At 45.1% G+C, this 118926-nt stretch overlaps 5 protein-coding genes, 1 long non-coding RNA gene and 2 other non-coding genes across 16 annotated transcripts; 2 read left to right on the top strand and 6 right to left on the bottom strand.

The window, feature by feature from the left end:
• Positions 1-12874: 12874 nt before the first annotated feature.
• LOC146185333 (uncharacterized) lies at positions 12875-19317 on the bottom strand. Of its 2 annotated transcripts, none has more exons than XR_014707987.1 (3): positions 19189-19317; positions 17696-17821; positions 12875-13117 (listed from the first exon to the last, which is right to left on the bottom strand). It is a non-coding gene; the product is annotated as an uncharacterized LOC146185333 (long non-coding RNA). The 2 variants fall into 2 exon arrangements; XR_014707988.1 differs by lacking the exon at positions 12875-13117 and adding an exon at positions 16972-17212.
• A 13205-nt stretch (positions 19318-32522) lies between these two features.
• LOC146185332 (WD repeat, SAM and U-box domain-containing protein 1-like) lies at positions 32523-44588 on the bottom strand. The gene is made up of 6 exons (XM_084606281.1): positions 43835-44588; positions 43210-43739; positions 43114-43147; positions 40464-40613; positions 37840-38221; positions 32523-34422 (listed from the first exon to the last, which is right to left on the bottom strand). The coding sequence occupies exons 1-6, from the start codon at positions 44102-44104 to the stop codon at positions 34277-34279; spliced, it is 1512 nt and encodes a 503-aa protein (XP_084462407.1). The 5' UTR covers positions 44105-44588; the 3' UTR covers positions 32523-34276.
• A 3455-nt stretch (positions 44589-48043) lies between these two features.
• Nup205 (nuclear pore complex protein Nup205) lies at positions 48044-76238 on the bottom strand. Its single transcript, XM_084606271.1, has 6 exons — positions 73534-76238; positions 71341-71912; positions 66489-66669; positions 60661-60927; positions 53341-53565; positions 48044-49405 (listed from the first exon to the last, which is right to left on the bottom strand). Exons 1-6 carry the CDS (start codon positions 76090-76092, stop codon positions 48608-48610), a joined length of 4602 nt encoding a protein of 1533 aa, XP_084462397.1. The 5' UTR covers positions 76093-76238; the 3' UTR covers positions 48044-48607.
• A 31-nt stretch (positions 76239-76269) lies between these two features.
• LOC146185330 (cytochrome c oxidase subunit 7C, mitochondrial-like) lies at positions 76270-76854 on the top strand. 2 transcript variants are annotated; one of them, XM_084606280.1, is made up of 3 exons: positions 76270-76481; positions 76564-76697; positions 76783-76854. In XM_084606280.1, the coding sequence occupies exons 1-2, from the start codon at positions 76368-76370 to the stop codon at positions 76678-76680; spliced, it is 231 nt and encodes a 76-aa protein (XP_084462406.1). In that variant the 5' UTR covers positions 76270-76367; the 3' UTR covers positions 76681-76697; positions 76783-76854. The 2 variants fall into 2 exon arrangements, with proteins under 2 accessions (XP_084462406.1, XP_084462405.1); XM_084606279.1 differs by having other exon boundaries at positions 76276-76481; positions 76564-76693.
• Positions 76855-83081: 6227 nt separating this feature from the next.
• Positions 83082-99821, bottom strand: Pldn (biogenesis of lysosomal organelles complex 1 subunit pallidin). 6 transcript variants are annotated; one of them, XM_084606275.1, is made up of 4 exons: positions 99631-99821; positions 89749-89858; positions 85926-86007; positions 83082-84068 (listed from the first exon to the last, which is right to left on the bottom strand). In XM_084606275.1, the coding sequence occupies exons 2-4, from the start codon at positions 89850-89852 to the stop codon at positions 83853-83855; spliced, it is 402 nt and encodes a 133-aa protein (XP_084462401.1). In that variant the 5' UTR covers positions 89853-89858; positions 99631-99821; the 3' UTR covers positions 83082-83852. The 6 variants fall into 6 exon arrangements, with proteins under 6 accessions (XP_084462401.1, XP_084462403.1, XP_084462402.1 ...); XM_084606277.1 differs by lacking the exon at positions 99631-99821 and adding an exon at positions 90968-91156; XM_084606276.1 differs by lacking the exon at positions 99631-99821 and adding an exon at positions 90735-90958.
• Positions 99407-99562, bottom strand: LOC146185329 (U12 minor spliceosomal RNA). Its single transcript, XR_014708355.1, has one exon. It is a non-coding gene; the product is annotated as a U12 minor spliceosomal RNA (small nuclear RNA).
• A 207-nt stretch (positions 99822-100028) lies between the features above and the next one.
• On the bottom strand, positions 100029-100129 carry LOC146185327 (U6 spliceosomal RNA). Its single transcript, XR_014708357.1, has one exon. It is a non-coding gene; the product is annotated as a U6 spliceosomal RNA (small nuclear RNA).
• A 941-nt stretch (positions 100130-101070) lies between these two features.
• On the top strand, positions 101071-117328 carry LOC146185326 (uncharacterized). 2 transcript variants are annotated; one of them, XM_084606265.1, is made up of 5 exons: positions 101071-101760; positions 102577-102617; positions 102685-102835; positions 105427-106780; positions 114539-117328. In XM_084606265.1, exons 1-5 carry the CDS (start codon positions 101729-101731, stop codon positions 116075-116077), a joined length of 3117 nt encoding a protein of 1038 aa, XP_084462391.1. In that variant the 5' UTR covers positions 101071-101728; the 3' UTR covers positions 116078-117328. The 2 variants fall into 2 exon arrangements, with proteins under 2 accessions (XP_084462391.1, XP_084462390.1); XM_084606264.1 differs by having other exon boundaries at positions 101072-101760; positions 102577-102835.
• The last annotated feature ends 1598 nt before the right edge of the window (positions 117329-118926 follow it).

Genomic DNA, 118926 nt, shown 5'->3' with positions numbered 1-118926 from the left:
CATATGCCTGGAGTGCGTGAGGTTACCATACCTATATAGCACTGACAATAAAAGACGTCCTTCATTTCTTTTTGCAATACAGCAGCAGCGTCGCGCGTGAACTTTGGTCATCGCAAATCAAGTTATAAGAGCTTGCTGTGCGTTCTCCTGAAAGGGAGGGCTACGCCAGTGTACCCCACTCACTCTTGTACCCGCGGTAGTTGTACTGCCAGATCTTGAGTCTAGCGTAGAGATTCAAACTTCTCCTTCCTTTTATTTTTTTTTTCCTTTTATTCTTCTTTTTCCTTTTTCTTTACCTTTTCTTCTTCTTCTTCCTCTTCTTTTTCTTTTCTTCTTCAGACCTGGACAACTCTATTCATAACGGTACATATATCCACAATTACACAACATTACCTGACACAATGCCACACAGCTTTCCAGTCCCTGCCTATTTCCCTCCATCGTCACCCCTACCGATCTAGCTCGCCTCCTGGGCATCCCCCTTCGAAATTCCTTGGACAATTTTGCTGTCTAGACTCGGGTGCTGTGTTCTGCTCGCAGAGTGCCATGGAGGAGTCTCGCGCTGGAACCAAAGCTTCGGCTGCGTTTCCTTGAGGTCCGCAAACAACCACGGAGGACCTGAACCGCAGCAAACAGCGTATGGCCATGCTTAATCGAGTTTCCGCTCAATAAACTAGGTTATCTATATGAATGTAACCTGTCGTCCATGTAAACTGTCGTCCAGACATCGTCGATGTTGTGCGCGTAAAGCCTTATTACGCAAGCTGAAGACCCTAGTTCTTTTAATTTATCGTATTTTCTATACCTTTCTCTGTTTATTTTGTAAGCATAGAGGCGATGCCTTTTTAAGGGTGGAGTAATGCCGCGAACTACCTATATCTTTACTTGTTCTTTTTTTTTTTTTTTTTTTTTTTTTTTTTTTTTTCACCCCGCCGGGGTGGCGCAGTGGTTACGGCGCTGAACAACTGTTCCCAAGGACGCGGGATCGAATCTCTCCCTCGGCGACAGCTTTTCGATGGAGGCGAAAAGCAAGGTGCCCGTGTGCTGTGCGATGTCAGTGCACGTTAAAGAACCCCAGGTGGTCGGAATATCCGGAGTCCTCCACTACGGCGTCTCTCATAGCCTAAGTTGCTTTGGGACGTTAAACCCCACAAACCAACTAACCAACTTGTTCTTTTTCGACAGCCGCTGGCATGCAGCCTTGTCATTGTGATTCTAGCGCGCGGATCGAATCTGTATTCTGTATTTGTTCATGCTCGTTGTCGCGAGACGACGCTTTATCATTTTCTTTGTCGCACAAGATAAGTCCTCGAAGATTTCAGCCGCTCGCGTGTGTTTCTACAATAAACCAGGTCATGCTAGTCACCGTTTGCGGCTTTATCTAGATATTTTCTCGCCGGCTTTAAGAAGCGGTTCCCTGCCCCTTAAGGTGACATCGGGCTCCCTGGACTCCTGCGAGCGGTACCGGAACTCCGGTGTCACCTCTTCCGGACAATAAATGTTTTCACCACCACCATCGAAGATCGTCTCCTCATCTGTTGCCAACGGTATTGTCACCACCACGTGGCAATATGAAGACAATACAGGGAAAAGGGCTATATTTGAAACCATTAGTAAGTGCGAAAATAGGTTTAATATTAAGATTGTGTTGGCTCCTACCAGCGGGCAGACAACAAGACGCGGTTATCTTTAGAAAGAGAGCAAGCCGAATGAATGCACTACGGAGTGGAGAAGCTTCGAGTGCTCGGTGTTTCGACATTTTTTTTAAGCTCGCGCCATTAACACTGAAAATATGGGCGATCGAAAATTACGCTCCTTAAATCTCCCCTCAACTCAACGCACGTCGGTGCGGAAGAAAAAAAAAAGAAACAAGCCGCGACGGCGCCCACCACGCGGAACGGGTTTAGGAGTGGTAGGCGCATGGATGATAGTCTTTCCGTAATAACCCAATGCATAGAAATAGCCCGGGCGGAAAACAGACCGCTGTATTTTGTCCTTCTGGATATAAGCGGTGCATACGACAGCGTAAACAAGGAACTTCTGTAGAACATACTCAAATCTGAAGGCTTCGGTTTAAGAAGCAATTGAATTACTAAAGGAAATATACAGAGATAATAAAGCTGAGGTTGCATGGTTAACAAGTACGTCAACTGTCGAGGTATGCAAAGGAGTAGGGCAAGGATGTCCGCTATCACCGCCATTGTTCATGATTTATATGAAGAATATAGAAAAGAATCTGCAAGAAAGTAACCTTGGTTTTAATATCTCGTATAAGCTAGGTGGAACGAACGTACAATAAACGCATCCAGGATTAATGCAAGCGGATGACATCGTTCTATTAGCCAATAGCCAGGAAGATTTACAAACATTGGTTAATATTATGTGAATACGAAGGAGATGCAGTCGGCTTAACCTTCAGCGCACTTAAGCCGAGTCTGATTATATTCAACGATTTCAGTGATCAAAAGCTGACAATAAAAGGGAGTGATACACCCAGACTGGAAGAATATAAGTACTTCGGGGTATAGATAAACGAAGAACAGGTATACGTGGAAAAACATGAACATGCCATCAGGGCGAAAGGGAGAAGGGATGCCGCGGTAATGAAGCACAGGGCACTATGGGGGTACAACAGATATGAAGTACTTATAGGTGTTTGGAAGAGAATAATGGTACCAGAGCTTACCTTCGGGAACGTGGTTTTGTACTTGAGGTCAGAAGTCGAGTCGGGGTTAAAAATCAACCAAAGATCTGTGGGAAGGTTAGCACTTGGAGCCCACGGCAAAATTACAAACGAAGCAGAACAGGGAGGCCTGAGCTGGGCGTCTTTCGAGGCAGGAGAGGCTCAGAGCAAAGCAAAATATTTTACGAAGAATCCTTCAGGAAAATGAACCACAAAGGTCGGCAGCTAAAGTACTTAAATACTTATACCGAAAAGGCATTGGCTCACAGTGGTGGAAAAGGACCAGGAAACTAACCAGGAAGCATGCAGGAAGGCAGGACGGAGTAATAAAGAACATTAAACGGCAGGTAAAGAACACAGAGAGTAAAAAGGGGAACAATTCAATGAAAAAGAAGCCGACCCTGGAAATATATAGAATATAGAAAACTCTGATTAAGAAGAAAACCTGCTATGACAACCCAAAAGGCAGTGGCCTTCTTTTGAAGCTAGATCAGTATGTCTTGAACCCGAAGCTACAGAAGCAAGTTTAATCAAGAAGATGAAACATGTGCTATGTGCGGCAAATAGCCAGAAACATTTGAACATCTTATACTGGAGTGTGGCAGTATCCATCCAGATGTCGATGCGGACATAGTCACTCTAGCCGAGGCCCTGGAGTTTAGAGGTAACAAAGGAAGCGTGAACGAATCAGCGGTAGAGGTAAGCAAGAGACGTTTGGGATATTGGTGGATAAACAGCAGGGAGGGGACGCATGGAAGCTAAATCGAAATTAAAACACGGGTATATAAAGATAGGCCGGGACTAAAAGGAAAGTCGTCAAAATTGATGGATTATCTAAGTTAAAAAACATAAAAAAGAAAGGTTAAGCATGGTGATGACTATCACCACCCCGTTTCAAAGGGGACACTCCTAATATCCATCCATTCGCCATTAAGCCCGCATCATTTAAAAGTGTAAAATGAGTGGGCGCTCCGAGCAATCCCCGATGACATCCCATGAGAGCTTTGCGTCACATAGGAGGCTTTCGTGGGTAATCATGTCGCCCTAATCGGTAGCACATCTTTAAAATTATTTGTAAATTATTGCCTCCACGCAAAGCTTTTAAATTTGGCTCAGATACTCACAACGAGCTTGTATATGGTTTTCTTCCACTAGAATATTGGAGAAGGTGCCTTTTCTGGGACCATTTAGGTTAGTGATGACAGAGAAGATGATAAAAAAAAGACAGCGCGGCGGAAAATAAATCTAGTAGCTTCCCGCAACACAGAATCAATTTTAATAATATAAGCATTTCAGACATATGAAGCGCACACATGAATATGACGGAATAACGTTTTAAGCAATTCGGTTCCTTTAGGAGCTCCTCGTACTGCTCGCATCAAGTAACCTAACTTTTTTACTACTTTAGCCGTGATGTAATCGATGCGTTTAGGTTGTGGCATACTGTGAGTAAGAATGATGTCATGGTATTTATATTCATGCACCCTCTTCAGTGATGAGTAGGCACCAGGTAACAAGCAGTTAGAAAAAGACACACCGGCTTTGCAAAAAAATATGGTCATCATCCGACAGGCCATTGCCCCCCCCCCCCCCCCCCCTTCCCCCCATACCGAACCTTAGAAATAACAGTTAAAAGTATCGGCTAGAGTCGAGAACACTGAAATTATTTTCGAAATATGTAATTACTAACAACTCACCGCTGTTAATAGATGGCACACTCTCCATATAGCGAGCATACTGAATTAGTGAGCACGTATATATAGTATCGAAGGAGATGAATGTATGGGTGTAGCAGGCTTGCGCTACTCTGCCTTGCCGTCTCAATGAACTTGTTACCTGCGGCTTTCGGAGTGCTGGCCGATGATATGTGTCGTAAAATTTGATAGCAAGGTAATATATACTGCATCGTCAAAAATTTCGCACGTGTTTTTGGTTTCGTGGAATCGTAAAAGCGCATTGTTGGCGTGTGTGCGTGATGGGTGCATGAAAGCTGGAAAAACTAGCAGTTCTTAAACGCGTGTAAAGCAAGCTTGACAGCGATAGCTTTTTTACGCGGTTTTGATAATGCCAAGCGTCCAAATGACGTCATCGCGCGCCTATTACCTGATTCCTGATTATTGAGAATCAGTCACCTTTCAAGGCCAAAGTCAGAGGCCAAGATAAAAGGTCATAAAGCGGTCCTTTAGTCATGTGGTCATGCACTAGCTTACTATAGCATAACACAATGAGCGAGACGTTTCGCTACACAGGCTAAGTCCTAGTTTGACCTTGATTTATATCTTTAAGGTCCCCGGACAGAATCAAGTGGTCCCCTGTTTTGTACGTGGAGGACTAGAGCTTTCGCTCTAAAGTATGGCGGACAGGTTTATTATATTTTAGCCAAGGAGACCACTGCGTAACGTATACGGGTAAACTAGATGTTTAATTTACGCCCGATAGAACGTATTGAACGAGCTGAAATATCACTCCGCGATGTATAAGTTTAGACGCGGCAGCCAATGTGCTATTTTAACTCATATAAAAACATAAACATCGATTCAAATTATTACCAACATTCTCTATGAGAAGGTTGAATTGAATGTCAACTGAAAATCTTGTTATTTTTGTAAGGGGCAGGCTTGCGCTACATCATAGCTTGCGTTTTCTGGCTCCTCTTCCCATGAGCGGCCTTAATTAGCACACGTTGACTTTCCAGCACTCCTCACGACATTCATGCTTTAGCCAGCCAGGGCGCTGCAGCGAACACATAATGCCCGAACAATGCACTACTGTATTAACATTGCGAGACGCGTCAAGGAGCCCGGTCGGGCTGTTTCGTCTTCGTCAAGAATGTGTCCTAGCCGTTGTTGCAATTTCTATTCCTTAAAGATTCCTGCGCGAGGCCGAACTCAATGCAATAGCTTGCCCGTCCCCTGACTGCCAGTTCCAGGACTATACCTGCCTCCTTATAAGTGAGGAGGTTGAAACCGCGGTTTTCCCAGCGCCAACGTTTTGCCCCAGTTCATCGACGGCCCATGCGAGGTCGCTGCCGACGAAGTGACATCGCTACGCTTATCCATAAAAGAATCTCGCATAACAATTATTGATACCATTCTACGTAGTGCGGCCACTTACACCCAAGAAGGCGCACAACAATCGTTGATACCACTGTACGCAGTGCGGCGACTTACATCCAAGAAGGGGACTAAAGGTTCACGCGTAATGTAAAGAACGCCGTCTTGCCGAGCCCGCAAAACGCCCTCTTCGGTTAGATTAATTATTCAGATCCCTTAGATGCAAGCGAGCTGGCGTTACTCGGCGGTGCCGCCATTGCATACGCGACTGCGCTTACCCACGTGCCGCAGGTCGCCGGCGTATGCAGGGCATGGTTCGCCGGCCGTGAACAGCTGCTCAAACGGCAGCGTACGTCAGCGGGGCCGAGCTATTCGCGGAACGCTCACTTTCAAGCTTCGAGGAACCATTCGTCTTCTCGGGCAGCTCCCTTCTTTGCCGAAGCGCTTGCCCGGCAGCTCAGGGGTGCTTGCTGCCGATTAAATGAGTAGCGGCGCCGTGAAGTACCTATGCACGAGACCTTTCCAGAAGGTCTTCGCGTATACTTCGCCCACCATGCACACTTTGAAAATATGAGCTTGGAGCGAGCCGCTTCGCGTGAAAAAGGAGCTCTTGATCGGCGTTGGACTTGAGGCGAGTGCGTTAGCAAACGGCCGGCGTCATAAAGAGCTGGTCTGTTTTCTTTCGAGAAGATATATATTATCGACGTAGTCAAGGGTTCTTTCTACGGGGTCCGCTCTATCACCGCGAGATGATTCCAAGCTTTGCTGAGAAGTTCGTAAACTAACGTTTTGTATGTGAAGCCGGCTCGCGCTAAAAGGAACGCCTAGAATGTTTGGTGAGTCCGATAATCAACTCAAATATATTGGCAAGTATCATATTCACAACGTAAGTATCTACTTTTAAAACTATAATAAATACGACTGGTCATATATAACCATAAATACGGCTGCTAAAATGGCCACAGGAATATTTCTGGGAGCAGTCGAAAACGCACGAATGCATAGCGCGAGAGTTTATTCATAAAGAAAAGCTATGACTGTCTTATTTTCAACTGCCCAAGCAGGAAATTAAGTAGACCCGACACTTTTGTTATAATATATATCATAAAGTGCGCTACAATTAGGGGTTTCAATTTTCGTTTGAAATTGATAAAAGTATAGCCTGAATTTCTTGTTTTCAAACTTTAATCGAAAAAGCTTGTCATTCTTGGCAAGCAAACGCAGCTGGTTTCGAGTACAATTTACCCTCTGTCAAGGTTCAAAACTGGTTAAGTACCGAAGCCGTGGTTAGGGTGAGAAAGCGGTGCTCGATAAGCATCGAGGTTGTACCACTTGGGGTATTGTTCCACTAGCACACATCTAAGAATGGGAAGAAACGCCTCCTCGCCATCTGCTAACCAAGGGCTTGGTTCACTACCGCCACCAGCTTAGAGCAAACGGTTCATACCCCTGTCACATGGGCAGTTTCCATGTCCATTGAGCCGATGGAGATCGAACTCAATGGGTAAAGACGGACAAGTAAAGCGGGCTTAGAGCAGTTTCGGCATCAAGCCAGGCGCGGACGTCATTAAAGTGTTCTTCCCACCGCGACAATTGAGTGGCAGTACTATCAACGCCATACAGCCCATGAGGTGCCCCACCTTCGAGCGATAACCCAAAAATAACATGTCAAGCTAGTTTTCAGAAGTAAACCTCCAATTACGTTTTTGTCTGCCAACACTCTTATACAGCCTATACTACTCCTCAATGCACCAGCATTAGAAACCCCATAGTGCAGAAAAGTTGGCATCTGGAAGCCACCTGCCAGCCATGGCAGATGACACCGAGGTAGGTGCAAATGAGTAAGAGAAAGCGAAGGGCAAAGCAAAGCTGCTAAGTTCATGGCAAAGTACAGAGAAAATATGAAGATGTCAAAAAAAAGCAGCTAAAAGAAAATAGAAGGCCCGACCCTGAAGCAAAGCCATCGCAAAACACCTTGCCATTTTTAATGACGATAGCAATTCCATCTACCAGTAGTCGCAATTGCTGGCAAATAAGCTGTTCACGTTTACAAGAGCGCCGAGATGGACTTTAAATGGCTTTTAACAGCACATGATTACCGCATTAACGCACTGAAAAGTCGGTGATTCGTTCGTAGAGGAAATTATCCCCCCTCCCCCGGCCAGAAAAAGCACACGAAACTTGTGTTCTGTATTAAATATTGTTAAAAAAAAAGTCCGCCGAGTTTCCAAAAAGCCCTACCCCTGGATTTATTTCACTGCCTGGAAACATGCATGCAGCGCAATGTACTGACTACGTATGCTGTGGAATAAGTATCCGTAATACTAAACACTTATATATTGCACTAAAACATACATTTGGACACAACGGCCTCAAAAAAATCGTGCTATATTTTCAAGCTCAACTTCTTAAGATCTTTACTTTGTTAATAAAAACATACTTTTTGCGCAAATAATTTACCAAGATGTGATCATTTAGTGTACAACCCAAAGCTGGCCTATTTACGTTGGTTGACTGAAAATAAAGCCACAAGACAATCGGAAAAGGAAAAAAAAGGGGGGGAGGGGAGGGGGCACCAAGAATTTTGTTGACATGTCAAGGTACAAGTTAGTATACGGCCTGTTCTACTGACACTGAACCCGATCAAAAATGGCTGAGGCTTAGCTTGGTTAAGCCTGGTCAGATGCGAAGCATATTGATTGCTAAACTCGGCTTTCCATGGTTACACTTGGCTAAACTTTTCTTTCCTTGGTTACACGTGCTTTTACACGGTTTAAACTTGGAATGCACAATGTTTTCCCATCGCATAAAACTAGGTATTAACATGACTCGTTCATCTCTAATCTAACTGTGTTACCTGCGCTATACCACGTGGTCCGCACAGCGTGCAACCGCAGCCGACGGCGCGAGCCGGTCCCCGTCTCTCCTCTGTCGTGACGTAAGCGTATCACGTGGTGTGACGTCACCATACCACGTGGTCCGCACGGCGTGCAACCGCAGCCGACGGCGCGAGCTGGACCCCCGTCTCTCCTCTGTCGTGACGTCAGCGTATCACGTGGTGTGAAGTAGCATTCCACATTTTTTGCACGGCGTGTAACCGTCACGAAGGGCTGTGGTTTACCTCTAGCAATATGCTTCGCTTAAAAATAAGCTAGTCAGCACACATGTAGTCCGATTATGCACCGCCTTTGCCAGCGTAACCAGGCTGCCGTGACCGCAGGGAAAATGGGCTGGCGGGGCAACTGCAGTCACCAGCTCCGGACGGTAGGGAGAAAGGTATATTGGACACTAGCAATTAGGCTCCGCCTTCAAGATTATGACGCGACAGTGTTAACGGCTTCCCCCTGCGGATCCTCGTTCGCGTACATGCGCACTGCTACTCGCTTAATCACTACTGTCTAAATGTATGGCTTTATTATCTCACACGTATTCATACAGTAGGTTGTAAGCTGCCACATAATGTATCCCAGCCTACCGAGATTTATATAAAAGCCCGCTTTATACCAAGCAGTACGAAACTGCTTGCGTGGCCTACGCGTCACGTGACTAACTCGAGATCATAGGGTCCCGGTGTGCTCGATTCTCATCGCACCCTCTCATCTCAAGTAGCTGGCGAGCCTGTAAGATCCTGTTAACTTGACCGTGCCATGCAGTCTCATGCCATTACTCAACTTGCCAAGCAGTGTTCGGTCATGTCGCCTGCAGACTACCACTCGCCGCGCTAGCGATTTTAAGACCAAAGCCTTTAATGGCTTACGCTGTCGTGGACAAAATGTGCCCCGCTTTTGCCGCGTTCTGATTGGCCGAGGCGGGATGTCGTCATAGAGGTCTCGACCAATCCAATGCACCAACACAGTATGCGCGAATGCGTCTTATATGGCCATATGTCAATCAATGATGAATTATTAAGAATTAATGACTAGAGAAGTAATTCTTTGACTAATTAATACTGAATTGATTACTTAGGTAATCAATTATCTACTTATTTACTAATTAAACAATCACAATGATTAATTATTTACTAATTAGTGCCAGTTGCGTAGCAGAATGCGGCTCTCAGGCTTTCGCCTTTCACTACTTTAGTCGCTAAAGTCCCTCGTAATTTTTTTCGTGATTTAACGCAAAAACTATAGAACCTTGTTTCCATATATTGCCAGGTTCACTGGCACTGGCGCATATTCACATTGTGAACATGCGCCAGTGCTTTCTTCCTCTGAACGATACCTTGATAGTACCAGTAACTGTAACGGCAGCATATAACTTTTGGAAAAGTCGGCGTGAGGCCGTGAGAAATCTGTTGTGATTAATTGCTGCTTGCAACATTGATAATAACAACTGAGAAGTTGCGGTCTTGTAAAGCTTAATTGTCACGAGTTTTTTCCTAACCGAAAGCACCATGTAATGCGAGGAGTGTATTATTTCATTATATTCAGCCGAAATAATAGTCGGCAAGCAATTCAGAAGTGGCCTGCAGTATTTTTAATTATGTGACACCGTCGAGTGAGCAGGACTTAGCCCTATCCGCGCCTTATTTTTAATGTCGCAAGGGTGCTTGGGCCGCACAGTCGACATGCAAATTATGTACGTAAAAATATAACGATCACTCCTTTACTTGCGAGAAAGACAGTTGAGTCTTTTATCTATTTCGTAAAACAGTTATCTGGAAAAGAGTAACCTTCAGTAACTTATATAATTAACAATAAAAAAAATTACATGGGATCCGATATTGCAAATCTGCTTTCCTTATGCTGATCACGTCCGCAGGGGTAACTGGGTCGTCCTTACGCGTGCGATCACGTGCTGCTCTTCTAGACAATGAAAAGGATACGCGGCTAGGCGCGCTGTTTGTACAAGTCAAGATCAAATAGCCAGAAGACTACCACTGTTATTATGACAGCTGTAGAATTCGTCAATACCGCTTTGTTTGCACAGCGCGCTTTATCAATAAAGAAAGGCAGGCACAGGAAAAACGAAAAATTCATATTTTGGGAATGACAGCATGCACAGTTCAGATTGGTGTGCGATTTAAAGCGCATATCGCAGTACCCTAACTCACTCAAAGCGAACTTACTTTCCGGTATTTCATAAACTGAACCTTCGTTATAAGCAGGGAACTAGCTGTATTTATATCTTATAAGCGCAACTATATTAAGAGTGCGAGAGCTAAAAATTTCCCCAATCTGTATCACCTTTAATCTTTTACTGACCGCTTCTGCTGCGTAGCTTTCTAAAATGTGCGAAGGGGATCATGCTCTAGCCAAAGGTGCATATACTCGCGCTGAGGATAAATGAGATACGCGCAAAAAAAAAAAAAAAAAAAAAAAGAGTGCTGTTCACCATAAAATAAAAGAAGGCTGCTGAAAGCATTTAATCTTCTTCTCCACGAACCCTGGCAGGGACTTACCGAAATGGGTGTCATTTTTTCCCTAGCCTGACATCTGCAACAGCCTAGCAGCCATTATTGTGCAGTTTCGCGTTACCGTCATGACTGTGAGGATGGATGAACCGGATATTTGCTGCAAATTCCCTCGTTAGCTCCGCGCTGCTTCCACGGTTGCTCTTCTCCTCACAGGGCTCGGGTTCTATAAATCTATCTAGCCTGTCCACGTGCGAGAGCAGTACGCGCGAAGTTAATCAGAACGTCATCACGTTGCTCCAAGCATCGCTTAATCGTAGGGAGAAAATTTTACTGTATTCCACTGGCTGCTTGCATTCTTCAAACGTCAGCCAATTTTTGGATAACTGAAAACCAAGTACCGCCGAAAACGATGAGGTCTTTGTGTGAAATGTCTGAATGTTGGCTGTAAGACGAGGATCGATTGTCCGATTGTCGCTCTGGCCAGTTGGCAAGGTGTCATATTACATAACTAGAGACCCTAGTGTTGCGGGGACGAAAAAGTTGCTAAATAAACAACCTTTATTGTGCGGCTTATGTGTTAGCGGTTAAGTTAGTAGATGACTTGCCGCGCGAAGGCCATTGATTATTGCAGCTGGTCCTAGCGATCCGTGGAGGACACCCTTTATGGAGCTGGAAGTCCGCCGCAGTAATCTGGTGTGATTGTCTAACTTACCTGCTACCAATACAGTGGGAGAGGGCGACGCAGTGTTCTGGATAGTAGGGACATGAAGATGTGGCCCGTTGACAACGCAGATCGTAGGAGGCAACTGAGTGAGGTGCTCAGGGTGAGATGATGGAATGGTTTGCTTACTAGACAACATTCAGGGGTGGAAGCAGTCGAACATTTTGGAGCAGCTTTGGGAGCACTAATAAAGCCATTTTGGAGAAGCTTTGGAGCAATGAAACCAGAATTTTGGAGCATTTTAACTATGTTTTGGAGCAGGTTTCTAAGGTCAAATGCCTCTGATGATTGCAGCTTTCTCTTTCTGAAATACAAAACCTCCAATCTGATTCCTTTTTATGCAAGTTCAATGCCTTTCCGACTTCACACTCATCTCTGACAGGACAAATGACCAACAAACTTGGAACAGACTAGCAACAAAAGGAACGCTTCATCCCAGACGGCCATAGACGTCCGACGGTCGACCGACGGACGTCCGTTTTCGGACCTTCGGACATCCGACGGAAGTCCGGTTATGTTCGATATACGTACAGCGGACGTCCGTCGGACTATCGTTCGTGGATCCGGATCGCGTCCCACGGACGTCCGACGGGCAGCCGGAGGCGGACATTCGGACGTTTCCCGGAACATGCTTGCAGGGCCCGCTATTGGTGTAAAAACTTGCCAATAACATTCGTGTAAAGCTCAGCAAGCATGTGCCATGGAAATTTCAGTCACATACTAGTGCTCAATGCCTTTGTCGTGAGAGTAAAGCAGACAATAGAATATGCAACAGGTTCAAGTTTCCTGTTGTCTGCTTTACTTTCACACACAAAGCACTGAACAGTAGTGTGCAATTAAAACTTCCATCAAAGAGGCACATATGCTAGCTGAGCTTTACACAAATGCGCCATTCCTGAAAACATGCTAAGTGCATAGGCATACCAGCATGCGAGGTTGTAAAAAAAGCATTTTTTTTTGCTTTATTGCAAAAACTGAATACATAAATAGTCTACACTAAAAAAATATCGATGTTAAGGAATGGCATGGTAAAATGCAGGCCAACTGGAGTATTAAGAATCTGCTTGAATAATTTTTTTTTAATTATCCTTGCCCGTGACAGCTCTTCCCTTGGGGAGGTGGTGGAGGAAAAGGTATTTATTGAAACCTAATATTTCGGAATTAGCGAGGAGATGATCGAGTTCTCTGTGGGCGGCCTCCGCAGGCCGGGATTCCATGAGCAGTTACTATCCTGTGCATTTGCTCGATCAGCTGTTGCTGGTCTTTCAGGCCTAAGATGGAAAGAGCAGGCTGGGCTCCTCCTGCAATAGAAGGGAAAATGAAATTCAAGTTATCTGTGCTGAACTTTGATTACACGTCTCCAAGGGCAACTGCCAGTTTCTCTCAATTGCTTTTTCCAGGTGGCACTGTACGCATGCATCTCCATTCAGAACTGTCACATACTATATAGAAAGGTCATATAACTGCAGCAAAACCCATGCAGAATAACAAAAGATACAAACGTAGTTTGACCAGAACCTGGCATTCAGTATTTTAATGTTTTTATGTCGTCTTTTTGAACATGCCACTCTGACCAAACATGGCATGTTATGCTTGCTGCTATGCGCCCTCAGCAATGCCCAAGACATGGAGTGCACATGCAGAGAAACTAAGCATAAAGGATGCTGTATATGAACATAAAGCACAGCCAGAGCATTGCAGTATTACACAGGTATGCATTGGCAGCAGAAACCTGCATTTTGAGCGGTTTAACAGGCAGATTTCTAAAGTCATTGTTCCTGCTCTGAAAAGAAGTGATCAATAATAACATCATTTAAAATTGTTACCTTTTTGTTCTGTAAACTGCACATTTCGCTGGTTTCCATGTGCCCTCTACCGAAGACATTCCCTGGGCGTGTCGGGGGTATATCGACATCAACATCTAGGCTACAAGCGTCTAGAAAGCGTCTCCTTAGAGCAGCTGCGACGAAGTAACTTATCTGATAACATGCAAGCTGCTGCAGCAGAATAAAGATAGACATTTGACATGTGGCTAAAGCCCAATGTGGAAGCATAGCCCGCCGCAGTGATTGCGCAGTGTTCATGCTTCTACAAGAGTTAAAAGTAAAGTTATTTGTTTACCCACAGCGCTATATGTGACATTACAATAGCAAGGCTTATAGTCACACAAAACACAAAAAGCTGACAACCACAAGCTCCTGATGTATTACCGGCAGCATGCAGCATGGATGTTAGTTACTGAAATATGGTTGCATAATTCTGGCAACCAGCTGTGCATGTATGTCATGGATTTCTCAACTACGCACAACAAATTACAAAAAAAAATGGTATTTATAAATGCAGCCAGCTGTTCACAAGAAACACTGTAGCTTATTTATGGGGAAGGTAGTGGGCGCCAAAGAAACTGCCCCTGTAAAGGCGCCTAATTTGCCCCTATGTAATATCGGGGACAAGTGTGTGGACTACACAAACTGCAATCAAAGCACATAACTTTCACATCAACCAGGAAACTCGGACCATACTTGTCGATGTGAAAGTTGAACGTTAGTTCTTTCATGTGTGCAAGAGAAATAAGGTCACAATTCGTTTACATCGCGATTCTAGTACAAAATCTACACATACTGTCCAGAGACTTTCACCCCCGCAGTATAAGCCACCACTTGGGTAAGAGATTAGTAAAAGAAGTGTATAAAAGACATTAGTGCTGTTGGACAGCCATAGCTATAAAAATGGTATTGACATTGGAGTACTGCCTTAAGGCGGGGCCTAGGGCATTACAAAAGCAAGAGTTAGTGTCCGCTGGTCCTCATTTGAACGAACAAAAAGAGGGGGGGGGGGAAGAAATCTACCTCAACTACATGTTTTGAGTGACACCAAGCCGCAGTTAGTATTAAAGATATCACACAGTTTTGTGGAAGATTTGGGAGCGCTTTGCTGCTTTCTTACAGGACTAGACAAAAGAGCTCACCATCTTCAGAAAGGCACGTTATATAGAAATGAAAATAGTGAATTTACTGCATCTGGCCACAACAACTTGCACACGGAGAGGAAGATGAACTGAAAATTTTATACATGAATGTACGTATTTACAACAGGTGAAACAATGACCATGATCTATGCCGAAGAGGAAAGAGATCAAAATTTAGCTCAGAACGAGTTCTCCAGGCCGCGGGGCCGTTTCATTAACTTCGGGACTCCGCCCACATTTCTCATCCCCAATGACAACGAACTCACACATGACTGGCTAACAAACATTTTGGCATGTCTTTCCACTTTCATAAGTTCTTCACCCTCTCCCTAATACAAGCAATGCAAAAGGGACAACAAATTCGTTTCACAACAAACAGAATTCAGAGAATGGACCTCGAAATGATTGGCTCACTAGGTCCCATGCCAAACTCTCTCCCCTAGGAAAAAAAAAGAAAAAAAAATTAGAACCCATCAAAACGGTGTCCCACGTGCGCAACCATTGCCCAAAGCTTGCATCCTTGGCGGCTCCTTTTACAGGGCAATTATTGCAATTATTGGCGTCCGAGTCAGCACCATTGCGGACCACATCAGAAAAGCTAACCCACATCCTCCCGCTCCGCATCATACCGTCACTGTTACACACTTGCCCTTTTTCAACGCCGCCATCTCCCACCATTGTTGACATCCAGGGTTGGAATCCTCAACGAGACCCCACTCAGCGCGCCTGCACTGAATAATTGTCACTTTTATGGGCTCCCCAACAAAGAAGAGGGCCTTACACCCTTCAACCTGACAGTGTTTTTTCTTTGAACGATAAGCAGTTCTTCCAAAAGAGGAGCTCGTTTCAAAGCTGTGCTGCCCCCGGGTGATGGGCCCAGTCAGCGTACTAAGGACCCCTTGGTACTCTTAGTACTAAGGACCCCTTAGTTGTATACTGTTCGTAAAGCTCCTTAAATAATAATGAGCCCCCTACATGACACAGCAACGAGAACAAACTGCCTGTCCCCGCGTCTTCGAGTGCGACAGCAAAGTCCTCGGAAGAGGGGACTTCTTTCCCTCTCTGCCTACGTTTCCGTTAAGCACTGTAGCTGCTGTAGCTGCCTCTCTGTGCGCGTCTCTCCGCCTCCTGTCCGAGGGCAAGTGGGAGACGGCCGCAGCTGGGCATTGAACAGGTGACCCAAAAAGAGCAGACTAATAATGGTGCCTTGCATACCCACCGATCCCTTACAGAAATCATTAAAGAAATGAAAGCAACACACCAGATAACGCTACAATGTTTCTAAGTGCAAAGTCGACAACTCCAAGTCATATAAATATATGTACATCTCCGCACATTAACTAGACAGAAACAGTGCAGAGTAAACTAATAATTCAGTGTCTAGCAACACTATTAAAAGGGGGATAAAGGCCACGGGGGGCTGCGATTATTAGTACCGTTTTGCCTTTAAACTACAATAACATACTTGTTGCAAGCTTAAAATCAGATTCACACCTGTCCCACCCACAGCAATGGAACACACATCTGACTCAAGTCTGCAGAGAAAGAGCAAGCTAGACTATTGCAGACGCACCCTTGGTTATTTTTCTGGCATTTCTGAGGGTGAAGAATCTGACTTGTCAGTAGCATGTATATGAATAAGAATCCTATGACAGTAAATGCATCAGATTTTCTGGAGTGGCTTTTCTTTGCTGACCACATATGAGGTGAGCTATAATTTATCCAACTTGGCCTAGGTTTATTCTATGAATAACAAAGCTATAGCAGGTACACAGTCGTCCACTCAGGCTGAACATGCGAGTGCGTGGCATGCACTTTTTGAGATGCCACTGCATCCATCACAGCTGCACACCGTAGCGAAGAGGCAGACAGCATGAAGTACCAGCCTCTAGTCCCTCTACCACCACTGGGGTCCCAAACTAGGGACCCCTTGTTTTTGTCAGGACAGGCCCCCTCAGGGTCAGCTAGTGAGTAACCTCCTGTATTTGTATCTGATGGCAATGTTTTCCACCACCACCCACAATACGCAGCTGCGCATCATAGCAGATGTGAAGCAACAGTTCCTGGTCCTTCTATGCATAAGCCACTTTGCCTTGATGCATGCCTGCGCACCATAGTAAAGAGGCAGACGACATGACGCAGCAGCTCATGGTACCTTTACACATGAGCCACCCCAATACGCACCATAGCAAATATACAGACTACGCCACACAGCAGCTCCTGGTCCCTCTATGCATAAGCCATTTTGCCTCAATACGCACCTGCGTACCTGAGCGAAGAGGCAGACGTGAAGCTGCAGCTCCTGGGCCCTCCATGCACAAGCCACTTAGCATCAATGCACGGCTGTGCACTGTAGTAAAGAGGCGAAGAACGTTAAGCAGCAGCTCCTGGTCCCTCTACACATCAGCCATTTTGCCTCGATGTGCATCTGCACACCGTAACAAACAGCCAGATGTGACAAAGAAGCTCCTGGTTTCTCTACACATAAACCACTTTGCCTCAATGCACGTCTGCACACCGGAGCAAAGAGGCAGATGACGTGAAGCTGGAGCGGCTAGTCCCTCTACGCACAAGCCACTTGGCCTTGATGCATGGCTGTGACGGATGCATTGCTATTTTGCAAACTGCATGCCACACATTCCCATTCAAGCTAAGAGTGGACGACTGTGTAAACGTAAAATACTGGTTATTTACTTCAACGGACAATGACAAAAAGTAACATGGTGGACAAAGTAAAAAGAATTTGCTGCATAAAGTTTGTTGAAACCAGTTCTACATCCTACATGTAAACAAGCTAAAACCTTAATGTCGAAGGGATGTCCTGTGTGTTTAAAATCATCACGCTCAAACAACTTCAACACTGACAATCATGATTCAATATTAATAATATAGATAATGATACAATACTCACTTTTAGCCATACCAAAGAAATGAGAATGCAAAGGGATGTTGCTGTTTTTCCCCCGTGGATGACAGTTTTCCATGTTCAAAGTGCTGCTTCCTGTTGGCTTACGAAATCGGCTACAGCAAATGGCATCTGAAAAATTTTTGGAAGCCTCATGCTAGTCTTCAACGAGAAAAGCATTGCCATACAGAAGCAGAACACAAATACTTTTACAACATACTAAAAGCACAAACTGCGGTGCTGTTTTTAGGATGACTAGGTAGAGGTTTTGCTGTAGCAAGCCAAATGTTAGCCTTCAATAAGGAAAGCATTCCCATACAGAAATAGAACACAAAAACTTTTACAACACATTAAAAGCATCAATTGCACAAATGCTTGTAAGATGACCAGGTACAGGTTTCTGCTATAGCCCACATCATGTGACCAGCGGTTATCAGAAGCCTTGTATGTGAGCATGATGCCCTAGATTCAATTTATGGCTATCACTGTATTAACAAGCATGGGTTTAAAGCTACTTTAATATGATAATCTAAGAACATGGTAAGAGCTTTCAGTGCGAGACATAAGCTCAGTATCATGCACTATAAGGTGCTGCATGGCTCTAGTGTAGCTTTGGCATTATCTCGCTGTCAATAATGCAATGAAGTTCTGAGGAGCCTTTGAATATCTGTAAGGTCAAAGCAACAACAATTTTGTTTTCATCTCACTTTTGCTCAACTCGTTTGTTGTTTTTTTTTTTGAGCCCGCGGCTTGCATGGCCTCCCAGTATGCCTGTTTTGCATAAAAGAAGGCGTTGCAGGCACCAGAGCTCACAGCCCAACTGTATCGCGGCGGCGGTATGTCAAATTCCTGCCAGAACCGCGCAGAACAACGGGTCAAGAAAAAGACAAGTGCTGACTTTTTTTTTTCTCTCATCTCCTTGTCCGGTTGTTCTGCGCGGTTCGGTCCCACATGCATAACCAACATACGCAAGGTGCTGTCCTGGTTTGTCAAAGCTGAAGGAGAGTACTAAACCTTTAGTTATTTAGTAGCTACAGCCGTTCCTTCTAGAAACTGTAGTTGCCGTAAAGCTCGAGAGAGAAAGATCAGCGGCTGTCCATTAAAAAAAAAAAAAAAAGAAAGAAAAAGAGAGAAAAAAAAAACTCGCGACGTTTTCACAAGTGTAGGCATGTCGCACGATGGGCTCGAGGAGTGCAAAAGTTTTCTCGTATAGTTTTTACAACTCAGCACGTTGCGCATGGTTAACAAATTAACTCCTTTAAAGCTTGGGCGGGCACTCCTTTATCAGAGACAGAGAAGTAGCGCGGCTTACTGGCGCAGCGTCCAGTAATGCCGAGAAAGATGGCCCTCAGACTTGAGGCTGCACTTTAGTTAGTCGGCGCGGAGCCATCCTTTCAGTCTCGCCTAAAACACTCGACCGTTCGGCTGCCCAAAAGCTCACCACTATCGGTGCATCGAAAAGTTCCACTAAAGAAACAAAAGTTCGGTGAAATACTTACTTTGGAATCGGCGGGTGAACAAAGTGTGCCAGCCGCACCAAGCCACAGCAAAAACAATGCTAGCAGTGCATTACAGCCGTAGGTATTTGTAACTGCGCAGAAAATGCAGAACACGGAAACGTGAAGCCGGAAACGTCAACTTGTCAGGTGGATTGGATTGGCTCATTTCAGATTTTTTTTAGGATAGGTTCGGTTTCGTTCTTTTTGAGCTTGCTGCTTCTGCGTCTGTTCAGCCACTGATTAAAATTTCACCGAAGCATCATGATAGAAAAATGTTTAATGGTCATTTAACTTTTAATCAAAAATTTTTGATGGAAGAATTCAACGATGAAACATGCGGAAAATAAAAAAAAACTGTTTAATGGAAACGCTTTCTATCGCATCGATTCGCTCTGGCATCATATAATGCAGACTTGACGGCATTACTGATTTATACGCAGTTCAGACGAGCACGACGACTACAAACTATATCATAGCTGTGTAAAAGCAAATCCAGTGGCGGACGTACGGCGGCTGTCCGCTGGGCGAACGGATTCGACCATCCGCTTTCGTACGTACGCCGGAATTCCGGCGGACGTCCGAAATCGGCCGCCGAGTTGCGGCCGAGTTTGGCTGTCCGTCGGACGTCAGTGGCCGTCTGGGATGGTGCACTTCATAACTGAACACCAAGAGTGACCTAAAGCATTTGCCTATTTTGACTTGATAGATCCAAATGTCGAGTCTACCACTTTGATGTGCTATAGCAGCGCCATTAATTTGAAGCTCAGCAGAATGGTCCCGACATTTCTGCTCTATCTTGTGCATATCCGTTTTGATCCTATACCTGTGCTTATGATAAACCTGAGCACTGGTCAGTAGCTAGTACCTTTAGGAAAGATAGATGGCACTGAAGGGTGGCCTTTTCATCCTTCAGCTTTTTTCACTTCATTGTCTCCTGCCAATAGGTCATCATTCTTTCATTGAGTAATGAGGGGGCTCATTTTTAAAACCTTTGCATAGGCCCTGTATGACTTTCCAAGACTCTTGAGAAGCTTCCTAGTGACTGACATCTTGGCGTACCAACCCATAAAGATTCAAGTATAATTTTTTCTGCCGTAGGCCTGAAAGCTTGTCATTGACAAAGAGGCTCGATGGGGAAGTTTTGCTTTCACACCAGAATCATTAGGACAACTCATGCAGTTATTGTAGTCGGACAAGTTTCCTAACGGCTCACAGTACTTTGCGCTATCTTCTTCGCTTGCTGTTCTTGCGTCGCTCTCCACCAGCGATTCAAAAGGCTGTGAGGAGGTGCTACATCACATGCATAGTGCATTTTTCTGCAATTATCTTAAATTGCCAGTGGCTCATACGGAATTTACTTGCGAACATATATATGCTCCATGCTTCCTTCTCTTGCAAAAATTTCATTTCTATTAAGCCCAGTGCAAGATTTGTTATATCTTTGCCCCTGGTGCTGCGACACTGTTCCCCAGTTCCGCCAAAATTTATGGTAGAACGTCGAGGCAGCCAGTTTGGAGCAGTTCTGGAGCAATATTGCATTTTGGAGCAGGATGGAACAGGAAAAGCAGATTGGAGCAGAATGGAGCAAATGGAGCAGCACTTCCACCCCTGAACATTGAAACACGGTAGGCGCGGATAGGAAAACCATAACCACACCTAACAGTATCCGTCACTCGTCACTTTCAACGTTATAGTTCTGCGCACCAGCTTCCCGCTATTCCTTTACCCCCTAACCAATGCCTGTTGGTCAGATTAGGGACACCCTAAAGCTTGCTACTCTCCGAATAATATGTACTCTCTGTTGATATCCTGCAGATATCATGTTTCAGCATAGAAATGACGCACTACTGCGTGATATAGAGCAAGGGCAGTGCCAGACGACAAACATGCGCAGCCCGATCTACAACAAAGATGTAGAAAAAAGCCGCGCATGGTGGCGATTACCACCACCGATTCCAAGAGGGCGCCCTTATAGTCCGGTCCGATCCGGTGCTTCTTCCTTAATCCCTCGCAACCTCCCTCCCATCCATCCGTCCGTCCGTCCTTCTATCTGTCCAGGCGGCGCCTAATGCTTTTATGCTAAATTCTCTACCGAGGTGTCTCTTCGGACCTAAGGATGGGTGCGACACGGTCTATGACCCCAGGGATAGAAGGCATATTTCTTCTCCGCAGTTTTGAACGGAAGTTTCAAGAGCTAACTAGCTCTTCAATACTTTGAAGAGGTGTGCCATCCTGCTCCAAACTGATTCACAGTCATTCTTGTCGCTATCAGCAGATGTCATTTGTGAGTCCAAGGCACTAATTATACAGTCAATCGACTAATTAAGGCAGGCTAAGTTTATATTTTGCCTCTGCGTCGTTATGAGAAGTGTCGCTTTCGCCCTCGCCTGCTTGGTGGAAACGCCGGAAAAGGATGTCAGTTCGGTTCCGACTGGGATCGGTGACAGGGAGTTCCGGCGTTTGTACCCACCAGGTGAAGGCGAAAACGACGCTCACAACGACCCAAACTCGGAATAAGGGCCCTGGTTTTCTGTAGCTCACAAAAGACTTGCGCCCAAAGGATCGTAAATGATTTATCGTAAGCTGCTAATTACAGCAACCTTGGCCAGCAATTCAGAACGATACAACTGCGAAGATGCATTTCGAACTTCTTGACGCCTCTCAAGAACGCTGTTCCCCGGCGCGACCAGTTCGTGGCCAATTTGCTTAGCAATTAATCCTCTTTTCGATCCTGTCTGCTTCATTCAATCTTAAACCGTAGCCGAATTTTTAAAATTTTTATAAAGGCTCTACTATGGGTGTAATATAAATTATATTCGTATACAATTTCCTCTGAGCGAATTGTGTCATGCAGCAGAAAAAATCAGCGGAAGCGTATCATACGGCTGCAAGTTTATTAAACTGCGGTCTAAGCGCATGAATCCGAAGAATCCGAACAGCTTGTTTAACCCTATTCTACCCGGCGTAGCATATAAAGGCAAAACAGCTCACGAGTGGCGTCCGCAGAAAGTGTTCACAGAAAGTGTGCGCGAAATTCCGCGAGGTTCCGTGGGATGTCGGTGGTGTCCTGACATATAGTGACTGATAGTTATAGAGATAATAATAGTCAGTGATGATACAGAAAGAGGGTCTCTCTAGAGAGAAAGAGACTCTCTCCCTCGATCTCTCCTCCTCTTCTACTTTCTCCTTCCTTCCACTCTATTCCTCCTCCTCCCTCTCTACTCTAGAGAAGAGGGAAGGAGACTCTCTCTAGAAGAGAGAAAAAAAAGGTTATCTCACTCTCTACTACCTCCCCCTCTCTAGAGAGGAGAGTAGAGACTGAGAGAGTCTCTCTCTGCATTCCTTCTCTATTTAGATAGTAGGAGAGCCTCTCTCATTATCTCTCTTTCGAGAAATCAAGGGCGTTCCAAGTATCGCAGCAGTGCGGCCAAAATGATTTCGCTATGCTACACGTGAGGAGACTTCAGAGCTCCGCCGAAATTCTTTTATGCATCACAGCCTGAAATAAACAATTTTCATTTCTGCTCACATAATTATGAAAATTATAGCATGTATGCCTTAAGTAACGGTCGTCTGAAACACATTCATCAATCCAATACTAAAGTGTAAGATGCCAGAGATGCAAAATGACTGCCAACTGATAACCACACAAAAGGTAGCTTAATGGTCGAACACCCGAAATTTGTGAGGTCGTAATGTTGCATTCCCGGATTATGTAGCAGTTTTGAATCCTGCGCTAGGTTTCCTGCATGCGTCTGCGTACTTGTGCACTGTCTCATGGTCTTTATGTTGTCAAATTTTATTAAAATGAGATAGAATCAATTATGGGTAATTAGCAATTTCTTAGTCTCCCAGAATTTACATCTACGTGATGAAAGAATCATTGGTGATAAAATCCTGTAGGTTCACAACTTTTATCCAATGTTAGTTCACCTTAGATGCATATGTCACGATTAGCTATGATGCACTGAATCAAGAGAAAATTGAGCATGCTGTAAAGAACTGGGGAACCCTTAAAGTGGTGAATAAGAAATTGGGCAGAGGCAAAACTAAGATACATGCGCTAAGGGACAAAATGGGCAATGTCATCACAAATATGGACAAGACAGTCATAGTAGACGAGGAGTTCTATATTGATCTGTACAGTAGCCAAAGTAGTTGGGACCATAATAAGAGTGGCAATAGGAAAATTTAGTCAGACGTTCCGCCAGTGGTCAACGAAGAGGTTAAGAAAGCTTTAGAAACCATGAAAAGAGGGAAAACAGCTGGAGAATATCAGGTAACTGCATATTTGTTGACGGACAGGTTATCGGCCACCCTGTATACGCATTGCCTGGTACCGACGGTACCGGAACCATGGAAGAAAGCAAACATCTTAATTCATAAGAAAGGGGGCACTAAGGACTTGAAAAATTACAGACCAATCAGCTGACTATCTGTTACGTATAAGGCATTTACTAAGGTAATTGCTAATAGAATCAGGACAACGTTAGACTTCAATCAAACAAGAGATCAAGCAGGTTTTCGGAAAGGGTACTCCAATATCGAACATATCCATAGCATCAACCCTGTGATAGAAAAATGCTCGGAATATAACCAGCTTTTATACATAGCATTCATTGATTACCAAAATGCATTCGACTCAATAGAAACCTCGGCAGTTATGCAGGCATTGCGAAATCAGGGTGTAGACGAGCCGTATGTGAAAGTACTGGAAGATATATATAGTGGCAGCACAGCAACGATAGTCCTGCAGAAATAAAGTAATAAAATTCCAATTAAGAAAGTTGTTAGGCAGGAAAACACAATATCCCCAGTGCTATTCGCAGCTTGCTTAGAGAAAGTATTCAGAGACTTGGAATGGGAGCAGTTAAAAATAAGGGTAGATGGAGAATACCTCAATATAATGTGTGATTCACTGATGACATTGCCTTGCTAATTCAGGGGATGAACTGCAAAGAATGATTGATGACCTAGACAGGAAAAACAGAAAGGTAGGCTTGAAAACCAATATGCAGAAGACTAACATATAACTAAGGTAATGTTCAAGAGCCTCTGGAAGGAACAGCAGTTCGCAATAGGTAGCGAAGCACTGGAAGTAGCAGGCGAATATGTCTACTTAGGACAGGTAGTAACCGCAGATCCGGACCACGAAAGGGAAAGAACTAGGAGAATAAAATTGGGGTGGAGCGCATTTGGCAAGCACTCCCAGATTATGACTAGCAGTTTACCGGTATCGCTCAAGAGGAAATTGTATATCAGTTGCATCATACCTGTGCTCACCTATGGGGCTAAAACGTGGAGTCTAACGAAAAGGGTTCTACCCAAGATGGGGGCGACGCAGAGAACTATGAAACGGAAAATTGTGGGTGTAAGAGATAGGAAGCGTGTACAGTAGAGAAATAACTTGAGTAAGGACTTTCTAGTCTAAATCAAGAAATGAGCATGGGCAGGGTATGTAGTGCGAAGAGAAATCGATGGTTGCTAAGAGTAACCAACTGAATTCCAAAGGAATGAAAGCGCAGCAGGGGGCGACAAAACATTAGAGGGGTGGATGAGGTTACGAATTTCGCAGAGGCCGAACGGATGTATCTAGCCCAGGACCGGACTGATTGTAGGAAAATGGGAGAGGCCATCGCCCTGCAGTAGGTATAGTCTGGCTGATGATGATGATGTTTATTTTGCACTCATTTTACAGGTCCTTATTGTAGATCGATAAGCAATCGTATTACCTATACTTAATTAGACGTTTTATCTAATTCGACACAAATCCTGCGTTCTTTACATTTTGTGAGCTCTCGCAATGTCTCTACAACTTTCCGCCGGATTTGACGTCATCATCCAAGTTTTTTCGTTTTTTTGACCAAAATTCTTCAGTGACCTTAAGTATTAATTGCTCTTAATTGCGCATTCTTAATCTTAACTAGACACAAATCAGGCGTTTCTAGCCCAATTTTGACGTTTTTTGTATTATTTCGACGTCCGAGCTGATTTCACATCTCGTGACAATACTGTTACGGGGCGGCAAGCCCATGAAGAGAGACAGAATATGACTGATGGCGATGGTAGGCGACATTTTAATGAAAGATGGCGGACCTAGCGCGAGCGCGCCTGCCCACGCCGTGCCCGCTTCTTCTCCATTGCCCGTAACACTACTCGGAGCCACCGAGCAATCGTCCCAATCGGTGGACGAAGAACTCAAAGTCGATCAGATTTATGACATGACGATGATGTGTGGATCGGCGAAGACAGAAGAGAAAGAAGGTAACGGTTCGCCGCCATGATGACCGATGAAGCCTGACCCAGGAAGATTTTGCTGCTATGGTCGTCAGGATTTGAAGGCTAGGTCCCAGGCGTGCATCAAGCGGCACAGGCGGGGGTGATGTCTACACGTGTAGTGTTGCATTGAGTCGGTGGGTTCGTTTGGTCGGAGTCTTGGGTTGGTCGACTCCTTTGGTCATGCACTGTATCTTGTGATGTGTTCTCAAGTGTTCGTGGCGTCTCGGGTCGGTGGGGTTTTAACGTCGGCCTGCTTGTCTTTGTGGTCAGAGCGTGGGACTGGAGAATGGGGGACTGGAAATTCGATGGAGAACGGTGATGTCACGTCGGGTCCGGCAGGCTTGGGAACCGCCAGGCGATGCGTCGTCCCAGGAATCCGCTGCCGACAGCACAAGAAGACACAGGGCGCCGAAACTACGGGCCAGGATAATGAGTTATGATGACGTATTCCGCGCCTCCAACCAAAATGTTACGAGGCGGCAAGCCGATGAAAAGAGACAGAACGTGACCAATGGCGATGGTAGATGATGTTTTAATGAACAATTGCGGACCTAGCGTGAGCGCGCCTGTCCACGCCAGTGCCCGCTTCTTCATCCCCAGTAACAATATCAACGTCCAGCGCTATTTCAACGTAAATTTGGCATTTGTGGCTTTAGGAAATTGCCAGGCGCAGGGCCTCTTGTTCATCCGCATTTGGGCTGCGGATGTAGGACTCCCAGGTAATTTTGATCAAGGGGATCAGTTTCCTTAGCTCCCGGAGAATCGGGGCATTGCCAGATTAGATGATTTTGACTCAAAGGTACGTTGCAGAGATTGCAAGCCTCTGGGTCACCTGTCAACTCATTATGCAGAGTAACATGAGGAAAGAAACGATTGGCGTAAATTTTGCGTCAGGCTCTGCATTCTGAGGCTATTAGGGACCTATCTGGTGGTGGATAGATCCTTCTGTTTAGTCTGGGAGTCTCAGAGAGGTCCTTGTAGGTGATGAGGGGGTCTTTGTCTCTGGGTAGCGGAGTTTCTATGGCCGCTCGGGTGTATACATGTTCCATGGTGCCGCCGTCCGGCATACGACGGACTCCACGCCATGAAAGACTGACCAGTGAGCGTGCTCGCTTCTCTCACGTAACCCTATGTCACGGCTTGCGTCTCGGTGGAGCGGCCTTGCGCTCCTCGCATGCAGGCAGCAGTGCGCGAGCACAGAGAAAAAAAATTCATGGGTTGCGCTCCTGTCTGATGCCCCGCAAAGCGCATGCTGACAAGAGACAAAGGATTCCATTTTTTTTTTTAATTTTTCAATGCACCAGGTGTCGCAGCTAAGCACGACCTCCTGCAAAACTTTACGATGTTTCAGTTGATGTGTTACTTGTATGTTTGAATGGGTGTATCAAAAAAAATCTTGAACATTCTGGCGACCCATTCCTTTATTGATGACAGAGTTAATTATATATGTTCCTATAGGTTTATTCGATTTCGCTGACTGCCATGAATAATATTATAGAAGTATGCATTTATGTTGAGCTCGGATACTGGCTTGATATATACTCGTACCCATTTGTTGTTCCCTAACACGCACGGTGTTTATACTAAGGCTGAGATAAGAAGGCGTTCCAACTCCGAACTGCTGCGAGAGGTCGCAACACTAAATGCGGAATATAAGAGATGGGGAATTTTTTCGTTTATCTGAGGTATTGAAGTAATGCTATTCTCTAGTAGTAGATTTGGAATTTCACTCCCATTCATTTCGGAGCTACGCAAAGAGTACCTCGTTGCAAACAGTTAAGCTGGTAGTTTTTCTCGCAAACGTAAGCTAGAGATGATACTTAATAAGGCGGAAACTTAGGCGAGTTGGAAAGCATTTGAAATCATATTTGCTAGCGCTTCTTTAACACAGAAGGGCCATTAGACGAAGGAGGAACACATAAGAACAGGACGGATGCTAGCTTTCTTTAGGAACTAACACAGTATAAAAGACCGGGGCCCATTGTACTAGAAATGATACATAATAAGGCGGAAAGTTGGGCGAGTTGGAAAGCATTTGAAATCATATTTGCTGGCGCTTCTTTAACACAGAAGGGACATTAAAGGAAAAAGGAACACTTGAGAACAGGACCTCCTAAAAACTAGCGTCTGTCCTGTTCTTATGTGTTCCTCCTTCGTCTAACGTCCCTTGTGTGTTAAAGAAGCGCTAGCAAATATGATTTCGTAATCTAGAGCTCACATTTTTGTGTGTCTTCAGTTAAGCTGCTTACCAAGAGTAAAATAACTAGAGTTGCATATATATACAACGCTTTAATACTCGCTTCTTATATTCGTATACCCATTTGCTTCCACGCTGTACGCGTGGTGCTTTGCAGTAAACTGTGGAGTTGCGTACAGCTACTGGAGCTAAGATGGCAAAGCATTCCAGCCCCAAAGCACAAGAGACTGACAACAAACGCCAATTTTATTTCATTTTGCAATATGCAGGGCATCACAGCTAACCTCGACGTGGCCTTATACGTCACAGCGATCACTGGGCTGTTGAAACCGAAACCCCCATAATAGGTAAGTAAAAAAATTTGATCATAAATTACTCAGCAATTGTACGCGAACATCACATGGTGACCCGTCTACATAATGTCTTGCACATTATTACAAAGGATAAAACTCAAGCCCAAGAATTTTAAGAGGCCATTGCAGAAACTTCATTGGGAAAATGCGAGAGCATTAGCGCTGCTGTGAGGTGGCTCTTTTAATCGACAACTTTCTGCATCTACTTACCCACTTCATAAAGTTTGACCAGTGCTCTTCAATCTCTGATGCTACCACTCGACGATGTATAATGGAGCAATGCTGATTTGTTGGCACATTTCCAATAAAAGCTGGAACCAAGAATTGAATTCCCTGACAGCACTCAAGCTTTAAAATAACCTTTCGCAGAGGGGGGAGTAAACACTCGGCACACTGACCCTTTGTTTTATACCTTTATGAAATATTAGTAAATGGCGAAGTAGGTTTCTAGATGCTACATGCACCCAAAAAATTTGAAGAAGACTCCTGTGGAATATTGCTCTACAAGATCACGCAGATCTGCGAGGTCACAAATACAGCCTCCAACACTGCTCAGCAAGAAGCTACAAGAGCAACAACAAAGTACCAAATGCACACAACTTTAATGCAGAACTTGTATGTTCACATTAAATCAATACAGTAGAACCCCTCTACAGGAAAGTCACTGGGACCGACAAAAAGCTTTACTATATCAGGGTCTTTACTATAACAAATGTTGGGGATGACATGGTTCTAAAAATACTGCCTGGTAATTAAATGGCTGATTACTGAACATGTCTTGTTGCTTAATGAAAAAAATCAGTAAAATACCTTCCATCTCTTTGTGCTATTTTTTCAGTAATAAATAGCTTTTTGTTTACATCTTGTGGAAGTGCCCTACCTCTTGAACATGAGAGCAATGTGGCTACAAATACAACTGAGTTTGATTTCATGTGAAAACCAAAGCCTTTCATGAACACAGCGTTAATTTTTGCTGTTTCTGTGAGTAAGAAGGCAATAGATGAGAAATGCGCGTGGCAGTCAAGCACTGCAAAACTGCACACAGAGCCTCCAGTTCTTGCCACCGCTGCCTCGTGCTGAGAGTGCTGCAAATGTTTGGCCATTTCTTTCCTTTTTTTCTCGCACTTTTATTCTCCTTTCCTTTCTGAAAGGACCACGCCACCCTCTTGCTATGTTTGTAGACAGCTTTACTTTTTGTTTCCTACACTGCTTGCTTTCCCTCATGGCTCCAAGGCCTACGTAAAGTTGGCTACTCCTGAATGCTGCTAAGCCTGGTGGTAAAGCCATTTAAAACAACACTCTGTGTTATTTTCTTCTTTAATTGCCTCGCTATTCTAAGCAGCGCACGTGCGGCGACGTCATTCCATAGGAAGTTGCCGCCGCGTCCAGACACACTTTACTATAGCCAATTTTTACGAAAAATGTATTTACTATAAAAGGAGAAAAATGTAGTCATCTACGGAAGATGAACTGCGACTTCGCTTTCACTTATCCAAGTTTATTATAGCGGGGCTCTACTCTACAATGGGCTCAACTTGTATATTGGCCTCTGTGAACGGTGTACCAGAGATGTCAGTGAGGCATTAATGAAGAAAGCTTGCTCATCAAATTTTGATAATCTTTTTGCAATTTATAGCAGGCACAGTTTTACAGGTTTGAATGTCTATTAGTCGAGGGTCATTCAGATAATGGAAACAAGTTACCCAATCCTAATAGCACAAAAATTATCAGCTGAAACCAGCAGATCCTATTTCAGAACAAGCAAGACACCAATTGGGACCAGCAACTCCTGCTGCTGGTACCAGCTGACCAGACAAGACTATTAGTAACATCCAGCTGCAAATATCTAATACCAGGTGTCTTAATGTAAGTATTAAGTATATAAAACAGTTCACCAGCTTATCCAGCATGATTACCCTGTGTTTTCAAGTCAACTCAAGTCAACAACAACAGTATTGTAATGCCATCGAGGCCGCTCATACATCAAAAGGCCCACATAAAGCTATTCTGGTTCATTTATGCTGAAACAGCCAGTTCTATATATGGATGCTGGTAAACTGTCTATGCACCAGCTTCCAATAGAATCAAACAATTGTCAAAAAAAAATTTCTACTGGGTAAAAATTTATTGCAAATGTTTACAAACAGTGCCAGGCAGCCAACTGTGTACAGTCTGAGAGAGTACAGTGGTTTTCAGAAGTTTTATGTTACTTTAAGTGAGACAAGAGCCCCCCCCCCCCCCCTCCCCCCCCCTCCTCCCTTCCTGACATCCAGTAGGGCCATACATCTATGCATCTAGGGCACCAGGACTACAACAGCAAGCACACCGGGCCCAATCAATGAGTGTACTATTCACACAAAGCAAGAGATTTGCAAAAGGTGCTCATAACCACAGGCCCACTGTCAATACTACCCATTATATTAGTGTTGACATTAACTCAACAACAAGCCTTAACAGGTTCTGTGGCCCTGCCTCGAAAACTGTAAAAGAGAACTTTTCGGTCGTAGCATCTCTGTTTTATTCAAGGAAGATAGTTACGGACAGTTGGCCTGTTGCAGAACATGTTCGAAGCTTATTGCAATAAACAGCATTAAATCCATTACATTTTGCCATATCGCATATGCCATAAAAAAAACAGCAGTCAGACCCATCGCAGTAAGTACCAATTTAACTGCATAAACAGTAAATAAAAACTGTGTTGACTGTGTTCTCAATACAGAACTTTTGAGGGTAGTATCACTCTGTTGCGCTCACATGAGCTAGTGTATTCAGACAATGTGCTCAATGGACCCCTGGTTCTGGCACCCACAGAGACGTGCTGTATGGACTTAGAACTTGCTTCAAGGATGGAAAATAAAAAGTGCACCTGACAGAAGCTTCGGGCTCCTTTCCCGCTTTTCTGCCTTTCCACCAGGAAGAAACTAGTGCCCATCGAATCGTGAAAGCACTGCCGACAGTACTGAACCCCTTTAGGAAACAGCGCTCACCGTGCATCTACACTGCACTAAACTTTACAGAACTCTCACTCTAGTGCACCGAAATTTGTTTCGCAGAGCAGCCCTTTGGGCTCGACTATACAGTAGGGGAGAAGGACATGAATACTGCTAAGGCTTGAAATATCGCTAACAAGGAATCGTCCTGCCTTTAGAAAATAGAGTAACAAAGCCTCAATGATGTCATTGGGAAGGAAGCGCATGGGGAGATGTTGCCCTGTGATTGCAAGCGGTCACCGGGAACACTTTTTAAAAATTATCTCTAAATTATAGGTTCCACACAAAACACTAAGATTTAACTCGAACACTCACAAAGACCCCCTCTATGGATTTCATGTATTAGTATACTACTGCAAGAACTATTTCAGGGGCACTTTAAGTACATGCAAATGTTCAATGACCAAGCTAATTAACATGCAGGCGGCATTAATGCATTATATTCAACGCTGCCACCAATTAAACACAAACAAGTCACCTGAGAAATAACTCAACATGCTGGCAGCAACATCTAAATATAGGCCACATTCCCAGTCGATTCCCTTCAGTCCGTGGCACCTCATTTTTGTCTACAGGTTCTGCTCTTACTGTGTAGGGGCTAAACACAAGAACCGATGACTAAGGTTTTCATTTGGTTAAAAATTACCCTGAGTGACCACATAAAAGACACCTTGTCAAAGATGTATATGAGGTCAGGGCAAAGGGAATAGCAGCAACACTGAGGGCTTTGCTAGACCTTATAGATAGACTAACTCAGAGCACTGTACTAAACAACATAACTCTAGCACTGACACAAAAATCCTGCCGGAGCAGCACCCATAAAACTATGATCTACTACACTCTGCTTATTCCACAGAACTGCACATAATACCTACAGAATACCTATATACATAATACCTATCACGCCAATAAAGAGGAAAATGGAATGGGCTCAGACTCTAGTGTATGTATTGGCTTTGGTATTTCTGCAGTGTTGCAAGCAGCCGGCTATCTCTCTCTCCGGCAATTTCTCATGAACTGCCTTGCAAGCAGCATCATGCACACTACCTAACCAGAGTAAAACAAAGCGATGTAATACACGCCCCAGCTGCCCATTTATGTCATCATACCTTAACCGGATGCAACATATGGAGCTCACTAAGAACAGTCACTCCGTTGTCTGCAACAGTTCAAAACGAAATGAAAACATTCAGTCTTGTAACTGACGACGAGGTGATGTGGTCCAATGCCCACGTGGTAAGTGAGGAATTTATGGTCTATTGCACTTCTAACTAGCTGCGTAACAGTAGTATTATATTGTGAAAAGCCTGCTACTCCTGGACTGCTCTTCTCAGTAAGGTAAGAGCAAGTTGACATCAAAAAAAGAAAAGGAGAAAAAGCTGGAATCACAGGAAACTGCAGCCTCGTGCACATGATGGCTATAACAGCCTAGGAACCAACCACTGGAGAAAGGCTACAAATGAAGGTTTAGCACGGGCAAGCAGGCCAGTGCACTGAAATTCAGTCAACAACACGTTTCTTTAGGCCGACCGACAGGCAGCACATGCGTAGCGCAAACTTTATTATGCGGCGAATGCCAGTTCAACAGCATCGGCACTGACCGAATGTGCTCCACATACATACAAGAGCAGCCACCTGCTTTTCTGTTTATGAACAAGACCAGAACCGGCGCCTGTGCCGCAGCACAGCTCGCTCTAAAATGTATTCCCATCTTGAAAGCAGCATAGAATGATTTATGGCACTGTTGCATTTCATCTCTCCCAAAGACTGCTAAGTGCATATGCTATAATGCTGCTGGGATAAAAAAAACCCTGGTGGTCCTGAGACTCGTGGGGACTGGGAGCAGGTGCATTCACTCAAAGACGACTGGTGAAGAAACTGGTGCACTGCTGTCACACAGCAAACGCCAGTCACAAACATCACTTCAAAGCTCGTTCTCACTCTATAATTTTACATGCAACATCTTATTTCTTTCTGGCACTAAGTATGTGACCTCGGTGAAGAAAGACATGCCTCAAAACACTGAGGATATAACTAGCTGTGTTACGTATGACCCTTTCCGCAATTGTCAAGTTGCTTTTGCCACACTGCTTCCTGCCTTAATAATGGCTAGGTGGTGGTGACGTGCATGTTAAAGTTGAGTTAGCCTTCCACCGCTAATATTGCCACTTCTCTGCTGGTACCTCATGGCAGAAAGGGAATGTACTGTTGGCCACATTTCTAAATGCATCGAGCAAGCATCGACTGCCCTGCACAATGGCACCAAGGCAGCAGACCCTGGTTGTGTTCACAGGTAGTGTCTCGAAAGCGTTTGTTTTGAACTAAATTACTGTGCTGAAATCGTGGGTCCTCTACAATTAGTATTTTGTAAGTAACAATTGCAACTGGTTTCTTGGGTACATTAGGCTGTTTACCACACATGTGTACCCTCTTCAGATATCAACCACATGATATGCAATGAACAAAAACAAGTGGTCACAGTTTCCTGGGGCTCCAACGCATACCATCCAATTACAAGAGGGGCTGCTTTGCAATAATTAGAACAGCTCCATCAGATGATGCTCATTTGAACAGCCGGAATTGTGGGCCCTTTTGTCTTCGAGCATAGAAGCGCCGGGCGATCAATGCTAATGCCATACTTTTAAAAAAGTGCTCAACTCCAAGTGCTGTCCCATAAGGCCAAAATCTTGTAAAGACTTCAAACGACAAGTTTTACCACCACACATCTTGGTTCGTGTAACTTCGGAGAGCATAATGTGGACAACATTATGCAATGGCACATTCCACCTCCCGACGTTGCACACCAAAAGCACCTTGCTCAGCACACGAGGATAGAGCACTAGAAATGCTCAAGAATGAAGCAGTGCATGCAGCTCATAGCCTATACCAATCGCATTTATGCATTACCTCGAGTTTCATCTTAAGCGCAGACAGTATTGTCACCAGAGCACTGCTGACGCATTGCACTTCATAAAACAAGCACCATTACGTATTCCATTTTAAAGAGCTACTTTTTTTAGTTTTAGCCATTATAAGGGTGCACCCCGCAGTGGTGAAGCCGGTTTAACAGTAACGCAAAGGGCCCATAACACATTTAAGTTATTTTGAGATTATGGGCATGTGCAAAGCCAAGCAGCCCAAAGGCTGCTTACGAGAAGCACTTCCCTGCAACACACCGGCACTTACTCAACTGTGGCACACATCACACCCGGTGCGTGGTTACCCGAACGCGTGCAGGCGATGCCTGTGGACGCCACTCAGGCATGCCTCTAGCGCAGGTACTTCTGGATCAGCAGCAGCAGGGTGCGATTGGGCAAAACCATAGTGTGCTCCAAGGGCTCATTGGTCATAGGACTGGTCTCCTTTCCACTCTCCAACCAGCGGTTGATGGCTGTCCGCTCGTAGCTGTAACCATCTGTGCAGCCAGAGCACAAAAGGATTACGCTCTTCCCACAGCAACGCAGCACAGCTGTGTGGTTGCAAACGACTGATAATGCCAAATGCCACTGCACCGCAAATGCAAAAGTCAAAGCAGCCACAAATGTGAAACAAGTGAAATGTGAAACAATGCATGACATGACGCCACAGCCTCCACCTACAACCCCTATTTTCCCCTGTCGCTTTTTGTCTGGTCTGGTTCAGTGCACACTGTAGTACATCACTTTTACTAGTTAGCATCAATCAGCTAACTTTTTTTCCAATTTTTAGACATTTTCCCCTAAATTGGGGAACAGATGAGTCAAGGACCTTTCCATGACAGTATTCTCAAGAGGGCCCCAAAATTCACAGTATGAAAAAAAAAAAAAGAAAAAAAAACAGCAACAAAGCTACGAATCTATACGCAACACATGCTTTATGCATCTTTTTTTTCCTCAGTTTGCAGTTTTTCCCACTAAGCAAGTTTTGAAGTGTGTCAGCACAAACACAGTTTGCCTTCTCTGTGCGAGTGCAATTGAACCACATCATAAAAAATGTGTACAGTCAGATGCACTTATAACAATATTGAAGTGCCAGCTATGCATTACTGTTATAACCAATAATTATTATGATAGAGGCATGCCAGAAAGATGAAAAAGCTCTGAGAATTTAATGGCATGCAGGTAGCTCACAATGTTGATTTCCTTGCAGGAAAAAAAAATCTGTATCAGTGAACTGTGACTGTTTCATGGCATACTTAAGTTCACAACTCCCTGCGAGATGCCTATACTACCCATGTGCCCAAGTAAGAGATCTTCAGCAAAAAATGAAGTCTTGGGGGGGACTCCATCATTTGTCAGTTGTCTTTCGCATAGCTTCTTGATCCTCGTCCCTATCAGCACAGCCCAAAGCTGAGAAGACTACCGTGTTGGTGAAATCATTTTTCGCAAATGCTTCATCAACATGCAAGAATTCTTTAAGTCTCAACACGCCGCCATCATCATTACATAGTTGAGAGCTTTGCGAACCTTCACGTCATTGGCATTCTGAATGAAACCCGCTTTCCAGGAGCAATCCTTGACGCGAAATCTGATGAGCTTGCATACAGAACTAAGGGAACAGTGACTGCGGAAAGGAAAGCTTTCCCATTATGAGTGTGGTTCGCATGGTGAAGCATTGCCGTGTTCCAAAGTTGTCTCTCACTGACCAGATTTATTTGTTATAACTAATAATAGCACTATTATAACCAGTTTATTATACCACAGAAAACATGAAAAAGCTGACAATGCCACGTCCGTTCATTGCTATACCCGATATATTGTTCTAAGTGGGTTTGACTGCACTGGGGAGGAGTTTTTGTCCATTCATGACAGGTATCCTATAACCTAAGCTTCTTGCTTTCATTATTTACTGATCTGCCTCTAATCTGACATCCAGTGACTAAGAGCTTCACAAAAGAAAGCTATAGCATGTTGCACAAGCTTAGCAGCTGCATATGTAGCTGTTTAGTTTCACCTGCTTAGTGCACCATGTTACAAAGAACATGACTGTAAGGGCACCCATTTTCGACACTAATTTGCTGCAGAAAAATAATGGTGGCTGCTCACAACTTGAAGTCACAAAAAAATGTTTCATGATAACTGGAGTTTCAATATAAGCAAAGTGCCAAAATTTTCAGGGTATTCATTGTGAACTGCAAAGATCCAGGCTTTCCATCCAGTATGTTATTTTGCAGAACAATCTCAGCACATAAACCTGGTACAAAAGAAGCCTTGTGAAGTGGCACAGCAGCACATGAAATGTGACCACAAATGAATGCACCTTCTTTAAGTGCGTTGTGACAATAAGGCAGCAGAGACCATAGCTGCCTCAAGTGTCTCGAGAGAGGCTTTACATTGTCCCCTTCTTAGGAAAAAGCCTGCCACACAAACTCCATGCACCTGCCCCATGCTCCTGCCATTCTCGGTGTGGGTGGATTCCTACACACTGCAGCCATGAGTAGGTCAGAAGACCTTCTTTATGCATCACTCACAATTAAGGCTACAGGTCCAAGACATTCTAAGAATTTTTTTTTTCTTCCAAATTTTCAACTTGCAATTTTTGCAACGCAGTTGCTGTAGACATGTATAGACTAAAAAAAAAATTTCATTCAAAGAAATTCAAAGCCAGCAAAATAATGTCTTGACCTGCATTATGGTTCCAGGAGTGCAACAAAATAAACAAGGTCAAAATAGGCAAAATAGTCACGAAGAAATCTGTGTAACAAGGTGATCACCCAGTCGGAAAATCGGAACGGAGAAAAATCCTGATAATTCGAGCTATTCCTCAATATGCAGAGCCAACACACGTCACAAAACAATGTCTTTCTTAGGTTACTGCCAGGTGAATTCCAGCAATAAAACTTTAAGTGGACGCAGGTATTGAAAAAATAAATTTTCCTGACATTTTTTTTTGCGAAATTAAAAGCCACGTTTACTCTTAAAGGGACCGCGAAAACATATCTATTAAGCCTATCAAGTGGGCACAAATAATTGGTATTCCATCAGCTACATTCTCAACACAAAAATATTTTAAGCTAGCATCACTAACAACAAGGATGCAGCGATCAAAACGAATGCTCCTCCTCCCCTTCTCAACTCACACAATGACACGCATGCACAAAAACACACAAAAACATTTTGTGTCAGCAGCCACTTCGTTCGGCTCATGCCCCTAGGACGAGCACAATCAGAGAGCACATCCAGATAGCAGAACAGGTGGGAGCAATTAACAATGTGTGGTGAAGTGTCACATTAATTGGCTGTGAGCTGTCACAAGGAGCAATTTTTAAACATTAAATGTAAACTATAAGGTCCATGCGAAGCTTCTGAATCTGACTCGAATACTACTAACAAAGGCCACCTCTATGGATTTGCTGCATTTAAATATGACTACAAATATCTTTTCAGGGTTACTTTAAAACACAGGGCAACCAGACAAATAATGCCTTTTATTCTTGACTGTGCATTTCAATCACGCCTTTAATATGGGACACCACTGTGCTTTTGTAATTCTACCAATTTATTTATTTATTGCTATACCCACAGCACCATGTGGCATTAGAGGCATTACAATGTGGAGCAAAACAAATACTAACACAATCAATAAAAGCACGAAATACAAATAAAAGCAAACAGGCAAGCAACCAAATATACAGTCAAACAATACTTCTACAACCGCTGAAGAAACAAGGGCTTAATACCAATGGACATTCTGCAAAGAGAAAGAAAATACGCAAGTGGTGGCAATGGTAGATATATTACGTGGGAGTTTATCCCATTCGCAAATTGTTTTGGGGAAGGACATCCTGAAGAAGCTTGTTTTACAGGCACGATCAAGACACGATGAGAAGTATATGTTCTGGGACCGCACTGACCGGCAGCCACCACGGGGTCCCGCATGGGCTCCTGGGTGATGGGGCAGAAGAGCTCCTCGGGCAGGGCGGCATCCTCCTCCCCGGCCGGGGGCAGGTGTCGCCACAGCGGGTGCTTCAGGGCCTGCACTTCGCGCAGCAAGCGGGCGCGCGTGCCCAGGGCGTCCACGTGCAGGGCATTGCTCAGCCCCTCGTGGGTCAGGTGCAGCAGCTCCTGACCGTCGATGGCGTGCTCCTCAAAGGCCGCTCGGTGCTGGCCCAGGCCCAGGCCCTCCAGCCACTCACCCACCTGGTCGACCGACCAACGGCCCACAGCCGCCACACCGACTCCCTCCTTCGGCTGCGCCTGTGGCTGTGGCTTCGGCTTCTCTTCGTGCCCTTCCTCCTGTAATCGAGATCAAAGTTCAAACACTCTTTTATAAGGGGGAAGAAAGCTCGGTCAACAAAGGCACACCAAAATAGAATGCAAAGTTCAACAAACTCTTTTTTTTTGTATTCCCCGATATTTTTCATGCCTCCCCTGACTACTTCAATTGAAATTCCCCAATCCCTGAAAAGGAGGAAAAGCATTTCACTGAAACAGCAAACATTGCAATGACAATAGATTTGCTTTTCCTTTTTTGTTTTGAGAAAGTACTCAATTTTTCTTCCTAAAAGAATTCCTGCTTTAGGCTGTGACTTACAATGTGATCATTGCTTCTTCTCCAGCGTTTTAATATAGGTGGCTATCAGTTTCCTTTGAGGTGACTATTGAATGTCTTCCAGTTCTTCAACACTTTTCTTTAATTATGAAGAAGACAGCACAGAGGTATGACATGGTGTGCTATGAGTGATGGAAGGGAAAGAACTGTTCCAGTGTCGTGACACAGGTTTTTCTTGATAGCATAGAGTTATATAAACACATATACTAATTTTTAAGATGAGCAGTATCAAAGCCACCATGAAGCCGCATTTACCTCCACCACTGATGGTGAATACAATGTCTCAAGCCATACGTACAGATATGTCACCCACACACCTACGACAGAGTTCTATGCGAGCAAGCAGCGACCACGAAGTATGCAGTGATCATGCAGTTAAAAATAAGTGGACGCTTGTCCATAAAATGAGGATGGCACAGGGTACGCCGCTACAACAGCACCCGCCTTCCAGCTTTCAAATAAGGCACCGGTGAAAACTGCACTCAATCTCTACTGGGACACAGAAGGTAGCACTATCAGATTGTCATTCTTGAAAAAAAAGTTGGCCCTGGCCTCTTGTGCTATCTGAAGATTCATTGCCGCAGCAAAAGGCACATTTACTGTTGAGAAATTTGGATTTACAAGTCTTCCCATCATTCGAATCAAACTTGTGATGCAAACATAAAAAAGAACTGGCTGCCACCATTTTGAACTGAATGGCAATGCAGCCTCGCCTCTGGATCTGCACTCAGAGATCAATGTCGACACAGACTTTACTTGCAATATCAATCGGTAATGTCACACATGTGTGTGCGTCAACATTGATCGCTAGGCGCAATATCAATATCAATCGATGTGTGGCGACACTCCCATTTTGTTTTTTTCTAGCATATATGGCCCTGCTTTTGGTGGGAGTGGTCTCTTCATGGTACGCTATCGATGCAGCTAACTTCCCCTTGCCCTGTTTCCCTTTAAAGCGTGCTAAGGCCCATGTCCTGACGATCAGTTTTTTGAAGCACTCAACTGTCTATCATTTGGCCAGTGACCAGACATGTTGAAGGTCTGTGCCCTGTACCCATAATCAGGAAAAGAAGACATGGGCCATATGCAAGCCACTCGGAAGTTTGGCCGAGATAATTTCCTCACACACTGTTTCTTGCATCCTCAATCCTGATTGAAGCCTGCAGTTCTCAACCAGCCTATTCTAGTGCTTCCGATTGTTTCACAGCAGTTAAAGGGCATCTTCTGCCATGCCTTCGTTTTCCAACAAAGAATGGTAAACGTAGAGCCTACTTTTTTTCAACCCATCCTGCTGGTCATAACCAGCTCTCAGAGCACTACTTGATGTCATATCTAATTATTCCCAAATCTACAATGACTTTAGTGCTAGATATAGTCTGTCAAAGTTGTCCTTTAAAATGGCTTTTCACTTTTCTGCTGCCTGACACACAGCAACAGTTCTTCACGAGCCGGACATTCCCAGGTCAGCCTGAATCACACAAAGGCTGTATTTCTGCACCAAATACTATTATTATTCATTTTTTCGCATCTCTATTGATTGCCTCTGGATTTAATGCCACAGTCTGCAAGCGACTCTGCTTGTCCACTTCTCAGTCACATCGCAAGCCGCAGGTATAAGCCCCTCAACTATTAAAGGGAACACAGTTTGAGGATTCAGTTAATGATTACACCATAATTACGTTTACCAGGCACACTTTTTTTTCCATTTTTTAACCAGTTTAGCTCTTTCCATACAACATCGAAGGGCCCTTTCAATTTTTCAAATTTATTTTTTTGTGCAAGCTGATTGTTTATTCCCTTTCATCATGGACCTGTACCTGCGGTAAAAGAGCAAAAGAATGACCGGGAGAAAGAACATTAAAAAATACAGCTCATGGTATCAGCCTCACGGCTACGCAGGCCTAAGTGCAGGAGAAATACACTCACTGTGCTGCTGCTGCTGCTTTCGGCCTGGCTCCATACGACCACAGTACGGTCGTTGGAGCCCGTGGCTAGGAACTCTCCGTCACCCGAAAAGGCGCAGCAGGGAACGTAGCGGCTGTGCTTGGTCAACCGCTGCAGCTGCTCACCAGTGCCCTGCGGCCACCATAGCACAAGGGTGCCTCTTCACATCCTTTTTTACAATTTATCACAAAGGGACCAATCGCATCAACTAACGTGAAATTCTTACCGCATTGCGATCGAACCCGAAAACGTGGATTCAATCGCAACATTTCCAAAGGCAAACGTTAAAGTAATGCTTTGCTAATTTCCATATGAGCCTAGCAAAAAACATGCGCTCACGCTAAATTTGTTATGCAAGCAAAAAATGCCAATGGCATCAAGCGATTGTCATGACTTCGCTGTCAACTCTATTTCATGGATGCATCTGCCATTCACTTATAATTCCACACTAGGAGATTAACCAAGACATCATGAGAACCGATCAACTGCGTTAGCTAAAGGGCCTCCTTTGAGGGGGCATTTGCCCCAGCATTTTTTAGTTGTATCCAGCTATAATGAGCTGGCCAATCGGTGGATAAGGGTGCCACACTTCCCCTGACCAAGTATATTTTAATTCCTTCTCTCTCTTTTTTTTTTGCGTATTGCAAAACCTTTCTGATAGTCTTTCGTGCCAAGGTCGACCCCACACACTGCTCTGCTGCTTGGCACTGACATGCATCTAAACGAATGCCTTTAGATGAGAGCGCACTATAAATGTTTAAGCATGTCCAATGATCAAGGTAAGTCGGAATGCAGATAACGAACCCTACCCAAGCAGGAGAAACTGTTGGTGAGCAGGTTTTAATACAATTTCCATAAGGGTGTAAGGTGTGTCCTTGCAGATACTATATGCCGAATTAACTGATTACAAATTGAATAGCTTTAATCTCTGGAGCTTGGAGGTCCGTCCACAAACACTTTTACTCTTTGAAATTAACATCGTAAAATTTACTCTCACCCTCACAAGTACACGAATCTGTCACTGCTTTTCTTAAGAAAAATGTGGGCATAGAAAGGGTGAGCATTTATGGACATAGAATGTTGCACATAGTTAGCTTGGCCTCTGTTTCACGTATTGTCTGCACATTCCCTTTACTACATAAAAGTGGTAGGGAAAATAATGGAATCATAACCAGCTGCTTTTCTGTAATCGTTCACTTACTTTTCTGGGGCTGTAACTGACCACAGAAATCGGTTTCATTTGAGATGAAGTAATAGCAATCAGCAGCGTGCTTGACCGCACTCATTACCATGCCCTTATCTCAGTGTTTACTAAGCCATAAAACCTAGCCTATAACACGCACTCAAGTCACATTTCAGACATTGAGTACTATATTTCAGGGTCAACATATGTAGCATGGAGTAATGAAATCATACATGCTTCAGGAACCATCTCTTTCAAAGGCGTATGAAAGACCTGTTCTTTTTTTTGTACACTGCAAAAATATTCATTAAGCATTAAAGAGACCATCAGGATGTTGTTAGTGTGGGTAGTACTTGAGACAATGATGCCAATAAGATGAATGGTCAGTACTAACGCTTCGACCTCTTGCTACTGAAACATGCATTTCCAACTTATTCTCAAATTAAGTTGTGTCACTGATAAGAATCATCAAAAGTGATTTAGCTCCGCAGCTAAATGAAAACACCATTTTAAAATAAGCCCCAAGTATCCACTAATTTTTGTCTTGTGCACTGGAAACTGCTCTCTGGAAGGCACACTTTCAGCTATAAATTGAGTATAACCCAAATTTGAAGAAATCTGTTCAGGTACCAAATATGAAGTAAAACATGGTTTTACCCATAAATGAAGATCCTTATGTATATCCTGTGCCTGAAGGTATCCCGTAAACTGCGACGAAAAAGTTTAAAGTTTTCAAAACTGCCTCTTGCCTGAAATGTTAGTACCACAAACATATCATATCAACGTATAGCGTTTTTTAATGAAATTTTCTAATCAGCACTGTAAAAAGCGAGTTGTTATCCCAATAACACAAGGTTAATGTAAACAAAAACACAACACTGCAGTCGAAGCTGTTCAGAAGCTCCTAATCCTGTCGAATAAATATGTTCAATGAGTTTACTGCACAAAGAATTGATAAACTCAATGTGCACATGATGAAATGGAATGTGAACAGCAGAGCACATGGTTTTCTGTACAGTCGCTGAAAGCTACAAACAGTCATGGGCGTGGCAGTGCCATAGTTGCGAAATGTGGAAAACAGTATGTACCACATATCTGTCCATTTTGTTGCTCACACATCCTTATGTCTTATCTTAGCAACAGTCAATGCAACCTTAATTAGTTTAACATGGAATAAAAGTGTGGACACATTAGTGTCAGCTGGTGCATAAATTTGCAGGAGGTTAACACTCGGCTGGTGGTACAGCTTTCTGCACAGCTCTTTTAAGCTACAGAATTAAGGCTGACCGCAGCCAAATGTAAAGCAGTGCCATCTGTGTCCCCTGGTGGAAAGAGAAGACTAGGTGCAAGCAACTTCCCCCGAGTCAGATGGCACTAACAAAGAACTGACGCTGCATACTAAGTTTTGATCGATGCCATGCAATATTAGAACATGCGAGGCCAGCTCACCACATCCCACAGCATGGTGGTCTTGTCCCCGGCACTGCGCAAGGGCGAAAAAATGTAAGGCACATGCCGTGCAAGCGGCAGCGGCGCGACGTATACCTGGAGGCTAGAAGCTGACCGCCGGGGGCAAAGCGGCAGCACATGACGTTTCCCGAGTGACCCTCGAACATCCACTGAGGCCAGAGGCTGCAGCGATGCGCCATGCGCACCTGCCAGACGCGTACCAGGTCATCGTTACCGCACGACGCGAGCAGGTAGCTGCTCTCGAGAGTGCCGTGCGCCAGGCTGGCCTCGAACTGCGGGCTGAAGTGGCAACCCGTGGCTCCCAAGTCGTGTGCCTCGGACCGGGTCAGCAGACAGCTGCCATGACCGTAACGGGCGTCCCAGAGCCGCAGATCTCCGGCCGACGAGGCGGACGCGATCAACGCCCCGTCGGGCGAAAAGCTACACGCGGTCACCAGGGCACCGTGGCCGTCAAGGGTCCGCACCAGCGAGCGTGTGGCCACGTCCCACAGCACCAGCGTCTCGTCGTCGCCTCCGGTGGCCAGCAGCGCGCCCGAGGGCGAGAAGCTGCAGCAGCGCAGAGCTGCTTCGCTCGGATGCTGCAGCTGGCCCAGCACCTCGCCGCTCTGTCGAATGACGATCAGTCACCTATCAGGCACTCGAAATCATGCAGACACACAGCCACGAACCGCTTCGACACTGCACTCAGCTCGCTGCTCACCTGAACATTCCAAATGAACACGCTGCCGTCGATGGAACACGACGCGAGGGCCGTGCCCAACGGCGAGAACTGCACTGCGTTCACGCCGTACTTGTGGCCCACTAAAGGCGACGCAGATGACTCGGTGAAAGACCCTGAATCGTACAGCCAGATTCGCACTGTCTTGTCATTCGAGCAAGTGGCCAAAGTGGTGCCCGAAAAGTCGCAGCCCGTCACGTCGCCGGCGTGCGACTCCAGCGTCTGCCGGAGCTTCCATTCGCGAGTCGCCATTTCCACTGAAGCGCCTAATGTTTGACGCCGACCGTCGCTGCCATGGGTACAATTGATAATGCACGCCGCGTCAGATCGTTTTCTTGCGTGCGGCACCGGCCGGTCTCAAGCATCGATTCGCACTTATTCCACATACTTGTGTCGGTCCGTCAGCTTCAGAAGGCGTGGCCCTGTAGTCAGCCCGACGCGGGCGCATGCAGACAAAAACACCGAGACGTCGATTTCAGTGCATCTCTCTACCGAGCAGGACGGTCGAGCGAGGCGCTGAGCAAGGACTTATTATATGCTTCCATCTTTCATGCGACACCGTCTGGCGCACAGCTAACCAGGTCAGATACGTCCAGCTGATGTATTCCACGTGAGAAGTGTTTACTCATTCACGTACGGTCGGACCGGACTCCGCGCGCTTGCTGCCCTCTCGCCTGACGGCTTGGCACGGGAGGGCAAGGCGGCAAGGTGCAAGGTGGAAAGCGTTCGCCGCAGCGGTGCGCGCGCGTAGCGATTGGTCTCGAGCGGTTCTGTGCCGTGTGACGTAAGAAGCGGGAATCATTTGTCGTTCTACGTAGCTAAATGCTAAATCATACCAATCGTGTCGGTGGCTCATGCAGTCGCAAATAAAAGTCCGAAGGACCTAAAGGCCTAAAGCACTAGGAGGACAGGTTTTCTCTAATTTCGTATTGCCCCAGAAGCCGCACTTAGCTCTGACGCAGCAGTCTCAACCGTCTCAACTGTTCGCCGCAAACTTTCATGTTTCAAATGGTGTGGCCAGCGGCGTAAAATGCACTTTTTCGGAAGCAAGTGCATTTTTTTTTAAAATTTACTATTGATTTATTACTGCCAAAGTGCTGACTGTGCAGTCTTGTAATGATATGGTACTGGGGTTATATCACAGACAACACACATACGTCCCAGGGACATCCCAGGGATTCCAATTATGGGAGTTTCGGATGTCCTAGGGAAGTCTGTAAGCGTCCGACAAAAAATCCCCAAAACATCCCAAATGAAACAAGAAGCGACTTCCTCAGGACGTCCCAATTAATACCGAGGTGGGACATGTTTGGAGTATTTTAGGAGCTTATTGGGACATTGTTTGGGAGATTTTCCTCTGGTTGTTATTCTAGGCACTGTCTTGTCGAGGCCTCGTAAGAAGCATGCAATTATATGAATCTCAGCTCATGTTGGTGTTATGAGCAGACTCAAGTTGCCATTTTAATTTGTATTAGCAATTAGGGCAGGGATGATTTGGGAAGAGAGGCAGAGTTGAATTTCAATGGGAAAACCACTATGCTTGAGGTGACCATTCTCAAAATTTCTAGTTATAATTATTTTGTGTTCAACTAACGATTCAAAACATATATAATCATATTTACCTAAAAGACATTTTACTTACTTGATAAACGCCCATGTGCAAAGCAATATTCGCGGCGTTGAACGCTGCATGCCGCAATCTGTACTATACACGTTTTCTGCATGTGCCTATAACACTGTCGCATACTATGCATAATAACCACACAGCGAAAACCTTGCGGTTCTTGGGAAATTACACACACAGAACTTACACACATATTCACACTTTGCAAAGAACAGAGGAGCCACAATTTTGAGATCACCACACTTCTCAAGCACTTCAATATATACTCCACAACAAAGGTGTCCTGATATGTGCAAGCTATACACTGCATATATACAAAGCTATATAAAATTATCTCTTGGATAGTTATATATTTTGTTAGCAGTACAGTTAACCAAAGTCGCATGTCACATCCTATTAACTGAGACTCTTCATTGCTTTGTTGACAATAAAAATAAAGCCATTAGTTAGAGCTGATTTGTGTTCTTCGGAGAAGTTGGGCGCCTCGTGCTAGTTGGGCTCCACGTTTAACTGTTGCAGTTTGCATACGCTCTTTTTGCGAACACGATTCCCATTGAACCATACCTCTCATATCATGGCAGGCTGCATATTTCGTGACCGCCTTTTATATATTTTGTAAAGGAACCAATTCCCATGCATCAGCTAATGCAGTTATGAGCTTACATTCGCTGTTCATATGCTCTGAAAAACCATGATGAACAATCAGTTGCAACCTCCGAACATAGCCTCTTGGAAAAGCGCAACTGAAATTTAGTTAGCAACTGTTGTCGTAGCAGGGACGGCGCTGATTTTTAGTTATAGTGATGATGCCTTTTGTTTTTGACATTTCAGGCGAATTTGTGTGGTTCTTGTTCACTAGCTTTCGTGCGACAGGGTGCACGATCCCTTACAACTGCCATGGAATGTGTTTAGTATGGTTTTATAAAAGGACAAGTAAATGGGACGTCCCACGGAGATTCTTCTTTGGAGGTTCGAACATAGCCCAGAAGGGAGCTAGCAGGGTCCTGCAGATTACCGTTAGGATCTGGGAGGTAGGGATTTAAACGGGACGTCCCTGGGAGTTGGTGTGTTGTCTGGGATTATGGTCCCTGGAAAAACCAGGGCCACAATCCCTTGCTGCCACTTTCCAGATTCATTATCACTGTATGGAGGCTTGCCGCATTCCCTGGTAGTTGTGTTTCAAAGCACAAGGTTGGAAATATATAGCAGATCCTATGCTTTCTATGCACCATTTCTCTTTATCTTATTCTCTTGGTTTGAAAAACACCAGTCAAGGTTACAACCGCTAGAAAAGCAAAATAAATGCAAGTCAATGACAGCAAAGCAAATTTGGAAATTTTTGCATTCATACAATTTTCACAGGTTCTACGACAACTGTTTTTCACACACCTCTTTCCCTCATATAAAATTCTACTTTACTTCAGCAAAACAATAACCCAAGCTGTGTAACATTTGCTAACTTCCTGCTACATGTACCAAAGCTTCCAGTCAAAAGAAAAACTGATCACATAGTACAGATAAAACAGGACTTATTTCGAACTATTGGTGGGTTTGGTTTATAGGGTTTGTCTCAAAGCAACATCTATAAGGGATGCCGTAGAGGACTTAAGGAATTTCGATCACCTTCTGTTCATTAATGTGCTTTGAAATCATACAGCACACTATTTTGCCATGAGACCTTCCTCTAGCCAACTATCGAGCAACAGTAAACTACAGGTAGCATCGCAAGCAACATAATGTGGTGCTATCTACATTTGTAGTCTTCATACAAGAGCATAGAGGTTTTTAGCTCTCTGTATCAAACAATGAGCTAATCTCATGAGGCAGAAGAGCAGCTACAAAAAAATATGTGCACAAAGTTCAGGTGCTGTCAGACTGCAGAAAATTTAATAGCTGTACACAGGAGGTTCCCCAATGTAACACTACCATTGTAGCATGCTGAAACTGAAGGGAAAAAAATTGTGAACCTTTCCCTCCAGTGTTATTGCTGAACATTATTTGCTTGATAACACTTAATGCCTGTGCAGCTATGCCATTTACTACTTACCTTTAGATGGACCCTCACTAGGCAACAAGCTGAGCTTTGCAAATATTTTCTTCATCTATTTACTTGTGTCGAGTTTCACGGTGCATAAGCAGCTGAAGCTACCGTGCGCCAAGCCTGTTGTTACTGATGAAGAGTGGTCAAATTTGTAGTTACATGCACTCTGGACATCGATAACTTGAAAAACACTTCATTGAAAACGCATATAATCTTTTCTTTATGTGGTCCCAACTATCAGAAATCCACTAAAGGCACTCTAAATCTTGAACAGTTGCTATTTGAAATGAATGCTCAAGAAAACCAAAAGGTAATGAATTACTTAGCAGCAAGGTGAATAAGTACTTGCACATTTAGAGAAATTTGTGAGGCAGATGGCTCTATTTTTGTGTGTGCAGAGATGTTCACGTTTTAATCCAAAGCTGACTACTCCTTACAAGATAAAAAGTTAACTAGTATGGTTCCAGCGCAGTACACTATTAAAGCCAGCAAAAAACAAACAGGAGACATGATGGACGACACGATGCACTGCTAACAATAACGTTTATTATGCCACACTTCAGAAACATACGAGCTGATACAAAGAAAGTCATGAAGGAAAAAAAAAACCCACAGCTTTTCATTTTACAATTACTGCAGCAGTTAAGCATTAATGGTAAGCCACGGTGAGCTGGTGCAGAGTGCATCAACAGCCATGACATCCAGCAAATGGAGAAATGGGGTTAAGCTGCACGTATCATTAATTGATGGAACAATTGGACAACGGGCAGAGTGCTCCCATTCTGATCAATAGAAACTGGCATGCAAAAAGAATCTCCAGGTATCATATAACCATGCTTTTCATTTCATTTTCCTGCCTGTACTGTTGATATATAACTGAAAGCGAAACAGATTTTCCGAGCAACCAGTCCGCTGTCAGCTAGAAGAAAGCAGTACGTATGAATCCAGCATACTTTGCTAAAGAGAATGTGTCCATTCCTTCTCGTTTTCATGCTAAGTTATTTAAAACCGGCTCGTAAATCACGAATAACACACCAAAAAGCTGGCCTCCAAATTCTCCAGAGGCCTGCAACTCCTCTATAGAGACACCTCAAGTTGTGGGTGCAGCACTCAGGGCCATCCTCTGTAGACGCCGCACAAGTGCCTCGCAGAACTTTGACCGACACTTCAGTTGTTCGGCACAGTCAGTCAGAACAGCACGTGCATCTGGTCCAAGAGGGGTCTTGCGCTGTCCCCGCCACAGAAGGTAGACGGTGCGCTCGAGTAGTTCCGTGTGCTGCGCCTCATCGTCACTGGTGGCCCACCGGCGCAGCAAACGTGCCAGCAGTGCCTCGTCCGAGCGTGGATCATCTGAGCGAGGATCATCCTCTCCACAGGCCAGCACCAGCAATGGCAGAGCGAGCAGTGGTTTATCCCTAGCTGCAGCCAAGAGTGCTAGCGCCTGTTCCCGCAGTGCTGGGGGTGGTGGCCGTCCGAGGCGGGCCACCAGCTGGGCAGCTAGAGGGTCTTCCCGAATCAGCAGCTCTGCCAAAGGCTCCCGGTGTGTGACAAGCAGTGGCGCCCCCCAGCGAGGACCCAGGGTGGCTGCCAATGCCAGCAACAGTCGCAGTGCCGACTTGCTCTCACCCGTTATGGGACCTTCGGCCCTGAGGAACTGCGGTGACAAAAGTTGCGACTCTAGGCCGGCTTCCAGGAGTGCACGGGCACCGCCTGATGCTGCGAGGCGAGCTAGCAATGCGAGTCGGGCTTCACGCACGTGCGGCTGAGTGGATGGGCTCGCAGCCGCCAGATGGAGCAGGAGTCCGCTTCGGACCAAGTGTTCCAGCCAGGAGCTGGCATCCAGTGAGACCAGGGCATCCAACACACAAAGTGCCATCATCTGCGTCACCTGCACACACACACTGCACTGCTCTAATTTCAAGGTGCGTGTGCTCCGACAGCAGTGACAACTACTGATTCAAAGTACACATTGTGCATGTGCCTGTGTTGTACTATTCAAGCTGTAATGGTCAACTCCAGAAGTAACATGATTATGAGCAGGTAAATGCTAAAGCCAACACCCGTTTACGTGCTTCCCGCCTAATATTTACATCTTGTTTGACAAAGCAAGAGGCAACAGGATTGGTATTTTCGAAGTTATTGCTCTCTGACTGCCCTAATGATCGACAAAGAACCAACGTTTTGTGTTCGGCAATTCTCAATCTGCGTCGCAGGTGACCAGGTAATGCCACATATCAAAGGTAAATGCTTTATGACCTTGGGCAGTGCCACACCCGCCGACTCTACTAGCTGCAAATGGCATATAGGCATCCACGAAGACCAGAGACCAGGAGATCTCACAGCAGCTCAGGCAAGCTATTACTGTAACTTCACTGCTGCGGGTATAGAAAAGTCTGAGAGCGAGAGAGTATAGATGTACACATATACCCATTTTTGATGGAACACGTTTCATGATACTAACCCTGAATATGATAATTCTATAACAGATATACTAGCAGACTCATTCTATGAATTTACGGCACTGAGCTCGAAGTGTGATGTCAGTGATCAAAGTGAGTTCTTTGAAAAAGTGGTTAAATTATGTAGCCACCGGTTTTACCCCTCAAACAAAAAAAAAAGAAAAAGCATGAATACTAAGATTAAATGGATTACGCTGTGTTTGTAGGCTAGCATGCCCGAAGGCTCCAATCACCCTGCCAGCCTCCACTCGATCCATTCATGCTAAAAACAAGCTACGTATGAAAATGAGCTCTATGAAAAATTTCCTTTATTGCGTAGAACTGCAGCACGTACTCAAGACTCAGACAGGTTTTGGAGATCTATTCTACCTGTTAGCACATTGCACAATTCGCTTACAATTGATGATGTCCCAAACACCAATCCCCTAAATGTTGCCACTGCCTTCAAATATTTACTTTCAGTCTATTTCCTGCAGAGTCTGGACAACCTTGAGGGTACTCGTTTTGATTTACTTGAGACTTATAAACCCATGAACGACATCACAATTACGCTAGGTGAAGTGTTAAATCCGATCTTAACTTGGACACATGAAAAGCTATTGGCCTTGATTAGTATATCAAATTCTTTTCTGGTTCACTACTTGTTATGGACATCTTGCTACTTTACAGTTATCTTTTCAAAAATTATTTTTGTCTTCTATAATGCCCCCCTCTTGGAAGTTAGCTAGAACACTAACTATGTATACGTAAATCCGGTGACAAGCATAACTTGCGTAATTGCAGACACCACAGTCTTTTTGTAAACCCTTGGAGCATATCACACATAAGCACATAATGGCACTTCTTAAATCTAATAACATAATATCCAATATTCAATATGGTTTCAGACAAGGATTTAGCACAGTAGCACAACTGATGGAGTTCATGCATGACATATCTCAATGCCTTGATCTCAGAGGCCAAGTTGATGCCATATTTATAGATTTGTCTCAAGCATTCAACACTGCCTCACCTTAAACTTTAAAAAAAGCTAAAATAGATCCTCAATAATGCTCGTCCAGTTAAGTGGATTTCCAGCTCCCTCACAATATTCACAGTTTGTTTCCTTTAACAACGCCGAACCCTCTGTGATTGATGTAACTTCTTGTGTTCCCAAAAACTCCGTTATCGGCCCTCTACTCTCTTCTTTCTTTATATATATATATGTATAAATGACCTTCCGTGTAACATCACATCTCAGGTATTCCTCTACGCATGGGCTGTGCAGTGAAGCCTCCTCACACCACGATGGGGGTGTTTTGTGAAGAAGGACATTCTCTTTTATGGAAAAGGCCTTCCCGACAATGTGCACAAGGCCTAACGAAACCGAAAAAAAAAAACTTTCTTACTTCGGTTTTATCTCAAAGGCAGACATCCATCGCACAGGTGTTAATCAGATAAATTTACTATGACGCAAATGGTTTTCAGCAGTTTATTCAGTCCCATTTGATAATTCGGGCTTTGAGTTCCCTTGAAGGTCAAATTAACAAAGGTTTATATTGCATTGAGCAGCAATTTGATAGATCCACCTGGTCTAACGAAGGTCCTTCCTGTGTAAAAAAACTGGTACACGAAATCTTGTATAAGATTTATACTAGATATTTCGGCAGGGTATACAGTTCAAAGCTATTCTAGGTTAACTTTGTTTGCAAATACCATGTGAATTCTGAAATAAACAAAACAGTATTTCCTATTTTTTAAGTTTCTATTTTTGCACTCGAACCCCACCACCAGTGGGGCTGCATTTCGATGGAAGCAAAACAGAGTGGCGTCCGTGTGCTGTGTGATGTCAGTGCATGTTCTATAGCAGATCCCCAGGTGGTTGACGTTATTACACAGCCCTTCACTACCCAGCACCTCTTTCTCTCTTTCCGCTTTCACTCCCACCTTCCTCTCTTCTCTTATGGTGCGGGTCAGGCGTCCATAAAAACAAGTGTAACAGATACTGCAACTCTCCTTTCCTATAAGCAATTATTATTATTATTATTATTATTTTCACTGATCAGATATTTGATTCAATATTCAAATGCATTTTTGTCTCATATTCATATTCGATTCATATTCTAAAATTTCATTATTCATGCTGGCGATAAAACGGCATTTCTCAATTAAGTGCAGAAATATGTCATCAGCCACAGGTGTGTGATTTCATGAGTGGTGGTGCAATGGCGTGCACAATTTCGCATCTTATAAAACCTTTTTTTTTTTTTTTTTTTACTGAACATTGATTGTCGCTCCCTGCGGCTGCTTCCAGTCGCGGCGGGATCCTCTCAGACTTAGCTTCTTCCTGGTACTTGCTACAATTCCACAGCATGTGTGCGAAGCCGGCCGTCTCCGTTCGGCAGACTCTGCATTTGTCTGTCGGGTGCGTCTCGGGATACCTTCTATGCATCAGCGACGGGCTGGGGAGTGAGCCCGTCTGTAGCTGTCTGAATAAAACGGCTTGCTCTCGACTGAGCCCCGAGCAAGAGGGTGGAAGAGTTCTGCGAGCTAGGCGGAACACCTTGGTTATTTCGTTGTAGTCGGTCATTCGGTCTTTGGTGCTGAACCACAGCGGCCAGTCGGCCGCAGGGAGCGACAATCAAGAGGAACAACTCTGGGCCATCCAGCGGGTCATCAAGGCGCTAGTCTGGCAGGGAACCAGCGAGCCGGCCACGGCGAGCGGGGACCCAGGCCGCGCGGCCGGTGCCCAGAGGACAACGTAGGCCCCGTCCGGAGCGCGCGCGTTCTACTGCAGGCCCCGAATAAATGTTTTACCAATCCAATACTGAACATTGAAACTGTGGAAATAGCAATACTTTAAATGTGAAGCAAATTGGAATATCGAAAACTGCATGCAAATTGAACAGAATTTTTTTATAGAGATGAAAGCTTTTTCAAACGATGTCCAGAAATTAGCGAATTCATTACAGGCATGCAAATAAATTTTTGCATGCAAAGCGAATCTTTTTGAAAATTAGTACCAATAGCTGAAAATAAAGAAAAATGTTTCCCACAAAACGCAGCTATAAAAACTAACAGAGATGGTGAAGAAATGCTTCCAAACATCATCAGCATAATCTGTTATACCTGTAAAGCCTACCAGGCATTGAATGGGAAAGCAGGGAATCATATAGTAGTAATACTTGCGTACAATTATTTGCTAACAATTGCTGTCAGTGGAAAAAAGTCTAATGGTACCATAGTATGACTTATTGGTCGCATGGAAAAGACGGCTCAGTGCCCTCATGAAGCATTGCCTCTCCTTACTGGAGGAGTGACATCAGTGGTCGATTGAGCAATTTCAGTTTGGCGACCAAGTAGTGTTCTAAACAGGCAGTAGTACCTCGTGGGAGGTGGTGGCGTCCCGACAGAGCAGCTCGTGCAGGGGCTGTGCACAGGACCGCACGAGCTGTGTAAGGGCGGCCCTCTCGCCACTGCCCCTCCAGCCCAGCAGCAGGTGCAGCAGGCCCGCATAGAGGTGGGTGCGCAACCGCTGCTGCCCACTACCAGACACCACCAGGCTATGGAGCAGAGAACGGGTCAGCGCCAGCACAGACGGTGGAGACACCTGCAACACAGGCATCAGGGGGGACACTTGAACTCTGCCTTAAGGGCGGTCCTCTCCACTCAATCACTGGCACACAGTCCTAAGATACCAACTTTATGTGAAAAGCCACACAACATACAGCGTGTTGCACAATTACATGTGTGCCGCAGAATGCTTCTCTTAGCGAAACCACTGAATCCTTGCAAATCAAATTTTGCACAAAAATGGCATTTGTTCAGTATTTTTAATGCCAAATTTGTTTGGGGCACTTGCCTGATCCGATCAGAAGAAGCCGAATGTTCTTATCGTATGCGACGGGGGCAAAGCAAGACATGCCGCTGCACCAGCGACGGCACTGGTAGTGCCATCTGGTGCTGTTTGCAACAACCTTCCGCCAAACAGCGCCTCTCCTTTCATACTGACAGAGTTGCTACAAACGGCACCAGACAGTGCCACCAATGTTATCGCTGGGAAAGTGGCATGACTTGCTTTGCCCCCGCAACATACGATGGGAACATTCAACTTATTCTGATCAAATCAGGCAAGGGACTCAAGCAAATTTGGTATTTAAAAATACTGACGAACAAATAGCATTTCTGTGCGAAATTTGAGGTGCAAGAATTGAGCGGTTTAGCTGAGAGAAGCCTTCTATGACACGCATGTAATTGTGCAACGCGCTGTACATATCAACAAACCCCCTTCTTGTTTAACATGAGGACTGTGGACTGTTTCAAATTCCTGCACGAAGTCCTCTGGCTGCGACGTTATGACTTTGCCGACCATCGGGATCCCACACAAAATTTCACTTAGGCCAACGCCACCAGCTTTTCTGTGACACAAGCTCCTTAGCACTGCCACGTTCAAACACTAAGCGTGCTTCACTCTTCCCTGCATGAATCTCTTCTAAACATGACCACTTGCACTGGCGCAATGTTCACTGAAGTGCCACATGAGCATGCTGGCAAAGCTTGAAGCAACTGACGACACACAGCACTCAAAAGAGCATGTTATCTGTCAGGGCTTGTGCGAACATTTGAGAGAACCAGAAAATACTGTCGAGGAAAAATGACGTGCTCGTGCTCTGCTCGTCCATGGAACGTGAAGAAGACGAAGTGTGTTGTTTGTGCTGGGTGCCACTGGCCTAGAGTTGTTCGGCTGTGCTGCTGTCAGTTATCCCTCTGTAAATACCTGTAAATACATCCACACTTTGTGTGCGCATATTTACGTTGCAATATCTATTACCTAGTTCGACCTGATTATCTGACCCAGCTGACTCTTTCGGAAGAGTTCAAAAAAAAAAAGAGGCAGGCAATTCTGAGATGTCTTGGGAAAAAAAGTTTTTTTTTTTTTTTTTACAAATGCAGTGTTTAATCAACCCTGCTGTAACGTATATCAAGCTATTTAAACAATAATATTTACGTTAAGTATTATACAACACATAAAAAATACCCTTTAGTGCAAACTTTCAGGAGTAAAATTTATAAACAACTGAACCATGAACATAAAATAAATGATAATAACAAATTTTCTGAACATACAAAATGTGGAAGAACACCTCTTTTCTTACTTCCAAACATATCGCTTGCACACGTTTGAGTTTATTTTGGCATTATCTCTTGTTGAAAAAAAGCACGCAAAAGTGAACAAAGGCACAAATATCAAAATAAAATATTGAAATACAGTTAAACCTTGATATAATGCAGTCGTAAAAATCAGCAGTTTACTTCGTTGTAACGAAATTTTGTTGCATCGAAATTCCGTGCCTAGCATGCAGAACACTACAAAAGCACTTGCCAGTTGTAAGGACTTCCTCTGAAGGTGTTCTGTAACCTTCTTTTGCATCTGCTTAGCAATCAGAGATGGCTTCACACTGTGTTCATAGGCCCACAGGGATTGTATCGCTTCTTGCTGTCCTGTTAAACTCGCACAGCGCTGCAACACGTCAACTGCGTCAAGCATTCCACGGTTGATTGGGGCTTCGCCGTCTTCAGCGTCAGTGTCACTGCTTGGGTCCTCCTGTCTGTTTCCCTGCAGATCTTGCACGATGGAGTCATCTGTCACTTTCTCGGTTGCAACAACGCAATTGTCGGCGTAGAGGAAGTCCTCCAAAACGACACCGTCAGGAACAGCCCCATCACTTTCCAGGCATCTCCATGCTTCTTCGAGGCTGGCCTGATCATCTCCCTCGCCGTGTCCAAGTGCATGGGCAGCGAACGGAGTTCCTTCATTGGCCTCGGCGCTATGGCGTTCTTCAGGGGCACTCGTTCCAGCCGCAACGTTTTCAAACCCGGCCTTCCGGAAACAGTTCTGAATCACATCCTTTGACGTCACCTTCCAGGATGCAGCGAACACCTCCAAAGCTTGAAAAATGTCCACCTTGGTGGGGCGTTTCAAGTGGAGATTGAGCAGTAGCTTGGCGATCAACCGACGACGATACGTGCACTTCACACTGTTTAGTACTCCCTGGTCGAGCGGCTGAATCAGCGAAGTAGAGTTCGGCAGAAAAAACTGCAGCTCGACATTTTCCAGCTCCACGTTGCCGACGTGATAGGTGGGACAATCGTCCATCAAAAGGCAAACACTGCGGCCGTCACGCTCCATTTCCTTGTCAAACACCCGGAGTCAGTCATGGAAGATGCCACGGGACACCTACGTCTTCTTGTTTGAAGTGTACTCAACTTCCAGCTTCCGATCGTTCTTAAAATATTGCAGCTTCTTACTTTTGGCAATCTCAAGCGGCACCCGCTTGTCAGTGGCATCCATATTTACAAGAGCTGTGATTCGCAGCTTACTCTGCTTCCCGCCGTGACAGAGATCCCCTTTTAGTGCTAGAGTCCGATATGGTAGCCTTTCATAAAAGAATCCAGTTTCATCCGCATTGTACACCTCTGTTGGCTGGTACCTCGTCAGCATTCTTGGCATTTCTTTCTCCAGCCAAGTAGCGGCTTCAGGCGCATCAGCCGACGTCAACTCCCCACAGAGCACGTCCGACAATCCTGTAACGGGACTTGAAACGGTGGAGTCAACCACTGCTATCCTTGAAGGCGTCCTTATCAAGCAGGCAACCGAAGCCCTTTGCTTTCTGCTGCAAAATTGTCCCACTCACTGGCAAATTCTGTGCTCTGGCATCCATAAACCACGAGAACACAACCTTGTCCACATCTTCGTAGGTAGTCGTCCTCAATCGCTTACGCTCGGTGCTCGTGACACACTTTGCAGAGCTGAGTATGGAGTCGTTGGCCTTCAAGATTGTTGAGAGCATATTCTAAGATATGGTGAATCGAACCGCGACGTCTTTCTTATATGGTGAATCGAACCGCGACGTCTTTCTTCTTCTTGCCTTTCGAAACGGCTTTCAGAATTGCTGCTTTTTGCTCGAGTGAAAGCGCTTTCCGCTTACAACCACTCATGGCAGCAACGAATGCGGGAAATCAAAGCGAAGGAGAGTCGTAGAAGAGAATCGATGAACCAAGCAGAAAGCAGCGCACAAACAGCGACTGCGGCAACGCACGCGAGAAACCAAAGTGAAGGAGAGTCGGAATCAGCAAACCGAGCGGCAAGCAGTGCACAAACGACGACTGCGGAAGCGGCGGCCGCGTGAGAGCCGTACGAGAAAGGGCCAATGACAGACAAGCGTGCACGCTGATGCATCAGCCTTCGCAGTCACAGGGAAGAGGTTCTTTGGATCGCAGCAGAAGAGTGAGCAGAGCAAGAAAGGGGGGCAGGGGCTTTCTTCCATTTGTGACGAAGCAAAAAGACAGAGGGAGAAAAAAAAGAAAAAGCAGGAAGCGGGGGCGCAGATACTCTAGCGGCTTATCGGTTATCTCTTGCTTGTAGGGAGCGAATGCCGTGCGCCCGGGGAGGCCCGTCTGCATCGGTTATTAAAGTCTCGCACGCTGGCAACACTTTCCCTTTTGCCGTCGTCGCCTCTGCAAAACTTTTGTCCTTCCAAGTGAAATTTATTTGTCTGAAGACTTCGTTGTAATGAAACTACAGAAACATTTTCTTCGTTATATCGAGATAAAATATACATGGTTTCCAATGGGCATTATGTTATGTATTCCTTGTAACTTCGTTATATCGAGGATTTTGTTATACCGAAGTTCGTTATACCGAGATTTAACTGTAAAAACAATTCAAACTATAAATATATGCTACACTGTCTCTTCTCTAAGGTATAAAATTTGGAGCACATATATGAAAATTTCTTCTGTTCGCTGTTCGGAAAGGGTGGTCACCATTCAGTTACCGCACCGGTTGTCGAGAGTCTGATGAACCCTTTCTCCCAAATGCCCTAACAAAACACAATGAAGCTAAATATCAAGGAACTAATATGTTATGCATTAAGCCCATTTTGAAAATGCGTCATTCCTATAACAGAATTGCTGAATTGCTGGAAATTTTCGTTTCTTAACTCTCTTTAACTCGGCTCTTAGCACAGTTCACAGTTCTTGCACATTTTTTTTAAATTTTCGTGGCTTGTGGCTGCCACATTTTTACTAAGAACGAAAATCTGCTCTGGGAGCTTTTCTCTGAAAGCTAGATGTTCAAGCCCAACTCAATGCTGATGAAAAAGCATCACACTTCTCGAAGCTGTTGACAACCCACATCATGTGGCAGAGCTTTTCTTGTTGCCAGAACTCAAGAGCGAGCTGAAATCGAAAGTATCTTTCCTTGGGCCACTTGTGAAAGTCCCAGGCAGATATTTGCAGATTTATTATCTGAGCTGAAGTCAAAACTTTTAAAGTCGTCTTCAGACTCTACGTTATTTACATTAAAAAAAAAAAAAACTGCAGCAACCGCAGTAAAATCACACGAATGGCACTGAACTGGTAGCGCCTCCTTACATGAGGACAATGGACAACACGAATTTTGCTGATGTTTGTGACCACCTTGCTCCAAATAAGTATGTATGTCACCACCTGCGGAAAAAGGTGAACCACATGGAAACCGAAACTACAGTTGTCATACTATTTGCCCAGATGGAATACGTGTTCGAACACATGAAATTTCCATTTGGAAATGTGTCAAAAACAGTCATTCATATATGAACGATGGCCTAAGGAGCAGTCTCAAAAAAAGTTAAACCTCCACGTAACGAACCTTCACACAGCGAATTCCTAGACATTGCGAAGTTTCTCAATTCCAACGCCTTGAATTTTGCACCTTGCGTACCATAAAATTTCATCCCTAAGGGAACACGATTGTTTCTATGAGGATGCCTTATGAAAACAAATAAAGTGTACATCTCATATTTGACAGTGCAGAACATCAATCAAGTGCTGCGTTTTGCAGCGCTTATAAAGCGTTGATTATTTCGAGCATATAACAAAATGACTATAATACGAAGTACACAGCTTATGCAATGTGATCGCCAACTTCCAAAACACATTTCCTCTCCTGTCATGTTTTGTTGTTACCAACTGTCTGCTTCAGAGAGAATATGTTATCAACAAACTTTATAACCTTATTCAAGCTTGCTTTCCAGAAAAACCATTAAGTAAACAGATTTTTTTTTAAGCCACACCATAGCCACACATTCACCACAAGCACTCTGCACATGGCAAAAGGGAGCAGAAATGCGGCAGTGCAAGGAGAACGAGTGCCCCAGTGTTTCCAGTTTCGATTTCTTGGCTATAGATGGTGCTCCCAATCATGAACGGTAGTGCTATTGCACAATGCTTAGGGGAGCCTACTGCTTTTGCACATCAGCAGTGGAGATAGTGCAGAGCACCCACGAAGCGAGGCGAAGAGTCTCATTTCCACAAGGGCCGGCGCAGTGGTGCACTGGTTAGGGCGCTCGACTGCTATGCCCAAGTATGAGAGATTGAATCCTGGTCTCAGCGGCCGCTCTTTGATAGAGGCGAAAAGCAAGGCGCCTGTGTGCTGTGCGATGTCAGTGCACGTTAAAGAACCTCAGGTGGTCGAAATATCCGAAGCCGTTGACTACAGCGTCTCTCATAGCCCGAGCCGCTTTGGGACATTGAACCCCACAAACTACACCAAGCTACTTCCGGAGGGACACTGGTGGGTAGATTGAAAACGGAAAAATTGACAGATGCTTTCCCTGTCAGTGGCAACGCAACCACGTGCACTCTCCTCTAGCTGCCCCCCGGCAATGGTGCTTCTGGCAGCCTCAGACTCTTCCCGCCATCCCAACTTTTCCCGCCCTACTCAGAGCCACATCATGCGAGCCGCAGCAGAGAGGCTGCTGCCATCACCGCAATCTCAAAACGTTTTATTGCTTCTATAACTTCGAGTAATGTGGATCTACTGTAGGCAACTTCAAAGTGATTCCCCGACTTTTATTTCTTGGTTTGTTTCCAATTCTGCATTTTCTTTTCGAGTTTCATGCCATAACTGCATATAACGAAAAATAACACTTTTTCGATTTCATTTTAACAGGTAACTAGTATTTGAAAAACAAAAGATTCATCAAGAGTGAATAAAATTCTTGGATTGCTAGCTTTTCGAGGTTTTGAGAATCTGAAGTGCGCTCTTTTCAAATTCTGTAGTGCTTTAAAAGCTTGGTGCAATTCTCATGCCTGCATGTAGCGATCCAATGTCCTATTCTCTCTCTCTCCTCTCCACGCACATAGTGCTATCGGTGCCATTCCTTTCATTTGCACCACTCGCCTATGGCCTTACTGGCCCGAGTGAACGTTCTCACTGCCCAATGCTGCATGACATCAATTACCGTATGCATCAGGCTGCAGTGACCACAAGCTTTGGTTGAATTGACCAAATACCGGAAAAAAACGAATATTAAGTTTGCAATTTCCACACTAAACATTATATTATTTAAATAACCATGTGACAGCACATGCCAAGAGATTATAGATGCAGAGCATTTTGCATTCATCACCACCTTAGTTTATGCAGCACGTATTTACATACTTGATTGCATGTACTCTTTTCAGCGATAAAGCTTTCGGCCCACGAAAGAGACTCATTGTCCAGGTACTTTTCTATCAGCCCTTTCTACTGCTTGCAGTCTATAACACTCACGTTCTTATTAAATAAGTACAACCATTAGTCAGAGTACAACAAACAAACAAGTCCACTACTTCAATTCCAGATGCCAGTCATGCCCTTGCCACTGCAGCACCCACCCACCTGATCGGCAGCTGTGAGGCTCCGCTGGCGCAAAGCAGTTACGACGAGGAGCAGCAACTCAGCTGCTGGGCTCTGCTCGCTCAGGGGTCGGGAAGGGAGAAGAATTTCGTGGGCCAGCTCCAGCAACAGCTGTGCATCCAGCAAGGATGCCCAGCACACCACCAGCACCGAGGCCAGCTGCTGCCAAGCGCTAAATGCTTGGCGTGCAACGTAGGCACGCTCGCGCTCTGCATTGCGTTCTAATGCGGCCTGCAGCACGACCTTCATCTGCAGAGAGAAAGAACACCCACACTGACTCAGTACACTGCAGCTTGCCCACGAAAAAAAGTAGACGCCCGCCAGATGCTACGTCGACAATCAAAGGCGAAAGCACCTCAGCTTTGGCAGCCATTTTCATTGAAACTGAATGGATCACCAAACTCAGCAGGCATCTTTGGATGCGCGAAAATAAGCAATCTGGCATCCTTATGCCACTCACGCTACAAAAATGAATTCTCAAGTTTGTACCTTTATTTTGAAAAAACTTTACTGAAGTGAATCCACACTGCAAAAAAGTGCCTGAGGTTTAACCCTGCCAAACTTAGACGAAGCGAAAGCGTGGTTTTGTTTTGTTTAGGCTTAGGTTTAGACATGGGCAGAGATGGTTTTTGCAGCGATTAAATTGGTGAGACTATGGTGTCCAGGATGCTATCAACTACAAGAGGGAACATGTGGTGCCGTATCTGTTGTCAAAGGTCAAGGGCCAAATGGTAATACACCATAGGTGGTACCAAGGTTAAGCCATATAGCCATACTCTGGCCTCTGACTCATTGAAGTTCAAGCAGCCAAACAAAATGACCTTGTCTGATACACGGCCTAGTGAAGTCAGAAAAGGTCTCCATAAGGAAAGAGACTGCCTTATTTTATATGGCTGGCTGCTGAAGAGGTTTCAGGAATTCTATGTTTAGCAGAGTTTGAATGTATCAGGAGGTAAAGATGAATCATGGAGATGAATCAAAGATGGATCATTAAATTATTATCTAAATTGGGAAAGATATTACAATATATGAATCTCATTGAGTAGCATTATAAAGACTGAACAGATAAAATTCCTACCATCCCGGATGCTTAAGTATCAAGTTTTTGTCAAGACCTCATATCTAGGGATATTCGATGTTTCAAATACCTAGTTTGAAAAAAATGATTAACCACTCTCCCCCCAATTCACACTGAACGCTTACTTAAAGGAGCAAAGACATCAAATTTTGGTTGTATGCTTCCATCTTGTTAATGATACATAATACATTACTGTACTCCATGGATTGCCCCAGGAATTTACCTAAGACTGCTAAATACTTCATAAATAAATTTCCTCCCCCTGTTTTCAGTTTCGACAGCCGAGCGATGGCTATGGCATCAAAGTTGTGTATACATCAAGTGAGGAATGAAAAACTGCTACATAATTACGTCTTTGTCATTTAGGTTCATTACAGCACCTAATGCAGCCTTAAACGCTACAATGCTAAAAGATAGCTGCAGACTAGAAAAAGGGTAGCCATGGCTGGTGCAAGACACAGCTAAATGGAGATCAGTGAGAGAGCCCTTTGTTCGCCAGGGTACGTAACCAAGGCTGCTGACAGTGATTACCCTCCTAGCCGACAGATTGTCTACATAGTTCCTGAAATCAAATGAGATGTGTAAACTACGGCATCTCAACACAAAAAGCAGAACAAGATGGCCAGTTCACCGAGACGAGATGCTACCTGCATGATTAGTAACCATTTTAATGGTGAAATGATCCTGCTCGGAGGTTATTCCATTTCCTGCACAGCAAAAGGCATCTCTGAATGATCACCTGCTAGTAAATTCCGTCCTACGAAACCCGCAGCCGGCTCCTACCCCTGTATCCTGCAAAGCACATAGTTCTGCATCTTACGCAGCTCAGCGCTTTCTTTGCTGCATCAACGGAGTAACATCAGTCGCCCAGACAGAATTCATGCCTGCTGGCAAACTGACACATGTGGCATGGCAGTGCACTTAAGCAAAGGCTTAAGTGCACTGCCATTGTAGTCAGTGGAAAGCTGGAAAGCACTGTGGCATGCTTTGCAAGAAGCTAGAGAATACGGCTGCTTTAAAAACATGTCGAGCAGTTCACAGTCCTCATTAATAAAATTCAGTAAGCTGCCTGTCACTAAGTGTGAGATGATTTCTTCTTCACTAACTGCCTTTATGCCAAACCCCGCCGCTTATCCTGCATATCTGCTGATTAAAAATGACTGTCTTTAAAAGAGCGTTTCCATTTCACTCAAACTGCAGGGCTCCCAGCCCCCTTGGAACAGCGTAAAAGGCTGGGTGCTACATGCCCGTAGCCACGCACTCCCACTTTAGTGTGAGCAAATGCACCAATGAAGTTGATGCACATAACTGGCAAGTTCCTTGGTGAGAACAGGATGGGCCGACATGCAATTGTGGTGTTATTTTTTAAAAGAAAGCTGCCGACCAAGCAGCCCACTCTGCAGGGCTCCGATAATTCTGGTGCCTTTCAATCCTTTCAACTGCCCCAATATACTTTTTGCATATGTGAGTGGGCGACACTAGTGCATTAGCTGCCATATTATTCCTCGCCTTATGGCTTTCTCTCGCTGTGTTGCCCGAAATTAGGTTGCCCACACAGTGTTGCCTCAGTGGGAACAAAGTAGCATGACTTTATGAGAACTGCCACTGTACTGTTCACTGTTGCCTACACTGTAGTCACTTTAGTTTGGCTTGGAATAAACTGCTGTTTTGGCTGTTCCTTATGGTGCTGCTCGTAGAGTGACAGTGAAGCCTGTAAACTTGAAGGCATTCCCGTCTTCAAAACATGCGCATAGCCTTCAAGGCAAGCAATGTGGACATTTTCCTATTTCATCTGCAGGCATAGCTGGTTTTTGGTTTGAAACCTGGATTTCGATATTTGCGCACTTCCCCTGCAGTTATTGCTTCCATGCTTTCGATTCAAGTCTTGAATCCTCCAGTTTGAATTTCACCTGCCAAAGGCAGGTGAAATTCATACTGCCAGTGCCAGGGCCTATACATAGTCGAACACGAATATAACGAACCCGGATAAAGCAAATTATGTCATATAGCAAGCACTCGAAATTCTTCTGACATTATGCATGTAAAATGTATTTTTTATATCAAGTAAACGTTGAATATAGCGAACTCTGAGCATGAGCGATTGGTCATCAAACGCCTGCCAATGCGCTTCTGGGCCGGCTCCAGGTAGCTTCTGGGCTGCTGAGGTACCCTGCCAGTGCTTCCATGAAATGGGCCCGCCAAAGCAGGACTGGGGGCAGCTTTACACTCCGCGCCTTCTGCCAGCTTCACTCTACAGCATTCCTTTTCGGCAGCTGCCTACCATGTGATCAAGTACGTGCAAACAGCTCTGTACCTATCACACCTCGGGTGATGGGAGAAGGAGAAGGCAGCATTTTCCGCACCGCGTCGGCCGCATCCTCCATACTTTCTTTGTACATTTGCGACTTTGCATGCCGCCCTAGTGTGTTGCTGTGTTACGCATGGGACTTCAGCCATAGCTACGTTGTCGATGTTTCTGCAAGATGACGACAAAGCAGCGGCAAGCTCTGCCGCTTTCCGACAAGCTTGAGATAATTCGCCATGTGGAGCGCGACGAAAAGAAGTCAGATGTTGCAGCGCATTTTAAAATTCCAAGTAGCACATTGAGCCCCATCCTGAAAAACAATCCACCATCACAGACAATGCACAGGATAACCCAAAAGCTGATGGCTGTTGCCTCCGCAAGCCGGCTTACAACAAAGTAGAAAAAGCCATATACCAGTGGTTTTTGAACATCTGCGCACGAGATCTGCCAGTGTCTGGCCCCATGCTGCAATAGACGGCAAAATATTTCGCCTGCATCCTGGACGTCGAGGGGTTTACGGCTAGAAGTGCTTGGCTTCAAAGATTTAAGGAGCGCTACGCTATCACCGGAAAAGTAGTAGTATGTGAGAGCCACGCCGTGGATGCAGAAGGCATCGAGAAGTGGGTGCAGGACATATGGTGTGGTGTGAAGGAGAGGTATGAGTCATGCAACATTTTTAATATGGACGAGAATGCTTTGTTTTGGCAGCTACTGTCAAGTAGGGCATTGGCGCTCAAAAATGAGAACTGCCATGGACGCAAAATGAATAAGGCCAGAGTCACTGTTCTTCTCACGACGAACATGGACGACGGGTCCGCAAAGTTGCAACCGCTTGTCACTGGCGAGCATACGCATGTTTCTACACAATGGCACTTGACCAATGAGAGCTCTTTTGGATATAGGCAAACACCTATGAGGGTACTGACGGCAACTCCATCCAATTTCCATTCGCTGTAAATATTCATATGGGGTCCCCTAATTATGTTCTGATTGCATTAATGTTTTGTTCTGAGACAAAAGACATGATTTACTTCTGAGAAATTCAGATCTAAGTATAGAGCATACTTTTCCTGCCAATAAAATTCAAACTGACAACATTAAGAACGAAAAGAGACTGGCAGGGTAGCATAGCCCCAGCAATCCGGACACAAAACTGTCTCAGTGTAGCAGAAGCTTGCTTGCAAAAACAAAAAGTTGCAGAGGAAAGACCTGAAATTTGTTTCTTCCCTTCCTTACATTGTACAAGCTTCCCTAGGAAGTAAACTATTTGTGGCAATAATGAAGTATCAACGATGCAGACTTACTTCAATTTGTCAATGTACCTTTAAGCATGAGTTGGGGAAATAACTTCTTTACAAAGAAAAGAGGGACAATGGCACTGGTGTTCATAACTATGTGGAATTGTGTCAGAGCACCTCGTAATAAACTGTGAGGTAATATCTGAAGAACAACGGTCATGGCTAGGCTCTCTTGTCATTCTCGGCTTTTTTTATTCTTCTTTCCACTTACTCTATGCATTACTCTAAGTTAAATAAAGATACCAGAACTGCAGTTCCCCTTTTATACTTTTTTCTTTTTGCCGTTAAGCCTATTGTGTAATCGTCAAATATCCCCAAGTTTTTTTTATGGACAAACCCCTTCCATCAAACAGTTGTAAGGACATGTGTGGCCAGCACTGACCAACAGCTCCATCGAAAAGCGGCCATCACAGCTGGGATGCAATCCCTCACATCCATCATATGACTGCATGAAACAATGATTCTTTGCAAAGCATTGCCCTGTGTGCCCCCCTCCCTAGGCCAAAGCACATGCAATGTTGCCTAACATTAGGTTCCAACGAGTCAAAAGGCTTGAAACTTGAAGAAATTGCAAACACGGCCCTGCAAAATAACTTGCATTTGATCTAGTGACAACAAGCGCATACTAGAGCATCAGTGACAGGCTGACACACCACAAGAGTGACAAACCTCGTAGCACACTTTTTCCTCAATCTTACATCTCTGGTTAGTTCGCATTACCGACTCCCATGCAGTTGCAGGACAGCCTCACTGGAGCTTCCACAGGACCACATGCAATACAAGTCTGAATGTAACACTACCACAGTAAAAGCATTCTTGAATTTACGTCATAAATGATACATCAAGCCGGCCCAAGGTGCCCACACGAGTGCTTAAAGCCGTATGGACTTTTTATGGGGCTTGGACTGGATTCAGACGGCTAGGCCCAATGGCAATACACAATGCAGCCACCCGAGGGTAGCCTACAGGTACTGGCAAAATTCAGCACTTTCACTGTCATCAGTGTTTGTAGTGCTCCCTCAATGCTTTTTGTCACGTCCGTATCATTATGTAGGAGCCATCACACTTCCCCAAGCATGGCTGCAAGGAAAACCGAAGTTTCTTCGCAAGGGCAAGGGTTATGACTCACATCGCGTTCGACCATTTCCTTCTGGCCAAGGGCAAGCAGGGCATGGCTGGCATCCAACAGCTGCTGGTGCAATGCCGCTACATCCAGCTGAGGTGGCCCTCCTAGCGGGTCTCGCTGCTCCAAGGATGACAGCAGGGCTTCCACCTGGGAGGGCTCCAGGCATTCCAAGGTCGTGCTGCGGCTGCAAAGCACCCAGTGCCCCGGTCACTTCTTGATGGCGCAAACTCTTGCACTCGCTGTCTCCTCGTGCAGAGAGCAACCACTATTATCAATATCGTACTGAACTGCACAATAAAATTAGTCCTACAAAAAACAAATGCTACTTTTATAGTCAAATTATGTTTTGATAATATATTAATGCAATAAACATGCACCCCAGATTTCGATAAGCAATTAAGGGGGGGGGGGGGGGGCAGTCATTATGCAAGTAACTCGCTTACCTGTGCCAAAGCCCAACAAACCTGCCCCACTAATGGCCACAAAGGCCTGACAATCACAGTAGTTTTATGATAAGAACTGCAAGACTTTCGAACACCTCACATTATGCAAAAAGAACACAACACTAAACTAAAATGCAATGGCAGCACTGAAGGAGATCCATAAACATATTTCTGGATGAGTAAAATACCATTCTGAGTAGCATGCTGCCAGTACGCAGTTCTTGGAGCACACCAGTGACTCATACTCGCACAACACTGCAAGCAACATGAGCAAGCTGTCATGACCTAATAAACGAATTGTGTTTTTCAAACAACCCGAGCACGAGGCTGTTGCCACTATCAACATCACGAGCAGGCAATTGACGGGAAACTACCATGACCTCGGCAATGAAGAAGTCTTGACAGGGTTGGCTGTCCATCGTCAAAGTTGCTCTGCCAATGGCAACGTGTAAAATGCTACTAACGTGCTGACATGCGCCGTTGATATTTGTCCCTTTCACAGGAGCCCTTAACTCTACTGCTATTCGTGCTGAGCAGGCCTTTCAAAATTTAAAGCCTTATGGAACCACAGGGGGCTTTCAAAAGATGCTGAAGAACTCCTCGTACCTTTTTTCCCATCTCTTCCAGATGCGGGGATGAGCTTGGATCTTCGAAAAATGTGCAAAGTCAGTTATTTATGACTGTTTATGCAATCACTGCATGATTAGCCCCAAAACAAAATGGGCAATAAAAATTTGGGAGAAGACGCATGCACAGATTTAGGGCTCAGGGAACCCAAGAAAGCATTCTGAAGAACACAAGAATAGTGTAAAAACCATTTTGAGACAAGTGTATGTGATCAGCATTTAAAACCTTTCTCTGTAAGCCTGGTTTCGAGTACAGCGAAGCAGTTACAGAGTCGTTCCCAAAATAGGGTAGTTTGTGTTGCATTTGTGATATTGCACTTATCCGGTAAGCAGCTACAGTTTTAATTATGGACTTCGCACCTTTTGGTGTGAGAATGATATTGCTTGGTGAAGGCTGCCTGAGACCTTCAGGTTCACTGAACCTGTGTTGCGAGTGCCATCGAGTGTGCAAAAACATCCTGAACAGGTCCACCTCAGTGCAGTGGTGTTAGCATAATGTTAAATTAATTTCATACTTAATTTGAATCAAATCATAATGCCCTATGACTGTTAGCAGGCAATGAAACAAAGTGCAGCTGACTTTTGTACTCCATAAAAGGAAAAACTGCTCAGTTGGGATAGCAGCCGTAGAATGTACATAATATCAAACTTTTGGTTTGGTTTCGTTTATCGATTTAAAATCCCAAAGCGACTCCAGCTATGAAAGGTGCCGTAGTGGAGGGCTCCAGAAATTGCGACCACCTGAGGTTCTTTAACATGCACTGACATTGCACAGCACACTGGTGCCTTGGTGTTTTCGCCTCTATCAAAAAGCGGCCGCCGCGGCCAGGATTCGATCCCGCATTCTAGTGCACAAAAGTCTAGCACCCTAACCCTTGCACCACCACAGCAGGTAGTACCAAACTTTTAACTGCTGTGTGGCAAGGAGAAGACAGACAGGCATTGATTGGAAATTGTGTCGCAAAAAATTATCACTGCCAACAGCACACAAAGACAGATACGTTCAAAGGGGTGCAGACATAAGTTGAATTTTGCACCTTCTGCTGCTTCAGTTTCAAAAGCTGAACAGTGGCTGTGGCATCAAAGTCGATTTCAGGTTACCAGAGCTGTTAAAAAAAAGGAGCTACAACATAATTGCTGCTTCATCATTTTAATTTAGTCAAACTCATAAGCCTGCCTGCCCCAAGAGCTACAAAGACTACATAACACACAAGCAGAGACATTCAGGACTCAATATATCAAATCTGGATATTCAGAACGATTGACAACTGTAGTCCCCCCAACAAACAAAAAATTATATAAGATTCAGTCAATATTTTTTGGACAAGTTCCAAATTTCTCAAAAATAACGTAAGAATTCATTATTTGTAAGCACACTTTGGGTCTGACATGGTATCTAGTTAGATGTACATAATACTGTACATATTTATAAACAACAGTTGAAATGCAAAATGCAACGTAGTCTCTGGTTACATTTACTACTGCACATTTTTTAAGCAATGGTTGAAATGTGAAGCACACGTCACATTTTCAAGACGATTCAAAAGACAAATATTTGCGGCCACAATTATAGAATGAAACACCACCAGTTATAAGTGCATTTCACTGCAAAATGAGCAGCTCAGCATGACTTTAAGAAGTTGCAGATTCGGGGAAAGTTGAGGTTGCTTTATCTTTAACAGGATGCATCGGATCGATCTGTCAAATCGTTAAGAAAGGCATGTTTTTTTGAGCTGAAAAAAAACTCACGATTATGTGTTATGGGTTTTCCCCGTTATTGGGCTATACAGTGGCTCTGGGCCTGCAAGACGTCATGTCCAATGCACCGAGCTAAAAGAAAGGACCACAGCTTGAAATCCGTGAACCAGTGAAGAAAAGTTGGGCTTCCAGGATGATACAGCTATAGCAGTATTTCTAAAATGGCGCCCACGGAACCCAGGGGGTTCGCACAGTGATTTTCAGAGTACGCAAAGCCACGCCCACAAAAAAAATTGGAATGAAAAAGAAAAGGTCACATGATAGCTCTGGCCTGAGTAGACCCCAGTTCTGCAGGGTTAAAAGCACGGAGGTTCAAGCAGACCTTAATTTCTCAAAGCAAAAAAAGAAGAGAGAAGTACGGAAGCAAAGCGTGCGTCAGAGAGAAAGAGAGAGAGAGCGTCTATGGTGCTTGTTGATGCCGGCACCGGTGAGCCTCAAGCTCTGGCTGCACTGCTGGTCGGGCTAAAATGCAAAGCGAGCGGTGCGGTATCGGGAGCAGTTGAATCCCTTCAAGCGGCATGTATACCGGCGCCGACGCATTGCCTCTTTCCCACATCCTGTGCGAGCCATGGCACGCTGGCTTATCAAGTGAGAGTTTTTTAGAGCCAGTTAAGCTTCGACTCAATCCCAATTCTGCGACCTGCTTCCGAAACTGTGGCAGAAGTCCACAAGATCACCCCCCCCCAACAAAGGGTCTCCTACACATCCATGGCTGAGGAAAGAACCACCTGGTATAGATGGGCAACCATTGGCACTGATAACAAATAGGGCCTATAGACCGAACTGTGCACTGTACCGCCACAATCGACTTTTCTAACGGTGCCCTTTGATCATTTTTTTCATGCAGGGATGGGATGACCTTGGGCACCTGCTTGCAGAGCGAACATTTTGAAACCCCGTGATGAGGTGAACATTAGGTGAGGTTGAGAGTCATTGCTATTTACTTTCCACACACGCGGCTCTCGTGTGGTGAAATCAACACACTAAGTGAAGCCTAAATGCATTCCTTGTTTTGTTACCAAAGGCATTGTGGAAACTAATCATTTTAATGAGGATGTTTTATTTAGAGTAAACCGGTAACAAGATTACAAGTCCTAAAGTATGGTACGCTATGGTTTCAATGCAAAGAATGCTAGGTGCAGAAACAACCTAGTGAGCGATGCACAATAAATCTCTAAGCTAAACAAGTTTTTGGATGTGTTGGTGACTTCTTTCTTGACTCATAACGGCAGCGAAGGGGCACGAACACAAGAGAAGAAACATGCAACACATGGATGAACACTACAGCCTTCGTCCATGTGTTGCATATTTCTTTAGTGTTTGTACTTTTTCAGTGCCATTATGAATCAAGAAAACCTATAAGCGGGCCACACATCCCTGCAAGAAGCCCATTACTGGAGTGGGTGCACAGTATTCTTGCATTCAGGTTACAAATAACCTTACTTACTGCAATTTTTTATATATTCAATATCAAACTAATTTTCAGTTTTCTTTAGAGTTTGCTATAATCAGATTTGACTGTATAACAGCACATCATCTTATAACTCATAACTTCAGTCAGCTTTAACTCAACTTTCATGTCATAGCCATCGCTTATCATCCTCCAGCAGCGCATGGAGGAGTCAGTCCCGTCACACTATAGTTGTCACTCAAATGACGTCATGATGACGTCATCAGAAAAATAAATATCCTGTCTCCACAGGGAATCCATCCATTGCATACCTAGCCGAGCGCTTTAACCAACTGAGCAATGCCCAGGATCGTGAAACGCAATCATAATTCTCCTTGTCTACCATGAGGACGATAGTAGCAATGACAATGAAGCTGCAAGTAGTGATAATACAACTGTAGCGATGATAATAATGGTGCGTTTAGTTAATAATGATAATGAAAACAAACGTTGAGGCCACACCATGCAAGAACAGATCAACCATCTCCACGGGCTCTAAACTTGACTGGTGAGCACACCACCCACACATTGAGGAAGCCTGTCATTGCTTGGTAGCAAGCGGCATTCGGGGGGCCCACCTCTTGATGGGATCCGCAGCGGGCAGCTCAGCACTGTCCAGCATGCGCAGCAGGCGCCGGTCGCGCAGCAGCAGTTGTACCAGGCGCTGGCCGTGCGAGCGGGGCCCATGCTTGGCTGCCAGCCGCAGCTCCAGTGCAAGCAGCCGAAGGAACCAGGCCTGGGCGAGTGGGGGCCGATGCGTCAGCTCCAGGTGCTGTGCAAAGAAGTCACGTGAGGAGCGCAGGAAGCGCAGGGCTGTGTCCCCGCCACAGGCCGGTCGAGTGCACAGCGTCCATAGCAGCCGGTAGCCCAGGGCAAGCAGTGTCCCGGCTCCGTGCTGCTGGGTCGAGTTAGTAGGCCGCTCCAGCAGAGCCAGCAGCGCATGGAGGCACGTGCGCGGCTGGCCCCCGACCCCGGGCTCCTGCAGTGAGCCACGCTCAGAGCCAAGCAGCAGCAGTTGTGCTAGGCCTGGCTGCTCGGGCTGCTGCAGGCACACCAGCAGCAGCTGCAGCAGCGTTGCCGCTGTCACCGCCCGAACCTCGTCGGCAGACCAACTGTCCTCACGGCCTGCGGGCAGCTCCAGGGTGGGCGGCTGGAGGCACACAGATACACAAAGCAAGGTTTGAGACGTGACATCTTTACAATCCAAAGTTGAGCAGGTAAAGTTAACTTTTTGGACTGAGTACTCACTGCAGGAGCAACCTAACAAGAAAGAACCGGCTAAAAACAAAACATGGCACTATCCATCCTCCCTAGGAGAACTATTTCCCCTTTTTTTAATATGCAGCACCAAACAGCATCTGAAGGTTGACCATTTATTATTTCACAATGGGCACTCTGAAAAGAAAGAAGCAAGTTTAATAGTACCAGGATTCTTTTTTTTTAGAATGAATTAAAGCTACCAGGACTTCGTTTTAACAATCATGATTATCTTGCACCTCAGGTTTTGACGACCCCCACATCTTTACCCACAAGATGTGTCCATCCTGGTATTGCACCAGATGCAGACATCAGTGCCCGCACAAGAACCCCTTTACAACACCTGTTCATCTCGCTACTTTTGTCATCACTGTACTTTTGCTTTCTCATCTGATTTATTATTTATTTATAGGAAGGGAAAGGCGCGGTAACTGTCTCGCTTGTTTTCTGTGGACACCGCAACAGTGCCGTAAGAGAAGGGAGGAAGATGGGAGTGAAAGTGGAAAGAGAAATAGGAGCCGTAGTGGAGGGCTACGGAGTAATTTCGACCACCTGGGGATCTTTAACGTGCGCTCCGTGTGCTTTAACAGCACACGGACGCCTCTTCGTTTCGCCTCCATCCAAACCCAGCCGCCGAGGTCGAGTTCGAACCCGGGTACTCCGGCACAGTAGTTGGGCGTCTTACCACTGCACCACCCCGGCGGGGCTGCTTTCTCATCTCTCTCCCCCTCACACATGCCTAGTGAGAAAGAGCTGTGCTGAGCAAAGGAAGGAGCAGCCACATAATTATACAATATAAAATCAGCGTGCTAGATTTGGAAAGAGGGCGAGAGCAAAGAATAGCTAGGAAGAAACTAATCGGCAATCCAGTTTCTCAGAACATGGAGCCTAGGGAAAGGCCTGCTACAAAAATGAGGTCCCTATAGCACAGTATTCAAAGGAAGATGGAAATGGTTATGATAACATTCTTTGCAGGATCTAATAGAAAATAAACAACAAAATAATGCCCTCCTTGTAGTAATATAGATATAGGTTAGAGAGGACTAGAAAAAGAATAACAGCCCCCTGCCCTTGTGTGATGGTGACAGGCCATCACGGATTAGAAAACTTAAGTTGAGAATACTATCCTAATAAAAATTATGAGCAGGAATTATGAGTCAGCAGGCCACATAATGAGTAGAACAGAAGAAAACATGCCTGAGGGCAACAGAAGGAATTATGTGAGAACTAAAGTGCACTCAAAGAAGGCATAGTCGGGTGAAAAGATCCAATTATACTGATCAGATAGATCAGAAGCAGCTAAGTGGAGATTTATCCTTTGTCTTGGTGGAGGCGCAACACTGCTGTTGCTAATGATTATTACAAGGACGTGTCTACACAGTTTTGCTGGACAAGCTTCTTAAGCAGCTTACCAAGCTGTTTGCTACCCTCAAATGAACTGAAACAGGGCGTATATTTGTGCGCAGGGAAATTAAAAGGAACGCAGTTTTAGGTTTCTGTGCACAGAAACTTACTTCAAGGGCTTCAGCAAAGCCATGTACGAGAACCTGGACACGGTCAGCCTGGAAGACAGCCACCAGTTGGTCGGACAAAGATGGCTCCATGCACAGCTGAAGTAGAATTCGTGCAGCTGCCAGTGCATGGCGTGGCAGCAGGGTTCCATGAGTGACATAGGTGGCAAGGACACGACCACAATCTGGCCGCTCAGTGCGTGGATTGGTGCTGGTCAGCAGAAGACGATGCAGTGAGCACCCTGGCCGGTCACGAAAGGGCAGATGCAGAGCTCGCTCCAGCAGCTGCAGTGCACACAGGCTAGCCTCGGCGGGATCTCCCAGCTCACCCACCGCCTCATCTAGCAATTGCAGCAGCAGCGACAGGGCACCCCCTTCTTCCAGGTGCTCTAGCAACTGCACCTCAACGCACGGCTTGCCAAGCACCCTCAGGCAAGCAGCGGCCAACTGCCACTTCTCGTTGGGGTGCCTATAAGCCCGCGCAGGAAGCCGCAGAAACACAGCCTCCCGCACGTGCTGAAGAAACAGTGAGGCACCAGGACCTGGAGGGTGGTCAAAAAGTGCAGTGAGCAGGACAAGCAGTGCTGCTGTTATGGGGAACTCCTCATTGCGGCTCTCCACTTCCTCAAGCTCAGCATGGAGCCCAGATAAGCAGGGACTCAACAGCTGCCATATGCGTGGAGCCAGCTCAGGGGCTGCAGCGAATGCAGCCAAGGTACGCAGCAGGGCTGCCTTAAGCTCTGGTGGCACAGCACAGCCCAGAAGTCCGACCACAAGTGCCAGTGGTCCATGCTGTGGATGGTCAGCAAGTGCCAGCTTTGCCAGGTCAGCATGGCGCACCACTGTCTCTAGTAGTTGCAGCATAGCAACCATTGCACGGAGCTCGAGAGGTGATACAGTGCGTGTTCGGTAGTGCTCAGATGGACCCTCCTGGTGCAGGCATTTGTAGTACTCATGCAGCGAGCCAAAGAAGTGGTCCCATGAAACGGGGCTCCACTGAGCGCCTGCTAGCTTGCCGTTGCTCTTGAGGAGCTGGAAACAGTTCTGTGCTCCAATGGGTGTCCGGGCCAGGCTGCTCAGTGCCGACACATACGGTACAAAGAGAGGTGCTGGCAACACATCACCTGCAAGTCTCACAAATTTGGATAGCTGGCGTTTGTCACCATCGGAGCCCTCGAGCCAATACTCATCAGCAAGATGCAAATTAAGTGGGTCTTGTGCATAGAGATCAGACACCAGTTCCAACAAATGCTCGAAGTAACGCGGCAATTGCTCAGGTGGAGCCTGGCCGTCTTGGGCATAAGTGCTCAAGATGCGCGCCGTCTCATCGCCCTGGTTGCGCAATTCCTTCAGCTTGAGTGGCATGAGTGTAATAAAGTCAGCAAGCAGATTATGCATCTTCTTGAGAAAGAATTCTTCTCGGTGCAGCAAAGGTGAGCGCACTACCAGCTGCCTCAGCACAGTAAACACCTGGGCTTCGATGGCGGCATCAGCGATGCGTTCATCCTCCTCCAGGCAAACAACTAGGTCTGGCTCCAGATTGGCTGCAGCCGGCAGCTGCGACAAGGAGCGCAAGCTGAGCGCCCAGGCAAACTGCGCGATGCTCAGCAACGACTCCAGCTTCCATGCCTGCGGTGGCGTCGTCAGCTCTCGATGCAGAGCTAGAGCCAGCTCAACGTCGAGCAGCAGTGGCGCCGGATCGAGCGCGTATAGCAGTGCCATGAGCAGTGTGAGCGATACGCTGTCCAGAGCGTCATCACCCGTAGTACGAGCACGCTGAGCCAGGAAACGCACGACAGCCAACGCGTCGCTCTTAGACAAGGGCGTCTGGCAGGCCCAACAGAAAACCACTTCGGCCAAAGATTGCTGCGTCTCCTGTATCATGTCCAACACTTGGCGACGATAGCGTGGTGGTCCCAATGCGCGGTTCCGCTGCAGCATGTCCAGTTCGGCGGCCAGGTCGAAACGATCAAGCAGCTGAAGCGCTCGTTTCAGCACGCCGTCCTCGTCGCGCAATCCATTGGTGTATTTGGTGACAGTGGCCAGAACATCGGCGTTGAGGCCCACAGTCCAGGTGCGGCCCTCGGTAACCTGCACCAGCGTACGCAGGGCATTCACCAAAGCGCGGCGGCCGTCGTAATATAGCAGGACGGCCACCAAGCCTCGTGTGAGCTCTGGGAAAAACGGCAACTGTTGCTGCGCCGCAAGTAGTAGCTCTAAAGCGGCTAACTCGTTCAGTTCCAACATGTCGCTCAGCAGGAGCGCCTCAGCCACTACGTCCTGGGGTAAGAGTTGTGGCGTCGATTTGCCTGATACAGCGATTCCTTCCTGTGGTGCACGGGCCACGGCTTCGCGGTGCTGAGCGCATGGAGCCGGATTCACTAACAAGGCCGCGAAGTCACGTCGATGGCGTCGGAGCGCGGCGACGAAATCAGCAACGGCCTCGACATCCCTATGCACGAGCACAGCTTCTACCGCCTGCTGGAGGTCTTTATACGGCGTCCAAACCGACGAACAGCCCACGTTCACCAAAGGTGTAGTGTTTGACATAGTACTAGCCATGCAGCCGGCAGTGCGGCACCGTAATATCAGTGGCAGTTCTAAATCGTCGAAATTGCCTGCCAACCGGTGTCTCGTGCAGTGCCCGCGCTGGCTGGTACCGGCTCGCTCGCTCTACGCGCGCCATACGCGCGCTGACTTTCTAACTGGCAAAAGTCAAGCCAAGCCCAACCCGCATCTAATCCGCAGCCGCAGCGCAAGCGCAGTGAGTGCAGTTAGTGAAACGGACGGACTGATCAAGGGCACTGCGGACTTGGCGTGACCGCTTGGAGTGAAGCATGAGCATGTCGTCTCGCATTGCCCGTCTGGCCGTTTCTGCACGAAACTTCGCCACTTCGGCCATTCGAAGAAGTGGCCACGATGACCACGACACGAGCGGCATTCCCGGCGCGGTGAGGGTTGTTCCGGAGCAGTGCCTCCTCCGGAGAGGCACCGGTGCACATTTGTTTTGACGTGTTCTCGTTCTTTTTGCAGAACTTGCCCTTTAAGACTGACAACAAGTACGGTCTGACCATCAAGTTTGCCCTGTTCTTCGGGAGTAGTTTCGCAGTTCCATTCTTTGCAGTCAGGCACCAGCTCCTAAAGCAGTGATCCGGCTTCGAAGGTAGGTGAGTTTTCGTATCATTGCAGTAGCGATGCGAATCATGCTTTGCAATTTTGCTTATTGCTTTGGCCTTTTTTCTTTTCTTGCAGGTCACTGCTGTACGATGTGGGCAGCGAAAAACTATCTCTTTAACGCCTTAGAATAAATTTCATTCCGTCGCAGTTGCGGCTTCCTGTGCAGTTTCTTGACCACGAGGCCTGGCAGGTGCCTTATTCTAAGGCGACCTCGTGCATATACACCTACAATTTCGTAAATAGGGATGCCTAGTGTTGTTAAAAACACAATGCTCTTTTTAGGAGAAGTGGACTCTAGTAATTCGTGGATATGAAAATTTTGGGAAAATGGTGTCTATACTTCAGCATAGCGTCTTTGCACCTAACACTGCAGTATGTAATGCAGTGCAATATGCTTGGAAATGTTTGCCATTGCCATCTCGGTCAGCACATTGCTGCCATGCCTCAAGAGCGATTAGTGGCAGGTCATGCATCCACTAGCAACCCACTTGTGTGCTGCTGTGGTCTTCAGATTAAGCGAGGTGGGAAGGGTCTGCAACCAGTCTGCAGCTGTTGCTCTTTCCCCTGCCAGGAGCAGGGCAGTCAGCTTAGATTTAAGGTGCCCAATACTTCTAGGAAAACTGCAATGGTAGAATGCGAAAGCACTAGTGCGATGTTGGTGGCTCCTAGTAAACGCCTTTCTACATCTACTTACCCTAATAGCAAGACTCAGCACATTTGTCTCATGACCCATGACTTGTGTGACTCCATGATACAGCAATTCTTTACATCATGGCTTACAACTCTCATCCGGTCATTGACTGATGGCATCACCATGAGGGGACCCACTTCCAGTGACACATTTTGCAGAAGCTTCTGGCACCAACATAACCCACAGATGCTTTCACATTAATAATGCCACGTGTCCAGTTCCAAGCATTCATAGCAAGCAGTGCTGAACCAGGTGCACTGTTTGGTAAAAATGAGATGTCAGTGATAAATATAGAGGAAAAAGAACCATGACAGGCAGGATGTAAAACTCTGATGTGGACAGGACAAGCGGAGACTAGCTGCTAAGGTTTTATTAGAAAAAGTATGCAGTAGAAGCAAAACATACATCTTTGCGATACCCAGAAAAAGAAGCCAAGGTGACTGCTTGTGAAAGGAAGAGATTGCAGTGGAAAAACCACAAAAATGCAATAAAACACGCGTCACTAGTTATGCAAAGCAGAGTCTCTATCTAAAAGATGCACAGAAGGCTCACTTCAGTGTCAAGCCTGAGCTTGCATATATAATGCCGCTTCCAAAAACCTAACTTTCATCAGAGCAGCAGGTCAAAAATTTCCCCTTGTTAATATGATCAGTCTTCATGCTTATTATTAATACACCAGCCTCAGTTCTAGCATGTAAGCAGAATTTGCAGAAAACCGCACACCTGCCTCAACTGGGAAATATTTCTTGCGTGCCTACACAGAATTCGTGGTTCTTGTGCAACAGTTGCGTAACATCTACTGCATCTCTGGCAACCAATTTACATGATAGCATTTAAGGAGCAGGTGGTTGTGCCAAGCTGCAGGTTATGTGTTAAAAATGTGGGAGCACTTAAATTCCGTTTTAAAACTATGTCATGACAGCATTAATAGCTCCTGTTTGCTCGCTATTTATTACCCGCTTAACTAGTAATCTTTTAAAGTGTCTATTAACCCACACATACTCATTAGTATAGTCATAAGCTACCATATTGTATGAAAGACCGCTCAGCATATGTGCGAGCCCCATATTAACCAAGCCATACAAACATGCTTATGTGGCTTAGGGGCAGCGTGTCCTAGCTCAGGATCCAAGGAAGGCTGGATTCCCATCTCAGCCTCCCATTTCAAAGGCAAAGCCCGAGTTGGCAATGCTTGTCAGCTTGACCATGTCATGCGGTCTTGTGACATCACACAGCCCAACAACCAATGAGTGCACGGCTATGTCACCTGCCAACCACCACCTTCCAGAGGCACACCAGTGACTTTTCACTCCCAACGCCGATGCCAAATACTTCGGAATGGGACCTCCAACACTATCACAATAAAACAGCGGGCTTGACACTCATTGGAGGCATTCCCTTTCCCCTTTGTTTCACTCAGAACAGCTGTACACCATAAGGACATGCTTTGTACATTTTATTAGTTCTGTTTGAAGAGAATATTTACACAGATAGTGCTCCAAAGTTGTACAATGCACCGGGACCCTTGGAGCAGCCTTCAATTAGAAAGCACCGCGAGAAATACGTACACAAAGTCCCAAAATTCTTTGCCACACTCAAGACAGCAAAAGGTGGCGTGGCATTTGTCTTGCTTTCATGGTGGGAAAGGCGATGAAACTCCAGCACATACTGTTGGCTTTGCCAGGTGATTACAGGGCTCTGGTATTAACCCATTGTGTCCTACCTGTATGAAGATTTTTTTTACACTAATTGAAAACTTTATAAAGCTAGCGCCCATTAGCATATGTTCAAGGGGCTCCAAAAATTTTCCTATGCAAGCGTAGTGTGCATTCAGAAAGAGCCACCAGTCTTCTCTCAAAGCAGTCTGCTACACCGACTACACAATTCTGCAAGAAAAGCAAACATTTGCTCATTGTCATAAAGACATCGGGAGATGATGAAAAATGACAGATCTTAAAAACTCTGCCACTTAACTTAAATACAGGTACATTTTCCTAGTATCCTATATTATAGTATAGCTCAAAAGTCATTGTTGAGAAAAACATTTCCAGCAACAGAAGGGTGCCTTTAAAATCCAAAGTGAAATAAAGTTTACATAAACAATATCTTCATTTTTTAAATCTCTAAAGTTCGAGCTCATATAGATTAATGCTCCTTTGCAGTAATTCATGCATTCCAGCTTTGCATTGAAGATTTATCTCAAGTACACGAAGATAGGTTGATTGGTTTGTGGGGTTTGACGTCCCAAAGCGACTTAGGCTATGAGAGATGCCGTAGTGGAGGACTACAAAAATTTCGACCACCTGTGGTTCTTTAATGTGCACTGACATCGCACAGCACAAGGGCACGTTGCTTTTCGCCTCCACCGAAAAGCGGCCGACGAGGCCAGGATTCGATCCCGCACCCTTGGGAACAGTAATAGATCGCCGTAACCACTGCGCCACGCTGGTGGGGCTTGAGCACCCAGCATTACCCAATGCTCAATTGAACATGCCAAGCCCCCCACCCAAGATGCATTGTTGGAGGTAACTTGGCATCCTTCTGAAGCTAACTAAACATGACGGACCAACACATTGTGATACTCGGCAGCCTGACATCTCTGAACATTTCGCAGGACATGCCAGCACAAGTGCATGACACCCCTCAGCACTCCCCTAAGATGCATTGATGAGGGTAACTTAGTATCCCTCTGAAACTAATTAAACAGTCAAACCACCACTGCCACTAGATTGTAGTGGTGTACGAATTTTCGAAATTTTTAAACAGCAGATTGATGGTATGGTTTATGGGGTCCCAAAGCGACTTGGGCTATGAGACATGCCGTAGTGGAGGGGCTCTGGAAATTTCGACCACCTGGGGTTCTTCAACGTGCACTGACATTGTGCAGTACACAGGCGCCTTGCGTTCTGCCTTTATTGAAAAGCGGCTGCCACGGCCAAGATTCAATCTCTCATCCTTGGGCACAGCAATCGACCGCCCTTGCCATTGCGCCACTGCAGCGGGGCAAATAGCATGTTGAACAGCCACATATTCATTCATTCGAACAAATCAAATAGTATATTCTGGAAATTATTTAAACTGAAATGGATACATTGTGAAGTTTTTGAATAATTAGCACAAGGATCCAATAAGGCTCGCCGTAAAAAATTTGAGGGCACTTTAGACCACTAAAGTGCGATGAGGCAAAAGCCATTATAGGACGATAGATCGTAGCCCTCCACTACGACACCTCTATCTCCCTCTCTTCTTTCACTCGCACCTTCCTTCCTTTACTGTGTGGTACATGTGTCCCCAGAGAATTGTGACAGATACTGCGCCTTTTCTATCCTGTAAATCAATTTGAAATGCCGCTGATGCCTGCTGTACTAACGCCTCCTAGACATCTGGCTCCGATTGTTTGCTGTGTGGTGCGGCGTTCGGAAAGTGCCAAATGAAAGGCGCTGCATGGACGCCTGGATCGGACGCCCGGCAGGGTCAGCTTGGTCTATGCATGCATCGCCTGGTGACGCCATGACCTGCCATGACGGTATATCATCGCGCGCCCCTTGCCCTTTCGAGCACAACCAGCATTTCATTGAACGCATCAAAGCTCACAGGAGTTCTATAATTCGTTTACAGGAAAGAAAAGGCGCAGCATCTGTCACTCGCAGACTCCCGCTATCATCCTCATGGTAGACAAGGGGAATTATGATGATCATTTCACGATCCGGGGCGTGGCGCAGTTGGCTAAAGTGCTCGGCTGGAGATCCAAGCGATGGAGGTTCGATTCCTGATGGAGACAAGATTTATTTATTTATTTTTAACTACCTCCCTCGAAAGTGTGACACCCTCTGCCGAGAGCTCTGCTGACAACGATGAGGTATTAAAGGCTTTCACCTTAATATTTTTCTTCGGCAAAAAACAATGCTCTTACCTACGCTGTGAATCATCCTGCAGCAATCGATATCGGCAATCAGTGCCACTTTGTGGTCTACTCGTGCGGCAGCATTCATAATGCTCATACATGACCTCTTAGGACTGGACAATGCGGCAAAGCTTAGGCAAGTTTAGCAACCTTGCCTTGATGCCTGATTCAAAGACCATGGCTCCTACATGTAAGTTGCATGTCGTCCATCTCATGTCCTGCAGTGAGGCTCTATTCAGCTTCATCATCAATAGGGTGGTTTTTCTGCCAACTTGACTCTCAATGAGTTAACATACTGAATTTGTGTTGCACCCATTAGTGGAGATTAGTATATGTCTTTTAATAGTTATACCTTTTAACTCCACAAGGCAGCAGCGTACCATACTGCAGTTCCACTACTCACTCTTCAGTGTTGCAGTCTACTATTTGTTTTGTGCATTTAATCACAAAGGTAAGAAATATTAGTCCAAATATTAGATTAGTATTTCATTCGGTAATGAAGGTGCACTGTTTGAATTGATCCTGTTCGGAAAAAGTACTGTTGGTCGAATATTTAGGAGAATGCCCAAGGTGGAGTAGATTTGCAATATTTTTGCGATTCTAAGCACCCCCCCCCCCCCCCCCCAACCTAATCTCATAACACTTGGAAAAAAAAAAAAAAAACAGTTTAAATGCGAGTATAAGCACCACCCCTTGCTTTCAACATTCAAATTGTGAAAAAAAAGTGGATGCTTAGAATATAGTAAATATGATATATCTACTCCACTTTGTCCACGGTGTTGTAGATGGGTTCAAAAGGTGTGGGCTCACGTTGACTGCCGTGTTAAGAAGCATGCATACCGCTGTATCTTCTGCGGCGCTGTTACCTTCGCGCTAATGTTTGCAGCAGCTCCACCACCAGTCACTTGCATGCTTTGGCGAAGCCTGCCTGCCGCCTGCAATTCGAGCAAGTACCGCTTGGCACTGGAACTTCGATATATCCGTTTCTTTGTGTACCACATTCGATATATGAACTAGAAACTACATGCATTTGTAAAAAATATTTAAAAAGAGTTCACTGTAGCCAATAATTCGTAATATCTGCGTTGATTGTATTCACGTTCGACTGTATACGCTCTACCTGCACCACAAAGCCAGCTAACGGTGGTTGCGTTTTTTCAGCAGGGTGTGAGGTTACATGCCCCAGTGTGACGGTGGCATCCGTGTGATGTAAGTGCGCTGCAACACATATTCTACTATGGTTCCATTGGCAGCTCTCAAACACCTCTCTGAAACAGCTGCTGCTGCAACGGTCCTACTGCACCAAGCTCGAGTGCTGTAGGGCATGGTCTCAATCAATTGTTCATGAAATAGAGAAGTGCACTCTCTTAAAGGCAAAATTTTTGAACTGACCAGTCTGTAAATTGTTTAGATTACCATAAGCACTATGCAAAGAGGAAGCTTACCGACACTAAGGATGAAACACGCTCCCCAAAGAATAAAGGAAATGCTTTCAAGCATTGGCATTTAGGATGGCAGGTTCGCATAAACAATTCATGTCAAAGCATTAAGGAAACTTAAATGGCCTTGCATGTGGCCGGCATGTATTTAGGTGCACTATAGAACATCTGCATATGTCTTAACTCTTTCCTTGACACAGAAAAATAACCACTTTCAGGGCGCTGTGCATAAAAATTTTGGTCTCCATAAATTGACAAAATTATCATTATTGTGACACATAATAGCGTAATTAATACAACTCCTTTTGATGACTAGAATAAAACAAGTTATGTACTGCTTAAACAAAAAAAAAGTTCAGCAAAATTTGAGAGACGCACTAAATTTCACAGAAACGTAACATATATTCAGTCAGAAAATCGACGTGACCTCATGATGTTGTACAACTTTGCAACCAGTGAATGCTAGGCCACGCCGCACACATTGGCAATCAATCAGCATTCAGCAGTCGGTCATGTGACCCGGTTATCCAATCACTGGCTGGTTGAGAAGTTGATGTCACAAGGTTACGTTAATAGTCTCAAACAATCAGGGAATTTCATTACGAAGAATGTAAGGTTTCTAGTTTTACGGCTCATAAGAACTGTAATGCTACCGCATCAAGAAAATGCTTGCGCAAAGTGCTTTGTGCTGCTCCACAGTGCAATACCATGGTTGATTTGAAGCCATCCTGAAGAAAACTTGAAAGGAAGTTCAAGACGAAGGTACATACTATTGGCAGGTATCATTAAAACTTTAAAAATGCTCCTTCTTACGACTGAGAAAGAAACCGAACCCAAAACTTATGTATAGATATTTTTCCGTAGACTAGCTGGTGTTATCAGTACAGAAGCAGCTTGGGTCACGTAGAACGCGCCATTTTACACCATAATTTAAAATGAACAATTTATACAGAGTTAGATGGAGCCGACTTAAAAGGAATGTGTACAAAAGAGGGTTCCAAAATCAAGGTTTTCTGGACTCTCGGCACAATCTTCAATTCAGACGAATGTGTACAAGACTGCCACTGTGTACAGCACCAAGTTCACGAACCCTCCAGGCACCTCCACCACATTATGGGGGAGCTGGCTGCAAAGCCACGCGAGGCTGTAACTGGCGTGTGCGCTCCAGTTCTCGCTGGCGCTGCTGCTCGGCCTGCAGTGCCTCTTTCTGCTTCATCTGCTGTAGTCGCAGAGCGCGTTTTCGCAGGCGGCAGCTATGCTGTTGAAGTTCGACCATTTCGCGCTTGAGCCGGACCAATTTGGCCTGGTACAGTCGAGCTCGCTGCAGCTGCACACAACCACAACAACACAGCGTCATTCTCTCAGTTATAGCAAGGACCCTGGTTATAGCCATAGTGCCACCATTTCCTTCTTTTATTTTTTTTGCATTGCAGGTGTTTCTGTGCAAGTGTCAACAAGTAAGGTAACCAGAGCACCGCTAGAATCACACCAGGTGACGAGACCAGCAGCTAGCTGTGCAACTCTATCATTTAAAAACTGCATACTTATCACTACCTTTTACTACTCTTTCATTGTCCACGTTGCAATTTGCAGTGGCTTGGACAACGTGGCATTTCGTATACAGTTTAACAAACTTCGCCGTAACGTTGCACTGGGTGAACAATATTATTCTGCCTTTCCTCTTGCTGGAACATCTGTTTTCTTCATCAAGAAGACAAATTGGTGCAACTAGCACTCGCACAGACCATACAAGGATTTGCGCACTGCACACTACAGATATGAACTACAGCTGGGATAACGTATACCAATTCCATTCCAATTTTTCTTTTCAGAAACTGGATAGGATGCTTCATGCCCTCATTATAAACAGCTGAGGCCAATGCAATGAATGATAATATAGGAACAAAATTAAGTGGTAAAATTATTTTATAGTGGGCTCAAGCAAGATATAGGGGATTCTGTTTCCACACACATATTTTGCTGTTCATGTACTGGTTCAGTCATGTTCTCAAATATCAAGCACTGTGGTGCACTTATAAATACAAGGGTATTTCTCATATGAGCAAGGGGGCTTGCAACCAAGCCATGAACACAAAGCTTTCTAATTACAATGGAGCCTCTTTGATCCTCACCTACTTAACTTCATTGACAGTTTGGCTTATTTCTTGCAAGCTACAAGAAAATCCTGCACAATTTAAACTAACCCGCGTCTAGTTTCAGATCTCGACAAGAACTAGTATTAACAAATGTATTCCTTACAACAATCTAAACAAATGTAAACAGGCTACTGCTGCATAATATGATTACAAAATGAAGATAAAGTTACCATGCTTGCACATGAATAACTAACGACCCAGAGTAATTAAAAAACATTGCGAAAAAGTGTCACAATGAAATGGCATTTACTCCACTTATTTCGTGACAGTCAATGAAGGACGGCTTTGACTACAGAAAGGTAGTTTATGGCAACTAAGGTTTTTATTCTACCCACAATATACAAAAGTTTTCAGGTTTTCTCATTTCTGCTGACACGATGGCAAGCTTTCAAGCAGAATTGGAGAAAAGATAGCCTAATAGACTTCAGATTAGTTTGTTACAGCACTGCTTCTGTTCTTAAGTTTTGGTTTTGGCTTTCATGTGATGGGATTACAAAGGTCAGTGCATAAACCTGCCATAAGTCTTAAGCTCACAAAATTGTGAATGTACCACTGTTCTGCAAGTGCACAGACATCCTTACCACCAATGCCTTCAGTATGGTGAATCTAGTAAGGACAATATTTATAGAAATTCTTAAAATTCAACGAGCTTCAAAGCTCCGCAATTCCTCCGTACGAGAAAAAGAAACTACTTGATGGCCAATCCGTCGCACAATGTTACGGTTACTAAATTCTTTTTCCCGAAGTAAATGCGAATTTCCATGCTAAAGCTACAATAATTTCCCATTTCCAAACTAGCAAAATTATCTACCTGCAGCCATGAATATTGCCCTCAGGTCATTGATAAGAAGAGCCATCAATGCAAAATGCAGTGATGGCTCTGCCAATATATAACTACGGGGTTAGCGGTAGTCCCAAGTCCAAACTGTGACGAAGCAAATATTTCTTCAAAAGCCAAGATTTTAAAAAAATGCACATCACTCCCCTATTGCATCTGCAGCCCAAAGAGAAAAGGACAACTGGCTGACCATGTCATCAAGGCTTCCCATGGAATCGGCAAAGCGACTATTCTCCTGCTGCACTGTGTCCAGCAAAAGGCCTTGATTCCGCCTGCAAGAACAAACGGAACCCTCCACATCTGTAACATAGCCACCATATCACTGTCTAAACCACATGCTAGCATCTTCAACTGAATTGCAGCAATATCCAGATGGCACTTGACTGGCTAGTACAAAGGACGCAGGGTCATCCCAGCCACGGCAGCTGCTGGAATTCAATGGAGGCGAAATGCAGGACATGATGTTAACGCATGCTTAAGAACCTCAGGTGGTTGAAATTATACAGCACTCTGCTACGCGTCCCCTCATAGCTGATATTGATTCAGGATGTTAAATTCCATAAGCCACCTGACTGATCCTCAAAAGACAACTTAAGTAAACATTGCAGTCTGCGTATTATGCATGCATGTATAAGCCTTTTGCGTGAGTTGTCTTTCGAAGCCCATCAACACCAGCAGGTTTCAGTAGTAGGAGAACGGAGAACCTAGCTTTCTTCATCTGTACATGGAGCTGCAACAGCACTAATGATTGTCAAGGAAGGCTTTAAGCACCCAAGCCTGCTGCGATGGCTCAATGGTTACGGTACTCAATTTCTGAACCCAAGGACACAGGTTCAGTCCAGGCCATGATGGTCACTTTTAGATAAAAACAGAAAGCAAGGCACCCGTGTATTGTATGATGTTGTTGCATGTTGGAGAACACTGGCTGGTCTTAAGTTTCAAAAGCCCTCCAAAATGGCATCCCTCATAGCCTGGAATGTGAAACCCTAAAAACCTAACCATAAACCAGCTTGAATTACCATAAAAGCACCCCTAATCAATTTACGACACCAAGACGAAAAAAGAAAGAAAACATAGCTTCAACTCCAACTCCGTGGTACACAGGTTTTGTACCAGCATAACGTGAATGCTGCCAAATGATGCTTCTGCCAGCTGTTTCAGTTGCACATATTGAATTAAAAGCTGTCGTATATAAACACTGTAATAAACACCATATTAGAGTGGTTGAATAATAAAATGGGGAGCAGAATCATGTGTCTTACGGTTGGCCCGGGCTTTAAAACCTCACCTTATCGAGCATGCAGGTTTCCACATACATTGTGTTTAACATGTCACATTTCTCAATGCTATATCAGGCCTGCTAGACAATGGTGATTGCCATGAATGCGCAACAAAGCTTGCCGTTTGAGTGCTACAGACAAGTTTGTGGATGGCTGTATGTGGCCCCTGATTGCTAGGGGCGTGCAAATACATAGAAATTTTCCAACAGCAAATTGAATATCCTCCTACTGGATCTGCTGAACAAATCGGATAGAGCGTATGCAAAAATGCTCGGAACGGATAAATACAATATCAGGTGTCAGAATAGTTTAGAAAAAAAGCAAGGCACAGCATTATAATTGGGCCTGCCATCATTTTGTTCAACTATTTCAACAATAGGGCTCACTCTGATGTCGCAGAGCATGCTGTCGTGATTGGTCTGTGTTCAGTACCACCATGCGGCCAATTCTAGTGGTGACGTACGTTCTGCTCAGACAAACTCCCTTCAATAATGGAGAATGTGGCAGAGTTCAGCCGGTTCTAGTAAACACTGCCTTTGTGCCTGAGATTGGAGGCCATGGATAACATGTGGATTGTCATCAACTCAGCTGTGGTGCTGCTTTGTTCGCTGTCACTGACAGCATCAAGGGTAATTTTTCAAGGCACATAAAATGACAGTCACAAATTTAACATACCCACTTCATGCTGCATGCCTCACTGTGGAGCTAGAAGCTGCATCTTTCAACAACTAAAGGTTTAACTTTACGAGTTTCAGTGCTGCCACTGCCTCTTTGCTGTTTTACATAAATATTTCTTCCATATGACTATTCACACAAGTAGCAAGTAATGATATAACTATTCGATTTATATTTGATTCTTTCATTATTAAATTTATATCTGATTTGGTATAACTATAGTATCTGTATTTGATTCAACACCACTAATCGGACACCAAAGCAGTCTCTAAATACTTAACCGGGCTTTAAATCCCTCCTGCCAGCCACTTGGTGTTTTTAGAAAATTGAATTGAAAATTTATTTCCAGCAATGTACAGGAAACGGGCTTCAGGCGAAAAGCTACAAGGATAGCTTGAGAGATGCCCAGCAACAAGACCTGTGCGATCAAGGTGAACATATACATATATAACATGAAAATAATGAAGTACAGAATGAGCAAAAATATATAAATGAAACAGCAAATTAAAAACTAGGACAGTAAATTAACGGCCAACGATCATCTAACAGTATGCATGCAACATGGCAGAACGTAATGAGAATGAAGTGACTATATATATTCTCATGAGAATGTTTACCAAGGCAAGGAACGGAAAGTACAGGAAGACAGTGCGGAATTCATCAAATATAGCTTAAAGTCCTTAATTGGGGTGGTAAAAATGTTTGGGTTGTGCATACTATAATGATTTAGCATGCATGGTAAAGTAAAACGAAGGCTCTGGTTATATTATAACGTCCTCATTCGAGGAATGACCCATATTTGTTTACTTCTGGTGTGAAAGCGTTTTTCGTAAGGCTGATGTCCAACAGTAGTCTTCAAAAAGTCGGTTGAGCATTGAGGTGATAATTTAAGGCAGTGCAGCAGATGACGCTCAAACATAGTATGCACACGATGAATCCTATATTGTGGAAATAATGTTTCCGTACGAGCAGTGTAACATGCACCAGCGATCAGTCTAATTGGCTTCTTTTGGAGACCGAGTATGACTAGTTTTGTTTTGGATGTTGTACCCCAAAAGTTTATGTGTGACTGAATTATAGCGTGGTAAATAAGCTTGTGCTTTGGGGAAAATTTGTTCCGAAGCCTCGAGAGGAAGCCTACAGATCTAGTAAGCTTGCTTTCAATATACATTATATGGTCAGGCTACCTCATGCGAGAGTCGAATACAACATCGAGCGATTTGAACTTGTCTACAATTTCAATAATGCTATTTTCTAGATGCAGAGTATTGTTTACTGTAATATTCAGCTAAGGGGCTGAAAAGGATGTCTTTGGTCTTGTTAGAGTTATCTACCATACAATTAGCTTTGGACCATTTGTGGAGAACACAAAGAACCGGATGTGCACTATTGATTGTCAGCAGAAGAGCCTCTAAGAAAAAAACTTGTGTCGTCAGCATACTGAATACAACTTGTATGATAGGCTATGCTCGCAAGCCTATCATACTTGCAATACTTGTCCCTCCTCTATGTCCAACGACGTTTTGTATTTCAGTCCCATCATACATCAATAAGCCACAGGCGGCCAAACTGCAGACTGCTAGCTGCAAGTGGCACCCTATAATTCCAAGCACAGCTCACGACTCTCTGGTATCTGCACCCCTCCCTCATATATCTGCCCCTTAAGACAGCTTATTTTATGTTCTAAAAAAGATGCTCACACAGACAGTGATTGCAAACTGGTCCCATATTACAGAGTCTCACTCGGTATGACCAGCAGCGTTGTTGGACAAAATAACGCTGTGTTTGTACTGGTTCTTAAAATTTAAAAAAAAAAAATGAAACACCATACAAAAAAAAAAATCTTGCACACATTTGTACAGTTCTGACACCGATACCTTTCAGCAAGCTTGCAATGCAGAGTGGGTTAGAAAGGGCTAAAATAAACAAGCACCAGCTGTGAGAAAAACAAAACGCATTTAAAGGGTCAGCCCTTTAAATGCGTTTTGTTTTTCTTTAAACTTGTGCAGTGGGTAGACATTGGTAAAGCCAGGCATATTTGCAGCTATTTACACTTACGTCAAATCGCCCAGGCTGGCTTGCAGAGCCTTCAGGTCATCCACATGGGCAAGCTCCATGGCGGCAGCTATTTTGCGGCCTGGTTCGACAGCAGAGGCAGCCATACTCCGCTGCAATGGTAACTCTCATTGCGATGTTTTTCAAAAACAGTGCACTGAACAGACATCATAAAATGCAACTCAATTAATTCTTTCTGCCTGAGTTATTTACAGAACTTTATTACATGCAACCTAATGAACAATTCAAAATGCCATAATCATGCAGTACGACAAATTTTTAAGTACATTTGCTGAGCTCTGGCAATCTAGAGCACATTGAGCAGTGCACTGCTGTGAGGTTATGTTCCTCACATATGTTACTGTGCAACAACTGCGAAACATTATCTCAGCACAAGGATCAAAGCAGTGAGTAATATCAAGCATTTCCATAAATTTTGTGGTCATAGCACATTTCAGATTGCAAAGCCAATATCCATATCAATTACAAAACAAAAAGGATGTTCTCACATCTGATGAGAGTTTTGAATTTCCCTGCAGCAGTGTTGCGATTCTATGATTACGTGAAAAATACGTCTCTACAGTGACCACTTGTGCAACAAAATTCTTCCAACAGTGGCTCATAGTGGTTTTTTTTTTCTTTTTTTTTTCTTTTCTTTTTTTTCCTTTTTTTTTTTTCCATTCAGAAGTTATGAGCGGATATGGGCGCGCTCTCTGTGACAACACGAAGGTGGTAATTTCTTCACTCACTCCCTTGAGAGGCTTGTTTTCCGAACCATTATAGTCTATCGCTGACTGCATGGTATACGTACGAAAAATGAAAACCGCAAGTCTTCTACCCCCTTCATCACTCACACACTTTCATAGCAGTTTAGACAATCCCCGCTTCCCTCCAATTTCAATTCATTGAGAAATTCCTGCTCGCGAATGAACAAGCGTCAACTGTGCAACTATCCACGCGTTCGCGCCACAAAGCACTCTGGTACTGACGGTGCTGATGCTAACCAATTCGACGGACAACGTCAGTCCCTAATAGCAGCGATGATGGGTGTGCTGCGGTGATAGCTGGGCGATAGTCAACAGCTGGCACTACAAGACGAACACAGCTGCACTGGCTGCACCATGACTGCACCAACTGCACTAAGTCCCGTTGTAGCGCAACAAACAAGAAGTGCTGCTGCCAGCGCTGCAAAGGAGGGAGGCCAAGCAGGGTGGAATCTCACTCTTCAGGGTCCGCCTGATGGCCGCTTTGCGTCGCCACAGTCATGTCATCATGTCCCGTAGGTTATTTCACCCAAAAACGAAGGTTATTTCACATAGAGAGCTAATAATTTCGGGTGATTTCAAGCATGATTTCAAGTATGATTTCAACTAACGCCGCGCCAGTACAGTACAGTTGAACTAGAGCACAATGAACGCAATGTTTAATCAGGCGAAGGATATCTGTTGAGTGCTCTTAAATTAAGTGTTAATCATCTCTCTCTCGATCGAAGCGCCGCTAGCATAGAATTGCCGTTTTGTAGTTTTGGTACAGTCACTCTAAGTTTTAGTATGGTTCCTGGAAAAGCACTGTTGGAGTGGTGTTTGACTGCTCAACCAAAATAAATATTTCGTTCTTTAATTAACCAGACGTGCGGCGAAACACAAGTTACTGATTGTGTTTGCAGGCGAACTCAAAATAGTAAATAATTGGTTCACAGAGGAAAGGCGCGTATCTGTCACTCATAATATGTGGACACCTGAACCGGACTGGGCCGGGGAAGGCAAAAAGATGGGAGTGAAAGCGGAAAGAGAAAGGAGTACTGTAATGGAGGGCAACAATTCGCCTGGGAATCTTTTATATGTGCACTGCACAGCACACGGACGCCGTTTCGATTGAGGCGAAACAAACGCATTCTGGAGTGATCGACAGCAACGCCGCCGCTTAATTCTGGCATATTGTACTATTTGCATAGAGCTAATACACCTCTGACTATTTACGAGGACAGGCGGCCCATGATATAGTGCTCTAGAATATCTTCTAGAACATTATACCATGACTCATGACAAATCACTAGAAGAAAATTCGGGAGACACTAAACTAAAGCTCCACTGTTATGCGATAGCGTTTCGCACAGAGGATGTTTTTCACTTTTTAATTCCGTATTTTTCCAATTTTTATTTACTTTTTATACATACACCGATACTTCGCATCAGCAAACATATTGGCATGAAGTTTGATACTCTTGAACGCATTTTCATTTTTAATTATTTCGATTAATCATCGATCAATTACATACTCTACATTTTCTAAATTAGCATCATCGAGTAAATGCTGGGGGTCTAAAGCTTGAACCTAGTTATAAGAGCGAGAGATGGTTTGTGTAGCAATTAATAATGTACGCGATTTAATATGAGGGTCCGGAATGTCGCGCCCAGCGGCGCCTCAAACCGCGATAATAATAATAATAATAATAATAATAATAATAATAATAATAATAATAATAATAATAATAATTGGTTCACAGGAAGAGAAAGGCGCAGTATATTTGTCGCACTTATTGTTTCTGTGGGCATCTGAACCACGCCGTAAGGGATTGATTGATTGATTTATAGGAAGGGAAAGGCGCGGTAACTGCCTCACTTGTTTTCTGTGGACACCTCAACAGCAACGTAAGGAAAGGGAGGAAGGTGGGAGTGAAAGTGGAAAGGGAGAAAGAGGAGCCGTAGTGGAGGGCTTCGACCACCTGGGGATCATCTTTAATGTGCGCTGACATCGCACAGCACACGAATGCTTCGTTTCACCTCCATCGAAACGCAGCCGCCGAGGTTGGGTTCGAATCCGTGTACTCCGACACAGTAGCGGGAGGCTTTTCCTGGCCCTATGGGGCTGGGACGGCAGGTCAACGCCGCTTGCGGCGGGGGCTAGCCGGCCACAAATTTTTATCTGTTGTAGGCCGTCATAGCACCCGCCACAGCTTGGGTGGTGGACGACGGCTGTTGCGGCGCGCGTCTTTCTCTCCCTCTTCTTTTTTCCTTTCTTCTTTATTTTCTCTTCTGTCCGCACGAGGTCGGCGGCTGCGTTTCGATGGAGGCGAAACGAAGAGGCGTCCGTGTGCTGTGCGATGTCAGCGCACGTTAAAGATCCCCAGGTGGTCGAAATTACTCCGTAGCCCTCTACTACGGCTCCTCTTTCTCTCTTTCCACTTTCACTCTACCTTCCTCCCTTCTCTGATGGCACGGTTGAGGCGTCCACAGAAAACAAGTGAGACAGTTACCGCGCCTTTCCCTTCCTATAAATCAATCAGGCAGCGGAGGTGGAGGCGAAACGAAGAGGCGTCCGTGTGCTGTGCGATGTCAGCGCACGTTGAAGATCCCCAGGTGGTCGAAATTACTCAGTAGCCCTCCACTACGGCTCCTCCTCATTCTCTCTTTCCCCTTTCACTCCCGCCTTCCTCCATTCCCTTACGGTGCGGTTGGGGTGTCCGCAGAAAACAAGTGAGACAGTTACCGCGCATTTCCCTTCCTATAAATCAATCAGGCAGCGGAGGTAGCTCAGCTAGAGTCAGTAGCAGGCCCGTGCATTTTTTTTTTTTTTCCTTCTTCGTACAGCCACAACAACAACAACAGTCGGGCGTCTTCCCGGTGGGAAGGAAGGTGGAGTGAAAGTGGAAAGAGAGAAAGAGAAGCCATAGTGGAGGTCTGCGGAGTAATTTCGACCACCTGGGGATCTTTAACGTGCGCTGACATTGCACAGAACACGGACGCCTCTTTGTTTCGCCTCCATGGAAATGGCGGTCGGTAACAGTAGTCGGGCGTCTTACCAGTGACCACTGCACCACTGCGGAAGGGCAAAACGCTATAGCGCCATTTTAAAAATTAGGGGACGCTTGAGCGCCGCCGTAAAGAGTATGGCGCCATATAGCGTTTTACCAACACCCTCTTGACTAAGGCCCTTCCACGGAGGCCGTGACGTCACGCCAGTTGCCCTCGCCACCCCGGACGCTGCTTTCGGTCGCCTGGCGTTTGCGTTGAATCTCTCGCGGCTGCTTGCCCAGGTGCGCGTTAAGTTAAATTGGTTCACAGGAAGGGAAAGGCGCAGTAACTGTCACACTTGCTCTGTGGACACCCGACCCGCGCCGTAAGGGAAGGGAGGAAGGTGGGAATGAAAGTGGAAAGAGAAAAAGAGGAGCCGTAGTGCAGGGCTACGGAGTAATTTCGACCTCCTGGGGATCTTTAACGTGCGCTGACATCGCACAGCACACGGACGCCACTTCGTTTCGCCTCCATCGAAACGCAGCCGCCGCGGTCGGGTTCGAACCCGGGTACTCCGGCACAGTGGTCGGGCGTCTTAAGCACCACCCCGGCGGGGCAACCCAGGTGCGCGTTTGTTGCAGGTTTTTTGCGTTCGATAATAAGGGAGCTTACTAACACTCCAGTTTTTTTCGCACCACCGATGCATGCACCGCCAACGTCTAAGGTAGCTTTTAGACTTGTAAACAGCGTCCTGAAATAGAGTCGCAAATGCTTTTATACAGTTTTATTGACAGGAAGGATTGGAAGCGGCCAATTTCATTTCTTGCTTGACGTCTTCATTTTTCTGTCCGCAGCTTCTTTTTTTTTTTTTTTTTTTTTTTTTGCGCTGCACTTTAAATATGATCGTTTCTCATTTTACAAAAATTGTTCAGAGTAACATTTTTTGTGGCGTGCACTACATGCCGCACTAGCGTTTCTGGTGTGTGATGATTTTTACGGGTTTGCACGGCGGAATCTCGCAGAAATGAAATGCCTACAGGGCTAGCCTGCCACCGGATTTGTATCTTGTAGGCAGTCGTTTCACCCGCCACCGCTTCGGTGGTGGACAACGGCATGGCCATCCGGGGGTGGGACTGGTTCGAGTAAGCTGCGCAGTTCGGGCAAATAGGTGGTACAGCATTGGACACCAGATGAAACCTGTCACTGTCAACTGTCAAAGTCTTTCCTGTTGCTGCATCAAAGTGTGATAGCCTCTTCATTAGGTCTTTCTCTTGGAAGTGAAGTTCACAAACTTGCGCAAAGTATGAAAAATATGTAGTCACTTATTGCCGGTATATGGACACAGTATTACATAATTTGCGTGTTCTTAAGCAGTCCAGCACAGTACTGCATACTTCTGTTCATTTTCCCTGGCCGGGTCAAATTCACTAAGACTGCCAGTCTTTACACGTCAAACATTATTTAAGCACTACATGGCCTTCTGGTCGACTACGTGGGACATGGGAAGTACGCCATAAACTTCAGTTTCTCACCATTGAATGCACTCTGGGTGTGAAATACTTCCGCGGGATGACTCTAATCCACGATTCCTTCCTTGGAAGAAGGCAGCGGAGCAGGTAACAACACACAACATAAGAAGCACGCAAAAACACGAGGACAACGCTTCATTCCTGCTGCCATCCTTTGGAAACGCGAGAACACGCACCTTGGGACCAGTGCCATAGTTCCCGTGACACACAGGAACACACTACCACCCCATGTTACGCCACGTCAAGTGCAGTCTTCTGCGCAACGCCATATCCTCGTTGCAAGAACTGGTGATGCTGGTCACACTTCAATATTTTGCACGTACTATATGCATGCACACGATTGAAAGCACACTTTAGCGTGGAAAATAAACCCAAAAATAACGTCAACGCGGAGCTGTGCAGCACCAAACCTAATCAAGACAGTAGGCAGCGACGACTAAAAAGCTGATATTCAGTTGCTCAAACATTTTCGCTAGTAGTAGTAGTGGTTATTTATTGTATGTACAAAAGGAAAGAAAAGATGTTTGCCAGCCCCGGTATCTGCTATCTTATGTCTGAAGCACCTGAACTGGGGCGGCGGAAATAAAGGGATAGCGAGGAGAAGGTAGAGGAAATCAAAGAGGTGAGTGATAGGAAGAAAGAAAAGAGTAGGTAAAAATAAAAGAAATATATACACTATGGTACAGTATACAGTAGTTTGCTTGAGGCCCACCCGCAAATGTCTTAGGTCCCTGAGTACTCGGCACATCGGGCGGGCCTCCGCAATAGCTCCACGTGCAGGCAACTGTTCACTACGCACGCACTTGCACACTGTACAAAACACTGACGGCTGTCGTGGGCGATCAGCCGTTATTGTGGGAAATAGCACACGTGGAGCGTTCAGTCCCAGCGCGCACTATCTGGCAAGGTGAAATAGGCGGGTCATCAAGCCCGCCTGTTCGATGTACTCACACAAGCTCACGTGAGCTCGCTCGCGGGCGCGCGCACAGCCCGGTGGCCACAGGAGCACAGCTACGCTGTCCGGGATTACCCCCTGTGCTCTGTAAGCCGCCAGCAACTCACGTCGTGGTTCGGCTAGCGCGGTGCAGCGCAGTAGAAGATGTTCGAGAGTTTCTACCTCGCCACAGCCATCACACTCGTCACTATTGGCAAGTCCGTGGCGCATCCGTCGTTCCCCAGGCCACACACATCCAATGCGTGCACGGAGGATCATTGCGCGTTGCAGCCGAGTCAGCGAGCGGCCGCTGACACTGTGAATGCGCTCACCTCTTGCGATGCGTGGGTCGGGGTGCTGCATCCGGAGGTGATCGTCGATTACCGCACGCACATCCTCCAAAGCGAGTTGCTCGTCGCTGGGAGGAAGTTCATGTGCTGCGGTCGCGAGCTCGTCGGCACGTTCGTTGCCCTATATGCCGCAGTGCCCGGGGATCCACTGTGCCCGTATAGCGCAGCCACGCTCCGCCAAGTGCTTGAGACGTGCGCGAATCTGGCACAGCAGCGGAGTTCCCCGGCCGGTGGTTCGAAGGCGGCTGAGGGCAGCGCGGGAGTCACATAGCACGGCACACCTGGGTGGCGGCGGAGTCAGTTCAAGCAGTAGATCCAGGCCTAGGCTGGGCCTACAGCAGCTCCGCCGTGGTGGAAGAACCCAGGTATGACAGGTGCAGCTGTCTGTGCAGTTGCAGGGCGGGGATGGTAGCCGCCGCTGCTAGCGAGCAACTGTCTCTGGCCACGGAGCCGTCGGTGTAAACGAGGAGGTGGTGTTGGAGTTCCTCGTAGATGACGGCTCTGGTCAGCTGCTGCACTGCACAGGGCGGTGTGGTGCGTTTCCCCGCGATTCCGACAATCTCTCGCTGAACCTCCGTAGCAGCGGGCCAGGGCGAGAAGAGGTCGTAGGGGGGCGTTGCATTGGTGAGCTGCTCGTACTCGAGCAGCGCCGCTCCCATGCGCGAGTGGCGATGATGTCGCAACCGATGTAATAGCGGGCCGCCGTCCTTTGCGCGCTGTAGGCGATCGATGTGTCGGAGCGCCCGCCGCGTGGCCTGAAGTTGTAAAGGCCACGCACCTGCCTCGGCCAAAGTAGCTGCGCATTGAGAGTTCTGAGGAAGGCCGAGGCAAATGCGGAGCGCCTTGCGATGCTCGACCTCTAGCTTCTTCCAGCATGGTTTGCGCAGTGTGACGAGCCAAACATTTTCGCTCGAACCTGTTTCCGGGAACGTTCGGAGAAAGCCTTTATTGGCTCATACTGTCGTCGAACAAAGCTATCCCGGCGAGCGGCGCACCTGGTTGGTCGACAGAGAAGTGACATCACCAGCCACCAAAATCGAAGCGACCAACCAGAAGTCTCATTTTGTCTAGCGTTCCTGCCATCTGCAATCCCACACGAACGCGCGCCAAAGAACGCCACGCGACAGGAGCGATGGGGTACCGTCCAAACGCCAAAGGTGTTGGCAGGAAAGGACAACTAGCGTGACGTAGACGTTGGGGAGAGGAGGATGTGAGCAGGCCTTGTAGAAGTCGAGAAGGTGTTGGTTTTACACATACGAATATGTTATTCCCTTTTTTAATTAATTTTTAAATTTTTTTTTTATATCCTACCGGGCGATAACGTCACTGCTGTAAGTAGCTCGGACGCCGCACTAACTGAAACTTGATGAGTTACAGTGCGCTTTTAGAACACGCTGTTCACGTTCGATGCAACGTCGGGGGACTTCGCGTATATATATGCATGTTCTCACTATTTAAATTTCGCTTCTATATATATATCATGAGGTCTTACCATTTTGAGCATTAATTTTGACACCCTAGCTTGTAGTAGTTATTACTGTTCACGAATGCCCGGGTTCAACCCCGACCGCGGCTGCGTTAATTCGATGGAGGCGGAACGGAGATCTCGAGGTGTCCGCGTGCTGTGCAATGTCAGCGTATGCTGAAGATTCCCAGGTGGTTGAAATTACTCGTAGCCCTTTACAACAGCACGTCTTTCTATCATATACCTTGTTCCCTTCCCTTAAGCGCGGTTCAGGTATCCACTGAACAGGTACGTGTGAACTGATACTGCGCCTTTCCAGCCTACCTATTGTATTATCCCACACTAAATTTTCCGTGTCATCAAGCACTGGCTTTTCATTCTGACACCTCGATCGATCCCCTTTGCTGAATTTCTCATTTTAATTTCAATGAATTAAACGATCAATTAGGCACTCTCAACTTTTTAATTAACATCACCAAGAATTAGGTTTTCATTTGGAGCAACTGAACCAATTTTTGCAATTATTTGGTTAATTAAGGAACTATATATTTTCCAAATTAGCATCAGCACGCATTGACTTTCGCGTTCTGACTCCCCTGAAGCCCCCCTTTTCAATTAATTGATCAATTACGCTCTAAACTTTTTTAATCAGCATCGTCAAGAGTTGGCTGTTCATCCTGCGCATTTCGAAACCTTTTTTTCCCATTTATTAATTTCTTTCATTCATCAATTACAAAAACTGGGCCAGCCGGCTAAAGAAAAAATAAAGAGCACTGCAGAATCTGCATTGGAGTAATGCGAAAGCACGGATGCTGCTGTTGGTTGCTTAATTCACTCCTTGTTTACCCACTTTAGTCTTTGGTACTTTAAAATTGCGCGCCAAACCCTTCCTGTCCCCTTTTTTGGCTCCACTTCCGGTTGCATGACGTCACATCCTTGACGTCACTAATTAATTTCTTGTTTACTCATTTGTCTTTGGTACTTTTAAATTGCGCACCAAACCCTTCCTATGCCTTTTTTGGCTTGACTTCAGATTGCGTGACGTCACCTTAATTGACTGATTTTATTAACTATTTTAGTATTTGATACGTTCAAGCCATTGGCTAATGAGACCATTTTCGCCTTTACTTTTGCCTCTAATTAATTTTCTAATTAACTTATTGGTTTAATTATTTTTCGGACACAACATTACGTCACCCTTTATCGATTGACACCATTCATTTACCTCTACCACTTCTCAATTACTCACAACTGCTACGAACACGATTTCGCGTGTTTTGCCTCTAGTTAATTAAATAATTATTTTTTCGAACACATTACGTCACCCTCTATTGATTGACACCATTCATTAACCTCAATCACTCATTCGTGTTGCGGAATTTTACATTTTCGCCTTTAAATAATTACCTAAGTGCTTATTGGCCTAATTATTTTTCAGACTCAGCATTAAGTCACCCTTTATCGATTGACACCACTCATTAACCTCTACTACTTTTCAATTACGGCCGAGCGATTCTTCCGTTTGCTGTTCTCCATCCTAGGTTTTACTGCTGGTTGTTCATCAAAATGAACCGGTGGATCGCAACCAGTAGGAATCATGTCGGATTAGTGCGCGCAACTCGATGATTCTTCATTTTGATTCGCAGTTCGGGGCAGATCGCAACAACCCGGGCACTCCGCAAAAGTAGGCGGAGCGCCCATGGGACGACCTATGCCCCCACAAAAATTCCAAACCGTATTGCGAGTACGGTGGAGCCGGGTGTCAATCCGGCTCGTTATTTTCCTTACTCATTAGTTTAAGGCACGAAGGTAGCACACCGACGCTGCTACAAGCGGTTCCTCTACACCTTACAAGAAGTACAAGTTCGCTTACAGGCTTTCGAAGGTCTTGAGCTTTGAAAGAAAATTTTTGTGCACCTTCTCAGCATCTACTCAAGCGTTTGGCTTAAGAGGCGTCGCTCTCTTTAACGAAATGCACTTGATTAAGACTTCAAACGGCAGAAACACATAAAAGATTGGAAATATCGATGCTCAATTCCAAACATTCTGGCGTTGCGTGGATAGTGTCTGACTTGGCGTGGCTGGAGAAGTGCCTTCTGTGGCCGCGAGAGCGGTCGCCGCCGTGCAGCTCAGCCGTGCATTAAAACACATTAATCGTTGTTGTACCTAAAAAAATATTTTACTAACTCCTTGATTGCAAGCATTAGAAAACACATCAAATTTCACAAAGAATCAAACACTGAAAAAAAAAAAGAAGAAAAAGTGGAACGTTTTATGATTACTGTGTTCATGATTTTCCGTGTTATCCTTGCGCAGGGGCCATGCTCATCTCTGTATCGTTCCCATTTTAGTACAAGCAGTATAAATACTTCGAAAGTACGACAGACGAGTGAGGGAATGCGTATTTATACCCTAAAGGCCCGACCACATGGCAGCGCTTCTTCGGCGTCTCGTCAGCGTCTCGTCTATGAGCGTCGTCGCTCGGCGCGCGCCGGAAAGGGCGACCAAACACATGACGGCGTACGAGCTGGCGTCTGCAAGGCAAGGCGTGGGAGAATCCTAGACGTTCGAACAATTGTCCCCCGTCCGTAGCTAAAATCGTCCTATTCAGCGACGGCGGGAACTTACTGGGGAGGGTGGGGGAGGCAAGGGCATCAAAAGGCGCAGGCATGCACGCGGACAAAAAGAGGAGCTGTTGCTTCCGCGGAAACGAGTTGAGCCTGTGGCGGTTGGTGCCGCAGCTGCCCATGCGTGGCTTGTTGTTGGTCCCCACCTGCGAATAATTTTCGGCGTCGACGCTGAGATCTGGCCCCTCCAGATACCTGCGTCTTTCAGCGTCGTCTCGCTTCAAGGGCCAGAATTGCACCTCCGGCGACGCCGATATCCGCGACGCCGACGCGGCGCCGAAGAAACGCTGCCATGTGGTTCAGCCTTAAAATATCGATACCTTTTTATAATTAGTTGCAGCTTAAGTTTGAACAACTTTTTGTGCACAAAATTACGGTAACTAAAGCAAGTTATTAGACATTTAGTTTGGTTTAGTTATTTAACGCAGACTTGTATACTAAAATTTACAATCGACCTTATTTGTTTACTTTTAAGAACATATTTGAAATATTTCTTTACAATGACTCCTGACACTGATTATACCATTACACATTTCCTCAACGTTACTATCTAGTAACGTTGCATTTCCTAGTACGTTTTCACAAATGACTGACGTCCGTGTATAATTGTAATTTAAAACTACGTACAAAAATTCAGATACGGGAAATGCTGTTAAGCAGATTAAGAAGAGCCCTTCTGGCCACCATGATAAATGCACACTCGGCCAACATTCGGCACAGTTCGGACACTCGGGAAACGCTACTCGGGAATGTTCGGAAGCAGCACTGTAGCAGCAGCATCAATGGCAGGACGCATGCAGGACGCCCATCGACTATCAACAAGTCTAGTCGTTCCATTCGAACGCATATTTAAACCACGTTAAAAAGTCCGGTTTGCTTTCTGCAGGAAATTGTGTGTGTTTGCTTCAAAGAAATGAATCAAGTTAGGCGTGAACGTGGTACGCATATCGGTCCAGGTGGTCACCTGTGTGAACGATGAAAACCTTGTCTGCATAGGAAGGAATGCCACCGCACCTTTTCGCTGTTCCAAAATGTGTTCCATGCAAGCCGGGGCGAGGAGATTGGTTCTCGTTTGGTGCTCAGTTCTCCGGCCCCCTCAGTTTCTTAGCGGTTTTGGACGAAGGGTGTGAGCGTACCTTGTAAAAAACTACGTCACGCGGTCAGATGTGTTTTCATTCCCTTTTCCAACTGACAGTCCGCACCCGCCGCCCATTTGTCCATCCGTTCATCATCTAGGGATTCGGCAAGTATGGTGCAGTGCTGTGTGCCGTTTTGCAAGTCGACACCTGGACCGAAAGTGCCCTATTCGTTTCATGAGTTTCCCGTAACGAAAGTGCGATTGGAATGGATCCGACGGATCTCCCGCAGAGCCAATGGTACGTTACATACAGATACGCTTCACCGCCGCCCAGTGGTCTTGCCCTGATGTATTTCCTGCGCGTTAAGTTGAACGTGACGCATCATAGTTGTTGTAGTACGAAGAAATATATTATTGAGCTTTAAAATAAGTGAGCTAGTTCGGTGACTAAAGTTTTTCAGTGATGATGCAGCCATCTATGCTGGCAGTGTGACGATGGTCTTTTTAATGATCCCCATTTGCATACACAGCTTCATCATACGAAATAATCTTGAAAAATTACATTGCCGTATAGCAAAAAGTGCTTTCCTCTTACAAGCATGCATGTCCTACTCTGCATTGTTATTTATCATTCATGTCTGCTTAATTTTTTTAACCTCTTTCCATCTTCTTATAAGAGGGTGGAGCATAGCTTTTAGTGCTTAATAAAAAACACTAAAATTGTGTGGCCACACAAGCCATGAATCTGCTTGTGTGACCATGGCAGCATCATTGAGCTTTTATACCTCTCCTTTTCTTTTTTAACCACTTATGTCATTCTTTTCTTCCACTTGCATTTTGTCCCTTTCTAGGCATGCATCATGATTAACATTTACTGCAGTTGTGTCCACCTCGCGATAATTCCTGATAGCACAGTACCATAGGTTTTCCTCAGATACCTTTGTCAGGTCTTAGTGCCTTTATTCCCAACCTCACCCCACTCTAACAAGAAATATGGCTTGTTCATTCATTCATTCATTCATTCATTCATTCATTCATTCATTCATTCATTCATTCATTCATTCATTCATTCATTCATTCATTCATTCATTCAGTCATTCATTCATTCATTCAGGCCCGAGAGATCAGCTGTGGATGCCCAGCGACCGGAGCAAGGTGTGCAGCCTGCATTTCCGTGAGGAGGACTTCCGCCGAGACCTCAAGAAGCGCCGTCTTCTTCCAGGTGCAGTGCCATCCATCTTCCCTGGCTACCCTGCTGCAATGCAGGAGGCCCGCCGCCTGTCGCCTTCAAGAGAGAGTGAAGACAAGACTACTGGCAGCACCCCACAACTGTTGGTGAAAAGTCCAAGGCCTGAAGCTCCTAAGAGAAGACGGTGCGTTGAGGAAAATATTGATTTTCAGAGTAGAAAATTTAAAAATTGTGGGAGTATAAGCGTGGCTTGAACCTACTGATAGAGTGAAACCTGCGAGTGCTGCAGGGATACCCTCTTTAACACCCCAATCTGCTGTTTTTTCATAATTTTTATTTAAGTTACGTTTTGGGGAAAGGAAGGAGCCTTATACTTTTGAGTTGATGCCGCAGAATTCATGTTTTCATATTTTTTCTTGTATATATTGTACATTAGTTTACAAGAAAGGAAAGGAGCAGAATCTACCAGACTTTAGAGAAGGAAGATGGGAGTGGAGGCAGAGAGAGGTCCCATGGGTGAAGGCTAGGAAGAAATTTGGCTACCTCATGGCCTTCTGTCTTAAAGGGCCACTGTCCAGGGAAGGCCCTTTTAAGCAAAGGAGCCCAGTGTTTCGATCAGGTACAGGAGATAGTCTGTGCAAAATGCTACAGTGACACGTGCGCCGCAAAGCATCGAAAATACAATTCAAAGCTCTCTCATGCTCTCCTCCGGGAAGCCAGCTTCCCCGTTTCCTGCGCTGGCCCGACGGGCCACAGCAATGACGTACGTACCGCGAACGATGTCCATTGGTCCGTCTCGCTGACTGACAGGAGAAGGATGGGTGTCTACCGCTCGCGGCGCGCTTTTCCCTCGCCACGGCCAGACTGAATCCAGCGGCGTGCGCTCCCTCGACCGTTTTTTTTTTCGCGCTCGCGGAGAGCCACGCCCCTCCTCCCGCCAAACGCGAAGGAGGAAGGGGAATTTGTATTGCGGAGGCTAGACGACCTCGGGCAGGAGAGTGAAAAACCTTTGCGAGGGAACGGAAGGAGAGAGGCATGACAGAATCGGGTGATTGCGGTGGCTGTAACTGCGTTATTAGTTACTCTTCTCAAAAACATTTTGCGGCCTTGCGTTCTAGGGGCATTTTGCACAAATTAAGGGATTGACAAATAAATGAACAAAGATGACACTTAATGCTATTATGTCATACCCTTGAGCACTGAGCTTAAGTGTTCTCCATAACTGTTCTTTCTTTTCACCCTGTGTGTTTGCTGCTTTCTGGGGACATAAGTTGTGGCTGATGCCACCTTTCTTTCCACACCGATGCTATGCTTTCATTGTTTCAGAAGCCATGTAGATGCTGCCTTTTGTTTTCATAAACACACTGATGCCACCATTGCAATGGCCATGATTATCATGATCAAATAAGTTTGCTTGTAGGTGACTGGCTAGTTACATTATTTTAAGAGAATGAAAACTGTAGCATCATTGAGGCTGCCGGCAGTGGCTGTTTGTGGGCTTTAGATGAACAGCTGCACATCTGCTGTCGAGCAAGTAAGCACAATGGCGTATATGATTGGGAAAAAAAATAGAGGTACTGTAAGGGTAATCCATAAGGGTACTACTATAAGGGTAATCATTGGTGATTTGCTTCCCCATCTCCTCTTGTTTTCATCATGATTAATGTGACGAAGATCATGGTTGCATGATTAACACCACGACCAAGCAATGTGGGAAGCTCAACAAGCATTATGATGTGGCCCCAGATTGCATTACATCTTGAGCAAGAAACCTAGTCACTGCAAAATTATTTCGAGGCTTTCCTAGCTAAATGAGGGCTGTTAACATTGCATTCCTTGTGCTCTCCCGTATTGCTGAATAATATATGCCAGTCTTCTGTCAAGTATTGCGCAAGCAAAAGAAAATTTTGTTATTCTTTAAGCCAGTTGACCCTTATTTTATAAATCTTCGGAAACCGAAGTTGAGTTGTGAATTTTATTAAATTCTTAGCTCTTTCTCTACGATGGGAAAGAACGATTTTGTCTGGCATTAGGAAATAATTTTTTTCTCATATAGATAACAATCTTCTCTAAGATAACAAAGTGTTGCTTTATACTTGCTCTGTCATGTGATACATCATTTTGAAATATACAAGATGCTATTATACAAACTATCTACTATCACATCATGAAGGTTTGAGCACACAGCCACCATAGCGCTTGTGTCATTCAAGGAAGTAATTTCTTTTTGATGTCAAGCACATGCATATATTGGACAGCTTGTATAAACATCGCTTTTTGATGCTCAATGTTATGTCCACTGTAGCATAGCTTGCGATATCGTTGTTTTCCTTTTTTTTTTTTTTTTTTTTTTGTGGCTTCTGACACAAGCTTGCAGGACGAGGGGTGTGGCTTCATACGACAAAGTCAAGGTAAAAATTCTGCTCAAGAAGCTCTAGTCTAGGTGCCTTTGGTAATTTTTACCTTGTGGCATTAAAAAAAAAATGCAGCATATGAACGATAGATGTGACAAAGAAAAGTGGGTTTGTTATTCTTAAGCTCTAGATTAAAGGTTCAAGCAGAGTCCTTGAAGCCGAGGGCAAAAATTTAGCATTTTGGCCTCTTGCATAGCAGCAAGGTGACGTGGGGAATTATCCTAGAACTGAAATCATTGCACAGTTGAGAAACTACCACCTTTTTCCCACATGGCTTAGTAATTAATAGCATGCAACTACGTAGGTTATGTCAGTGTACATAGTTTAATGCCATCATTATCGTCATGTTTGTCCCTTCCAGGTTGTCAAATGCCATGCCAGGTGCTTCAGTAGACATTGTCCCAGTTTCTGATGAGGCTGCACATTCTCTTGGGGAACCGGAGGCTAGGCAACTGCTGTCGGGCAATGCAGCAGGTTGCACGTCACTGAAACCTGCTAAAATGATATTGAGAAAGGCCAGAACCTCTGCGCAGAGGCCTCGAATCAGGGCCCCTCGCAAGAAAGTATTGCAAGTGACTGGAGCCAGTTCAATTGCAGAGCTGGGTGAAGGGATGGCATCCTTTTGTGCACCAATTGTTCCAATTTCTGCAGAGCAGTGCACCCGAACTTCTTCAGTGCCCAGAAAATATCCACTGCAGCACACTTCGACTTTGTGTCCGTCTTCTCGCACAGGAAGTTTGGAGCACCCTACAGTTTCAGCTGCTTTGAAGGTTGTTGCGGCGCTGCCTTGCAGTGAAACGTTGCTATGTGTGACACCACAGTCTGTAACCACAGCTCCCGACTGCCTTGTACCACCATCTGCAGTGGATCCAGCCATGACTAAACATGCGGAGTCGCAAGATACGTCAGTGTCATTAGATACAGCCTGCGTCAAGGTGCCTCTGAAAGCTTCCGCTAGCACAGTTGCCACGCAGGAAGGGCTGAAGCTGACAGCCAAGGCTGGCAAGCAGTTAATGTCATTAGTGGACAGTTCTACTGTCAAGGAATTTCCCTCCAAGCAGAAGCTGGTGCCGCTTGTGGTTGTGGATGCAAAAGGAGGAAATATGAAGCATCTAATGGTTTGCTCCAAGCCCTCGTCATCAAACACTGCAGCTCCTCTGGCAGGCAAGTTGGTGAGAGTGGGTCGGCTGCTCAAGCGTCCTGCTGCCAAGAACAAATCAGCAATGACAGGCTCTCCATTAAAAGCAGGTTGGCCAAAAACGACAAAGCATTTGGTGTTGCCGCAGCATTTGGCAGCTGCGACAAAACAAGTAAGCCAAAGCAAGCCAGGCAGTGCTGGTGCGACACGAAAGCTGCTTACTGAAAAGCAGCTAGAAAGCTCAAGCTCTTTAACAAACATAAATAGTTTTAGTTTGGCCGGTTGCATAGCAACGGCAGATGGGGCATCCTCAAGCAAGCTCTTGGTTGAAGATTGCATGGCGCTCAGAGGCGAGTTGGGAACGCCAAGCAGACCTCCGAAGCGGACTGTAGGGTCGCAGACTCTGCTCACCAGGCCGCGGCTACGGCATTTGTGTCAGCGCCTCAAGACCCTTCAGCGCAAGTGCCTCAAGTTGCAGACTCAGAAGCAACAGCTAGTGCAGGATCTTTCTTCCACGCGCCTAGAGGCCAGGCAAGCACAGAGCTTCATCAAGGAGCTGCGGCTCACTCAGTTCAAGGCAAGTTGTGCAGATGGTTGCCTCTCTGTGTGACTCTTTACATCTATAATTGTATTTACAGATCATGGCTTGTCAAGAGGAATGTATGTGACACTTCAACCTTGCATGCGCACTCATATGGAGTGGAAATTTGGAGGTGAACAAGAAGGATGGAAAACAAAATAAGGTTGATTCACTCAGCTGTGGGAATAAAATTAAGAGACCAAAAGAGAAAAAAAGGGATGTGGGTTATTGAAAAACGAGGACTTAATGATATCCCAGTTGAAATCAAGGAGAGGCTAGGGCACGTAATGTTTAGAGGAGATAACCAGTGATTGCTCCTGGTAATCGAGTGTGTTTCAGGAGAACTTTGACACTGCTTGAGGTGAGCAGATGAAGCTGTGTCTGCAGTCACAGTGCATGCAGCTGGACTGCTAAATGCTCAATGGGAGGAGGTGCATTAATATGGCTGCAAACCCAACTGTACTGACGGTAATGATGGATCTGATAATTTCAAATTAGACTGTGAACTCGAGGATGATTGTTTGAGCCAATAAAGGGCAATGACAGAAAACTGCGTTAGAATGATAGGTGACCCTTTGCAATCCACTACAAGTGTTCCTTTGGCAAATGTGAAAGCAAGGTATGAGAGTGCTGATTGTGAAAGCTGTGTACTAGTCCTTGGTGAAGGGTTCACTGGACCATACTTGGTTGGCGAAATTCATTTAGTGCATTGCCTTGCCTTCCACTTTTGCATTATTTTATGGCTGGTTCATGCTCTGTTCTCAGCAAAAGTGACATATTTGCAAAGTTGGAGTGGCAATCTCTTAGGCATCCTCCAAAAGGAGAGAAAAGGTGTATCATTTTATCCTATTCCAGAGAAATAATGCAAGCGTGAGGTGCATTACTGTACAGCGTTACTTATCAAGCTCTTCTAAATACAAGACTGATGTTTGTTCTCGAATCTCGAAAACTGCTGGACATTCACTAGTGCAGTTTCAAGAAAACATGTTCCACTACTGATCACCTTGCCCGCCTTGAAAATACAGTTCAAGAAACGTTTATACGTAAGCAACACCGCCTTGCCATCTTTTTTGACCTCGAAAAAGCCTACGACACCACATGGAAGTTTGGGATCCTACGAGATTTGGGAGAGCTTGGAATTCACGGCAGGATGCTAAAATGTCTAGCTGACTTTCTAAATAACCGATCTCTCCAAGTACGTCTTGGTTCCATCCTTTCTAAAAATTTCACACAAGAAACTGGTGTGCCCCAAGGGTGCATTTTAAGTACTTCCCTTTTCATTGTAAAAATGAACTCTATAGCATAGGTAATCCCAAATCCCAAAGTCCATTGCACACTCAGTTTATGTTGACGACTTGCAAATTGCATGCACATCAGCCTGCTTAGCAACATGTGAAAGGCAGATATTGGCCTCGAGATCGAGCAGAGTCGCCACCTTGCGGCTCAGCGGCGAAACCTACTCAGTGTGGATGCGTTTTCACGTCTCGTGCCAGCCCGCAGGGATTTACGCGCGTGCATGCGGCGTGTACAGGAGTGTTTTTGTTTGTTTTGCAGTTCTTGTAAGCTTTTGCTTACCTATATGCCTCTTGCAAAATAAATATGAACAGTCTATAACCTCACGCTTCATTAAAAAAAATATATACTTGTCGGTATCGAGCATGTCATGCTTGGATAAGGACATCATCCATCGCGGTCTTCGGCGCTTGAGATCATTTGACATGCAATGTCTCAAACGAAGTGGTACTGTCCTTACCGCGGTGTCAAAGCAAAACAGGTTGTTGCGGTCAATAAATGTTAATGCAAACGCTCAGAAATCGCATATTCCCGTTACTGTTTGGAATACCGCAGTTACTAAAACATATGCCACCGCAGACTGCTTCATATAGCAGAATGCAGTTAGAACAGACCACTCTATGCCTACTGTGCCGTCTGTATGCATGATAGAGTTGTGTGAGTACTTTTTTTTTTTTGCCTTTAAACCTCTGTCACGGTGTCTCAATGGTAAGGGTGCTCGACTGCTGATTTCGAGAATGGGGGATTCAATCACAACCGTTTCGAAAGGCGTTCCCCTGCTGTGGGATTTGGCTGCACAATAAACAATCCCATGTGGTAAATGTGGTGTTAATAATGAAAAAAAAAAAAAACCAAAACCATTCGTCATAGCCGATGCCGCTTTCATGCGTTAAACCCGGCCAATATGCATTTCTTTTCTTTTCTTTTTTTTTATTTTTTTTTTTTTGTTGAAGGCTTTTGTGCATACGTAAAAGTTTTAGTGAGCACATTTTGCTTTAGAGAAATGCTCGAATGTTTGGGAAACACATTCCCTGCACCTAATTGTTACCCTAAATATTACATAATGCACCTAGATCAATGTACTTTACTGGTAGCTTATTATAATCATTATAATCCCTTTTCGTCCAAGTGCTGTCTTCCGACAAAACTTGTCATTTCTGACAAGGGGAGTAAAACAGCTTCATGCGGACTTAAATATCAGTGTTTAGTTCGGGAATAAATACATTTTTATAGTCTCATGATAAGATGACCTCCATTTCTTTCGGAATAGTTTTATATCCGGCATCTGTTCTGGAAGCAACCCTAATATTTTACTTCGCATAAGATTTAGTCACTGCTAAATAATTAGTGATAAAGAAATTTTCAGCCTGTAAAATTGCTTCCCAGAACATGACAGTGCCCATGCGCAGTTTATAACGATGTCTTCGCAGCGAGTAATTCATAGCTTGCACTTTAGCGTTACTGAAAATTAATCGCTGATCATTGTAAATTCTGTCAAGTGTGTGAAAGTTCTCTCACACAGTGAAATTTATTCGCATTGCAAAACAAAATACACTACTAATTTACCGTTATATATTAACATCACACACATCAGAAATCCCTTATACTTTCCTCGGTTTCAGGAAATCATTTACAGTTAGTGGCGCATGCATTAATACACTAACCCATTCTATGACAGTGGCCTCAAAAAGCATCTCTGCAAATTCAATCCACTCAGCGCTGTACACGTGAACAATCAGCTTTCCTGTGCGGCGAGGTTTCCTGTATAGTGTCGGCGTGATCTCATTTTTGGGGAATACTTGTGCGTGGTTGTCTGGGCCAGAGTTATGTGCACTCAGTCTAAAGCAACTCGCCATGCAGTGCGCTGCCAGTGCTACATTTAACCTGCTTAATCCTCGAGTCAAGTATGATATAATGAATCGGGCTTTCTCGATTCAATCTAAATTACTGCAGGTCAGAACACGAACCTTGTATCTGCGTGGGCTTGACACTAAATTCGCCGGTCTCACTCGCATGAGACACGCGCAAACTTTAAAAGTCGATAAGAAAAACAAAGCTGTCATTAGGCAGGCCCAAGCATTAGGCGCATGAGCGCGGTACAGCTCAAGAAACGTGTAAAGTAAATCTAGAAGACTGGTGGTTGCGTGCTTTGTTTTCCTAAAATCCGCTCTTATGCTGCATTGGCGAAATCCTTGGATTTTGTTTCTGCAATATTGCAGAAATACTGCAGAAGACACGTTTTCATCGCCAAAAAACCCGCCGTAAACTCTGAAGCAGACCTACGCCGCGTGCGTTTCTGCGAGCGCCTCCGGCTGCCGATCCACACTATCGGAGTGACGGTGGCGCCACCTCTAGGTCGATCTTGCGGCGAATAGCTAAAAGTAAATAAGCTGGCAGCATGGGCAGATAAAAATGGTTTCAGGTTTTCTACACAAAAGTCAGTAGCCATTTTTTTCTCTCTTAGACGAGGACTGCACACACCATCTGCCTTAATGGAGTTACACTACCAGTAAAACACGAACACAAATTCCTTGGTTTAACTTTTGACAGAGAGCTCTCTTTCCTTCCCCATATAAATGCCCTAAAAAAGAAAGCATCTAAAGCTCTCAATATATTAGAGTTCCTCTCACGTAAACATTGAGGGTCTGACCGGATGTGCCTCTTGCATATCTACCGCTCAGTAGTGCGCTCTTGCCTTGATTATGGTAGCATAGTGTATGGTTCAGCAAGACCCTCATATCTGAAACGATTGGACCCTGTACATAATTCAAGTTTGCGTCTCTCAACTGGAGCCTACAGGACATCACCTATAAGCAGTCTTTATGTGGAAACCAATGAGCCATCTCTTGAGGACAGAAGAACCATGCTAACATGTTCATATATTCTTAAGATCCGCTCACTGCCAAAACACCTTTGCTACCCCATAGTTACAAAGTGCTCATCCAGAACATTGTTTAACAACAAACCTCAAGCAATCAGACCATTAATTCTTCGTTTTGAACATATACGCCAAGAATTAGACATACTTGATTCTCTTCCAAATATTGCCCGAAAACCCAGTCCACTGCCCCCCCTAGTACCATTTCCCCGCTGTACACTACTTTACATTGACTTTCGTAAGAAAGCACCACATGAACACATAGTACAAGAGTTCTTGGCACTGAATGAATAATACAGAGATTACACAACGTTCTGTACAGATGGGTCTAAAACAACATCTCACATTGGAAGTGCTGTGGTACAAGAAAAATGGGAAAAAATAGTACAATAGGAAAAATAGAATGTCACGCTATTTCTTTGGCAGTGGAAAAAATATTGAAGATAGGTTTAGAAAATAGCATCATTTATACCGATTCTCTCAGTGTTATCACAGCATTAAATCTTAGAAATGCTACACAACCTCTAATTGGAGACATCATACATAGTATAATAGCCGCAGAAACACAGGGGCATACAATTAAATTCTGTTGGGTACCAAGCCGCATTAGAATCAGCGGCAATGAGAGAGTTGATGCATGTGCAACAGTAGCCCGTCATACTAAAATACAGCCAGTCAGCATACCACATAAAGATGTTCTAAGACTTGTAAAGAGAAAACAGAGTAAAATGGCAGACTTCATGAAACAACGAAAAAAATAATAAATTACAATTTGTCAAATCGATCATTGAAGAATGGAAATTGTGCAGTCACCAAAAACGCTTCATTGAAGTCATTTTATGTCGTCTTCGCATCGGACACACTCATCTGACACATATCTTCATTCTAAAGAAAGAAGACAGACCTCTGTGTACAGGATGCGGAGGTGAACTAACAATAAACCACGTCCTACTTTCATGCACTGAACTAAAGAAGTTAATGCACATTTTTACACAGAACGGATCCCTTTCCATCCCAGCCTGCTGTTGGGAGAAGATGCATTGGTTGAAGTTAACAATGTTCTCCATTTCCTAAAGGATGCAAAGCTCCAGAATAGACTTTAATAAAAAATATATATCAATCCTTATCCACAAAATAAAAACAAACCTTCTTCCTGGCGCATGATAGCCTGAGTTGCTTATGCGCCAAAAAAACTCAATACATTACAATACGAAATTTATCAAGCTCTACTGTTCATGGTGGTGACAGCTTGCTCAAGCGAACTGCCATTTTGATTCAAAGAGTTCAAGTGCACAGATCTACGATTCAGTTAGGAATTCGTAAATTTATTCAGAAAAGAGAGATATGACACTTGGCAGTATTTATGTAGTATGTCTCGGCCAGCGGGGGTTGGAACCATTGCCCTCCACCAATATGGTGCTTTGTACTGTAGTTTTTATTGCGAAAGCAATAGCACGGCAGTCAAAGTGAGACCTCGGGTGGTCGCAGCTACGCTGTGAAGAGGCGTGAAGAAGCGTAGCTACAGTCTCGTCATAAAAAATCAGCCTGCCATGACTTTTGAATTCACATTAACCCTATGCCACGGGCAGGAGCTGCCAACTCGGGTCGCTCCTTTCATATGGGAGGGTGATATCAGAATCAGCCTGCCAGAACCGTTTGCATTCTCGTTACCCCTACGACACGCAGACCCATCTATACGGCTTGGTTGAAGCGTGACTTTATATGTGGGCTGGTAGCTTAAGCTCTCGCAGCACCTTACACTGATAAGGCATGATAGGGGACTAATGTAGCAGGCAAAAGAAGTTTCTGCCGTTGCTTTTGCTATTCAACTAGGGTTAACCAGAGCTAAACCACAACTAATTTTTGAAAAGCTGCACTTTTTTAAGCAAAATGTCATAATTGTTGACACTGTGTAGGCTGCATACTGCTGTTTGGTAATGTTAGATGGAATTTAGCAGCAGGCTGCATGTTGTCACCTTGCACTACACAAAGAAGCTTGATCATGCTGTCTCGGCTGTTATTGCTGTACTAGATCTCCCATTTTCATGCTGCAAAGTGAGGGGTGAATGTCTCAGACAATTGAAATGTTTAATCATAAATGCTTTCGCACCATTATTAGCCTCAGTCGGGCATGGTAAAAACACATTGTAGCCATTGTTCTGCAGGAGCCAGCATAAATTTTCAGTGTTTACCTGCAGGTACCGAGGAGCAGCCACTGCTTATGACAGTGAAGTGAGTTGTAAACAACACAAACCTTGTGATCACAGTCACAGCGATGCCTGCATCATGCACAGCTTCAAGCTCATGAGATGCCTTACATACGTCCTGCTTGTGCCAGCTGGATACTTTCTCTTTGGTGTTGCTATGACTGGTATCATGTCACAGTTACCTAGGTGTCTGGGAGAGGAGCTTGTGCTGGGGCTCTTGTTTTACATGGCAAAGGACGTGCCACATGTAGGAGCCAGGAGTGGAGAGCATGGTGACAAATGGAGTAATTTGCTTTGGTTGATGTTGGACTGTATGCGACCGCCCCATCTCATGATGTGATGGGAAGACGGGCAGTAACATATATTCGGGAGCAAAAGTAACAGACCCCGCCCCCCAAGTTCTGAACTGTGCCACACCACATGTAAGCGCCACCTGCTTATGCACTCCTGGTGTCGAGACTAGCACAGTGTGCCAGTTCCGACACCAGGAGTGCATTAGCAGGCTTTAGTGCAGCACGGTTCAGAACTTGGAGGCGGGGGGGAGGGAGGGAGCTCTCTTTCTTTTACTCCTGATATAATATGCTGCTGAATAAGCGGGATGCCTGTTGATGCCTCCAGCTGTTGCAAAATTTTTTGGTTTCATTGAAGTAAACGAGGTGTCTGTTCTGTAAATGTATTATATACAGTATGAACCACCTGCTTATGGTACCTCATAGGTAAGCTGTCCCTGTATGAAGAGTGCTACCAGTCAAGTGTTTCAAGGCATGACTGTCATGGTAACTCTGTGCAATGGTGTTCTGCTGACAAGCATGAGTGGGATCAATAACTGTCACTAGGCTAAAGGTGCAGTCTAGTTGGCACTTGTGTGTCTTTGTTTGAGTGTTATACTGAAGAACATTGGTCTGTAGTTGTGTTGTTTACAGTGGGCATCAAAAGTGTTGTCACATTTTAATGGAAGTGGAATGTGAAACACCCATGCTTAGAGACTTTCATTCCACCTTAAAGAACCCCAATTAATTGAGGGTAACATGGAACTCCTAGCTACAGCGTTCCACATCGGCATGATCGCAGTGACGGCACAGTTGTTTGAGCATCTGTCTTGTATGTGGAAGGTATGGAGTTCGATCAACAGTGCCCCTGGTTACCTATTGGCTTCCCAGTGAATGATGATGATGAAGGATAGGGAATCAGATACAAGCTTTTTCTCTGCCTAGTGACGCGGCCTAGTGCACTTAAAACTTTAGCCACCATACTCTTCGCCCATGCTTCATTTCTGTGCTTAAAATCACGTCTTTATTCTGCATTGGCTCAGCATAGCTTCAACACATGTGAATTTGTTTATCTTGAGATGTTTGGCACATGCACCTCTCATTGCAGGAGCGAGTCGCCAGCGGAGATGCACGCTGCCTGTTCCTTGAAGAGCAACTCCGTTGCCTGGGCCAGACCAAGCATCGCTGGCGGGAGGAGACACTGCAGTGCTGCCTCATGTGGCACACACTGTCTCCACGTGGATATCGCATCATTTCCCAGTCGGGACTGCTTTCGCTTCCGAGCTGCTCCACACTGAAGCGTCACGTGGATGTTGTAGGTAACGGAGCCACCACAAGGGGGCCACCTTCTCCCACTGGAGACACCATGCCCAGCACAGAGGATGCTGGCGATGACATGCTGGACGTTGAGAGTGCCATGGCTGATGTGTCTAAGCTGGGTTTTGTGAAAACAACTGACAATGCCAATGAGCCAGGTGACACAATGGATGACAAGTTGGGTGCTTGTACAAGAATAGTGGTGTTACCGAATAACAGGAATGTGAGTGATGGCCAGCATGAAGAGGGTGTGGACCATTTTGTAAAAGCCTTTGCATCAGTTACTCACGTCACAGAAAGTTCAGAGGATGGTAATCAGTCAGTATGTGTGGCAGGTGCTCCAGTTGCTGAAGTTCCTGTAGCTCATAACTCTCATGCAAAGAGAAATGGACTTGATGCAGAAAGCACCGATGAGCAGGCTGGTGAACATTTGTTGGAAGTAGTCTATACAAAACCGTCGGACATCTTGGACAGTGTTGGGAAAGTCACTTGCGTGGATCCTGACACCACTGTAGACTTAAAAACGTCAACTGAATTGTTGCCGGTTTCTGTGCTAGATCAGCACGAAATTTCAAAATCCACTTATTCAGGTGTAAAAGGACAGGCACTGGACAGGTCAGGCAGTGCTGGACAGGCAACTAATGTCATTCCCAATCTTAGGTCCACAGTAGCGTCAGAACTGCCCTCCAGCGCATCAGGGAGCTCATCTTCAGTTGAAGTAGTGAGTGACTGTTTAAGTCCTAAATTTGATGTTCCTTGTCCCAATTCTTCTCAGAAGGCAAAGTCACCTTTCTCCAATGTGGGGCAATCTGTCTCAGTGGTCACATGCCCTCATGATCAGTGTCAGCAGTCGAGACCTTCACATGCAAAGCCTGCAAGCTTGGCAGACAGAGAGTTGGAATCGTCCTCGGAGATGGGCCTGCTAGAACAAGTGGCTTCCCCTCCCAGAGACCTGGTTGAGCTGCTGAACATTGTGGGTGCCAATGTTTCTTCCACTACAGCTGCATCTACAGTTGATGCTTCTGTGGCTGGTGGTGTTATGGAGACTGAAACTCAAATGCTTGTAGTGCCACCTGCAAACCTTCATGATAAGGCAGTAGAGATTCCCTTTCTCCCTGTGGGGCAGAGTCCATCAGTGAGCACTCGGGGACTTCCAGGTGACGAAGCTCAAGCATTGAAAGTCATCTATGTCGATGGCCCTGCTGTTGAAGGTGGACAGTGCGAGGCCATCAGCGAGATGGTCTCAGCAGCACTAAGGGAGCCAGGAGGCCAAGCCACACAGGCTTTTCAGATCTTCTATGTTTGCACTCCAGTGGCTGCAGATCAGTGACATGCTTTCACTCGTTGCTTTGCCTTGCTGAGAGCTTGCAGGACGCTATTTGAGGACTTAGCGTACTGCACAAAGCAAATGGGACATTTTGAAACTTTGCCAATTGTTGTTGGTATCTCTGAACGTGTTATGGGCATCTAACCTACACGTTGAGTTCCTGCACAAAATAGCTGATGCATCACAGTAGAAATGTACAGTGTAATAAACTGCACGAACACTTGCTACTAGGGGCGTGCAAACATTCAAACTGCTAGGTAGGTTTCTAACAGCATGTTTGAAATATTTGTAAATTGTGAAATTTTGGTTCTTATAAACTGATGGCAAAAAACAGCGATAATTCAGAACTGCGGTATCTTGCACTTGTCATCTGAATTAGCTTACTCTTTCTTCCTAGAGTCGACCGTCAGCACGTGGCAAAAGCCTGCATGCATTAATGTATTGATGACCATCAAGAGCTGTCGCCATGTGGCCACTTCTGCTGGCGGGTCAGAAAACAATGCGCAGCACCGTGTAGCTTGCTACTGCGTCGTGCCAAGATGTAGTTAGCAGCTGGCTATGAATAGACGCAACGATCCTCTCATTTTAGATCACTATAATCAGCGAGTCTGCACTCGTGCAGATGTGGCCCAGCTTGTGAAGGAAGGAGTGAGGATGTGGCGCATTTATGCTGCTGCAGTTACTTCCGCAGCGATCGCTCTCATTTCACCCTGGTTAGAATCTAGAAACTGCATATCTTAGGCCACAATGGAGAAGAAAAAAAGCACATGAGAGAAATGAGCTCGATGTAAGCTTGCGCGACAACAATGCTTTCAGTGCAGCGTTTTGGCCCATCATGGACTTGTGGTCCAGTGAAATGCGAGCTATATGTCATCATGAACGCTGCATTTGGAGACTCGCTTTGCAAGATGCACTTTGTTTTGAGGCATTGCGAGGGAGTGCAGAAAAGATGGTCCTGCTTGCATTGCAGCTCAAGAGCCTCAGGTTGCTACCCCTGTGTCCATTTTACACCCCGCCTTATTGCATTTTGCCAGCAATGCCATCTACCTTGTCCCTCATTTAATCGATTGCTGGAAGCACTGTTCTAATGAGAAGGTATCTGTTTTATGACAGCATTTTGGCAAGCTTCATAATCATCTGAGCATTAAGTCAATCTGTCATAATAGGCTCTTTTTTTCACTGAAGGCAACTGTTAAAATTGTCAAGGAAGTATCAATCTACAAAATAAAATTTATTACTGTTTCTACTGCATAATCTCCCTTACTTTTATTCCCGACAGGCCTTACACGTTTCGTAAATTATGCTTACGATGGGCGGAAACAAAATTTCTTTGTAATAACCATGGTTTCTTTTCATAGTTGTGCTTTGTAGAGAAGAGTTGATGTTAAGTTTGAACTACCTTTACTGATATTCAAAACCATTTGGAAATATTTGATTCAATCCACATCTATAGTTGTTATTGGCTTCACACCCCAAAATTTAATAATTGCACACCTCTATACCTGTTACACTATAGCATCTAAGGCTCGTTCGGCCGGAAAACCATTGCCGTATTCTAGTTTGCGTGGAAGGTTTCAAGGACAACTCGGAATGTGCTGGAAAAAGGTGTGTAATTTTGTATCAAAATTGTAATGCAACCGTATCTTGTGCCATGTCCGGGGTGGTGTCATGCTATTTCGCTTCGCATTTAGCATAGTCTAATTGGAGGCTAGTTTGCAATAGGGATTCAGACTGGTGAAATATGCATCATCAGTTGTATGCCATTAATTGTATGAGTAGATATCCGCCGAGAAGTGAGACAAAGTGCTTTACCTTCCCCTAAGCTAACTTAATCAAATTTTTAAAAACTATTTCACGGAATGAAAAAGTGATGTTTATGGTGCTATTGCATCTACTCTTAAGGCAAATCTTGAGCATCCCCCCAATTATTACCAATGTGCTCCAAGGCTTGGTGCTCTTAGACTTGGCTGTACACATCTTTTGACACGATGAAGTAACCAAGAATGGCACAATTTTCTTAATTGTCTTCAGATTTGATCCCGATTCCAGTGCGCTTTGAGTGGCAGGTGAGCAATTCTTGTACCTGAGGCACATTAACCTTGCTTCCTTTAATGCTAAAGATGTTCTGATGCTCGCATGCCTAGCTTTACAAGTGCTTTAAAACACAGCGGCTTAGCCTTCCAGTTTTCTCGGAAGAAGAAAAACAATGTGTGTGTGCTTGATGTCAATAATGTAGTGAAATAATAAAATGCAGAAGATGCCTTTTAAAATGATCAAGAACATACCATAAAAATCTGTTGCCCTAACCAGATCCGTCCTCAAGAATGATGTGTAGGCATGCTAGGTGAGTCAAAATATCTGTTACCCAAGTACACTGAGCAAAATTACCTAAAATTAGATCATTTCGAAGAGCATTTATTGCACTCTGCGTTAAGCGAGCTGAAAAGTAATTTTGTGAAAGAAGGCCATATCATTCTACTTTAAAACTACATTCGTCCAGTTCCTGATTTTGCCATCCTTTTCTTTTGCAGTGGACACGACTGGTGTTTTTCCTACCTATTGTTTTCTCACTGACTCTAAGCACTCGGAAAGTGCTGCTAGTCATGTTCCAAACTACATGACTACTGTATCTTTCTCTCATTGTCATTCCCCCTCTTGCAGGAACAGGAAGGGGCAAACTTTAATATGTGCACATTTAAGCTTGTACCACCAGCTCAAATATACGAGCAGGTGCTCCTCACGTCTACACGGACGCGACACCGATATCTGGCTTCATTGGGTATAAATTGCGTTGTAACTATGTGGAGGTCTGAAATTTGGCTTCCATCTAATTGTGCAGACGCCATGTTAAC

The sequence above is a fragment of the Amblyomma maculatum genome, chromosome 6 (genome assembly GCF_055883805.1).
Source record: "Amblyomma maculatum isolate TAMU_Amacu chromosome 6, ASM5588380v1, whole genome shotgun sequence".
NCBI lineage: Eukaryota > Metazoa > Arthropoda > Arachnida > Ixodida > Ixodidae > Amblyomma > Amblyomma maculatum.
This window is presented reverse-complemented; position numbering and strand designations above follow the sequence as displayed.

Coding starts and splice junctions, on each gene's coding strand:
- Nup205 (XM_084606271.1), bottom strand. CDS start 76,092: ATGGCTAGTACTATGTCAAACACTACACCTTTGGTGAACGTGGGCTGT. Junction 71,913..73,533: donor GCTTTGCTGAAGCCCTTGAA/GTAAGTTTCTGT, acceptor GTGTGCCTCCAG/CCGCCCACCCTGGAGCTGCC. Junction 53,566..60,660: donor GCCTCACAGCTGCCGATCAG/GTGGGTGGGTGC, acceptor CCTGTGTTGCAG/GTGTCTCCACCGTCTGTGCT.
- Pldn (XM_084606272.1), bottom strand. CDS start 90,368: ATGAGCCACTGTTGGAAGAATTTTGTTGCACAAGTGGTCACTGTAGAG. Junction 89,859..90,254: donor ATTCAAAACTCTCATCAGAT/GTGAGAACATCC, acceptor TTACCATTGCAG/CGGAGTATGGCTGCCTCTGC. Junction 86,008..89,748: donor GCCAGCCTGGGCGATTTGAC/GTAAGTGTAAAT, acceptor TTGTTCTTGCAG/GCGGAATCAAGGCCTTTTGC.
- LOC146185330 (XM_084606280.1), top strand. CDS start 76,368: ATGAGCATGTCGTCTCGCATTGCCCGTCTGGCCGTTTCTGCACGAAAC. Junction 76,482..76,563: donor CGAGCGGCATTCCCGGCGCG/GTGAGGGTTGTT, acceptor TTCTTTTTGCAG/AACTTGCCCTTTAAGACTGA.
- LOC146185332 (XM_084606281.1), bottom strand. CDS start 44,104: ATGGCGACTCGCGAATGGAAGCTCCGGCAGACGCTGGAGTCGCACGCC. Junction 43,740..43,834: donor TGTTCATTTGGAATGTTCAG/GTGAGCAGCGAG, acceptor GTCATTCGACAG/AGCGGCGAGGTGCTGGGCCA. Junction 34,423..37,839: donor GGACCCCGTGGTGGCTGCCG/GTCAGTGCGGTC, acceptor CTGGCTGCACAG/ATGGTTACAGCTACGAGCGG.
- LOC146185326 (XM_084606264.1), top strand. CDS start 101,634: ATGGTGCAGTGCTGTGTGCCGTTTTGCAAGTCGACACCTGGACCGAAA. Junction 101,761..102,576: donor GATCTCCCGCAGAGCCAATG/GTACGTTACATA, acceptor TCATTCATTCAG/GCCCGAGAGATCAGCTGTGG. Junction 102,836..105,426: donor GAAGCTCCTAAGAGAAGACG/GTGCGTTGAGGA, acceptor TGTCCCTTCCAG/GTTGTCAAATGCCATGCCAG.